Consider the following 132,578-nt stretch of genomic DNA (forward strand, 5'->3'; position numbering starts at 1 on the left):
GCCAACAAACACCACAAGGCGGTGTGGAGCAACAGGCTGTTTTAATGAGCACCTGGGTGAAGACGGGCTGAGGCCTAAAATGGCGTCAGCCCCAAGTGAGGACGGGGCAGAGGTTTTATAGTTTCCCATAAACAGGAAGTGTCCCAGTCTGACGTAACTGCTACGTGATACCGGGATGGCCTCTCTCTCCAACTCCAGGAGGTACGTGTCTTCGGGCCAGCTCACTTCCTGCTTCTGCTATCTTACTGAGGTACACTGCTGGCGCAAGTGGCCTTGCGCCTTGGGACTGGGCCTGAGGAGGGAGGATTTACTCATGCCCCAAAGCTTTCAGGCCCTGGGGAGAATCTTTCAATAAGATCATCAATGGCTGTAACAGCCTGGTAGGAATGGACTATATAATAATATAGCAGGTGCTCAATAAATATTTGTTGCATTTCAGTAAAAGCAGAATAAACTTTCCAAATAATAAAAGGCTGAGTGCGGTGACAGAAACCTGTAATCCCAGCGTTTTGGGAGGCCGAGGTGGGCGGATCGCTTGGGTCCAGGAGTTCGAGACCAACCTGGGCAACATGGCAAAATCCTGTCTCCATCAAAAAATGTAAAAATTCGCCAAGAGCAGTGGCACGCACCTGTAGTCCCAGCTACTTGCGGGTAGGCTGAGGTGGAAGGATCGCTTGAGCCTGGGAGGTCAAGCATGCAGTGAGTCAAGATCACACCACTGCACTCCAGCCTGGGCAACAGAGCAAGACACTGTCTCAAAATAATAATACATAATTTTACACCAAAAGTTTCAGGGAAAAATGAGTTGCTGGAGTTAGTTTATACTTTCATGCGTTACCACAAAGATCTCCAGTTATATAACTATCAATAGCCATTTCCACTCATCTTCCCCTCGAATCATAGCCTAACGGAATGTTTTGAAAGCTCCTTTAATATTTTTTACGTGTTTGAAGGGAGCACTTCAAAAGTGAAAGCATCAGAACATGAAATATTTTTATATTTATGCATAGCAAGCCTTCTTGAATGGAAATGACACACTCTGGATTGAATAATACTGTAGCCTCATTCATATGTAGTTATTTAAATTGGATTAATGTCTGTGTGAGTTTATTTGAACTAACAGAATGTGTCTGAAGATATTCAGGAATGAAGTTTATATTTAAAATAGCTTATGTTAAAGAAAATACCTGTGATTAATTCAGAGGGAAATAAATGCATGGTATAAAAGAAAACCCAAAACTTGAAAAATAATACTGTAGCCTGGGCAACACAGTAAAAACTGCACATTTGCGCAGCATAAGATCTTCTGGCTTATTGGCTGAGGTGTTAAATTTATTCCTTTTATGCAGATATCCTCTTACAGTCAGCAAAGTACTAAAGCTTTGCATTTATATGTACTTTGCTATGGGGGAAAGAACCTTATGATTAATAAGACACATATCAAATGCATACTCAATCATCCCCACCCCCATCCCTGGAGCTGTAACCCAAAACTGTTAAACTAAAAATCTTTTTAGTATATCTTTAAATACATGCATGTCAAGAACATTCAAAAGTTCTTACAGCAATTCTGATAGAACATTTTCTCTCCCAACAATTAACACCACTTAATTAAGATTAATCCATGGCCCAGTCTATTTAAATAAATGCCATATTTATTTTACTTATTTAGAATTTGCCATTCTCAGGAACAAAACTCTTTGTACACTGGAAATGAAAAGCATGTTGCAGTTTGCTCTTAATTTCCACGTGAATGTCACGCATAATTTTAAATAAATTATTTTGGGAAAAATGTATTTTATTTTTAGCATGCAATTTTATGCCCAGGTTAGACTAGGGATTTGGCTGATGTTCTGGAATCTCATTGTACTGTTAAGTAATGAGCATGCTCCATGACACACCCTGTCAGGGGTTGTGAGAAAGCTGCAGTGTTCAGTTTCCCACCCGTTTCCTTTTCCTACTGTCTCTCTCTGACTCATCCCTGCTTCTTACTTTCCGTTTTCCTTCTTTGCCCAAACATTACATTTCTAGGCAAAGATAAAAGAGGAAATAGTGATGTCCTGAAAGGGATTCAGAACAAAGTAGCATGGTGTTTGGTGAAAGCTTCACCTATGGGAAATAATTGAAAATCGTGCTGTGCTTGCAATGTCAGAATCAGTACTGTTTTTTTGTGTTGGTGAAAATATTCCATGTGCCTAAAGGGAGAGCATCAGAGAGTTTGCAAATTCTTCACAAGGATCCAGAAATAGCTTAGAGGTGGAGAGTCATGATTTTCCTGTTGGCTTAGTTGAATAGCCGTAATCTTTCATTTTCTACTACCACTAAGTTAGGGGGAATGACATTGAACTACCTCATTAGCAGCCTTGCCTGGATTAACTACTGATTGGAAAAGTGTGCTGAAAATAGCCTTTGTTTTTGTTGAAGCTCATCCTATACACTAACATTTGCTTACAGTAAGCATGGATTATTTTGTCTCTGCCAAGCTGTGTTCTGTATTAGATTTTTACTTCAATGTGTGGTTATTGCTAGAATTCCTACAAAAATGCCTTTGCAGATATTTTTGTATGTAGTTTAATAGATATTTGGTTTATGGAGGCTGCAACATTTGCATAAAGTACCTGAAAACTCAAGAACCATTGATAAGTGAGATCTCTCAAAATGAGCTGATATATTAAAGAGGACCTTAAAACAGAAAAAAGTAAATATATATAAAAAAAGTTCTAAAGAGAGAAAAAAAGCCCTTCCATTGATCCCCCGCCCCCCTGGATTGGTCCCATCCATGGGAAGTTATCTATATCTTATACATTTATGTACATATCTTCCATTTTTGAAAGATAGGGTTATAAAAGAATAAAATTTCAGAAATAAATAGTGTCTAGGTAGGTAACATAAAAAAAGAAAAATTATGAAAACTGAGGTAGTTTGGAAAGCCTAAACCATTTTTTGAGGGTATAGTCCATATTTAGCCAAAGCACAAATGTACATCTTCTAATTTTCAAAACAATGCAGAAGTTTAGTATAAAATTTCCTGCTTTTTAATGTTAGTTATAAAACATTTAAAAAGCAATAGTAATAGGAAAGAGTAGTCAATATTTGATCTTTGATAATGGAATAAATGAAGCAAAATGACTGTTGTAGCTGCTCAATACATGTTACTTGGTTTATGGTTTATGGAGGCTGCAACATTTGCATAAAGTACCTGAAAAGAACCATTGATAAGTGAGATCTCTCAAAATGAGCTGATATATTAAAGAGGACCTTAAAAAAGAGGACCTTTTGCACACTAGTTCCAAAATACTTGCTGACTGCAGGACAGCTGTTTTGGTTGCTAAGCCCTGAACTTCCCTTCACACTCAGGCGGACTCTGGGAGTATTCACTTTATTGTTTGCCTTGAAGTTTCCATTTCTCTAAGGAGCTCTGTGGGTCTATGATGGCCCTTCAGAGAACATGTAACACAAAACACCACATTCTTTGCCAACTATTCATGTCGTATCTTTCTACTTTTTGACCTTTTACTCTTTTAAGAAACTGGCCATGTGTAGAAGTGGAACATGCTTTGCTTGCTTTGCCCTACCATTGCCTGACATATTCATGTAAGTAGCTCCAGACACTCCAGGGAGTTTACCTATGGAACCTTCCAGGAGAAGAGGCTCCCCCTGTGCCATTCTGGCTTGAAGCTTCCTCATATAAGGTGCTGCATCATTTGCAATGAGTAGGAAAACACGTAACAAATCTCCAGAGTCATCTGATTTCAGCATCTAATACCTCCAATCACTGGGTGACAGAGTTTAGTCACAGAAAGCCATCAGCTTATGATAGTTGAGGTAATTCAATGTCTGTCTTACATTTAAAAGAATGAGGCAAAATAATTTTTTTATGGTAATATACATATCTGGAACAGCCAAAGGGACTGGCTTTAAGTAAATTTAAAATAGTAAGAGAAATCAGTAAATTATCATTTTAAAAGTAATGACAGTCCATAGAATTAATGTGCTTAATATACATGCATATTAAACATAAAATATAGAAAATGCATGATATGTATGATATGTACTACATATAGAAACTACATACAATGATCACAAGCATAATAAGTACATTTCATGTTCATTATAGGTTACAAATATTGCAGAAATGAAATTTTGGTCACAGTAGCAAACAAATATACAACATGTAGAAAAGAAATGTAAGACACATGCAGCACCTTTAAAGAGGAAGTCTTAAAAAATCTGGAATATAACAAGATTGAATAAAGAGAGATAATACATTGCTACTGGATAGGTAATACTGTATAAATACGCCAAATTTTCTTTAGTAAATCTAAAAATTTTATGGAATTCCAATAAAAATAACAAAGGGAACTTTTGGGGGAAACTAATACAATGGTTGTAAAGTTGATTCAAAAGAATAAACATAGCAGAAGTTCCAATAATTTTTTTTAAAAGGAAGTGAGACTTTTTTCTATATTAAAATATATTATAAAACTAGAGTGTTTACACACTTTGATAGTGATGCAAGGATACTCAAAAGAGCAAAGAAACTTCAGGAACAGAACTAAATATATAATGAAATATTATGTAATTATTGGCTAATTAGAATCAATGGATGAGCCAGGTGCAATGGACTTTGTTCTGTGGAAACAGTTATATACATGTCCAACAAAATATATTTTAGGATATTAATGTATAATAATGAAAATATGAAAATTGCTGAAATATTCACCAAGAGATCATGGGTTAGTCATATATCTCTATAATATATTTTTATGCAACTTTAAAAAAGTGGTGGATACTTAGCTACTGGTTCAGAGTAGCCGTGGATCTGGAGCTTAAATTCACAGTGTAAGCCTCCGCATGCTGCTCTGTCCAGAGCTGCAATCTAGTCCTGCCTCCTATTTATTTTTAATGGACAAAAATTGTATATATTTATGGTATACAAAGTGATGTTTTGATATATGTATACATTGTAGAATGGATAAATTGAGTTAATTAACATATTGGTAGTTCCACATACTAACCTTTATTGTAGTCATAACATTTAAAACCTCTCTTAAATTTCAAGTAGATAGGAGGAATAATTTCAAGAGATATGTTATACAACATGGTGACTACAGTTAATAACAATGTATTGTATTTTGAAAATCACTGAGAGAAGGTTTTAAGTGTTTTTTGCTGCAAAGCATAAGTGTATGAGGAAATGTGTATGAAGTATGTTAATTAGCTCAATTTAGTCATTCTGTATTTTAGGTTGAGGCAAAACACTGCAATTACTTCTGCACCAAACTAATGCATATTTTAGGCACGTTCAGGGTGGTGTGGCCACAGACTACATATATGTTTTAAAACATCATGTTGTATATGATAAACATATACAATTTTTAGTTGTCAAAGAAGAAAATATAGTAAAGTGCTCAGCAATTTTCAAGAATACCTTGTTATTAATAATTATATAATTGTATACAATTTTCAAGTACACAGTACATTGTGACATTGTTATAGTCATCAGGTTGTACAATAGATCTCTGGAACTTATTCCTCTTGTCTAACTGAAATTTTGTATCCTTTGACCAACATCTCCCCAGTCCCTTTCCTCCCACCCTTGCCCCATGGAAACCATTATTCTACACTTTGCTTCTGTGAGTTTGACTTTTTAAGATTCTCTATATAAATGAAATCATGCAGTTTTTGTCTTTTTTAATTTTACTTTTAATTGGTAAATAATTATATATATTTGTCAGGTACAAATATATATATAATACCTGTGTACATTATGGAATGATATAATCAGGCTAATAAACATATCTATCACATACTTATCATTTCTTTGTGGTCAGAACATTTAAAATGATATTTTAGTAACTTTGAAATATACAATACATCATTGTTAACTACAGTCACTATTGCTGTGCAAATGGATCACCTGAAATTACCCTTCCCAGCTGAAATTTTGTACCCCTTGACTAATATATCTCCCCTTTCCGTGTGTCCCTTCCCTCCAGTCTGGTAACCACTATTCTATTTCTGTGAGTTGGCATACTGACCTTTCTGGAGGGCTCACCTTAAATTTGAAATAATGACTTCAAGTGCATTATCAAAGAACTCCATTAATGAAGACAAAGCTCTATTGCATCCCTAAACTGATCCCACAAAGGGCCCTGTAAGTTAGTTGACCTGTGCATGATATCCTCTCAGATATTTCAAAAGTCCCCAAGAAGCCTTGGGGTTCGTGGGCACCAATTCCTACTCATCCTTCAGTTAAAGAAATTGTCTTTTTTTTTTTTTTTTTCTTTTAAATCACTTACCACTTAAAGAAGTTGTCTTTGTCCATTCAGGCTGCTATAACAGAATACCATGACTGGGTGGCTTAAACAACAAACGTTTATTTCTCGCAGCTGGAGACTGGAAAGTCCAAGAGCAAGGTACCAGGACATACGGTGTCTGGTGAAGGCCCACTTCCTGGTTCATAGACAACCATCTTCTCACTGTGCCCTCACATGGCAGAAAGAGAGCAAGAAAGCTCTCTGGGCTCCCTCTTACAGGGGAACTAATCCCATTTATAAGCACTCCACTCTCATGACCTCCCTAAGGTCCCACCTACTAATACCATCACATTGGGGACTACAGTTTCAACATATGAATTTTGGGGAGACACAAACCTTCAGTCTAACACACAAGTCTTGCTCCCATCTGCTCCCATCCCCACTAACAGTATAAGTACCTTTGCCTGTCCTATTGTACCCTATTCTTTTTTATTTTTTTTATACTTTAAGTTTTAGGGTACATGTGCACAATGTGCAGGTTTGTTACATATGTATCCATGTGCCATGTTGGTATGCTGCACCCATTAACTCGTCATTTAGCATTAGGTATATCTCCTAATGCTGTCCCTCCCCCCTCCCCCAACCCCACAACAGTCCCCGGAGTGTTATGTTCCCCTTCCTGTGTCCATGTGTTCTCATTGTTCAATTCCCACCTATGAGTGAGAACATGCAGTGTTTGGTTTTTTGTCCTTGTGATAGTTTACTGAGAATGATGGTTTCCAGTTTCATCCATGTCCCTACAAAGGACATGAACTCATCATTTTTTATGGCTGCATAGTATTCCATGGTGTATATGTGCCACATTTTCTTAATCCAGTCTATCGTTGTTGGACATTTGGGTTGGTTCCAAGTCTTTGCTATTGTGAATAGTGCCACAATAAACATACGTGTGCATGTGTCTTTATAGCAGCATGATTTATAGTCCTTTGGGTATATACCCAGTAATGGCATGGCTGGGTCAAATGGTATTTCTAGTTCTAGATCCCTGAGGAATCGCCACACTGACTTCCACAATGGTTGAACTAGTTTACAGTCCCACCAACAGTGTAAAAGTGTTCCTATTTCTCCACATCCTCTCCAGCACCTGTTGTTTCCTGACTTTTTAATGATGGCCATTCTAACTGGTGTGAGATGGTATCTCATTGTGGTTTTGATTTGCATTTCTCTGATGGCCAGTGATGATGAGCATTTCTTCATGTGTTTTTTGGCTGCATAAATGTCTTCTTTTGAGAAATGTCTGTTATGTCCTTCGTCCACTTTTTGATGGGGTTGTTTTTTTCTTGTAAATTTGTTTGAGTTCATTGTAGATTCTGGATATTAGGCCTTTGTCAGATGAGTAGATTGCAGATGAGTAGATGAGGCTTTGTCAGATGAGTAGATTAAGAATAGGGTACAAGGGAATTGTATCAAGGACTGTATGAACAGCATTTTAAAACCATCCCTTTCTATGGGATACGTCTTCTATTCTATGACTACAAGAAGCTCTCAGTGGCTGGGCGTGGTGGCTCACGCCTGTAACCCCAGCACTTTGGGAGGCCAAAGCGGGGCAGATTGCCTGAGGTCGAGAGTTTGAGACCAGCATGGCCAGCATGGTGAAACCCTTACTAAAAATACAAAAATTAGCTGGGCATGGTGCCAGGCACCTGTAATCCCAGCTACTCGGGAAATTGAGGCAGGAGAATCGCTTGAACCCAGGAAGCGGAGGTTGCAGTGAGCCAAGATCGTGCCATTGCACTCCAGCCTGGACAGCAGAGCGAGACTCCGTCTCAAAAAAAAAAAAAAAAAAAAAAAAAAAAAAAAAGTTCTAGGCTCAGTTAACCAGGCATAGAAAAGTACTAGGGTGAGGTGCTGCCAAAAGACAGGGGAATTGATAAACAACCATCTCTTCCCAAGCATCTTCCATAACAATGGCAGGCAGTCTCATATGCCTAAAAAAGAGACTGAGTTTCGCCCTTGTTGCTCAGGCTGGAGTGTGGAGTGCAATGGCACGATCTCAGCTCACTGCAACCTCCACCTCCCGGGTTTAAGCAATTCTCCTGCCTCCGCCTCCCGAGTAGCTGGGACAGGCGCATGGCACCATGCCCAGCTAATTTTTTTGTATTTTTAGTAGACACGGGGTTTCACTGTGTTAGCCAGGATGGTCTCGATCTCCTGACCTCGTGATCCGCCTGCCTCAGCCTCCCAAAGTGCTGGGATTACAGGCATGAGCCACCACCACACCTGGCCTATTATTATTATTAATTTTTTTTTTTTTTGAGAAGGATTCTTGCTCTGTTGCCCAGGCTGGAGTGCAGTGGCACAATCTCGGTTCACTGCAACCTCCGCCTCCCAGGTTCAAGCAATTCTCCTGCCTCAGCCTCCTGAGTAGCTGGGATTACAGGCACATGCCACAATGCCCAGCTGATTTTTTTGTATTTTTAGTAGAGATGGGGTTTCACCATGTTGGACCGGCTGGTCTTGAACTCCTGACCTCAAGTGATCCGCCTACCTCAGCCTCCCAAACTGCTGGGATTACAGGCGTGAGCCATTGCGCCTGGCATATTATTATTATTATTTTGAGATAAAGTCTCCTCCGTCACCAAGGTTGGAGTGCAGTGGCACAATCATAGTTCAACTGCAGCCTCAATCTCCCAGACTCAAGTGATCCTCTCACCCTCAGCCCCCCAAATAGCTGGGAAAATACGTATGCACCACCACACCCAGCTAATTTTTATTTTTATATTTTGGTAGAGACAGGGTTTTGCCATGTTGCTCTGGATGGTCTCAAACTCCTGGGCTCAAGCAGTCCTTCTGCCTTGGTCTCCCAGGCAAGTGCTGGGATTATAGGCATGAGCCATTGTGTCTGGCCTACATTTATTATTTAATTTTTTTGAAGACAAAGTCTCCTTTGTCACCAGGCTAGAGTACAGTGGTGTGATCATAGCTCATTGTAACCACAAAACCCTGGGCCCAAGGGGTCCTCCCGCTTGGCCTCCCAAAGTGTTGGGAGTACCCCAGCGTAAGCCTCTACACCTGGCTGTATTGAAGGTTGTTTGTTTGTTTTGCTTTTTAAATCATGATCTCCATGAAATATGCTTAAAGAAAGCTGTTTTTGGAAATAAACTGGAATAGGAATGAGACTAAATAACTGGCAGACCAATTAGTTACGCCAGCACAATAGTTCAGATGGGAGATAATGAAAATGGACCTTGGCTAGTACATGTGGAGGTAAAGAGGAGGGGCATTCAAATGAAGAGACAGAGCAGATAGTTGGAGACGAAGGTCAGAAGTGCCTATCTCATTAGGTCAAGGAGTTATTACTATCCTCTAAATAATGTGTTTCAAAAACTATCTCCACATTTTGATTTTGTAAAATTTGCACTTGTGTCTCCTAACCCCAGGCTGCCTGGCAGGATAATGACACTAGAGGCTGTGAGTGGTTTGCTAGAGTGGAATTAGGGTTTTTCTGTTTCTGTTTTCCGGTACATGTGTGATATTTGGGCCTTGGACAGCAGCAACACAAAGACCTTTTCCATAAGAAAAGAGTTTTGTTTTGTTTTGTATTGTAGAGATGTGGGTCTCATTATAGCCCAGGCTGGTCTCAAACTTCTGGGCTCAAGCAATCCTCCTGCCTCAGCCTCCCTAAGTGCTGGGATTATAGGTGTGAGCCACCACACTTGGCCGAAAAGTTTTCTTACGTTGAGTAACATGTTTGCGATAACAAGTGGTTCAGTGCAGACCAACCTGAAAGGGATGGGAAGAGGTGGATAAGGATAGCCTCTCAGGTGTCACAGTATCCCTGCTGAGATTACAGGTGTGAGCCACAGCACCCTGCCCCTTCCTGTGGGCTTCTGTGATCTTACTAAACAGTTGAGCTTCCCTCTTGCAGCCTCTTTCATCATCTTTTCACCCTCTCTCTAGGGTTAGGTAATTCCCACTCACTCAGCCCAACCCTGCACAAGGAGAAAATTCCTGGTAAAGTTCAGGCTGGGGAGTCAGCACCATCTCTTCCTGGCTTTTCCTAGGTAGCCAGTCCTCTTCCACTTCTGGCCTTTTATATTTTTTCTTTTAAGTATGATTTTCTTTGTACCAAAATCATACCAAAAAATAGAAGCGGAAAAGTTCCACTGAAGCTAAAATAGTTTTCAGTTTGAGGTACCTTAAGGTATATATTCTCACTTAAGCCATGGATTAGAACTTTTTGGCACTATGGGAAACTTTTTATAATAGGTGACCATGGAATTATTACTTTAAAGGAAGTTTAACCAGAGATCAAACATAGTCTTTCTAAAGGGCCTCCCTTTATTCTCTTGCTCCCTAAGGCATTCTCTGATGTGGCTGTGCTGAGAACCAGGACGGGGTTTTTTTTTGTTTGTTTTTTAAAGCTTTAAAGGAAGGTTAGCTTGTAAAAATAAAACCAGAAAGGCAAACTACTCAATGCTTTTTTTGTGATACAAGATCTTATAAAAATCTAAAATCCATATTTACTTCTAGGGACTTTAAAAATATTCGCACATTCATTATTTCATTCAACATTTGTTGGAGCTTCATTATGTTCTATGACCTGTGCCAAATGCTGAGGATAGAAAGAAAAATGAACAATATTCCTTTAAAAATGCTCTAGTGAATCCAGTGGAGATCTAGTGGAGAAGATACATAAGTGAACAAATAGTTATAATACATTGTGTTGACAGCGTAAGAAATGAGCTGTGGAAGTGCAGAGAAGGGACATTATTTCCGTGGAGTGGTTGGAAATGGCTAAACAGGAAAGGTAACATTTGACTTGTGTCTGGAAAGAAGAGTAGGAGTTTTCCAGGTGAATGAGTAAAGAAAGGTCATTTCAACAGAAATATTGTAGGAGCAAAGGCAGGGAGGTGTGATAGAGAATATCATGATTGGAGAATTACAGGATTTAATATTGGCTATTGTGTTGGAAAGGGTGGAAAGGCCAGCCAGGCTCAGTGGCTCACACCTGTAATCCCAGCACTTTGGGAGGCTGAGGTGGGAGGATTGTTTGAGGCCAGGAGTTCGAGGCCAGCCTGAGTAACAAAGTGAGACCCCATCTCTACAAAAATAAAAATAAAAATAATTAGCTGGGCACAATGGTATGTGCCTATAGTCCCAGCTACTTGGGAAGCTGAGGTGAGAGGATTGCTTGAGCCCAGGAGCTTGAGGTTGCAGTAAGCAAGATCACATCACTGCACTTCAGCTTGGGTGACAGAGCAAGACTCTGTCTCAAAAAAAATAAAAAAAGAAAAAAAAGGCTGGAAATAAGGCTAGATAGGTAGATGGGGATTAGATTTTTTTTTTTTTTTTTCAAGACAGAGTCTCGCTCTGTTGCCCAGGCTGGAGTGCAGTGGCCCGATCTCGGCTCAATGCTAGCTCCGCCTCCCGGGTTCACGCCATTCTCCTGCCTCAGCCTCCCGAGTAGCTGGGACTACAGGCGCCCGCCACAACGCCCGGCTAATTTTTTGTATTTTTAGTGGAGACGGGGTTTCACCGTGTTAGCCAGGATGGTCTCGATTTCCTGACCTTGTGATCTGCCCGCCTCGGCCTCCCAAAGTGCTGGGATTACAGGTGTGAGCCACCGCGCCCGGCCAAAAAAAAATTCTAGTTGTTTTGGGAATCCTTGTATCTTCGTACAAAGGACTAACTGTCTCCTTCTTCCTTCTTTTTCCCTTTCCCTTCACCTTACCTACCCCAGAGAGTGTATTAATGCAAAGATGGATTTGTATCTTTTTTTTTTTTTTTTGAGATGGAGTCTCGTTCTGTCGCCCAGGCTGGAGTGCAGTGGCGCCATCTCGGCTCACTGCAAGCTCTGCCTCCCGGGTTCAAGCGATTCTCCTGCCTCAGGCTCCTGAGTAGCTGGGATTACAGGCATGCACCACTACGCCCAGCTAATTTTTGTATTTTTAGTAGAGACGGAGTTTCACCATTTTGGTCAGGCTGGTCTCAAACTCCTGACCTTGTGATCCGCCTGCCTTGGCCTCCCAAAGTGCTGGGATTACAGGCATGAGCCACCGCACCCGGCCATGTATCTTATTAGATTGTATTTACCTGGACTAGACAAGGAAAAAAACTCTCTGGCTGCCAAACTGCCCTTTTGCAAACCTGTAGTCACAGTCCCATAAAACAGATGAAGCACAGGCACGGAAATGAAACAGCTCACCACTTACATAACATTATGTTAACTAGGTACCTTCTTCCTGTCTCTGTTCCTCATCTATGAAATGGGTATAATGATCCTCAGCCTCATAGGGTTATTGGAAAGACTGAATGAACCCATATACCCATAAAGAACCGACATGGCACATACTAGCATTTGATTGATTTTTTTTTTCTTATTTAAAATTTCACTTCTAAAACCCCAATAGCATTTATTAGGCAATAATCAATCACTGTACTGGAGGAGGTATGGCTGGTCCATTATATATCCAAGCATAATTAATTGTCATATCTGTGTTACCTCAGTACTTTGCACACAATTCTGGTATTTCACTTACCATACTAGATATTATTTGTTACTAGATACTAATTATTTTTTGCATTATTTTGATTGAGTTCCTCAAAGACTGAGATCCTGACTGATTAATTTATTCCAGCATCTAGCACAGGACGTGGAAATCTGACTTCTTTTTTTTTCTTTTTTAGTTTTTTTTTTTTATTATACTTTAGGTTTTAGGGTACATGTGCACAATGTGCAGGTTTGTTACATATGTATCCATGTGCCATGTTGATTTCCTGCACCCATTAACTCGTCATTTAGCATTAGGTATATCTCCTAATGCTGTCCCTCCCCCCTCCCCCAACCCCACAACAGTCCCCAGAGTGTGATGTTCCCCTTCCTGTGTCCATGAGTTCTCATTGTTCAATTCCCACCTATGAGTGAGAACATGCGGTGTTTGGTTTTTTGTCCTTGGGATAGTTTACTGAGAATGATGTTTTCCAGTTTCATCCATGTCCCTACAAAGGACATGAACTCATCATTTTTTATGGCTGCATAGTATTCCATGGTGTATATGTGCCACATTTTCTTAATCCAGTCTATCGTTGTTGGACATTTGGGTTGGTTCCAAGTCTTTGCTATTGTGAATAGTGCTGCAATAAACATACATGTGCATGTGTCTTTATAGCAGCATGATTTATAGTCGTTTGGGTATATACCCAGTAATGGGATGACTGGGTCAAATGGTGTTTCTAGTTGTAGATCCCTGAGGAATCGCCACACTGACTTCCACAATGGCATCATGCTACCTGATTTCAAACTATACTACAAGGCTACAGTAACCAAAACAGCATGGTACTGGTACCACAACAGAGACATAGATCAATGGAACGGAACAGAGCCCTCAGAAATGATGCCGCATATCTACAACTATCTGATCTTTGATAAACCTGACAAAAACAAGAAATGGGGAAAGGATTCCCTATTTAATAAATGGTGCTGGGAAAACTGGCTAGCCATATGTAGGAAGCTGAAACTAGATCCCTTCCTTACACCTTATACAAAAATTAATTCAAGATGGATTAAAGACTTAAATGTTAGACCTAAAACCATTACAATCCTACAAGAAAACCTAGGCAATACCATTCAGGACATAGGCGTGGGCAAGGACTTCATGTCTAAAACACCAAAAGCAATGGCAACAAAAGCCAAAATTGACAAATGGGATCTAATTAAACTAAAGAGCTTCTGCACAGCAAAAGAAACTACCATCAGAGTGAACAGGCAACCTACATATCTGACAAAGGGCTAATATCCAGAATCTACAATGAACTCAAACAAATTTACAAGAAAAAAACAACCCCATCAAAAAGTGGGCAAAGGACATGAACAGACACTTCTCAAAAGAAGACATTTATGCAGCCAAAAAACACATGAAGAAATGCTCATCATCACTGGCCATCAGAGAAATGCAAATCAAAACCACAGTGAGATACCATCTCACACCAGTTAGAATGGCCATCATTAAAAAAATCAGGAAACAACAGGTGCTGGAGAGGATGTGGAGAAATAGGAACACTTTTACACTGTTGGTGGGACTGTAAACTAGGAAATCTGACTTCTAATCTCAATTTAAGAGATGATTGGCCGGGCCTGGTGGCTCACGCTTGTAATCCCAGCACTTCAGGAGGCAGAGGCAGGCGGATCACCTGAGGTCGGGAGTTTAAGACCAGCCTGACAAACATGGAGAAACTTCATCTCTAGTAAAAATACAAAAATTAGGCGGCCGTGGTGGCGGGCACCTGTAATCCCAGCTACTTGGAGACAGGAGAATTGCTTGAACCCGAGAGGCGGAGGTGGCAGTGAGCTGAGATCGTGCCACTACATTCCAGCCTGCGCAACAGAGCGAGACTCCGTCTCAAACAAACAAACAAACAAAAAAGTCAGATCTGTGCTAGACGCTGAAAGGAATTAGACAGGATCTCAGTCTTTTAAGAACTTTCAAATACAGAGAAGAGGTGGTAACAAATCATTAGTGTATAATATTGTAAGCGAAAAATCAGAATTGTGTGCTACGTACTGGGGTAACACAGAGATGGTAATTAATTCCGCCTGGAGAAACAGCAGTGAAAGTGACAACCTGAGTGAGGGAAAGCAGGAGAATTTCTAGACGCTTCCGCAACTAAATTTCAGAAGCTTCCGTAACTAAAATGATGCGGAAGTTGAGTGAGTCTTGGTGGGATATTGTTGCTGCACCTAGTCAAGGCCGTTCCGTCAGTGTTTTCAGACGCCCTGGGAACGCGGCTGCAGGGGCGGGTCTTCGGTTTGCACAGCTAGAGGCCGCGCAGCAGCAAAGGATGAGCAGAACCTTGGAAAAGGTAACGTAGATTCCACGCACGCGGGGCGCGGGGAGATGGCGGAGGGTGCAGAGCGGGAAGGTGGCGGCGCGCGGACATCCGGGGATCAGACACTGGGGCGCCCAAGGTCCTTCCCAGCAGCACATGCGGCTGCCTGGCGTTGAAGGGGCTGAGGAGATTCCTTTCCACCTGGGGCGAACTCTGCCGAGCCAACCCGTGCCACGCCCACAGCACATGCCACTCTCTCCACCCAGTGCCTGGAAAAGGGAGAGCTCTGCGATGGGAATCACGACACCAGGATACGGTCCCGATTAACTGTGACCTTGGGCAGGTCATTTTATATTTGCATTCAGTTATCAACTTCCAGAATTTTTTCTAAGAATGCCGTTTTGACTTGCTGAACTGATGAGGATGTGAAGCTACCTGGTAATAAGGAAACAGTAGTAATAAACTACATTTTCGTTCTTTTCTTTTCTTTCTTTTCTTTTTTTTTTTTTTGACGGATTTCCCTCTGTTGCCCAGGCTGGAGTGCAGTGGTGCGATCTCGGCTCACGGCAACCTCCGCCTCCCGGGTTCAAGCGATTCTCCTGCCTCAGCCTCCTGAGTTTAGCTGGGATAATAGGCATGCACCACCATGCCTGGCTAATTTTTTTTTTTTTTTTTGGAGACGGAGTCTCGCTCCATCGTCCCAGGCTGGAGTGCAATAGTGTGACCTCAGCTCACTGCAACCTCCGCCTTCTGGGTTCAAGCAATTCTCCTGCCTCAGCCTCCCGAGTAGCTGGGACTACAGGCACCCACCACCACACCCGGCTAATTTTTTTATATTTTTTTAGTAGAGATGGGGTCTTGCCGTGTTGCCCAGGCTGGTTTTGAACTCCTGAGCTCAGCCAGTCCACCTGCCTCGGCCTTCTAAAGTGCTAGGATTACAGGCATGAGCCACCACACCTGGCCTCATGCCCGGCTAATTTTTGTATTTTTAGTAGAGACAGGGTTTCACCATGTTGGCTAGGCTGGTCTCGAACACCTGGTCTTAGGTGATCCACCTGCCTCTGCCTCCCAAAGTGCTGGGATTACAGGCGTGAGCCAACTGTGCCTGGACTTCATCTCTGAATTTTTTTTTTTTTAAAGTATAATAGCAGGATCCAAGCAAGTCTGAGCAGTCATAAAAGTTTTCTTGTAACTCTTTTTTAATAGTTAAAAAATATAATTCATGTATTATAAGATTCGCTCTTTTTTTTTTTTTGAGACCAAGTCTCACTCTGTCACCCAGGCTGGAGTACAGTGGCACGATCTCTGCTCACTGCAAGCCCCGCCTCCTGGGTTCATGCCATTCTCTTGCCTCAGCCTCCCCAGTAGCTGGGACTGCAGGCACCCGCCACCACGCCCAGCTAATTTTTTTTTTTTTTTTTTTAGTAGAGATGGGGTTTCACTGTGTTAGCCAGGATGGTCTCGATCTCCTGACCTCGTGATCCACCCGCCTCAGCCTCCCAAAGTGCTGAGATTACAGGCTTGAGCCACCGCACCTGGCCTATTCACTTTTAAAGTAGATAATTTAATGGTTTTTAGTATATTCACAAAGTTGTACGACTGTTACCACTATTTAATTCCTGAACATTTTTACCATCCCAAAAGGAAACTCCTTACCCATAAGTAGTCACTCCCCATCCTGCCATCTCCCAGCCCTTAGCACCCACTAATCATCTTTCCGTCCTATGATTTGTCTATTCGAGTCATTTCATATAAATGAAATCGTGTAATATTGATGGCAGCAGTGGGCCATCTGGATTGGCCGCTGCCATCACTCTGGCTGCAGCAGGGAGGCGTGGCCAGAGCCAGTCAGAGCCAGGGACAAGTGGGAACCCTGCCCCTTCCGAGTTGGGGCGGTGCCCAAGTCATGGCTATGGATTTAGGCCTCCTGCTCCACGCAGCAAGCAGGAGCCCCGCTCTTCCGAGTGCAATTACGGCCTCCCAAACCGTGACTGCGGACCCAGGCATCTGTGCACACTTTTGGGGCCCTGGAAGGCTGCCCCAGCCCTCGCAGGCTCAGAGGTGTCTGCTCCCGCTGCCTGGCTTCTCCCTGCTGTGGGCACCAGCTCTGATCTTGGAGCAAAGCTGGGGCCAAGCCTAGGTACTGTCGCAGCCTGGCCAGGTGTACACACATTCAGGGCAGTGCTGACATGCCAGCTTCTTGCCTCCTTGGCCCCCCTCTGGACTTTGGGCACCAACAAGCATAGGAGGGAAGCCAAAGGGGGGCTGAAGGCAGCTCAGCAGTGGCCTGCCCGTGCCCCTTGGCACCTACAGGGCACTATGAATGGCAGTGGAAGGCAGATAGCTTCCTGGGCAGAAGGGCGCAGGTTCCTAGTGAGGCCCCACCTTCAGGCCAGGGAGTGCCAGGGAGTCTGGGGCTGGGGCTGCCAGTCCCGTGGACAGGAGTGGGAACTTACGGTACCTTTTCCAGGCCTGCCCATGGCCACCCATGGACAAATCAACATGTACTTCCTCCCCTCTGAGGCTCATAAAAACTTTGGGTATGGGTGTAGTGGCTCATGCCTGTAATCCCAGCACTTTGGGAGGCTAAGGCAGGCAGATCACCTGAGGTCAGGAGTTTGAGACCAACCTGGCCAACATGGTGAGACCCCATCTCTACTAAAAATACAAAAAAATTAGCCGAGCGTGGTGGTGGGCGCCTGTAATCCCAGCTACTTAGGAGGTCGAGGCAGGAGAATCCCTTGAACCCAGGAGACAGAAGTTGCAGTGAGATCACGCCATTGCACTCCAGCCTGGGTGAAAAGAGTGAGACTGTCTCAAAAAAAAAAGCAAACAAACCAACCTTGGGCTCAGCCAGAGCTGAGCAGACATCGGAACAACCGGCTGCAGAGAGGAGCTATCCACTCTAGAGCCTTCTCTGCTGAGAGCTGGGAAGACATTCAGACGACCTGCCTGCAGAGAGGAGCTGCCCACTCCAAGGGCGTCCTCTGAGCTATTCTGCCACTCAATAAAGCTCTTCTTTGTCTTGCTCACCCTCCGCTTGTCTGCATACCCCATCTGTTCTGGTTGCAGGACAAGAACTTGGGGCCCGTTTAATGGCAGGGCTAAAAGAGCTGCAACAGAAACAGGGCTGAGATGTGCCCCTTTTTCACCAGGTTGTGGGTGAAGAGAAGGAAAGAAGAGCTGCAGCCCTTCAGGGAGCCCAGACCTGGGAGCTCCCTGAGCCAGGGCTGTGACTCCCTCCTTGGAGCCCTGTGGTTGCTGGCATCTCCAGGCTTCTGAGCGCTACGTGTTCCCCAGTGCCAGCTGTGAAAGCTGCTTGTGGTGCACCTGGTCCGGCCTCGCAGAGAGCCAGTGCCTGTGCCAGCACCTGGAGCTGCCCGCCCTGCTGCAGCAGCCAGCATGTCTGACTGTGCACATCGGCCAGACCCCGTGCTCACTCACATACCCCTCACCGGCCCATGCCTGACTTGCCCTTGGCAGGCATGGGACCCAGGCTAGTAGCGTGAGCGGAGGACAGCCTGCCAAGACAAGTGGGTGAAACAAGCCCAGTGGACCAGAGCAAAACTCGGGCAAAGATGCTACCAGCCACAGACTTTTCCGGCCAGAAAAATGACACCCCAAAAATCCCATAACAATATGTGAGGCTAGCTGACTTTCCAAGGATTGTACAGCTAGTAAAATGGAAGTGCTGATATTCAAACACAAATTCGTGTTTGGGTTTGGATATAAAACTTGTGCTCCTAACAGCCATAAGGACCCAATCCAAAGGCAGACTTTGATAGTCAACATAAATATGTTTAGAAGGTTATGGCTAAAGGAAAGACTGGAAACAAAAACAATTTTTTTTTTCTTTTTTGAGACAGAGTCTCGCTCTGTCGCCCTGGAGTGCAGTGGCACAATCTCGGTTCACTGCAACCTCCGCCTCCTGGGTTCAAGTGATTCTCCTGCCTCAGTTTCCCGAGTACCTGGGATTACAGGCGCCCACCACTGTGCCTGGCTAATTTTTGTATTTTTACAAAATACAGCCTTTTACAAAATACAGCCTGTTGGCCAGGCTGGTTTCGAACTCCTGACCTCAGGTGATCTGCCCGCCTCAGCCTCCCAAAGTGCTGGGATTACACACGTGAGCCACCTCGCCTGGCCAACAAAAACAATTTTTAAAAGAACTTGAGAAAACCTGGAGGCAATGATTATTGCCTTCAAATACTTGAAGGGTTTGACTTCTTGTATGAAAAACAAGAACTGAACTTAGTTTGTATGATGTCAGAGTGGGGAACTAGGCACAAACCATAGAAGTTACAGGGAGATGGGTTTGGGTTTTCTATGTGGGTGAACATTCAGATAGTTAGCAGTGTCTGAAAATGTTTCAGTTTTGACCAGGGAGGTATTTAAGTAGCAGATGGATCATTATAGACAGAGAGGCTAGTATTGGTTGTGTGCGTGGGAAAGGTAGTGGTGAGGCTGGATGTGGTGGCTCACACCTGTAGTCCCAGCACTTTGGGAGGCCGAGGTGGGCGGATCACGAGGTCAGGAGTTTGAGACCAGCCTGGCCAACATAGTGAAATCACGTCTCTACTAACAATACAAAAAATTATCCGGGCTTGGTGACGGGCACCTGTAATCCCAGCTACTCAGGAAGCTGAGGCAGGAGAATTGCTTGAACCTGAGAGGTGGAGGTTGTAGTGAGCTGAGATCGTGCCATTGCACTCCAGCCCTGGCAACAGTGCAAGACTCCGTCTCAAGAAAAAAGAAAAAGGAAGGTAGTGGTGGGCACTGAGAGTGGAAAGCCAGTGAGGAGAATTTGAAGCTTCTGATAAATGAACTTAGGCAGGGACTGGGCTTTTCCAGGATGCCTAAGATGAGAGTAAACTCCTTGCAAGCTTTGGAATGTAGAGCCTGGGCAACATGGCAAAACCCCATCTCTACAAAGAAAAAATTAGCCGAGTGTAGTGGCGCACATCTGTAGTCCCAGCTACTTGGGAGGGTGAGGCAGGAGGATGGCTTGAGTCTAGGAGGTTGAGGTTGCAGTGAGCCATGATGATGCCACTTTGCCCCAGCCTGGGTGACAGAGCAAGACCTTGTCTCAAAAACAAAAGAACTGGAATATAGATCACGGTGTTGTTCATCTCAGGGAAGAAAATAAGAGCTGTCATGTAATAGCCGACTTGCTTTGCAACAGGAGTATAGGATATAGTATATAGTAGTGGAGAGAGCTCTGATTGTGGGGTCAGCTAGATCATGACTTGTTAGTTGTGTGCATTAGCCATGTTAATTCGCTTTTCTGAGCTTTGATTTCCTCACTATAAAATGCGGTAGAAATATCTACTTCACAGGAGTGGAATCATAGACATTGGAGACTTGGAAGGGTGGGAAGGTAGGAGGGAGATGAGAGATGAGAAATTACTTAATGGGTACAATGTTCATCATTTGAGTAATGGTTACACTAAAAACCCAGATTTCACCAATAAGCAATGTATCCATTTAACAAAATGGCACTTGTACTCCCTAAATCTATATAAAAGAAAATACAAAGAACTATGCCTCACAGAATGGTTGTGAGGATTAAAGGATATGGTGTTTGGTATATAGCAGGTGCTCAGTAAATGGTAGGATTATTGAATGGCTATTATCATTAGTTATGAACTTCATTAGTATAAATTGGCATCAGTTTTTTGAGAGGTAGTATGGAAGAATAGAAAGGTTGGACTTTGGATTCAGGCAGACCTGGGTTTGAATTTCTCTTACCAAACCTCTAAGTTTGGGCAATTTACATAAACTTCTTTTTTTTCCTGTGTAAAATAGAGCCAGTTATCTCAATAATGCCCCGTCAGAGAGGGTTGCTGTAACGATTAATTGAAATAATATGGGCCAGGTCTGGTGGCTTACTCCTGTAATCCCAGCACTTTGGGAGGCCAAGGCAGGAAGATTGCTTGAGGCCAGGAGTTGGAGACATCATGGGCAATATAGTGAGATCTGGTCTCTTAAAAAAAAAAAATTAAAAAAACAAATAGTATGCGTAAAGTGCCTAGCAAATGGGAAGTACTCAATAAATGGTAGTAACAATGCTATTTTAAATAATATTTATTAATACACAAATATATTCTCTTACTTTCATGAAACAGCTCTCAGTTGCTTGCATCAAAGACCCCTGACCCACTGCTCTCACCACCCACCCCAGACTCTGATGTCTTAGGCTACTCACATGCTATAGATTTTGCCCTGTGACTTCAGTTTTTTGGCAGTTGTGCAGTCCTTGCTTGGTTCCTGGCTCATGGGAGTATTTTTGTTACCCACTGCAGCATCTGTGTCCTCATTCATTCATTCGCTGGTGTCACCATCCTCCTCTTCCACTTGCAGGGCCAGAGCTGCTCTTCATTTGCTGATGGGGAGGAGAGGGTAATTGTAGATACAGTCCCAAAATAGATTACTTGTGTCCAGATAAATAATGCCAAGCATTGCAGGGGACAGGAAGCACATTTCCCAGAGCTGACAGGGAGAGTTCATACCACAATTTGAATGTCTTCTAGAAAGTTGTCAACTCTTTTTTTTTTTTTTTGAGACGGTGTTTCACTCTTGTTGCCCAGGCTGGAGTGCAATGGCGTGATCTCGGCTCACAGCAACCTCCGCCTCCTGGGTTCAAGCCATTCTCCTGCCTCAGCCTTTGGAGTAGCTGGGATTACAGGCATGCGCCACCACGCCCGGCTAATTTTGTATTTTTAGTAGAGACGGGGTTTCTCCATGTTGGTCAGGCTGGTCTCGAACTCCAGACCTCAGGTGATCCGCCCGCCTCAGCCTCCCAAAGTGCTGGGATTACAGGTGTGAGCCACTGCGCCCGGCCGAAAGTTGTCAACTCTTAAGCCTGGCTTTTAGATAATTAAAACCTTAGTTATTGTAGAGACTCAGAAATCTGAACAATTAAAATGAGAAAGCAGTCTCATTTTGATCTTTTTTTCCCATCCAGTCCCTCTTCTATATGAAGTGACCCATTTAAAAATATATTCTGTTCACTTTCATTTCTATTCTGTTTGTCATGGTTAATAGATCGTGGCCCTGGAGGGACTTTAGAGTCATCTGATCTAACTTCAAGGTACATGGCTAGTAGTTGGGGGAGCTGGCCTGACCTCTCCTAGGGCCCCAGTTTCCTACTCTGTCTTTTATGCTGACCAATATTAGGTTAAGTATGTTGCACACATACTTTACAAAGTCTTTTAGTACCTGATTCAATTGTGCTTTTGGGATCATCTGCATATTTTGCCCTTCTGTCTATTCACATCCTTCCCAATCTTCATGGTCTTACATCCTCTGGGAGACTTTTCCTAAGTTTTATCTTTCCCCCTCCTAATTTCCTAAGCACTAACACCTTCATTTATGTGAGAAAAGGTGTAGAATAGTGGGGAAATTATGGATTTTGGTGTCAGAGAAACCCAAGACCCTATGCTAGCTTCGATAGTAGTTGTGTTACTTTGGGTAGGTTACTTAATCTGTTTCCTCAACTGTAAAGTGGGGATAATAATGCTTATCTTGTAAAGGTATTGTGATTTAGACACATGGTAGGTGCTCAACAAAGTAGATGTCGGTGCTTAATATAGGGTAGCAATGATTATCATTTATTCACTTCTTTCTAATCATTTATTCATCAGAACAAACCTTGATTGTCTACAATGTGCCTGAGAGGAAAGTGACATGACCCTTGCTCTGAGGATCTCTTGGTTTAGCATAGGGGTTCTTGGGTGATGATAAGAGTTTTGGTGAATCTCCTGAAGTAACAGACAAACTGTTTGTATATCCATGCTTATATGCATTTGTCTAGGAAGAGGGTTCATGACTAAGCAGATCCTCAGCAACGTCTATAACTCTGCAAAAGCTAAGGATTTCTCCTAGCCATCTCCCCCTGGATTTCCTGCCAGGTGTGCTTGTTGTTCATACCACCTATTTTGACTTCATACAATGCCTGCAGTATTGCTTAGCTGTTTAATACAAATGTATGTCTATGTCTCCAGCCATCCAAATGCCTGAAGGACAGAGATTGCGCATACATTTTTTGATAGCTTTATTGAAATATAGTTCACATAACCTACAATTCACCTATTTAAAGTGTGGAATCCAGTAGCTTTTATTATATTCCCAGAATTGTACAACCATTACTATAGTCAGTTTGAGAACATCATCCCCCAAAAAAACTCCATACCCCTTAGCAGTCATCCACAGCTCCCCAGACCTTCCAGCCCCAGGCAGCCACTAATTGACTTCCTTTCTCCATAGATTTGGCTATTCTGGATATTTCACAGAAATAGAATCACATAATATTTGGTCCTTTGTGACTGGTTTCTTTTATTTAGTATAATGTTTTCAAGATTCATCCCTGTAGTTACATTTTGTTTTTATATTCTCTTTAACATTCAGCATAGCAGTTGGCATATAAGCTTTTCTTTTCTTTCTTTTTTTTTTTTAACTTGAGACAGGGTCTTATTCTGTCACCCCAGGCCGGAGTGTAATGGCACAGTCACGGCTCATTGCAGCCTCAGCCCTCTGGGTCCAAGTGATCCTCCTACCTCAGCCTCCTGAGTAGCTAGGATCATAGGTGTGCACCACCACGCCTGGCTAATTTTTTGTTTTGTAGAGAAAGGGTCTTCCTATGTTGGCCAGGCTGGTCTCAAAATCCTAGGCTCAAGTGATCTTTCTACTTTGGCCTGCCAAAATGCTTGGATTGTAGGCGTTAGCCACTACACCTGGCTTATAATAGACTTTTTAAAAATTAGCTTTATTTTAGAATAGTTTTAGATTTACAGAAAACTTGCAAAGACAGTACACAGAGTTCCCGTATATCCCAAGTTCCCCTATTACTATTATCTTTACATTAGTGTGATTTATTTATTTATTTTTTGAGACAGAGTCTTGCTCTGTTGCCCAGACTGGAGTGCAGTGGTATGATCTCTGCTCACTGCAACCTCTGCCTCCCGGGTTCAAGCGATTCTCCTGCCTCAGCCTTCTCCCAAGTAGCTGGGATTACAGGCACGCACCACCACCCCTGGCTAATTTTTGTATTTTTAGGAGAGATGGGGTTTCACCATGTTGGCCAGGCTGGTCTTGAACTCCTGGCCTCAAGTGATCTGCCTGCCTCAGCCTCCTAAAGTATTGGGATTACAGGTGTGAGCCCCCGCACCCAGCCTAGTGTGATTTTTTTTTTTTTTATAATTAATGAGCCAATATTGGTATATTATATTAGCTAATGTCCATACTTTATTCAGATTTCCTTACTTTTTCTCTAGTGTCCTTTTTCTGTTGCAGATCCCATTCAGGATGTTATATTTTATTTAGTCGTCATCTTTTCTGTAGGCTCCTCTTGACTGATAGTTTCTCAGATTTTCCTTGTTTTTGCACACTAGAGTTTTCATACATCCATGTTGAAAGAATTAAAATTGTTATCCATAGTGGGCAGGAGTTTCTTTTTATGTTATGGGACCTTAAGAACAGACTTTTTTTTGTTTCTTTCCTGTAAAACAAACAAACAAACAAAAGAACAGACGTTTGTTTGGAAGACTGAGGCAAGGGAATTGCTTGAGTCCAGGAGATCGAGGCTGCGTTTGCTATCATTATATTTGTTTTTTTGTTCTTACCTCCATTGTGAAGTATCATTATCACTGTCATTTTTTATTTTTATTTTTTAATTTTTTTTGAGACAGAGTCTTGCTCTGTTGCCCAGGCTAGAGTGCAGTGGCGAGATCTCGGCTCACTGCAACCTCCGCCTCCTGGGTTCAAGGGATTCTCCTGCCTCAGCCTCCTGAGTAGCTGGGATTACAGATGCCCGCCACTATGCCTGGTTAATTTTTGTATTTTTAGTAGAGACGTGGTTTCACAATCTTGGCCATGCTGGTCCTGAACTCCTCACCTCGTGATCCACCTACCTTGGCCTTCCAAAGTGCTAGGATTATAGGCGTGAGCCACCGTGCCCAGCCTATCACTGTTATTGAGAGAGACAGTGTACTGTAATAGAGGCATAGGTTTTGTAGTAAGTCAGTCTTCTTTTTTTTTTGAGATGGAATCTCATTCTGTGGCCCAGGCTGGAGTGCAGTGGCGCAATCTCTGCTCACTGCAACCTCTGTCTCCTGGGTTCAAGTGATTCTTCTGCCTCATACTGCTGAGTAGCTGGAATTACAGGCATGTGCCACCACGCCCGGCTAATTTTTGTAATTTTAGTAGAGACAACACCATGTTGGTCAGGCTGGTCTTGAACTCCTGACCTTGTGGTCCGCCCGCCTCAGCCTCCCAAAGTGCTGGGATTACAGGCATGAGCCACCGCACCTGGCCATTAAGTCAGTCCTCTTAGCAGCTTATTAGGTATAATTTTTTGGAATATAATCTCTCTGGGCCTCAGTTGCTTTACTTGTGAAATTGTCTTGCAGTGTTTTCAGAATTAAAGAAGATTTAATAAAGCCCCTCTCATGATGCTGTGCATGGCAGATGCATAGTAATAATTGATTGATATTAGAAAAAAAATAGATTAAGTTGGAAATGGTAAACAGTGAGAAAGCAGTGTGGGGAGGGGACTTTGTTTTTTGAGCATTTACTGTAGTGGGTGGAATGAGAATGATGACCTTGGTTTGTTTGCATGCTTGGTGTTAATTGTAGGGTAGCTTCTTTGCTAGATAAGAGACTTTTTGTCCTTTTTTGGTTTGTGTACTGTGGGTTTCTTGCCTCTCTGAGAAGACATACTTGGAGGCCTATAAATGCTTAAGATTGTCCTAACATGGCTGTTTTGCTGTAGGTGCTGTGCCTGAGGAACAATACCATTTTTAAGCAAGGCTTTTCTTTCTTAAGGTAAGGATATTAACAACAATAATTAAATATAGGTAACATTTGCCTTTGGCTTCATAGTTCACACAGCATTTTTTCATCATATTTACTTGCATGTCTATAAGCACATCATGCATCTCGCCTGCCACCTTGCTCCTTCCCCATTCTCGGTTGATAGCATCTCCATTCATTTAGTTGCTGAGGCCAAAATACGTGCAGTTAATCTTTGATGCTGTTAATTCTTTTTTTTTTTTTTTTTTTTTCTTTTTGAGATGGAGTTTCACTCTGTCACCCAGGCTGGAGTGCAGTGGCGTGATCTTGGCTCACTGCAACCTCTACCTCCCAGGTTCAAATGATTCTCCCGCCTCAGCCTCCCAAGTAGCTGGGATTACATGCACCTGCCGTCATGCCCAGCTAATTTTTGTATTTTTGTAGAGATGGGGTTTCACCACATTGGCCAGGCTGGTCTTGAACCCCAGATCTCAGGTGATCTGCCTGCCTCGGCCTCCCAAACTGCTGGGATTACAGGTGTGGGTCCCCGTGTCCGGCCAGATGCTGTTAATTCTTCAGCAAAACTTGTTGGCTTTACTTTTGAAATATAAACAGAACCATTTTTTTTTTTTTAATGGAGACAGAGTCTACCTCTGTTGCCCAGGCTGGAGTGCAGTGGCATGATCACAGCTCACTGTAGCCTTGACCTCCCAGGCTCAAGTGATTCTTCCACCTCAGCCTCCCAAGTAGCTGGGACTACAGGCATGTACTAGCATGCCCCATTAGTTTTTGTATTTTTTGTAGAGACAGGGTTTTGCCATGTTGCCCAGGCTGGTCTTGAATTCCTGGGCTCAAGTGATCTGCCCAAAGTGCAGGGATTACAGGCATGAGCCACTATGCCAGACCTAGAACCATTTCTTTCTCCAGTTTTTGCCTCATGCTTTCTGTTTTGCTAAACCACTAGGGGCCAGCTCCTTATCTTCTCATTGCCTTTACTACCATCACTTGGCCTCCCAACTGGTCTCCCTAGTTTACCTTTGTCTTCTATTCTTCGCAGTAAAGCAGAGTGATTTTTTTTTTTTTTTTTTTAAAAAGAGACCTAACATTATGAACATAAGAATGATTCTTTTAAAGCCAAGTTAGCTCACATCACTCCTTTGCTCCAAATTCTCCAGTGGTATCCCATCTTACTCAAAATAAAACCTGCAATCTTTACCATGGCCTATAGGACCTTCCATAATCTGTATCCTCATTTTATACTACTTACTCAGCATTAGCTGCACTGTGGTTTCCTATTCCTTGATAATCTAAGCACCTTCCCACCCCAGAAACTGTGCATATTATTTCCTCAGATATCCATATGGCTTGTCCTGTACTTTATTCAGGTTTCTGTCCAAATGTCATCCCATCCAAGAGGCCTTCCCTGACTACTCTATGTAAAATATACACCCCTCCATCAATCTCTCTTCCCTTATACTTTGCTTTATTTTTCTTTATAGCAGATGTCACCATCTGACTCATTTTGTATATAAAAAAATGTTTAACTGTCTTTCCTTGCCCCTTAAAAATAAGCATCATGCGGATACGGACTTTTAGTTTTGTTTATTGCCCTATTCCTAGGCCTAGAATGGTATCTGACACATAGTAGGCATTTAATAAATATTTGTTAAATGAATGAATTGACCTTCATAGTGACCTGGTAAAATAGATGATATTATCTCAATTTTATATAAATAACTGGGGTCCAGAGAGTTTAATCTGTTGTTTTAATATGATGGAGCTAATTTGGGTTGGAATTAGGATTCAAATCCAAGGTTGTCTTTTTTTTTAAACTGTTCTGTGTATAGAATGCAGCCTCTCCATTGTTTTTCTTTTTTCTTTATTTTTTTGAGACAGAATCTCTTTCGCCCAGGCTGGAGTGCAGTGACACTATCTCAGTTCACTGCAACCTCTACCTCCCAGGTTCAAGCAATCCTCCTGCCTCAGCCTCCTGAGTAGCTGGGGTTACAGGCGCCCACCACCATGTCTGGCTAAGTTTTCTATTTTTAATAGAGATGCAGTTTCACCATGTTGACCTGGCTGGTTTCAAACTCCTGACCTCAAGTGATCCATGCTCCTCAGGCTCCCAAAGTGCTGGTATTACAGGCATAAGCCACCATGCCCAGGCTCCCCCTTGTTTTTCTCTAAGTCTGATGAAATACATTTGGTGGTTTATTTCTCTGTTCAGCAGCAAATATGCACCAAATGTCTTTTGTGTGACAGCCATAGGATATAAAATAATGTATCATATATCTTCCTGAACTACTCGGCACTCATGATCCTGGATGATTTCTTGAGTCCTTAACATTTATTGAGGGCTTTCTCCCTTTATTTCCCTTCCATCTTCTTATTTTTTTTCTTAATCCCAAATGTGATAGTATCCCCTTCCTCTTAATCTATTATCCCATCTTAATCAGTCAACTACTATTTGATAAGCACCTCCTATGGCACCATACTAGCTATTTTTCGTTATCTCTAATCTTCACAAAAAACACTACAAGACAAATATAAATATCATTTTACAAAAGAGGAAACTGACTCAGAGTTTAAGATACATTTTCAGTCCCATGAGATTGTAGTATTATTATCTTTTTTTTTTTTTTTTTTTTTTTTGAGATGATGTTTCGCTCTTGTCGCCCAGGCTGGAGTGCAGTGGCACGATCTTGGCTTACTGCAACCTCCGCCTCCCGAGTTCAGGTGATTCTCCTGCCTCAGCCTCCCGATTAGCTGGGATTACAGGTGCCCACCACCAAACCCGGGTAATTTTTTGTATTTTTAGTAGAGACAGGGTTTCGCCATATTGGGTAGGCTAGTCTCGAACCCTTGACCTCAGGTCATCTGCCCGCCTCGGCCTCCCAAAGTGCTGGGATTATAGGCATGAGCTGCTGCACCCGGCCACTTCATTTTTTAAAACTCACCTCAAAATAGTTTCACCTCCCTAGTAGAAGTGACCATACTATCCTTTGTGTGCTGTTTAATTTTGTACGTTTCTGTTCCGGATCAATACTATATTGTGGCTCACATTCGTTTACCAGCACCTGTCCCAACTAGACCATGGATAGAGACATCTTACTTATATTTGCATTCTCAGGATGTGGCACTTTGGCACACATCAGGTGCTTATTAAAGTTTGTGGAAGGAAGAAAGGAAAGAAGGAGTAAGGAAACAGCATTGATGCATCTTTAGTGATAGAATATAAATTTTGCAAACTATGCAAATAAAATATGGGTTTCTAATTGTATTGAACATACTTTCTCCCTCCTTTTAGGTTTAGAACTTCAGGAGAGAAGCCCATCTATTCTGTAGGTAAGCAGTTTTTACCTGATGTAGTTGGCCTGCTTTAAGTGACCCTTTAGCACTCTATAATAATTTTGCCTAGAAGGAAGCCTACCATATCTTTGAGAACAGTGGCCTGAACCAAACCCCACCCCTCCATGTGAGCATGGAATCGAATCATGGGTGAGAACATAAAGTAGTGGTTAAGAGCAAGAGCTCTACAGTAAGTTTGGATTCCAACTGTACTACATATTTATTTGATCTTTGGCTATTTCTCTGTAGGTTGGTTTCCTCACCTTAAAAAATGAGCAGGCTGTGAGGCCGGGTGCAGTGGCTCACACCTGTAATCCCAGCACTTTGGGAGGCCAAGGTGGGCAGATCACCTGAGGTCAGGAGTTCGAGACCAGCCTGGCCAACATGGTGAAACCCCATCTCTACTAAAAATACAAAAAATTAGCTGGGTGTGGTGGCAGGCGCCTGTAATCCCAGCTACTCGGGAGGCTGAAGCAGGAGAATCGCTTGAACTCGGGAGGTGGAGGTTGCAGTGAGCCAAGATTACGCCACTGTACTCCAGCCTGGGGGACAAGAGTGAGACTTCATCTCAAAAAAAAAAAAAAAAAAAAAAAGAGGCTGTGCAGCATGGTGAGACCCTGTCTCTACAAAAAATTTTTTAAAAAATTAACTGGGCGTGGTGGCACAGGCTTGTGATCCAACCTACTCCAGAGGCTAAGGCAGGAGGATCACTTGAGCCCAGGTTACAGTGAGCTATGAACGTGCCACTGCACTGCAGCCTGGGTGACAGAGCAAGATCCTGTCTCTTAAATTAAAAAAATTTTAAAAAAAGAGGATAATTATAATACAAACTGTAGTGTGCCATTTGAAGATTCAGTGAGACAAAAGATATAAAGTGCTTGGCGGGGTGTGGTGGCTCACGCCTGTAATCCCAGCACTTTGGGAGGCCGAGGAGGGCGGATCATGAGGTCAGATCAAGACCATCCTGGCTAACACAGTGAAACCCCATCTCTACTAAAAATACAAAAAATTAGCCAGGTGTGGTGGCACGCACTTGTAGTCCCAGCTACTCGGGAGGCTGAGGCAGGAGAATTGTTTGAACCCTGGAGACGGAGGTTGCAGCGAGCCGAGATCACACCACTATACTCCAGCCTGGGCGACAGAGCGAGACCCCGTTTCAAAAAAAAAAAAAAAAGATAAAATGCTCAAAAAGTAGCAGCTGTAATTATTATTATTAATACTGCTACTATTCCAGAACTGCCTTGTATGTCCATCATCAGGTTAGGGCTTTTCTCACACTGTTTAATCCAAAATGAATGTCCATTCAGTCTGATTAACTCAATGGATTTCCATCTCTGTTTCAACCCAATTACTTGCCATTTTTGCTTTGTCTATTATGTGAGAAATTTCAATGGAGTTGTTGGATTTTAATGACGTTTGTCATGTGTCTAACAAGTATCAGAGATAAAGGAATGGAAGTAAGGAAGGGAACTAACATTTTTTACTCAATGCCTACTGTGTGCAGGGAAGTGTGGAAGAGGCTTTACATATGTTAATTATTTTAGAAGATGGCAGCAATGTGTAGGGAGTCACCATTTCTACTGGGCCCAAAGCCTAACATCTCAAAATAATGGGCTTCTTTTTATTTATACATTCTCTTGACAAACATGTAGCTTACTAGACTGTGTGTTAGATGCTGGCGATACAAAATTAAGAGGATATAGTCCTTGCTATTTAGTAGTTTTAGCTTATTTTTTCCCCAGGAATAACACAATGAACATTTCTTTACCCACCATTTAGATTCACCTTTGTTAACATTTTGTCATGTTAGCTTTTTAAAAAATCAGACATCATGATACTTTACCCTTGAATACTTTAGCTTGGGTTTTTAGAAATAAGGATATTTTCGGGCGGGCATGGTGGCTCATGCCTGTAATCTCAGAACTTTGGGAGGCCGAGACGGGCGGATCACCTTAGGTCAGGAGTTCAAGACCAGCCTGACCAACATGGAGAAACTCCGTCTCTACTAAAAATACAAAATTAGCTGGGCGTGGTGGAGCATGCCTGTAATCCCAGCTACTCGGGAGGCTGAGGCAGGAGAATTGCTTTAACTCGGGAGGCGGAGGTTGCAGTGAGCTGAGATCACACCATTGCACTCCAGCCTGGGCAACAAGAGCGAAACTCTGACTCAAAAAAAAAAAAAAAGAAGAAAGAAGGATATTTTCTTTCTTTTTTTTTTTTTATTATAAGTTCTGGGTTACATGTGCAGAACGTGCAGTTTTGTTACATAGGTATACACGTGCCCTGGTGGTTTACTGCACGCATCAACCCATCACCTACATTAGGTATTTCTCCTAATGTTATCCCTCCACTAGCCCCCCACCCCCCGACAGGCCCTGGTATGTGATATTCCCCTCCCTGTGTCCATGTGTTCCCATTGTTCAACTCCCACTTATGAGTGAGAACATGCAGTGTTTGTTTTTCTGTGGTTTTTGTAATGGTGTGGAGTGCCTGCAAAGGATATATTAAGTAGCCCATTGGACACACTGATCTTGAGCTAAAAATTTAGGTCTGAGTTGAAACTATACATATGAAAGTCATTACTTTGTCAATTTTAATTGAAGCCATGGGAATGAGTGTGATCAGTTAAGGAGAAAAGGTGGAGAAGAGACCCAGGGATCATACCCTGAGGAATTTCAACCTTAAAAATCTGGGTAGAGGGAGAAAGGCTAATGAAGCTGAGAAAGAGAGACCAAAGTGGAGGAAACCTGGATAGTATAGTATCATGGCAGGCAAGAGGAGAGCGTTTCAAGAAGGAAAGAGTGGCCAACCATGTTACAGTTTCAACTGTGCTACCGAGAGATCAGGAAAAACATGAACATGATAGTATCCTTGGATTTTAGCAATCTAGAGGTCACTGGTGACCTTAGGGAGGGTAGTCTAGGTAGGTGGGGTGGATGGGTTGTGGAAATTAGCCATGAGGTGACAAGTGAATGAAAGTCCAAGAGTTAGAAAAAAAACGACTGTAGACAATGCTTTAAAAAAGTTTGAGACTGAATGGGTCAATAACATATTGGCAGGAACTGAAGAGAGATGTAGGGTGAAGGAAAGATTTTTTTAAAAATTGTTTATCTCTTAATTATACTTTTTATTTTGAGAGATATAAAAAATATAGAAGAGTAAAAGAGTAATATGTCAAATAAACCCAGAATTGGCAACTATTAACATTTTGTCAGACTTTCATTGTCTTTTTTGTATTAAAACAAAAAGATCTATGTTCAAGTCGTCATTATTCTCTAGCCTTGGTCTTATCCCTTACCCTTCTCAACCATAGGCAAAGTTTATTTTGAATTGGTATATATTCTGAGGAAAGTCTTTTAAAACAATTATTAGGTTGGTGCAAAAGTAAAAATAATGGCAAAAACTGCACTTACTTTTGCACCAACCTAATACTATTAAAATTATCACCGGTTAAAAATTTGAAATGGATGCATATGGGAAGAATAAGCTTAAACTGTACAAAAGGGTATATGATGAAAAGTGAAATTTTATTCCCCTTTCCCAGTCTTTTTTTTTTTGAGACGGGGTCTCGCTCTGTTGCCCAGATGAGTGCAATGGCGAGATCTCGGCTCACTGCAAGCTCTGCCACCTGGGTTCACGCCATTCTCCTGCCTCAGCCTCCCAAGTAGCTGGGACTACAGGCACCTGCCATCACGCCCCACTCATTTTTTGTATTTTTTAGTAGAGACGGGGTTTCACTGTGTTAGCCAGGATGGTCTAGATCTCCTGACCTTGTGATCCAACTGCCTTGGCCTCCCAAAGTGCTGGGATTACAGGTGTGAGCCACCACGCCCGGCCCTCTTTCCCAATCTTAACTCCCTCATGATATCCACTGATAGCAATTTCTTGTGTAACTTTTAGGAAGATTTTATGTATATATGAAGATTTATATTATGTGTGTGTATGACTGTATCTTAATGCTGAACATTTAGGTTGTTTTTAGTTTTTTGCTGTTTCAAAAAATGGTACACCAGCCATTTTGGTATGTCTTTGTAAACTTGTTCCTGTACATTTGTAAGATAAATTCCTGGAATTGAAATCGCTGAGTCAATGCATTATGAATTGGAGATTTTGATAAGTATTGCCAGACTACCCACCAGAGAAGTTGTATTAATTTACATTTCTATTTTCCGGCCCAAACTGGGTTTTATAAAACATTTATTGTTAGCTGGAAGCACTGGCATGGACTGGTAGTCCCAGCTACATGGAAAGCTAAAGTCCCAGAACAGTCCTTTGAGCCCAGGAGTTTGAGGCTGTACCGCACTTTGATTTTGCCTGTGAATAGATGCCATACTCTAGCCTGGGCGACAGAGCAGGATCCCATGTCTAAATATATATATATATTTATTTATATATTTTTTTGAGACTGAGTCACGTTCTGTCACCCAGGCTGGAGTACAGTGACATGATCTTGGCTCACTGCAACCTCCACCTCCTGGGTTCAAGAGATTCCCCTGCTTCAGCCTCCCAAGTAGATGGGACTACAGGCATGTGCCACCATGCCTGGCTAATTTTTGTATTTATTAGTAGAGACAGGGTTTCACCATGTTGGCCAGGCTGGTCTCTAATTCCTGACCTCAGGTGATCCACCCACCTCGGTCTCCCATAGTGCTAAGATTACAGGTGTGAGCCACTGCACCTGGCCTAAAAAAATAATTTTTTTTTGTTAGTGAAAATTATGTCTCATTTTAATTTTTGTGTCTTGAATTTGTCATCTTTTCATATGGTTACTTGCCATTTGTATTTGTTTCCTAATGAATTGCCTATTTATTTACTTATTTATTTTTGAGACAGAGTCTCACCCTGTCACCCAGGCCAGAGTGTAGTGGCATGATCTCGGCTCACTGCAACCTCTGCCTCATAGGTTCAAGTGGTTCTCCTGCCTCAGCCTCCTGAGTAGTTGGGACTACAGGAATGTGCTACCACGCCTGGCTAATTTTTTTGTATTTTTAGTAGAGACAGGGTTTCGCCATGTTGGCCAGGCTGGTCTCTAACTCCTAACCTCAGGTGATTCACCTACCTTGGCCTCCCAAAGTGCTGGGATTACAGGTGTGAGCCACCGTGCCTGGCCCATTTATGTTTTTTTGTCAATTTTTCTATTGGATTGTTTACTTTTTCATTTTTGATTTGTAAGAACTTTTAATATAGTTCTTATATATTAAGGAAATTAGCATTTCTGTGTTACATATGCTTGTACTTTTTCTAGTCATTTATCCCTTGACTTTATGTTTGTTTTTTCCATTAAACAGAAGTTTTAGATTTTTATATAGTTATGTTTATTAATCTTTGATTTCTAGATTTTGTTTCATGCTTAAAAAGATCTTTTCTACCATAAGATTATTTTTAAAAATCCATGGCCGGGCACGGTGGCTCATGCCTGTAATCCCAGCACTTTGGGAGACCGAGGTGGGCAGATCACAAGGTCAGGAGATCGAGACCATCCTGACTAACACGGTGAAACCCTGTCTTGAGACCATCCTGGCTAACACAGTGAAACCCCGTCTCTACTAAAAATACAAAAAATTAGCTGGGCGTGGTGGTGGGTGCCTGTAGTCCCGGCTACTCTGGAGGCTGAGGCAGGAGAATGGCGTGAACCTGGGAGGGGGAGCTTGCAGTGAACCGAGATCTCGCCACTGCACTCCAGCCTGGGCGACAGAGTGAGACTCCATCTCAAAAAAAAAAAAAAAAAAAAAAAAAATCCTTCATGTTACCTTCTGATAAATATTTTTTCTTTTCAATATGTGGTACAGACCAGGTATAGTGGCTTACGCCTATAACCTCAGCACTTTGGGAGGTTGAGGGGAAGATCACCTGAGCCCAGGAGTTCAAGACCAGCCTGGACAACATAGGGAGACTCCATCTCTACAAAAAAAAAATAATTAGCCTGGTGGGATAGCGAGTGCCTGTGGTCCCAGCTACTCAGAAGACGAAGACTGAGATGGGAGGATTGCATGAGTCAGATTGAAGTTGCAGTGAGCTATGATTGTGCCACTGTGCTCTAGCCTGGAAGACAGCACGAGATCATGTCTCAAAAAGAAAAAAAAAAGTGAGGCTGGGCGCGGTGGCTCACGCCTGTAATCCCAGCACTTTGGGAGGCTGAGGCCAGTGGATCACCTTAGGTCAGGAGTTCAAGACCAGCCTGGCCAATATGGTGAAACCCTGTCTCTACTAAAAATACAAAAATTAGCCAGGCATGGTGGTGCATGCCTGTAATCCCAGCTACTCAGGAGGCTGAGGCAGGAGAATTGCTTGAACCCGGGAGGCGGAGGTTGCAGTGAGCCGAGATTGTGCCATTGCACTCAAGCCTAGGCGACAAGAGCGAGACTGTCTCAAGAAAAAAAAAATGTGAGGCTGGGTGCCCTGGCTCATGCTTCTAATCTCAGCACTTTGGGAGGCCGAGGCGGGTGGATCACTTGAAGTCAGGAGTTCCAGACCAGCCTGGTCAACATGGTGAAACCCTGTCTCTACTAAAAATACAAAAATTAGCCGGGCATGGTGGTCACACACCCGTAATCCCAGCTACTCGGGCAGCTGAAGGAGAATCCCTTGAACCTGGGAGGCGGAGGTTGCGGTGAGCCGAGATGTCTTGCCACTGCATGTCAGCCAGGATGACAGAGCAAGACTTGGTCTCAAAAATAAATAAATAAATAAATAAATAAATAAATAAAATAAAAAAGTGTTCCATCTGGAATTATAAGTGGAGCATGGATACAGTTTCTCCCCCTTAATGAATGAATGAAGTCAGTTGTTTCAACATTTATTAAAATATCCATGTTTTTGGCTGGGCGTGGTGGCTCATGTTTATAATCCCAGCACTTTGGAAGTTCGACGTAGGTGGATCACCTGAGGTCAGGAGTTCACGACCAGCCTGACCAACATGGTGAAACCCCATCTCTGCTAAAAATAGAAGAATTAGCCGGGCGTGGTGGTGCTCCTGTAATTCCAGCTACTCAGAAGGCTGAGGCAGGAGAATTGCTTGAACCTGGGAGGCGGAGGTTGCAGTGAGCCGAGACTGCGCCATTGCACTCCAGCCTGGGCAACAAGAGCAAAACTCCATCTCAGAAAAAAAAAAAAAATCCGTGTTTTTCCTGGAGGTTTGAGAATGTAAACTTTATCATATTCTAAGTTCCTGTGTAGATCTGGGATTTTTAAATTTTTTATTTAGAGTCAGGATCTCTGCTGCCCAGACTTTGATGCCATCACAGCTCACCAGTCTTGAGCTCCTAGGTTCAAGGGATCCTTCCACCTTGGCCTCCCAAAGTGCTGAGATTACATGTGTGAGCCACAATACCCAGCCTAAGTCCAGGACTATTTTTTTTTTTTTTTTTTTTTTTACTTAAAATTTTTAAAAATAGAGACTAGGCCTCCTGCCTCGGCCTCCCAAAGTGCTGGGACCGCTCGCTCTGTCACCCAGGCTGGAGTGTAGTGGCACCATCACAGCTTACTGCAGCCTCAACCTCCCAAGCTCAAGCCATCCTCTCACCTCAGACTCCTCAGTAGCTGGGACTACAGGCCTGTGCCACCATGCTTGACTTTTTATTTTTTTATAGAGACAGGGTCTCCCTACGTTGCCCAGGCTGGTCTTGAAGTCCTGAGCTTAAGCAATCCTCCTGCCTTGGCCTCTCAAAGTTCTGGGTTCACAGGCACGAGCCACTGGGCCTGGCTTGCAACTACTTTTTAAACTTCATCTTGTTTCATTGATCTGTATATGTATTTGATGCCAGTATGAAACTGTTTTAAAGCTTTTTGGTTACTATAGTTTTTTAGTATATTTTAGTTTTTTATTTTTGAGATGGAGTTTTGCTCTTGTTGCCCAGGCTAGAGTGCAATGGCATGATCTTGGCCCACTGCAACCTCCACCTCCCGGTTCAAGCGATTCTCCTGCCTCAGCCTCCTGAGTAGCTGGGATTACAGGCATGCGCCACCATGCCCAGCTAATTTTGTATTTTTAGTAGAGACGGGGTTTCTCCATGTTGGCCAAGCTAGTCTCGAACTCCTGACCTTAGGTGATCTGCCCGCCTTGGCCTCCTAAATTGTTGGGATTACAAGCATAAGCCACCGTGCCCAGCCGGTGGTATATTTTAGTATCTGGTAGCTACCTAATTCGGAGGTCATTTTTTGTTTATTTATTTTTTGAGATGGAGTCTCACTCTGTCGCCCACGCTGGAGTGCAGTGGTGCCATCTCGGCTCACTGCAACCTTTGGCTCCCAGGTTCAAGTGATTCTCCTGCCTCAGCCTCCCAAGCAGCTGGGATTACAGGTGTGCACTACCATGCCTGGCTAATTGTTTTTGTATTTTTTAAAATAGAGATGGGGTTTCACCATGTTGGCCAGGCTGGTCTTTAACTCTTGACCTCAGGTGGTTCACCCGCTTGGGCCTCCCAAAGTGCTGGGATTACAGGCGTAAGCCACCACGCCCAGCCTGTTTATTTTGTTTTTGAAGTTGGCATCAAATAGGGCATGTTAAATTGCTATTGGAAAAGATCCAATAGGAATCATTTTGAAAAGATATGTGGGGATAGTAGCATAATTTTTTCAACATTTTTCTATTTGGAGAAATTTAAGTTGTTACCAAGATTTTGCAATGGAAACAACACTGTGATGAACATTCTTGGGCAATATTTGTGCCATTGTCTGATTACTTAGGGTACATTTCTGAAAGTAGAACTATTGGGTCAAAGGAAATACACATTTTTAAAGCTGTTGTTGTGTATTAACTAAATTGCTCTCCAGAAAGATTGCACCATTTTATACTTCTCTATTTGAGAATCCCTTTTTACATACTCAACATCAAGTATTATTTTTAATATTTGCTAATATTGTAGGTTAAAACCTGCTTTCCCTTGTGTTTGGAATTTTCATGTCTTTACTAGTTGGTTGAACATATTTTTGTACATTTACTTGCTATTTATTTATTCTTTCCTTTGCCCACGTTTCAACTGTGACTGGAGAATACTAGTCCCTAGAAGGTTCCAAGGCCCAGAATAACTCACTAATGTTGGCTCACCAAGATAATTTCCACTTGAAAGCACACAGTTTTGTTGGTATTTTTTATAGGTTCTTTCAGATATATATATTTTTGTTGTTGTTGTTTTTGTTTTTGAGAGAGAGGGTCTTGCTTGTGGCCCAGGCTTGAGTACAGTGGCATGATCATAGCTCCCTGCAGCCTCGAACTCCTGGGTTCAAGCAATCCTCCTGCCTCAGCCTCTTAAGTAGCTGGGATTACAGGTATGCGCTACCATGCCCAGCTAATTTTTTATTTTTTAAATTTTTTGTGAAGACAGGGTCTTGCTGCGTTGCCTAGGCTGGTCTTGATTTCCTGGCCTCAAGTAATCTTCCCATCTCAGCCATCCAAAGTGTTGGGATTACAGATGTCAGTCACTGCACCCAGCCTGAGATATCTTTAAAGTCAGAAATTTCAAAATTGAATTACAATGATGTTCAGAAAGGAAGAGTGGGGAAAGTGCCCCATTTCTGCCTTCACCCATTCACTCCGTGTGTGGGCTCTGGGGACCATTCCAGCTGCTCTATCCAAGGAGGGGCTTGATTGTGGTGACCATCTTTTTCTTATTGATTTAAAAATAGACAGATAGAAGTAAATATATAAAACTAGATCTAAAGAGACACGATGAAGGGAACTTAGAGTGCTCTCATTACAGCATGAATAAAAAGGTAGAAGCAGAGAAGCATGGTATATTCAGATCCAAGTAGTTCAGTGTAATTAGAACAACTGAAAGAAATTTGAAAAGAAATTTTGAAAAATGTGGGCAGCTGGCAGGGACAAATCATTGCAGATTGTTTTGGTAAAATATCTTAAGAACCATTTTTGTTTTGTTTTGTTTTGTTTTGAAATATACACTTACTGAGCACATACTGTTTGCCAGGTGGTGGCATTATTTCTGCCCTGGAGGGCCTTACAGTCTGTTGAGTGGAGAGAATAACCTGTAATTAGCTTCTTGGCTGGGGGCTACCCCAATTTTTTTCTTTCCCTACCTGCATAGCCCTGCTAAAAATGCTTATCCCATTTCTGAATGAGAAAGAATTAAAACAAAGTTGTTTATCCCCATCCTGGATTGATGGGTTTAGTTCTCAGTTTAATAAACAAGAACATTGAAGGACAGTTGTCTCTGGCATATGTAAAGGAAAGGGGAATGCTATGGGAAATGTCATTGCGTGGTTACATCTTATAATTGTGATAATTGAAAGATTTTTAAAGCCTCCATTTGAAACCCTGGGGTTTTGTGTCTTTCTTTAGTAGAGTGGCCTTTTCTCTCAGGAGGCTGCAATGTTAATGTGACAGCAGGAAACCCACTTATTGACACGACACAGGGGAAAAGAATTCAGTTGAACTTATTGGAAATCAGAGGCTTTCAAACTTGTAAATTTTATAATTAAAACAACTGGCTAATTAAGTGGTTTAACCACTGGTAATTTGACCAAAACCTTTCATTTAAGGGGAAGAATGGTTCATTTAACAGTGGTTTGAACCAGCTTCTTAATTAAGCAGCTGCTCTAATTACAGGAATTGCTCCAAACTGAATTTAAAAATGCCTCCTTGCCAAGGAATTCCAGTAGGTAAGAGGCTGAGGCAAACATTTGCAGTACTTTCACCTACGATGTGTTATCATTGCAAAGATTCTTTTTGGTTCTGCTTTTTGAAATTACAGATAGATGATTGAGTAGGTACTACTTAAAGATGGTGATTGACATATGAGTTTTCTTTTTTATTTATATAAAACGTTTTATATAATGGAGGCATGATAGAGCTATCACTATGAATTAAACTCTTGATGATCTTTGTATATTTAGGGCAGCAGAAGAGTTTCACAGAGATGGTAACGTTTGAGCTGGCTCTGGAGGCTGTGTAGAATTTCACTGTCCAAGAGGTGTAGTCCCAGCAGGGTGAACAGCCAAGGAAGGCACAGAGGCATGAAAACTGTAGCAAGAATAGCAAGTGTAGCTCTGTGGCTAGGGAGCAGGGTTTTAAAAATCTAGAGGAGTGGGAGAATGAGATGAAGTAGTTAGATCTAGTTTATAAAATCAAGATCCTTAAGTGCTTACCTAAGAATTTCAAACTTTGGGCAACAGAAAACCATCAAAATTTTACCTTGTCTCACTCATTGTTGTCTTTACAGTGCCTGGTATAATGCCTGACAAATAGTAAATACCTATATTTTAAAACAATCGTCCAGCCTGGGCAACATGGCGAAACCGCATATCTTTTTTTTTTTTTTTTTTTTTGAGACAGAGTCTCACTGTCTCCCAGGCTGGAGTGCAGTGGCGTGATCTCGGCTTACTGCAAGCTCCGCCCCCCTGGTTCAAGCCATTCTCCTGCCTCAGCCTCCTGAGTAGCTGGGACTACAAGCGCCCGCTACCATGCCCGGCTAATTTTTTTTTGTATTTTTAGTAGAGATGGGGTTTCACCGTGTTCTCCAGGATAGTCTCGATCTCCTGACCTCGTGTTCCGCCCGCCTTGGCCTCCCAAAGTACTGGGATTACAGGCGTGAGCCACCGCGCCCGGCCGAAACTGCATATCTACAAGAAATCCAAAAATTAACCTGGTGTGGTGGCACGCACCTGGGACAAATTAAACTGGCATGGTGGCATGCCCTGTAGTCCCAGCTACTCGGGAGATTGAGATGGGAGGATCACCTGAGCCTAGGGAGGTCAAGGTTGCAGTGACCAAGATCATGCCACTGCCCCCCAGCCTGGGCAACAGAGCGAGATCCTGTCTCAAAACAGGCAAACAATTGTGTGTGTGCAATAAATAAATGGTTGGATTAATGGAAGAGAATAACATGATTAGATTTTTATTTTACAAGGATTAATCTGTCAGCTCTCAAGGATGGAATAGAGGAGAGGGATGTTGGAGGGTGTAGGTGCCCATCAACAACTTAGCAGGGGCTACCAATCTAATCTCCCTACTTCCTTCACATAAGAATCAAAATGATCTTTTAAAAATATATATCAGACATATACTTTCCCTGCTTATGGCTGTTCAGGATGAAATCCAAACCTTTAACAAGGCCAAGCACGGCTGATTCCGACCACTACTCACTCTGGTATCTTTCTTTTTTGAGACAGTCTCACTCTGTTGCCCAGGCTGAAGTACAGTGGCTCAATCTCTGCTCACAGCAAACTCCGCCTCCTGGGTTCAAGTGATTCTCCTGCCTCAGCTTCCTGAGTAGCAGGGACTACAGGCATGTACCATCACACCCGGCTAATTTTTGTATTTTTAGTAGAGACAGGGTTTCACCATGTTGGCCAGGCTAGTCTCAAACTCATGACCTCAAGTGATCACCCGCCCCAGCCTCCCAAAATGCTGGGATTTCAGGTGTGAGCCACATGCCCAGCCCACTCTCATCTCTTAGGTGCATTCTGTCCCTCTCACTTTGCTTCAGTCACACTGACAGCTTTTCTGTTCCTCGAATGTCCCAAGCTGTGTGCTACATTAGGGGCCTTACACATGCTGTTTCCTCTACCTGGAACACCCATCCTCCATTTTTTTCATCCAGTACACTTCTATTTGCCTTTCCAATATCTTGTTTTATTTATTTATTTTTGAGTGGAATATATATATATATATGCAAGGAACAGATTTTAAAAGGTGCAAAGGAATATAAGTAACTCTCTTGCCTTTCTAGCTACTTCCCCCCCACTATTCCCCTTGGGGTTAACCACTATTATAATTCTCTTCTGAATTCTGGTTTCCGTTAAGATCTCATTTTTTCACAGAGGCCTTCCCTGATATTCTATTCTAAAAATAGGTCTATCTGTTGTATCACCACAGCCCTCCCTGTACTTTTTGTTTTCATCACTTATTAGAATTTGTAATTACTTTTTTTAGGAGAGAGGGTCTCGCTCTGTTGCCCACACTGGAGGACAGCAGCATAATAGTTCACTGCAGCCTTGCACTGGGCTCAAGCAATCCTCCCACCACAGCCTCCTGAGTAGCTAGGGCTATAGGCACATGCCACCATGCCCAGCTAATTTTTTTTTCCTTTTTGTAGAGACAGGGTCTCTTCTACGTTGCCCAGCTGGTCTTAAACTCCTGGCCTCAAGTGATCCTCCTGCCTCAGCCTCCCAAAGTGCAGAGATTACAGGCGTGAACTACCACACCTGGCTACAATTTGTAATCTTATATTTACTTTGTGACTATTAGTCTAATGATTCTCTCCTCCCACTAGACTATAATCTCCATAAGCAGAGTTTTGTTGGCCTTGTCCCTAACCCTTTGCACAGTGCCTGGGATATCATTAGTACTCAATAATTAAGCCCTTCCTAAGCCTTGCCTGTTTCTCTAAGCTCATCTCTTGCCACCTTGATCCTCTTGCTCTACTTTAAAATTCTCTCTGGCTCTTTCTCTGCCTATACCATGTTTTCTCCTAACTCCTACTTATCCTTCAAGTTTTACTTAAAAGCCACTCTAAGAATCCTTTCCTGGCACTCAAGTTCATCTTAAGTGCTCCTCCCATGTACAGTGCTTATCATAGACAGCCCTTTTCACCTTGCATTGATATTAGTGTCTGTCTTCCTAGGTGGCAAGTTCTGTATTGCAGGGACGTAGTCTTTGTTCATTGTTATACCCCCAGCTTCTAGGGCAATGCATGGTACCTATCAAGCCTGCCATGGATATTGGGTTGGTTGTACACTGCACAACTCTGGTGTGTGCCATTCATGTGATTGTGCGGTATAATTGTTGCTGCCTACCCTGGTATTAATAAATAGTTGTTGAATGGATGATCATACTTTGGAGAGTTCAGTGCTTTTTAGGAGGTCTTGAGTCATAATAAAATCTTCTTCGATGAGATTCATTTTCAAGATCCTGGCCTGAGGATCACTGTATACCCATCAAAGAGATCTGGATATCAGCTCCATGGGTGGGTCCTCAGGCTGGAGAGTCTAGAGCCCAAAGTCGCAAAAGGTCAAAGGTCTTAGATTCAGAGAGATAAAACTGGGGCAGCAGTCAGGAAGATACCTTGGTTATATTCTGTGCTCTTTGGGGAACCTCTGGCCAAAAATACCTCCCTATTCCTTACATGGTAAACTCTTACTCTGCTTTCAAGAATGTAGCTGTTTCCTCATCTGAACCTATTCCCCTGCACCCCCACCCCAAAGGCAAATTTAGTTTTTTCTTCCTCTGAGCACCTATGACCTTGCTCACGTGTCCATTAAAGTACTTAGTGCACCGTAAGATGATTATCTGCTTTCCCATCTTCCTTTCATAGTATACCTCGAGTATCTCAAGGGTAAGTAGCATATTTTGTCTTTGTAACTGTCTCAGTGTCTATACAGTTATTGGCATGTAATTGTAAATGTGGACTAATGCATATCGTGGAAGGGATCCATGATATTTCTGGGTTGTCTTGATGAAATAGTGGGGATTGTAAATGTGGGGAAGTTCTCTGAAGCCAGGACTGTCTCTGATAGGCCTCACACAGAGCAAACCTGCTTGGAAGCCCATTTTAGAAAAGAGAGGCCTAAGAAAACTTTCACTTGATGTCACTTAGATCAGGAATCCCCAAACCCCAGGCCATGGACCAGTAAGTGGTCTGTGACCTGTTAGGAACCAGGCCACACAGCAGGAAATGAGGGGCAGGTGAGCCAGGGAAGCTTCATCTGTATTTACAGCCCCTCCCAGCCACTCCCCATCACTCAAGTTATCACCTGAGCTCTGTCTCCTCTCAGATCAGCTGTGGCATTAGATTCTCATAGGAGCATGAACTCTTTTGTGAACTGCACATATGAGGGATCCAGGTTGAGCACTACTCCTTATGAGAATCTAATGCCTGATGATCTGTCACTGTCTCCCATCACCCCCAGATGGGACTGTCTAGTTGCAGGAAAACAAGCTCAGGGCTCCCACTGATTCTACATTATGGTGAGTTGTACAATTATTTCATTATATATTACAATGTAATAATAATATAAATAACATACACAATAAATGTAATACGCTTGAATCATCCCAAAACCACTTCCCCACTCCTCACATCTGTGGAAAAATTGTCTTCCATAAAATTGGTCCCTAGTGCCAAAAAGGTTGGGGACTGCTGACTTAGACTTCTTCACACCATCTTGTGTTTAGTACCCCACAGAGGGTGACCCTGAAGAAATGAGGGCAGGACCACAGCAGCTTGAAGATCCCTCTTCAAGGAAGGACTTGCTGCCCATATCTTGATGCCATATACACATACATATAGATACACATACATACACATGTTATCCTTTAACCCTCTTTATTATCCTCATTTATAAATAAAGAAGAAACAGTAGCTCAAAAAAATTTGGTGAAAGTAACCAGAAAGAAACAGGTAGGACTTCTATTTAAACTCAGGTCTATCTGACTGAACAGCCTGTGTCCATAACCACTAGGTTATAACACTTGATTTCTAGAATACAAAAATCTAGCTAGACCTGATCAGATTTCAGTTTCTTATCTCTACCCTATCTTTTCTTTTTTAATTTAGAGACAGGATCTCCTTATGTTGCCTATGCTGAAGTGCAGCAGCTATTTGCACTACAGCCTCAAACTCCTGGTCTCAAGCAATCCTCCTGCCTCAGCCTTCTGAGTAGCTGGGACTACAGACACATGCTACCACTATGGCTATCTGGGTCTACCACAATGTATATGTATATAAAGACCCCCCCCGCTTTTTTTTTTTTTGAGACGGAGTCTGGGTCTGACACCCAGGCTGGAGTGCAGTGGCATGATCTCGGCTCACTGCAGCCTCCGCCTCCCGGGTTCAAGAGATTCTCCGGCTTCAGCCTCCTGAGTAACTGGGATTACAGGCGTGCACCACCATGCCCAGCTAATTTTTGTATTTTTAGTAGAGATGGGGTTTCACCATGCTGGTCAGGCTGGTTTTGAACTCCTGACCTCGTGATCTGCCTGCCTCAGCCTCCCAAAGTGCTGGGATTACAGGCGTGAGACACCGCACCTGGCCAAGACCCTATTTTTTAATCCAGTAGTAGCATACCTACATACTGTTCTACACTTTTGGTTTTGGTTTTTGTTGTTGTTCACTTAACGATATTTGTTGGAGGCTGTTTTCAGATCAGCACAAATAAATTAAGTTAGATGTTTTGTAAAACTTTATGGCCAGGCGCGGTGGCTCACGCCTGCAATGCCAGTACTTTGGGTGGCCGAGGTGGGCGGATCATGAGGTCAGTTTGATACCAGCCTGACCAACATGGTGAAACCCCGACTCTACTGAAAATAGAAAAATTAGCTGGGCGTGGTGGCGTGTGCCTGTAATCCCAGTTACTCAAGAGGCTGAGGCAGGAGAATCACTTGAACCTGGGAGGTGGAAGTTGCAGTGAGCTGAGATCTGAGATTGCACCACTGCACTCCATCCTGGGTTACAGAATGAGACTCTATCTCAAAAAAAAAAAAGAAAACAAAAAACAACAAAACAAACAAAAAAACTTTATGGAACTCTATGCTCTTCCTCTTTGCTGGCTATTTTTGCTGCCTGTCTCTCTCTCTATATAGTCACAGTTAGAAAACTTCAAAAGGGAAGGGGAAAGGATTTTTTTTTTTCAAAAGAAAAAAAGAAAACCTCAAAAGGATTATTGCCTGTTGAGGAACAAGAAGAGATGAGAGCCCTCTGAGAATGTATTTTACCCCTTACTGCCAGTGGCTTTATCAGGAGAGAATTTCTCAAAGAAAGATGAGTAGTGGGGATCGCGCATATTCTAGGAGGCAAAAGGAGAGAATAAGGGGACAAACTGAGAATCAGTCCAGGATCAAGAAATATCTATGGCTCCTTAAACCAACAACAGATCAGCTACCACCAAATCTTCCCAGTCCTGCAGCGGAGAATTTTTCCCCCTCAAATCATCTGCTGTTCTCAGAGGAGCTTAGAAAGAGGTTTTAATATAGTTATTGTATGTTAAGGAAATTAGCATTTGTTACGTATGCTTTGTACTTGTCATCCATTCCTTAACTTTACTTATTTCGTGTTGAACAGAAATTTTAACTTTTTATATAGCTAAGTTTATTAATATTTGATTTCTAGATTTTGTTTCATGCTTAGAAAGATCTCCGAGATTATTTTTAAAAATCCTGTTACCTTGTTTTATATATATGTGTGTGTGTGTGTGTGTGTGTGTATTTTTTTTCTTTTTTAAATTTGTAGTCCAGGCTAGGCATGGTGGCTCACACCTGTAATCCTGGCACCCTGGGAGGCTGAGGTGGAAGGAGCTCCAGACCAGCTTGGGCAATACAGCAAGCCTCCAGCTCTACAAAAAATAAAAAATATTAGCTGGGTATGGTAGCACATGCCTGTAGTCCCAGCTACTTGGGGTCAGGGGGTGGGGCGTGGGCCAAGGCAGGAGACTGTCTTGTACCCAGGAGGTCGAGGCTGCAATGAGCTATGAGATGGCATTACATCCCAGCTTGGGTGACAAGAGCAAGACCCTGTCTCTTAAAAAACAACAATAATAGCAACAACAAAAAAATAGGTTTGTCTTATTTTCTCTCTTTTAGGTGGAATTCTACTAAGTACCAGTTGGCCCTACAAGACAAAGCCCACCGACGGCATTGGAAAGTACAAGCACTTAATTAAAGCAGAAGAGGTAAGGGGCAGGGGGAGTCTTTGGAAAAGGATAATGTGCAGCTTTTGCAAAAACCTGAAGATCAGATATGTATAGTTTTGATAATATTGGAGCTAGAAATGATAGAGTTGCCCCTCAGTCCTTGCCAGTTATTAATCTGGAATTTCCAGACTGGAGATGTTTCTACCAACTTCCAATCTTATCCCTAGGCCAGGTTATAACAGTAAAAAGCAAATGGTTTTAATTTTTTTTTTTTTTTTGAGACAGGGTCTTGCTCTGTCACCTAGGCTGCAGTGCAGTGCATGATCACGGCTCACTGCAGCCTTGATCTCCTGGGCTCAAGCGATCCTCCCACCTCAGCCTCCCAAGTAGCTGGTACTACAGGCTCTTGCCACCATGCCCACTTAATTAAAAATTTTTTTTTACAGAGACAGGGTCTTACTGTATTGCCCAGGCTGGTCTCAAGCTCCTGGCCTCAAGTGATCCTCCTGCTTCAGCCTCCGGAAGCATAGGGATTACAAGCGTGAGCCACCATGGCTGGCCTGATTTTATTATTTGTAATACTTAAAAAAAAAATCTTCCTAGTAGTGTACTTACTTCAGTATGGACCTCATAATGGAAATGATAATTCAGTTTAGTTGAGTGAATGAGTTGTGGCAAGTAGAGGTAGACTGATATTTTCAGCCATATAACTGATTCTTTTTTGTTTGCTAGTTTTTTTGAGATGGAGTCTTGCTCTGTTGCCCAGGCTGGAGTGCAGTGGCGTGATCTCAGCTCACTGCAAACTCTGCCTCCCGGTTTCAAGCTGTTCTAGTGCTTCAGCCTCCCAAGTGGCAGGGATTATAGGTGTGTGCTGCCACACCTGGCTAATTTTTGTGTTTTTAGTAGAGGTGGGGTTTTACCATGTTGACCAGGCCAGGTCTTGAACTCCTGACCTCAAGTGATCTGCCTGCCTTGACCTCCGAAAGTGCTGGCATAACTGATTCTTACTGTATTTTCTTTTCTTTTGTTTTTTTTTGAGATGGAGTTTCACTCTTATTGCCCAGGCTGGAGGGCAATGGCACAATCTCGGCTCACCGCAGCCTCCGCCTCCGCCTCCGCCTCTCCAGTAGCTGGGATTACAGGCATGCGCCACCACACCTGGCTAATTTTGTGTTTTTAGTAGAGACAGGGTTTCTCCATGTTGGTCAGGCTAGTCTCAAACTCCCGACCTCAGGTGATCTGCCTGCCTCAGCCTCCCAAAGTGCTGGGATTACAGGCATGAGCCACGGAGCCTGGCCTCTTATTGTATTTTCAAATCTAAAATAGGCCGGGTGTGGTGGCTCACACCTGTAATCCCGGCACTTTGGGAAGCTGAGGCAGGCAGATCTCTTGAGGTCAAGAGTTCAAGACCAGCCTGACCAACATGGCAGGAACCCTGTCTCTACTAAAAATACAAAAATTAGCTGGGTGTGGTGGCGTGTGCCCGTAATCCCAACTACTCGGAAGGCTGAGGCACGAGAATCGCTTGATCCCAGGAGGCGGAGGTTGCAGTGAGCTGAGATCACGCCACTGTACTCTAGTCTGGGCAACAGAGTGAGACTCTGTCTCAAAAATAAATAGATAAATAAATTATGTGCTTCTTGAATCCTTTATCACAGGTAAGTGGATATTAGTTCTAAGTATTATGAAATTATTTAGCCCATTTCTTTGGCTCTAGTTAGATTTATGTGTGTGTGCAGAGGATTTTCTTTTGGAGTGGATACAGCATGCAAGGTATAAGATCTGGCTTTCAATCTCAAGCCTGTCACTTCCTGCAAACAGCACAGTGGGGGAGATTTTGGGGAGACTTCAACATCTCTTGGTTCTTTAGCTTATTTTAATGCTCCCACACAACCACACATATTTCCTATTTACCTCTCGCTTCTTGGCAAGGTCCAATTCCACTGAATTTGGGCCTTAGAAACCACTAACCTTGCCGTGTTCTTCTGAGCTCATCCTTACAGTAAAGAATTTCAGGAGAAGAACATTACCACTTATCAGGCCTGTATTAGGCAGGCTCCCAGCAGGAAACAAATGCCCTACTAAAATTGTTCCTTTGTAGTGGGAAGTCTACTGAAGTAGGAACAAGGAAACTTGTGTTCTAGGCTTGGTTCTGCCGCTTTTCTGCCTTGTGACTTTGGGTCAGTCAACCTTCCCTGTCTAGGCATGGCGGGTCCTGAAATTATACGTAAAATGTTTGTTGTAGGTGAATTTTTCTGGGAAGAGAGTCCATAGTTTTTATCAGACTTTTCACAAAGGTTGAGAAATTCTGGATTAGAATATCTCTAAGACTAGAATTTCAACTTGTATGTCATGTAACTTCATGATGCTGTGCAATATTTATTGAATATCTATTATGTGCTAGGAACTCTTGATGCCTTGCCTATTCGAGTGAGTTGCAAAATAATTCTTTTTTTTTTTTTTTTAAATAGCATCTCTCTGCCGCATAGGCTGGAGTGCAGTGGTGCAATCTCGGCTCACTACAACCTCTGCCTCCTGGGCTCAAGAGATCCTCCCATCTCAGCCTCCTGAGCAGCTGGGACTACAGGCATGCACCACCACACCCAGCTAATTTTTGCATTTTGAGACGATATTTTGCCATGTTGCCCAGACTGGTCTCGAACTCCTGAGCTCAAGTGATACACCTGCCTCAGCCTCCCAAAGAGCAAGGAATACAGAGATGAGCCACCATGTCTGGCAAGCAAAATAATTTTACAAAATGGATGAACAAGACATGGTTCATTCTCATAGGGAGCTGTTAAACCAACAGAGATAAGACAGAGACAGTATACTTCCAGGCATAAAGTGACAAGTGCTAAAAGGAAGATACAAAGCGCTATTAAAAATTCAGAAGGAATGATTTACACCCTTTTGGAGTTGTGACACCTTAAATTACTGAAGTTGTTTTGAGACATCCCCCTTTTTTTTTTAAATACTAAGCATTCTTTTATTTGCTGACACCATTACAAAAACATTACATTTGCAACAAAAAAGTGTTTTCTTCAGTTGAAGTCAGAGGCAGTTACTTCCCAAAATATTAAGTAAAACAGTGTACATCAGTGAGACATCCCCCTTCTAAAAGTCCCACATAAAATAGTGAGAAATAAAATTAGTTTTGTTTGAGGGGGACTTTTTTTGGCTGTTTTACAAAAATGTCTTAGAATCTTCTCAGATAATGTTCTGCATATGTCACGCTCTGACCCACTCCATTAACGTGGTATAAAAGGAAGCTTAATACCATCTGTACCCCCTTCCTCTCCAGCCTCTTCTCCACTCTCCTGGATACCACGCTTCAACTGTATTGGGCCTCTTGTTTTTCCTCCAAGTCATTATACTTTTTCAAGGCTCACAAGCTGTTCTGTCTACTTGGAAGACCTCCCATTCTTCACCTGGCTAATTCGTCTTCAACCTTTAAATCTCAGTGAGAAAGCAGGGTGAGGAGGGACACAAACAAATTTATCCTTCTAAGAAACCTTCCTGGATTCCCTGCACTGAGTTACTTTACTTTTTTTTTCCTTTTTAAATTTGAGACATGGTCTCACTCTGCTGCCCAGGCTGGAATGCAGTAGTGTGACCATGGCCCACTGCCCCTTGAATGCCTAGGTTCAAGTGATAGTAGCTGGGACTACTTGGTGGCACATGCCACCAAGCCCGGATAATTTTTAGAAATTTTTGTAGAGATGGGGTCTCACTATAGTGCCCATGCTAGTCTTCTGGTCCTGGGTTCAAGTGATCCTCCCACCTTGGCCTCCCAAGTGCTGGGATTACTGGTGGGAACCACCATGCCCAGCCCTGAGTTGCTTTTCTTACCATGAGCTGCCAGAGTTCTTGTGCTTCCTCTGTCCTAGGAAAACTGCTCTATGTTTTAATCATCTGAGTATTTTTGTTGTTTTTGTTTTTGAGACAGGTTCTCGCTCTGTCACCCAGGCTGGTCTTGAACTCCAGGACTTAAGTGATCCACCTGCCTCAGCCTCCCAAAGTACTAGGATTACGGGAGTGAGCCACCGCACCTGGCCTTAACCGTCTGTTTTGATGACTATGTTCCCTTTTAGATTACGAGGTCCCTAAGGGTAGAAGTCTCATTTTTCTTCATATCCTTAGTGTTCAGCACAGGGCCTGGCATCAAGGAGAGGACAGTAAATATTGATTGAGCTGAACTGAAATGTGGTTACTGGAGCTGCCCTGTGGTTTTATAAATCAGATTTCTCAAATATAACCCACTATCTGCAAACACCTGGCTCCAGATGACCTTGGTTGCTTGAATGGATTGGATGCTCCCTTTGTTTAGGGCTGTAGGCTTTTCTCCGATGTTATTCAGTGTCCCAGGGTGGCTAGTACAGTAGTGCTGGATACTGGAGTAAGTTGCTCTAGCCTCCTGGCTTCCTGCACGGGACAGCACAGTGAAAGCTTTCATCCACCACCTTACAGAGGCTCTGTCCTGAGTTCCTGTCTCTTATCCCTCTGGGGAACTGGACTAGTTAAACTAGATGGAATCTTTTGTGCCCTCCTTTCTCTCCCTCCCTAAGCCTAGAAAAAAAATAAGTTGGCCAGATTCCCATTTTTTCCTCTCTGGGTCTCAGTCTGGCCCCTCTACTCTTGCGAGCCCAACATCCCTAAGACAAGAGTAAATTCTCATGCTCATGCATAAAGTATCCAACCCATTTCTGCTGGTATAATCCCTTCATTCCTCCTTCGAAAGGTCCCACACTCAGTCTTATGACTTATGCATCTTGGGAAGGAAAGGGGGGTATCTACTTCATCTCAGCTTTCCTTGTTAATACTGTTTTTATCTCTTTCTTTTTTTTTGAGACAGTCTCTCGCTCTGTTGCCCAGGCTGGAGTGCAATGGCGCGATCTCGGTTCACTGCAACCTCCGCTTCCTAGGTTCAAGCAATTCTCCTGCCTCAGCCTCCTGAGTAGCTGGGATTACAGGCACACGCCACCAGGCACGGCTAATTAGAGATGGGGTTTCACCATATTGGTCAGGCTGGTCTCAAACTCCTGACCTCGTGATCCCCCCGCCTCGGCCTCCCAAAGTGCTGGGATTACAGGCATGAGCCACCGTGCCCGGCCCTCATTTTTATCTTTTAAAAATTGTTATTATTTTTTTCCAGAAATGAGGTCTTGCTCTGGTGCCCAGGCTGGAGTGTAGTGGCACAATGATAACTAACTGCAGCCTTGAACTTCTGGGCTCAAGCGATCCTTCTGTCTCAGCCTCCCAAGTAGCTGGGACTATAGGCACATGCCACCACATCTGACTAGTTTTTTAAAATATTTTTTTCCTTCCTTCCGTCTCCTTCTTTCTTTTCTTCCCTCTGTGGCCCAGGCTGGACTCTGCTCGCCTCGCTGCAGACTCCCTGCCTCCGGCTCCTGTGATTCTCCTGCCCCGGCCTGTGGGCTGCCTGGGCTTGCCGGCGCGCGCCACCACCGCTGCCTGCTTTTTCTCCTTTGGCTGGCGGCGCAGTTTCGCCATGTTGGCCAGGCTGCTCTCCAGCTCCTGACCCCGAGTGCTCTGCCCGCCTCGGCCTCCCGAGGTGCTGGGACTGCAGACGGAGTCTCGCTCGCTCGGTGTTGCCCGGGCTGGAGTGCGGTGGCGTGGGCTTGGCTCGCTGCAGCCTCCGCCTCCCAGCCGCCTGCCTTGGCCTCCCAGGGTGCTGGAATTGCAGCCTCTGCCCGGCCGCCGCCCCGTCTGGGAGGTGGGGAGCGTCTCTGCCTGGCTGCCCGTCGTCTGGAATGTGAGGAGCCCCTCTGCCCAGCCGCCACCCCGTCTAGGAAGTGAGGAGCGTCTCTGCCCGGCCGCCCATCGTCTGGGAAGTGAGGAGTGCCTCTGCCCGGCCACCCCGTCTGGGATGTGAGGAGCGCCTCTGCCCAGCCACCCATCGTCTGGGAAGTGAGGAGCGCCTCTGCCTGGCCGCCCCGTCTGGGAAGTGAGGAGCGCCTGTGCCCGGCCGCCCCGTCTGGGAAGAAGTGAGGAGCGCCTGTGCCCGGCCGCCCTGTCTGGGAAGTGAGGAGCGCCTCTGCCCGGCTGCCTCATCTGGGAAGATGTGAGGAGTGCCTCTACCCGGCCACCCTGTCTGGAAAGTGAGGAGCGCCTCTGCCCGGCCGCCCCGTCTGGGAAGATGTGAGGAGCGCCTCTGCCCGGCCGCCCCGTCTGGGAAGATGTGAGGAACGCCTCTGCCCGGCCGCCCCCTCCGGGAAGTGAGGAGCCCCTCTGCCCAGCTGCCCCGTCTGGGATGTGGGGAGGACCTCTGCCCAGCTACCCCGTCTGAGAGGTCTACCACGGAGGCCAGAAGCAATGTGGGGGCTGGACGTGGTGGCTCACGCCTGTAGTCCCAGCACTCTGGGAGGCCGAGGTGGGTTGATCGCTTGGGGCTAGGAGTTCGAGACCAGTCTGGCCAACATGGCGAAACATGAAAAATACAACAGACAAACCAACCAACCAACCCAAACAGGTCACTTAGAAAATTGGAATTGTACCATGGAACTTCATAATAGATTCTCTGGGAGCAGACGAGAAGCATCATCTTAAAACCACACCTCTTGCCAGTACATTTTTCTTTACAACTAGTTTTTGATACAACTGCACTGAAGTGTTATTCTTGATGTTGAGCTTTCTTCTTTTAGAAAAATATTGCATGGCTACATTTTGTTAAAAAAAAAAGTATGATCTTACGCTACTTCATTGTGACTGGAAGACTGCTGGAGAATTCGGAAAGTATATAGTATTTCTGTGTTAGAGCAAGCTGGCTTTGTAGCACATTTTACAAATGTGTGGCATTGAATATTGCATAGTGATGGAGTGGGAGGCAGATTTCCAGAGTTAATCCAAAATAAAATTAATCTGTCATTGATTGCCGAAAAAAAAAATTAATTAATTAATTAAAAAAAGATGGCTGGGCGTGGTGGCTCACGCCTGTAATCCCAGCACTTTGGGAGGCCGAGGCGAGTGGATCACCTGAGGTCAGGTGTTCGAGACCAGCTTGGCCAACACGATGAAATCCCGCCTCTACTAAAAATGCAAAAATTAGCCAGGTGTAGTTGTAGGCGCCTGTAATCCCAGCTACTTGGGAGGCTGAGGCAGGAGAATTGCTTGAACCTGGGAGGCAGAGGTTGCAGTGAGCCAAGATAGCGCCAGTGCACTCCAGCCTGGGCGACAGAGCAAGACTCCACTTCAAAAAAAAAAAAATATATATATATATATATATTTTAGAGACAGAGGTCTTGCTCTGTTGCCCAGGTTGGTCTCAAAATCCTGGTGTCAAGTGATCCCCCCAACTCGGCCTCCCAAATCGCTGAGATTATAGGCATGAGCCACCACGCCCAGTTCCATTTTTTATCTTCACACCTTATCATCTCAAGCTGTGAGCTATTTTAGGGTAAGAACCATATGTCTTCTACATGTCGAGGCTTCCCACAGTCTCCAGCACGGTGTTAAGCATGGAACAAGCACAGAGTAAAGACTGAAGACTGAGATAAAGAAGGGATAAACAGAGGGTGTTGGAGACCAACAGCATCAAGAGGTGGGGACTTAGTGGGCAACCTGTGGGATACCAGGCAGGGTCTTGTAGGCCAACAGGATATAAGGGAAAGGGTTTTGAGAGGTAGGGACTGGTAGAAGGACACAGCCCAGTGTGGTGGCTCACGCCTGTAATCCCAGCACTTTGGGAGGCTGAGGCGGACGGATCACCTGAGGTCAGGAGTTTGAGACCAGCCTGGCTAACATAGTGAAACCCCATCTCTACTAAAAATGCAAAAATTAGCCGGCATGGTGGCAGGCGCCTGTAATGAGAATCGCTTGAACCTGGGAGGTGGAGGTTGCAGTGAGCCGAGATCATGCCACTGCACTTCAGCCTGGTTGACAGAGTGAGACTCCATCTCAAAAAAAAAAAGAAAAAAAAAGAAAAATAAAGACATAGAAAAACAGGACCTGGTGAAGGAAGAGGAAGACTAGGGTGGTCTTGGCTTACCATAGAGATGACATCCTGCTGCTTCATCACCTCCTTTTTTTGCTGCTGCAGGAAGCTGCTGTCCACAGCAAGGCTCCAGCAGTCAGCTGCAAAGTCCTTCTCATCCATCTCAAAGTCACTCATCAGCTCGTTGTAGATTACCTCTGCTGGACATCTGCAGAACAAGCAACTCAGAGGTCTTGAGTTCCCTTCCCTGGGTCCCTGGCCCTTCTCTAGATCCCTTCCCTCCTTGCCCTTCCAGGCTACTCCCACCAGCCGCTCATCCCCAGCCCGTCTTCATCTTCCTCAGGGCTCCCCTGGGCCCAGGCCTGCTCACCTTCGTCAATGAGGGATTCCACGGATACGGTTCGGTTCCGCATGTTGAGGGAGTCTGTGGACTGTGAGAGGATCCAGCGCAGCCCCGGGGGAGACTCATCATTGAAATGTCTGAAGAAAGGGGAGGCTGTCTGCATCACCCCCAGTTGGGAAAAAGATCCCTTCCCAGGTAGGGAACCAAAGCCAGGATCCAAGAGAAGTTCCCCCTAAGTTCTCCTTATTTGTCTGTCTACAGTTCTGAACTCAGGGATGGAAAGGGACCTCTCAGCACCCCCTTGGTCTCCACTGCCACACTCTCTGGCTGCCCCTTTCCCAAAACAGAGGCTCACCCAGCAATGTTGGTGGTGGAAACACTCTTGGCTAAAGACAAGGGGGAGCGGCCATGGCGGGAGCCTAGGAGGCACTGCGGAAGCTGTCGGAGGGGTAGATGGCCGAGCTTGGCCGCTCCCGGATGGTTGTTGTGGGGGAGAGATGCCCAGCAGGCAAACATCAGACTCTGGTGCTTCCCAGGATTGAGGCCTCCCAGGCTCCTCAGTGAGGAATGAGGCATCCTCTCACTCCACCTCAGCCCCTCTAGTCAAGAAAGATGATAATGAGAATGCCACCTTACATTTGTGTCATACTCTAATGTTCACAAAGAGCTTTTTCTTATCTCCTCCCTGACATAAGCCTATAAACAAACAGGAGCTCAGAAAGGCAAAAAGACTTGTCCAGGGTGACTTGGGTAATGGCTAGTCATGGCTCTGCTCTTTATACCTAAGGGCCATGCTCTTTCTGTTACACCAAAGCTGTCTGAATTGACACTTGACAGCTACTACCAACACTCCCAAAATGCAGTGTAAATAACTGATAAAAACGCAGGCTGTGGCCAGGCTCAGGCGACCACCCATCCCCAGCCCTCATCCCCATTCGGACTCTCCCCTCCTGCCTCTAAGTTCAAGAGTCTGAACCATCCCTTAGGCCCCCACTGTCTGCTTCCAATGGAGAAGAGGAAGGTGCTGTACCTGGGAACAACCTTAGTGGGGCAGCAGAGCCCATGGGTTGAGCAGCCTGGGGTCCAGGGTCTTAAGGGACCTCCTCCACTCCCCAACTACTCACTCTTACTTCGAAGAGAGACGGACTGCAAGGCAGTGTTGTTCTTCAGCAGGGCCGCTTTCTGTTGCTGTGAGACAGAGAGCAGGAGAGAGATACCAAGAATGGCTGTCACCCAAGGATCACCCCCAGAGGCATGGCGCAGGAGCTAGGTGGCCTGCCCCCTTAGGAGAAAGCTGGCACTATGGTTAAGGGGATCAGGGTGATTGAGCCCAGGGCTGCAGGGACATGTCTGCAGCAACAGGCCTGGCCTACTTGGGGCCTGAGGCCTGGGGTTGAGGGTCTGGGCTGCCCCTTGGTGAGGAGGTGGGTGGTGAGAAACACAGGGTAGGGAATGAATGGAAAAGGCACGAGGGTACCGCACACTCACTACCCTCTCCCCCAGCCCTCTGCCCTCCCTGCCGTCTCACCTTCTGCTTGACCTTGGTACAGCTGGCAAGGGTGTCTTTACAGCGGTTGTGGATAGTCACGTTACAGGCTGGGAGGGTGGGGTAGAGAGGGTGAAGGGAGGGCCGGGTGGTACAGGAGGGGACACACCCACATGCAGACACCCATCTCCTCCTGGCCACGCAGTCCTCGGGGACTCTCCCCCCCTTCCCCGACTTCTGGGTCATTACCACGCCCCAGTCCCTCTCCTCCCACCTCCCTCTTCCTTCAAGCAGGAAATGAAGTGAGGGGGGTATAGGTGCTGAATGAAATTAAACAATCAAGTGGGATGGGCAATCCTGACCCCCAGGTGGCCTGAAGGGTGGCCCAGAGGGGAGCAGCGGTCACTGGCTGCCAGAGATGAGCTCAAGAAGCACGAAGGTGGTTGCAAATGGCAGATGGAAGAGAGGACTCCCACAGAACAGAAGATGGCACAGAGGCAGCCGGGATGGGGGCTAGGGGCAGAGGGGAAAGTTACATTCCCTGAGATTTTATAATAGTAAATGTTCTACATTTACTTAATCCTAACCACCCGTAGAGGGAGGTTCAGTTATCCTCATTTCATGTATGAGGAACCTGTCCTGGAGTGGCTAAATCATCCATCAGAGGTCACATGGCTAGTGGGAGAGCTGGGGTTTACATTCTGGTGGGCCTGAATCCAAAGGCCGTGCTCCTTCCCTTGCACCACATGCCCTGGACTCTGGCTGGGCCTCAGCAGCTCCAAGGCTGATGGCTCTAGTGGTAAAGAAGGGACAGGCAACTCCCCAACAAGCCTGGCCTTCTCCCTTCCAGGCCCAGGGAGTCCTGTTCCCCCAACTCAGGCAAATCCACAGCTCCCACACTCCATCTGCTTCTCCACCATCCTCCACCCCACCTTGCCATGGGGTAGGAGAGAAGAAGAAAGGAGGATTCGCTGAGCCTAGGCACTGGGACCCCAGCTGTACCCTTCCCAGACATGCCCTCAGCTCCTGGCCCTCTCCAGCTTCCCCTCCCCCATCCAACAACACCGGAAACTCTGCTAACTCTTTCAGACAATACCCAGCACCACGCTCACTTCCACAAATACAAGGCAAACAGGGTGGAGCAGAGGGGGCAGACAGAAGTGGGGGTTGCAGCTGCCCCCACCCCCCTGGAGCTCCCTTCTCCTACCCCCAACACTCAGTGTCTCTGGATCGAACTCCACCTTCCACCTGCTCTCAAAATAGTGCTGCCCGCCTCCCCTTTTCCCTGGCAACAAGCCTCCGGATTGGGAATTTTGTCAGGTCTCTATAGGGATCTAGACTGGGGTTCCCTCCTCATCCTCACAAATCTAAATTGAACAGTGAGGAAAGTAGGGAGACTTCACTGGTTTTTTTTTTTTTTTTTTATGAGTGGCAGCAAGCTTTATTGTGAAGAGCAAAATGACAAAGCTTCCACAGCGTAGAAGGGGACCCGAGCGGGTTGCCCATCACTGGTTCTTTCTGGGGGTTCCTTCCCCAAGTTTCATAGGGATTTACAGGCTAGAGTTTTTGTCCGCTATTCAGTAGCAGGTCACAATACCTTCAATCCTGCTCTAATCAGAGGCATCTCTGCCATAACTTCAAGAGGAATTGAGGGAGAGGGGGCAGCAGGAGCCCTCTGTATACTGGGGAAGGAAAGAATTCCTGGCTTATACTTCCTAAAGACAGGGATACACTCAGATGTGGATGAAGAGCAGGAATTCTAACCCCTGCCCCTCAACACACACATCCCTGCTACATTCCCTCTTTCTCACTAGAAATTTGAGATAAAGGGTCCTAATCACATCTTCTGCTTGAAACAGCAGAGATTTCAGGCTCCACCCATAGTCAATAGAAAGAAAAGGGCAAGGGGACTGTGAAATCCTGAATGCCCAGCTCTGCCCAGGAAGACAGGCAGAGCCAGCTGCAAGGCTGGCAGCTTTCCACCCAGTTCCTCTATCACCCCCCACCCCACCCCCTCCACGCATACAACATTCCTGCTCCTTCTCCAATCAGTTCCCCTAACCCTTAGCAGCTGTTCGGGGAGCAAGGGGGGTGCCTGGTGGATGACAGCTGCAAGAGGAGCCAGCACAGCCTCCCCTCCCCCACATTCCCAGATAGTCCGGCTTATGCCATATTCCAACAGCCACCACCCCTCAGCGTGAGGACAGGGAGCAAGGGATCAAGCATCTGGCCCTGGCATTTGGACCCAGCTGGGGATCAGAGAATAGTGACCCTCATGGATCCAGGCAGAAAAAACAGATGAAAAGATCAGGGTCAGTGGGCACCGAGTCTGGGTGACTCTCAGGGTCCAAACAACTTACTTGGGCAGATGAGGGCTTCCTTGGCTGTGATGCTCTTGTTACAGGCATAGCACATGGTCATGCCTGAAACTGAGATGGTGGTGAAGAGGTGCCCATTGGTATAGCGGGCATCCTTGGCTTCTTTAATCTTCTCCTTTTCCTGGGTCTGTGGAAGGGATGAGAGGGACAGGAAGTGAGGCTGGAAAATGCCAGGGTGCCTGGAGTCCAGAGAGACAGGCTGGGGGCAGAGGCAAGGAAGAAATGCCAGCCTGAGGATGCTGGAAAGACACCAGTTCCTAAAGCAGAGCCTGCAACTGGGTGTCAGAGGCAGCTGTCCAGGAGTGACCAGGCCAGGCTCTGGGGCAGCCAGCCCGGATGGGTTCTGGGTCCCTGACCTACCTGGCCCCTGCAGCTGGGCTGCCTCCTGTTGCCACTCATCTCCCTGGCTCTAGGTCTCTGTGTCCTCACTCCACCTTCCCAGCCCTAGCTCTGCTCGCCCCTGAGCTGCTGTACTCTCTTCTCTGTGCTAGGGGGAAGATGCGCAGAGAGGAGGGGAGAGCAGGTGAAGCGGAGGGTGCCAGCTCACCAGCACTTTCCAATCTATGGGAGTTAGCTCCTCTTATAACCATGACAACCAGTGTTGGATTCCGCTGTCTCTGTGACAGTCACAGTGGAGGGGAGGAGATCCCCTTATTTGATTGGATGAAGGGGGCAGAATGCCTCCCCTGCCACCCCCAACCCAGGGGTCAGGATCCCAGACCTCTCTTTTCACTAACCCTCAGCCATGGCACACAGGGCCTGTCTGGGAGGCAGCATGTCCCCTACTAACCTTGAGGCAAAGGCAGCTGCCTTTGGGTCACTCTTCCACTCTGGGATCTTTAAGTAAGGAAGGTCAGCCAGCCATCTCGGTTGCTTCCAGCGGAAAATCTCTCCTGCAGTCTAACTTTTATCCCTCTCATACTACTCTCCAGAGTTAAAACCTAGGAGAGTTTCCTCTATTGCTCCTCACCCAACTGGTCTCTCCCATCCTAGGAAGTCCTTTCTGACATCTACCCTCCATCCTTCAGTGTTGATCTCCACAGAGATGGTGCACGCCTTCCTCGGAGCCTCTGAGCCGCATTTTCCATCTCTGCTGTCTCCCATTTCCCCCAGTGCCCCTGCCTCTGCAAGTCAAGTCATTCTCCCTGACCTCCAATCCGTCCCTCTTCAAGCCCCTGTGATTCCCAAAAAGGCTGAGAAGGTAAGAAGAGGGGGATATCACTCTTCCCACTATTCCAGGACCTTCCTTAGTTGTGACCTCCGATCTCTGGATTTTCCCTCTGCTCTTGGAGCAGGACTAGAAGCTGAGAAGACCACTCCCTCCAAGGTTTCCCAGCCTCTCAGAAATCAAAAATCAGGATCCAGATGGCTGAGGGTAGAAGCCCCAAGTCAGAGGACCTGGGCTGGGGACAGAGGATTACAGCTCAGCGGGAAGCACTCAGCCTGGACTCTAGGAGACCAGTACTGACTCAGCTGAGGCCACGAGGTAGCAGCTGAGAGGTGGAGGAGGGGAAGAGATGCACGGGCCTGGTGCTTGGGGCAGAAAACGGTAGAAAGAAAGGGAAAGTGTGGAGGGGCTGAGTCAACAGTGCAGGGACAGAGGGCATGGGGCTGCAGTGCCTAGGCCCAAGATCCTTCTCTTTCCTGCCTCTCTTCCCAAGCTCCAGGTTTGCCTGATGATGTCCAGAGCCCAGAGGTCTTGGGGTCAATCCCTTCTCCCCTCATGCATCCTCCCCATCCCCAATCATCCATTGTTCGCATCCTCCTCCTGTCTCCTACTCTCTCTATGTCCTCCCTTCTCCTCTCAGGGTCTCCCTCCTAGGCTCCTCCCGCTCTGCCTTCCCTTTCTCAGCCTTGCTTCTCCGCCACTGTTCTCCTCTCCCGCCCACAGCCTCTCCTCCCCTCCTCCTCATGCAGGCCAACTGCTCCTCTACCTAGGCTTATTCAGGAAGCTGAGCTGCCTCTAGCCTCGAACTCAAACCTCTAAACTGTTCTGGCCTCCTTTTTTCTATTCTGGTACCTACCTACCTGGACCACTAGAAAATGCTCCCTTTGGTCTAACCTCCACCTATCTTGCGCCAAATTATACCTTTTTAGAAGTTCGAATTCAGGCTGGGTGCGGTGGCTCACACCTGTAATCCCAGCACTTGGGGAGGCCAATGCAGGAAGATCATGAGATCAAGAGATCAAGATCATCCTGGCCAACATGGCGAAACCCCGTCTCTACTAAAAATACAAACATTAGCTGGGCGTGGTGGTGCGTGCCCGTAGTCCCAGCTACTCAGGAGGCTGAGGGAGGAGAATCGCTTGAACCTGGAAGGTGGAGTTTGTCGTGAGCCAAGATCGTGCCACTGCACTCCAGCCTGGGCAACACAGCAAGACTCTGTAAAAAAAAAAAAAAAAGAAAGAAAGAAATTATTCAAGCCAAACATCAAACTTAAACTTTTGCCATTTAATGTTTCACTCAGAAATTAAACTTTCATAACCCAGTGCAAGCTGCATAAAGAAAAAGATAATTTGGGCGGTGGCTCACGCCTATAATCCCAGCACTTTGGGAGGCCAAGGTGGGTGGATCACAAGGTCAGGAGATCAAGACCATCCTGGCTAACACAGTGAAACCCTGTCTCTACTAAAAATACAAAAAATTAGCCGGGCGTGGTGGTGGGCACCTGTAGTCCCAGCTACTCAGGAGGCTGAGGCAGGAGAATGGGGTGAACCTGGGAGGCAGAGCTTGCAGTGAGCCAAGATCGCACCACTGCACTCCAGCCTCGGCGACAAAGCCAGACTCCGTCCAAAAAAAAAAAAAAAGAGTGAGAAAAACAGACAAGAAAAGCTGTTTTAAAATTCAATTCAAAACCAGATAGAACTCTCTACTTCTCTGGCAGAGAATTCCCAAAGATCCATAACTTCACTTTGTATTGTGAGATAGATATATTTTTTTTAGACAGAGTCTTGCTCTGTTGCCAGGCTGGAGTACAGTGGCATGATCTCGGCTCACTGCAACCTCCGCCTCCCGGGTTCAACTGATTCTCCTGCCTCAGCCTCCCAAATAGCTAGGACTACAGGTGCATGCCACCACGCCCAGCTAATTTTTTTTATTTTTAGTAGAGACGGGGTTTCACCATGGCCAGGATGGTCTTCATCTCTTGACCCTGTGATTCGCCCGCCTCGGCCTCCCAAAGTGCTGGGATTATAGGCGTGCACCACTGTGCCTGGCCTGTATTATTATTTTTAGGTTAATTCATATGAAAGTGTCATGAGGTCAAAAGTAGTGGAATGCTGGCAATTTCTTTACCAATAAGCACATTCTCCAAGGGCAAAAACCATACCTAATTATTTTTCTATTTTGCCAGTGGCTTGGCACAGATTCAAAATACAAAATGAATGCAAAAAAAAATTTATCAATTAGAAAGGAACTGGGTAAATTAACATCTCTAATACTCCCCAAAATGTACTTTTTGGGAGGATAAGAACCATACCTAAAAGGCCGGGCGCGGTGGCTCACGCCTGTAATCCCAGCACTTTGGGAGGTCAAGGCAGGCGGATCACGAGGTCAGGAGATCGAGACCATCCTGGCTAACACGGTGAAACCCCGTCTCTACTAAAAATATAAAAAATTAGCCAGGCATGGTAGCAGGTGCCTGTAGTCCCAGCTACTCGGGAGGCTGAGGCAGGAGAATGGCATGAACCTGGGAGGCAGAGCTTGCAGTGAGCTGAGATCACGCCACTGCACTCAAGCCCGGGTGACAGGGCGAGACTCCGTCTCAAAAAAAAAAAAAAAAAAAAAAAAAAAGAACCATACCTAGTCATTCATATTTTATTGTGAATTAAGTAACTTGATTTCAAACCAATTTTTAGAGACCAGATCTGGCCTCTACATCTCGCTCTTATATGCCATATGAAAACCTGAGGAAAAGATCAGGCCAAACAGCAAAGAGGCCCACGAAATTACCTACTCCAAAATATCTTATTTAGAAGAGCCTAAAATAGCAGGCTGAAGAGAAGAGCTATAACTAGCTTCCCTAGATGCTAGGCAAAAGCAAACTTATGTTTGGGAAGAAGCCACTTTTTTTTTTCCTTTGAGACAGAGTCTCACTCTGTTGTTACCCAGGCTGGAGTGCAATAGTGCAATCACGGCTCACTGCAGCCTCTGCCTCCCAGGCTCAAACACTCCTCCCACCTCAGCCTAGCAAGTAGCTGGACCATAGACATGCGCCACCATGCCCAGCTAATTTTTTGTATTTTGGTGGAGACAGAGTTTCACCATGTTGCCCAGGCTGATCTCCAACCGCTGAGCTCCAGCGACCCACCTGCCTTGGCCTTCCAAAGTGTGGGGATTATGAGCATGAGCTACCACGCCCGGCCCGGAATATTCTTTACCCTAGGCTCCTGGGGTTCTAGGTGGCCAAGGGCATTGTCCAATATCAAAATAACTTTAAAATGAATTCAAAAACAAAGCATCAATGGAACCACTCCAGAAAGAGTTCTTGTCCAGACCTTCTTGCTGTACAACAGAAAATTGGCAGCTGGTGTGTATCTTTTCCCTTCAAGGCTTGGGGTGGGGGGTTAGCAGCTTTATAGATAAGGGCAGTCCTGATCATAAACTCAACTGCATTTGCACAAAAGAGTAGAATTAGCCTAGCCCTTCTTGCCTTAAATGCTGGTGCTTGCTTCTCTTCCTTACCAATAAATGTCCTTTGTGGCATTTTTCCCCCAGACAGGGTATATTTGTCTGCATTAAAGACCTGTTCAGGCCGGGCATGGTGGCTCACGCTTGTAATCTCAGCACTTAGGGAGACCGAGACGGGTGGATCACTTGAGGTCAGGAGTTCGAGACTAGCCTGACCAACATGGTGAAACCCTGTCTCCATTAAAAATACAAAAATCAGGCCAGGCGCAGTGGCTCACGCCTGTAATCCCAGCACTTTGGGAGGCCGAGGCAGGCAAATCACGAGGTCAGGAGATTGGGACCATCCTGGCTAACACGGTGAAACCCCGTCTCTACTAAAAATACAAAAAATTAGCCAGGCGTGGTGGCGGGCACCTGTAGTCCCAGCTACTCGGGAGGCTGAGGCAGGAGAATGGCGTGAACCCAGGAGGCAGAGCATGCCGTGAGTCGAGACTGCGCCACCGCACTCCAGACTGGGCAACAGAGCAAGACTCTGTCTCAAAAAATATATAAAAATAAATAAATCAGCTGGGCGTGGGGGCGTGCACCTTGTAATCCCAGCTACTCGGGAGGCTCAGGCACCAGAATCGCTTGAATCTGGGAGGCAGAGACTGCAGTGAGCCGAGAGTGCACCACTGCACTCCAGTCTGGGCGACACAGTGAGACTCTGTCTCAAAGCAAACAAACAAACAGACCTGTTCAGGCAGCTATCCTTTCTCCTCAATGATTTTCTTTTTTTTCCCCCGAAATGATGTCTTGCTCTGTCACCCAGGCTGGAGTGCAGTGACGCGATGTCGGCTCACTGCAACCTCCACCTCCTGGGTTCAAGCAATTCTCCTGTCTCAGCCTCCCGAGTATCTGAGATTACAGGCGCGTGCCACCACGCCTGGCTAATTTTTTTACTTTTAGTAGAGACAGGGTTTCACCATGTTCACCAGGCTAGTCTCAAACTCCTGACCTCGTGATCCACCTGCCTCGGCCTCCCAAAGTGCTGGGATTACAGGCGTGAGCGTCCATGTCCAGCCTCAATTATTTTCTTCATGGCATCTGGAAACTTGTCTTGGTTGGCAGAAACTGCTTCTGCTGTTACACTGATTTTTTTTGTTTTGTTTTAAGCCAAGTCTTTCAAAAATCATCAAGCCATCCCTTGCTGGAATTAATTCTCCAGCTTCAGATCCTTCACCTTCCTTTTAAGTTGTCATGTACTGATTTCACTTTTTCTCAAATCACATTACAGTCTATATTCTTATAGCAATTCTGCACCCATATAAAAGCTGTATTTTAGGCCAGGTGCGGTGGCTTATGGCTGTAATCCCAACACTTTGGGAGGCTGAGGCGGGCAGATCACCTGAGGTCAGGAGTTCGAGATCAGCCTGGCCAACATGGCAAAACCTCATTTCTACTAAAAATACAAGAATTAGCTGGGTGTGGTGATGCGCACCTGTAATCCCAGCTACTCAGGAGACTGAGGCAGGAGAATCGCTTGAACCCAGGAGTTGGAGGTTATAGTGAGCCGAGATCATGCCACTACACTCCAGCCTGGGCGACAGGGTGAGACACCATCTCAAAAAAAAAAATAATAATAATAATAAATAAATAAATAAATAAATAAAGAGAATGGACACATTGTGGCATAGTCATACAATGAAACATTACAATGGCAAAATATCCTAACATGTAAAACTATATGAACAAATTTCAGACACTACATACAGTGAAAGAGGCCAGATACAAAAGAATATATACTCTGTAGTTCTATTTATATGAAGTTCAAAACTGGTAGAATTAATGCTGATAGAAGTCACAAAAGTTGTAAGGGGTTTATAACTGAGAAAGGGAGCCAAGGAATCTTCTAAGTGCTGGTATTAATCGTTACAAGGGTGAATAAAAAAGTAAAATTTCCAAAAAGCCATATATTTAAGATTTGTCTACTTTATGCCCTTTACTGGATGTTATACTGTAAAATAAAATCTTTTTCTCAAAGAGTAAAACACTTTACTACATATGTATCATTCCCAATAAAAAGTGTATATATGTATGTGGCTATTGAGAACCCCTGATACCCTGTGACAAGAAGGGCACTTCACCTTGTGAAGTGAGAAAAACTCCAGTTTAATAGTGGAGAAAAATTTACCCAGTTTATCAAGTTTTTGTTTGTTTTTGAGACTGAGTCTTGCTCTGTCGCCCAGGCTGGAGTGCAGTGACACGATCTCAGCTCACTGCAACCTTCACCTCCTGGGGTCAAGTGATTCTCCTGCCTCAGCCTCCTGGGTAGCTGAGATTACACCATGCCCAGCTAGTTTTTGTATTTTTAGTAGAGACGGAGTTTCACCATGTTGGCCAGGCTGGTCCCGAACTCCTGACCTCAGGTGATACACCTGCCTCAGCCCCCCAGAGCTGGGATTACAGGCTTGAGCCACCGCACCTGGCCAGTTTATCCAGTTTAATAGTGAGAAAAAAAACTGACAAACCCAAATTGGAGATAAATCTACAGCAGCAGTCACCAATCTTTTTGGCACTAGGGACCAGTTTCATGGAAGACAATTTTTCTGTGGGTGTGGGGGAGGAGGAACGGTGGATGGTTTCAGGATGAAACTATTCTACCTCAGATCATCAGGCATTAGATTCTCATAAGGAGCATGCAGCCTAGATCCCTCACATGCACAGTTCACGATAGGATTCTCACTCCTATGAGAATCTAATGCCAGCACTGATCTGACAGGAGGTGGAGCTCAGGCCCACTGCTTACCCCCTGCCGTGAGGCCTGGTTCCTAATAGGAGAAATCTAAAATCTAGGAGAAAAAAAGCTAAAGGACAGTGTCTCTCAGTAAAAGTAGGTAGGAACAAGACAACTACAAGTTGAGTATCTCTTAACCAAAATGCTCAGAACCATAAATATTTCAGATTTTAGAAAATTTGCATTATACTTGAGCATCCTTAATCCAAAAGCCTGAAAGGAGAAATGCTCCAATGAGCATTTCCTTTGAAAGTCATGTCTAAATATAAAATTTTGATGCATGTATTTGTAAATCATCTCTTAAAAACTACATTTGCATTCACTATGCTGCCTCAATGCAACCTCCAGAAACAAAATAGAAATTCTGGCACAATTTCAACATTTACAATAACGTTCCTAAAATCACACCATCTGCACCATGCTAATTACACACACTTGCAATTCTGTGAAGGCCAGACACGACAATGATCTCAGTAGGATTCACATTCCATTTGACTGTATTAACAACCACTGGCAAACAACTTGGGTATAAATTCTTATTCAAATGATAGGGCTAAATCTTTGAAACGTTTGTAGCCCAGGGAAAATATAATAGAAAAATAATCCTACTCACTTATATTTCTTCCTTTTAATGAGAACATACTAAATGCCAGGGACTGAAAAATGCTGGGGATAATATAAAAACAATCAGAACATAGTACTTGCTAAGGTTAAGTCAGAGAGACAAAAAGTTACTGCAGTGTGATAAAAAGTACAACAGCATGTTGTGAATGGGGGCAGTCTTCTATTATAAGGCTAGAAGGTAAAGAAAAACTTTCCAGAGAAAAATGACTTTAAACGTGAGGTCTGAAGGATACTTTAGCTAGAAGAAAAAGAAGATATCTCAGGCCTTTAACAAGTACCATGAGTATTAGCTAACTTAGGAAGCTTTATTTATTTTTCCAATCTTATTTGGAAAGAAATAAATTTAAATATGTAACTCTACTTATATATGAGATTACCTAAATTCTTCAACAATAAATCAGACAAGTAAATCTGTAATGAGCCATATGCAGGACATAACCTTGAGGATTTTGCTGCTAATATCAAACCTATCCCAACCTCAAAAGTCTACTTGAGAGAATAAGTAATATTTGATGAGGCAGTTTCTGGAATCCCAACCTTGCCTTAAAAAAAAAAAAAAAAGGACAGAGACAAATCACATACCATACAATTCACCTACTTTTTTTTTTTTTTTTTTTGGAAAGAGAGTGCAGTGGCATGATCGTGGCTCACCATTGCCTCAACCTCCTGGGTTGAAATAATCCTCTGACCTTAGCCTCCAGAGTAGCAGACGATACAGGTGGAAAGTGCTGGGATTACAGATATGAGAAATTCACCCTTTTAAGGCCAGGTGCGGTGGCTCATGGCTGTAATCCCAGCACTTTGGGAGGCCAAGGCGGGCAGATGACTTGAGGTCAGGAGTTTGAGATCAGCCTGGCCAACATGGTGAAACCCCATCTCTACTAAAAATACAAAAATCAGCCGGGTGTGGTGGCAGAGACCCGTAATCTCAGCTACTTGGGAGGCTGAGGCAGGGAAATCACTTGAACCTGGGAGGCAGAGGTTGCAGTGAGCCGAGATTGTGCCACTGCACTCCAGCCTGGGCAACAGAGAAAGACTCCATCTCCAAAAAAAAAAGAGAAAAAGAAATTCACCAGTGAAAGTAATTCTAGATGAAGGTATCTCCTAATTGAAAACAAGTACAGTTGGCTGAGCGCGGTGGCTCACGCCTGTAATCCCAGCACTTTGGGAGGTCAAGGCAGGCGGATCACGAGGTCAGGAGATCGAGACCATCCTGGCTAACACGGTGAAACCCCGTCTCTACTAAAAATATAAAAAATTAGCCAGGCATGGTAGCAGGTGCCTGTAGTCCCAGCTACTCGGGAGGCTGAGGCAGGAGAATGGCATGAACCTGGGAGGCAGAGCTTGCAGTGAGCTGAGATCACGCCACTGCACTCAAGCCCGGGTGACAGGGCGAGACTCCGTCTCAAAAAAAAAAAAAAAAAAAAAAAAAAAGAACCATACCTAGTCATTCATATTTTATTGTGAATTAAGTAACTTGATTTCAAACCAATTTTTAGAGACCAGATCTGGCCTCTACATCTCGCTCTTATATGCCATATGAAAACCTGAGGAAAAGATCAGGCCAAACAGCAAAGAGGCCCACGAAATTACCTACTCCAAAATATCTTATTTAGAAGAGCCTAAAATAGCAGGCTGAAGAGAAGAGCTATAACTAGCTTCCCTAGATGCTAGGCAAAAGCAAACTTATGTTTGGGAAGAAGCCACTTTTTTTTTTCCTTTGAGACAGAGTCTCACTCTGTTGTTACCCAGGCTGGAGTGCAATAGTGCAATCACGGCTCACTGCAGCCTCTGCCTCCCAGGCTCAAACACTCCTCCCACCTCAGCCTAGCAAGTAGCTGGACCATAGACATGCGCCACCATGCCCAGCTAATTTTTTGTATTTTGGTGGAGACAGAGTTTCACCATGTTGCCCAGGCTGATCTCCAACCGCTGAGCTCCAGCGACCCACCTGCCTTGGCCTTCCAAAGTGTGGGGATTATGAGCATGAGCTACCACGCCCGGCCCGGAATATTCTTTACCCTAGGCTCCTGGGGTTCTAGGTGGCCAAGGGCATTGTCCAATATCAAAATAACTTTAAAATGAATTCAAAAACAAAGCATCAATGGAACCACTCCAGAAAGAGTTCTTGTCCAGACCTTCTTGCTGTACAACAGAAAATTGGCAGCTGGTGTGTATCTTTTCCCTTCAAGGCTTGGGGTGGGGGGTTAGCAGCTTTATAGATAAGGGCAGTCCTGATCATAAACTCAACTGCATTTGCACAAAAGAGTAGAATTAGCCTAGCCCTTCTTGCCTTAAATGCTGGTGCTTGCTTCTCTTCCTTACCAATAAATGTCCTTTGTGGCATTTTTCCCCCAGACAGGGTATATTTGTCTGCATTAAAGACCTGTTCAGGCCGGGCATGGTGGCTCACGCTTGTAATCTCAGCACTTAGGGAGACCGAGACGGGTGGATCACTTGAGGTCAGGAGTTCGAGACTAGCCTGACCAACATGGTGAAACCCTGTCTCCATTAAAAATACAAAAATCAGGCCAGGCGCAGTGGCTCACGCCTGTAATCCCAGCACTTTGGGAGGCCGAGGCAGGCAAATCACGAGGTCAGGAGATTGGGACCATCCTGGCTAACACGGTGAAACCCCGTCTCTACTAAAAATACAAAAAATTAGCCAGGCGTGGTGGCGGGCACCTGTAGTCCCAGCTACTCGGGAGGCTGAGGCAGGAGAATGGCGTGAACCCAGGAGGCAGAGCATGCCGTGAGTCGAGACTGCGCCACCGCACTCCAGACTGGGCAACAGAGCAAGACTCTGTCTCAAAAAATATATAAAAATAAATAAATCAGCTGGGCGTGGGGGCGTGCACCTTGTAATCCCAGCTACTCGGGAGGCTCAGGCACCAGAATCGCTTGAATCTGGGAGGCAGAGACTGCAGTGAGCCGAGAGTGCACCACTGCACTCCAGTCTGGGCGACACAGTGAGACTCTGTCTCAAAGCAAACAAACAAACAGACCTGTTCAGGCAGCTATCCTTTCTCCTCAATGATTTTCTTTTTTTTCCCCCGAAATGATGTCTTGCTCTGTCACCCAGGCTGGAGTGCAGTGACGCGATGTCGGCTCACTGCAACCTCCACCTCCTGGGTTCAAGCAATTCTCCTGTCTCAGCCTCCCGAGTATCTGAGATTACAGGCGCGTGCCACCACGCCTGGCTAATTTTTTTACTTTTAGTAGAGACAGGGTTTCACCATGTTCACCAGGCTAGTCTCAAACTCCTGACCTCGTGATCCACCTGCCTCGGCCTCCCAAAGTGCTGGGATTACAGGCGTGAGCGTCCATGTCCAGCCTCAATTATTTTCTTCATGGCATCTGGAAACTTGTCTTGGTTGGCAGAAACTGCTTCTGCTGTTACACTGATTTTTTTTGTTTTGTTTTAAGCCAAGTCTTTCAAAAATCATCAAGCCATCCCTTGCTGGAATTAATTCTCCAGCTTCAGATCCTTCACCTTCCTTTTAAGTTGTCATGTACTGATTTCACTTTTTCTCAAATCACATTACAGTCTATATTCTTATAGCAATTCTGCACCCATATAAAAGCTGTATTTTAGGCCAGGTGCGGTGGCTTATGGCTGTAATCCCAACACTTTGGGAGGCTGAGGCGGGCAGATCACCTGAGGTCAGGAGTTCGAGATCAGCCTGGCCAACATGGCAAAACCTCATTTCTACTAAAAATACAAGAATTAGCTGGGTGTGGTGATGCGCACCTGTAATCCCAGCTACTCAGGAGACTGAGGCAGGAGAATCGCTTGAACCCAGGAGTTGGAGGTTATAGTGAGCCGAGATCATGCCACTACACTCCAGCCTGGGCGACAGGGTGAGACACCATCTCAAAAAAAAAAATAATAATAATAATAAATAAATAAATAAATAAATAAAGAGAATGGACACATTGTGGCATAGTCATACAATGAAACATTACAATGGCAAAATATCCTAACATGTAAAACTATATGAACAAATTTCAGACACTACATACAGTGAAAGAGGCCAGATACAAAAGAATATATACTCTGTAGTTCTATTTATATGAAGTTCAAAACTGGTAGAATTAATGCTGATAGAAGTCACAAAAGTTGTAAGGGGTTTATAACTGAGAAAGGGAGCCAAGGAATCTTCTAAGTGCTGGTATTAATCGTTACAAGGGTGAATAAAAAAGTAAAATTTCCAAAAAGCCATATATTTAAGATTTGTCTACTTTATGCCCTTTACTGGATGTTATACTGTAAAATAAAATCTTTTTCTCAAAGAGTAAAACACTTTACTACATATGTATCATTCCCAATAAAAAGTGTATATATGTATGTGGCTATTGAGAACCCCTGATACCCTGTGACAAGAAGGGCACTTCACCTTGTGAAGTGAGAAAAACTCCAGTTTAATAGTGGAGAAAAATTTACCCAGTTTATCAAGTTTTTGTTTGTTTTTGAGACTGAGTCTTGCTCTGTCGCCCAGGCTGGAGTGCAGTGACACGATCTCAGCTCACTGCAACCTTCACCTCCTGGGGTCAAGTGATTCTCCTGCCTCAGCCTCCTGGGTAGCTGAGATTACACCATGCCCAGCTAGTTTTTGTATTTTTAGTAGAGACGGAGTTTCACCATGTTGGCCAGGCTGGTCCCGAACTCCTGACCTCAGGTGATACACCTGCCTCAGCCCCCCAGAGCTGGGATTACAGGCTTGAGCCACCGCACCTGGCCAGTTTATCCAGTTTAATAGTGAGAAAAAAAACTGACAAACCCAAATTGGAGATAAATCTACAGCAGCAGTCACCAATCTTTTTGGCACTAGGGACCAGTTTCATGGAAGACAATTTTTCTGTGGGTGTGGGGGAGGAGGAACGGTGGATGGTTTCAGGATGAAACTATTCTACCTCAGATCATCAGGCATTAGATTCTCATAAGGAGCATGCAGCCTAGATCCCTCACATGCACAGTTCACGATAGGATTCTCACTCCTATGAGAATCTAATGCCAGCACTGATCTGACAGGAGGTGGAGCTCAGGCCCACTGCTTACCCCCTGCCGTGAGGCCTGGTTCCTAATAGGAGAAATCTAAAATCTAGGAGAAAAAAAGCTAAAGGACAGTGTCTCTCAGTAAAAGTAGGTAGGAACAAGACAACTACAAGTTGAGTATCTCTTAACCAAAATGCTCAGAACCATAAATATTTCAGATTTTAGAAAATTTGCATTATACTTGAGCATCCTTAATCCAAAAGCCTGAAAGGAGAAATGCTCCAATGAGCATTTCCTTTGAAAGTCATGTCTAAATATAAAATTTTGATGCATGTATTTGTAAATCATCTCTTAAAAACTACATTTGCATTCACTATGCTGCCTCAATGCAACCTCCAGAAACAAAATAGAAATTCTGGCACAATTTCAACATTTACAATAACGTTCCTAAAATCACACCATCTGCACCATGCTAATTACACACACTTGCAATTCTGTGAAGGCCAGACACGACAATGATCTCAGTAGGATTCACATTCCATTTGACTGTATTAACAACCACTGGCAAACAACTTGGGTATAAATTCTTATTCAAATGATAGGGCTAAATCTTTGAAACGTTTGTAGCCCAGGGAAAATATAATAGAAAAATAATCCTACTCACTTATATTTCTTCCTTTTAATGAGAACATACTAAATGCCAGGGACTGAAAAATGCTGGGGATAATATAAAAACAATCAGAACATAGTACTTGCTAAGGTTAAGTCAGAGAGACAAAAAGTTACTGCAGTGTGATAAAAAGTACAACAGCATGTTGTGAATGGGGGCAGTCTTCTATTATAAGGCTAGAAGGTAAAGAAAAACTTTCCAGAGAAAAATGACTTTAAACGTGAGGTCTGAAGGATACTTTAGCTAGAAGAAAAAGAAGATATCTCAGGCCTTTAACAAGTACCATGAGTATTAGCTAACTTAGGAAGCTTTATTTATTTTTCCAATCTTATTTGGAAAGAAATAAATTTAAATATGTAACTCTACTTATATATGAGATTACCTAAATTCTTCAACAATAAATCAGACAAGTAAATCTGTAATGAGCCATATGCAGGACATAACCTTGAGGATTTTGCTGCTAATATCAAACCTATCCCAACCTCAAAAGTCTACTTGAGAGAATAAGTAATATTTGATGAGGCAGTTTCTGGAATCCCAACCTTGCCTTAAAAAAAAAAAAAAAAGGACAGAGACAAATCACATACCATACAATTCACCTACTTTTTTTTTTTTTTTTTTTGGAAAGAGAGTGCAGTGGCATGATCGTGGCTCACCATTGCCTCAACCTCCTGGGTTGAAATAATCCTCTGACCTTAGCCTCCAGAGTAGCAGACGATACAGGTGGAAAGTGCTGGGATTACAGATATGAGAAATTCACCCTTTTAAGGCCAGGTGCGGTGGCTCATGGCTGTAATCCCAGCACTTTGGGAGGCCAAGGCGGGCAGATGACTTGAGGTCAGGAGTTTGAGATCAGCCTGGCCAACATGGTGAAACCCCATCTCTACTAAAAATACAAAAATCAGCCGGGTGTGGTGGCAGAGACCCGTAATCTCAGCTACTTGGGAGGCTGAGGCAGGGAAATCACTTGAACCTGGGAGGCAGAGGTTGCAGTGAGCCGAGATTGTGCCACTGCACTCCAGCCTGGGCAACAGAGAAAGACTCCATCTCCAAAAAAAAAAGAGAAAAAGAAATTCACCAGTGAAAGTAATTCTAGATGAAGGTATCTCCTAATTGAAAACAAGTACAGTTGGCTGAGCGCGGTGGCTCACGCCTGTAATCCCAGCACTTTGGGAGGCCAAGGTGGGTAGATCACCTGAGGTTAGGAGTTTGAGAACAGCCTGGCCAGCATGGTGAAATTGTCTGTACTAAAAATGCAAAAATTAGCCAGGCATTGTGGCTCATGCCTGTAATCCCAGCTACTCGGGAGGCTGAGGCAGGAGAATCACTTAATCCTGGGAGGCAAAGGTTACAGTGAGCCAAGATTGTGCCACTGCACTCTAGCCTGTGCAACACAGTGAGACTTCGTCTCGAGAAAGAAAAAAAAAAGCTAGCCAGGTGTGGTGGTACATACTGTTGTCCCAGACACTTGAGAGGCTAAGGTGGGAGGATTGCTTGAGCCCAGGAGGTCAAAGCTACAATGAACCATGATCATGCCACTGCAGTCCAGCCTGGGTGACACAGTGAGACACTGTCTCAAAAAAGAAAGAAAGAAAGAAAGAAAACAAGTGCTGGGACACAAAGCAAGTCTCAACAAATTTCAAATGTTTGAAATCATATACAATGTATTCTCTGCCCTCAGTGAAACAAGAAATTTGTAACTAAAAGATATCCAGAAAATGTTGAAATGTTTGGAAATAATGTAATGTACTTCTAACCCAGAGGTTCAAGAAGAACTCACAATGGAAATTTAGGCTTGGTGTGTTGGCTCGTGTATGTAATCCCACCACTTGAGGAGGCTGAGGAGGATCGAGTGAACACAGGAGTTCGAGATCAGCCTGGGCAAATAAACGAGACCCTATCTCTACAAAAAATTTAAAATTTACTAGAGTGTGGTGGCATGCACCTGTAGTCCCCTACCTGGCAGGCCGAAGCAGAAGGATTGCTTGAACCTAGGAGTTTGAGGCTGCAGTGAGCTATGATTACGCCACTGCACTCCAGCCTGGGTGATAGAGCAAGACCCTGTTTCTAAAAATCATCATCATTTGAGCTAAATGATAATGAAATCATTGTAACACATGGCAAGCACTACCCATAAGAGCCAAAGTGCAGAAACAAGCCAAATGTCCATCAACTAATAAATAAAACGTGGTATATAGATACAATGGGATGAAGTATTGATAATATGCTTCAAAATGAATGAACCTTGAAAACACTACACTAACTGAAAGAGGTCAGTCACTAAAGACCACATATTATTGCCGGGCATGGTGGCTCACGCCTGTAATCCCAGCACTTTGGGAGGCCAAGGCAGGTGGATCATGAGGTCAGGAGTTCAAGACCAGCCTGGCCAACATGGTGAAACCCCGTCTCTACTAAAAAAAAAAAAAAAATTAGCCGGGCATGGTGGCGGGCGCCTGTAATCCCAGCTACTCAGGAGGCTGAGGCAGAGAATTGCTTGAACCCAGGAGGCGGAGGTTGCAGTGAGCCGAGATCACACCATGCACTCCAGCCTGGGTGACAGAGGGAGACTCCATCTCAAAAAAAAAAAAAAAAAAATGGCCACATATTATTATTATATACTAAAAACCACTAAACTGTATACTTGATACAAGTAAATTATATGATATGTAAACTTTAGCTCAATAAAGTTGTTATAAAAATTTATGCAGGTGATGGTTGTAGTAAATGTGAATGTTATTTTTTATTTATTTTTTTACTTATTTATTTATTTATTTTTAATAGAGACAAGGTCTCACTAAGTTGCCCAAGCTGGTTTTGAACTCCTGAGCTCAAGCAATCCTCCCATCACGGCCTCCCAAAGTACTAGGATTACAGTCGTGAGTCACCACGCCTAGCCGGTACTACAATGTGAATGTTCTTAATGCCACTGAACTACACACTTAAAAATGGCTAAAATGGTCAGGGACAGTGGCTCTTGCCTGTAATCCCAGATACTCGGGAAGCTGAAACTGGAGGATGCTTGAGGCAAGGAGTCCAAGGCTAGCCGGGCAACACAGCAAAACTCCATCTCTAAAAACATTTAAAAAGAAATTTAGCCAAGCATGGTGGAGTAGACCTGTAGCCCCAGCTATTTGGGAGGTTGAGGCAGGAAGATTCGAGCCCAGGAGTTTGCCGCTACTATAAACTGTGATAGTGCCACTGCACTCCAGCCCTGGCAACAGGGTAAGATCCTGTCTCAAAGTAAAAAATAAAATAAATATCCAATATTGAGGCCAGGTGTGGTGGCACTTTGGTAGGCCGAGGCAGGCAGATCACTTGAGCTCAGGAGTTTGAGGCCAGCCTGGGCAACATGGCAAAACTCTATCTCTACTAAAAATACAAAAATTAGCTGGTGTAGTGGTACACACCTGTAGTCCCAGTTACTTGAGAGGCTGAGCCCAGATGATTGCTTGAGCCTGGGAGTCAGAGGCTGCAGTGAGCCAAGACTGTGCCACTGCACTCCAGCTTGGGCAAGAGTGAGACTCTTGTCTCAAAAAACAAAATAAAACAAAACTAAACTAAACTAATATTGGGGCTGGGCACGGTGGCTCATGCCTGTAATCCCAGCACTTTGGGAGGCTGAGGTGGGCAGATCACTTGAGGTCAGGAGTTCAAGATCAGCCTGGCCAACATGGTGAAATCCTGTCTCTACTAAAAATACAAAAATTAGCCAGGTGTGGTGGCGCATGCCTGTAATTCTAGTACTCAGGAGGCTGAGGCACGAGAATCACTTGAACTTGGGAAGTGGAGGCTGCAGGGAGCCAAGATCACAGCACTGCACTCTGGCCTGGGAGACAGAGTGAGACTCTGCAAAAAAAAAAAAATAATAATTACAAAAACATATATAAAAATACTGGAATACCAAAGATAACTAAAAAGTAACCTAAAAAAAGGTTGATTAAAAATTTTTTTTTTTTTTTTTTTTTTTTGAGACGGAGTCTTGCTCTGTCACCCAGGCTGGAGTGCAGTGGCACAATCTCGGCTCACTGCAAACTCCGCCTCCCGGGTTCATGCCATTCTCCTGCCTCAGCCTCTCCGAGTAGCTGGGACTACAGGCGCCCGCCACCACGCCCGGCTAATTTTTTGTATTTTTAGTAGAGACGGGGTTTCACCGTGGTCTCGATCTCCTGACCTCGTGATCCGCCCGCTTCGGCCTCCCAAAGTGCTGGGATTACAAGCGTGAGCCACCGCGCCCGGCCAAAAAAAAAAAAAAAAAAATTTTTTTAAGAGATGGGGTCTCACTATATTGCCCAGGTTGGTCTCGAACTCCTGGGCTCAAGTGATCTTCCTGCCTCAGCCTCCCAAATGCTGGGGTGAGTCATGAGCCACCAATGCACTCAGCCTGATTTTTTATTTTTTATTTTTTTGAATCAGGGTCTTGTTCTGTCTCAGGCTGGAGTGCAGTGACACCAATCATGGCTGACTGCAGTGTCAAGTCCCTGGGCTCAAGAAATCCTGCCAACTCTAAGGTTGATTATTAAAAGTTAGATAAACTAATTATTGGGGCCTCAAGAAAACCAAGAGATATTAATTTAGAAAATAAGTTTTATAAGTGGTAAAGTAAGTCCTCACATAATATACTCTTGAAGGATACCTAGGATTAACAGAATCTAAGACTGGTATTTGCATAAAAAAGAGAAGTCTCAGGCCTGGCGCGGTGGCTCATGCCTGTAATCCCAGCACTTTGGGAGGCCCAAGCGGGCAGATTACAAAGTCAGGAGACGGAGACCACGACCCTGGCTAACACGGTGAAACCTCATCTCTACTAAAAATACAAAAAATTAGCCAGGCTTGGTGGCACACGCCTGTAGTCCCAGCTACTCAGGAGGCTGAGGCAGGAGAATCGCTTGAACCTGGAAGGCAGAGGTTGCAGTGAGCCGAGATCGCGCCACTGCAGTCGAGCCTGGGCAACAGAGCGAGACTCTATCTCAAAAAAAAGAGAGGCCTCAATTAGTCTACAACCTATAACTATGATAAATTCTGACCTGCTTCATAATTCTTGGTCAATAACATTGGCCAGATAGTATTGAACTAGACCAATTAGATATTTATATTTTTTACTTTTTCCCACAAAAAAACACTATAAAAATTAATCCGCTATGATAATGGTAGCTTAAATCATATGCTATGATTGTAGTAACAAAGCTAAGCAAAAGACACTATCTAGTCATTGTTCCATCCTGGTAATACAGTTGAGAAAAGTACCTAGGGATCACAACAGAAAAGCTCAGCTGCAAGCAAACCTCACTGCAATATCATATCCAAGGGCGTCTCACCTAGGTGATGCAATTCTAGAGGAAAACAAAATCAAATAAACCGAGCTAATGCTACTTCAGTGTAACTTACCTAGTCAATAAAACTGAAGTTTAAAAATCTAGTAGCCTTTCTCTAAAATACCTAAATTGAATCAATTTTTTTTGTTTCTCCTAAAGTTAATTTTTTAAAAAAAACTAGCTGGCCAGGAGCGGCGGCTCACGCTGGTAATCCCAGCACTTTGGGAGGCCAAGGCAGGCGGATCACCTGAGGTCAGGAGTTTGAGACTAACCTGGCCAACATGGTGAAACCCCGTCTCTACTAAAAATACAAAATTCGCCAGGTGTGATGACACACGCCTGTAATCCAGCTACTCGGGGGGCTGAGGCAGGACAATCGCTTAAACCTGGGAGGCGGAGGTTGCAGTGAGCCGAGATCATGCCACTGCACTCCAGCCTGGGCGACAGAGTGAGACTCTGTCTTTAAAAAAAAAAAAAAAAACAAAAAAAAAACAAAACACTACATCACACCTGTACAGTCGTATTTAAAAATGGAGAGAATGAATGTGGTTGTATAGAAAATTTGTTAAAATAAGTAATTTCACATCTATGGCTCAAAAGTTGTTTTTAATAAAAGTGGTTTCTCCACAATAATATTTATTAGATCTACAGTATGAGTTTCCAGCATGATGAAATAGAGACATCCAAAGTAAAAACAAAAAATATTTACCTGACAAAACAAAATATACTCCTTCTCCCCTCACCCACCCAATGGAGTGTTGCTCTGTCACCCAGGTGGAATGCAGTGGCGCAATCTTGGCTCACTGCAAGCTCCACCTCCCGGGTTCACGCCATTCTCCTGCCTCAGCCTCCGGAGTAGCTGGGACTACAGGCACCTGCTACCACGCCGGGCTAATTTTTTGTATTTTTAGTAGAGACAGGGTTTCACCGTGTTAGCCAGGATGTTCTCAATCTCCTGACCTCGTGATCCACCCGCCTCAGCCTCCCAAAGTGCTCTGGGATTAAAGGCGTGAGCTACTGCACCCGACCCTCCTTTTTTTTTTTTTTCTGGAGTGCAGTGGTGCCATCTTGGCCCACTGCAACCTCCGACTCCCGGGTTCAAGCGATTCTCCAGTGTCAGCCTCCCAAGTAGCTGGGATTACAGGTGCACGCCACCACGCCTGGCTAATTTTTTGTATTTTTAGTAGAGACGGGGTTTCACCATGTTGGCCAGGCTGGTCTTGAACTCCTGACCTAAGGTGATCCACCCACCTCGGCCTCCCCAAAGTGCTGAGATTACAGGCGTGAGCCACTGTGCCCGGCCCAAAATATACTCTTACCATATGATCCAGCGACCATGCTCCTTGGTATTTACCCAAAAGAGCTGAAAACATGTCCACACAAAAATCTGCACAAGAAAAAAAAGGATGTACATGGATGTTTACAGCTGCTTTTTATTAGTAACTGACAAAACTTGAGAGCAATCAAAATGTCCTTCAGTAGGTGAATGGATAAACAAACTGTGGTATATCCACACAATTGAATATTATTCAGCACCAAAAAGAAATAAGCTATCAAATCATAGAAAAACATGCCAGAACCTAATGTGAACTATTAAATGAAAATATCCTATCTCAAAAGGAATGCATACATGATCCAACTACATAATATTCTGGAAAAGACAAAACTGAAGAGACAGTAAAACATCAGTGTTTGCTAGAGGTTGGGAGTAGGGAGAAGTAGACAGAGTAGAGGATGTTTAGAGAAGTGAAAATATTCCATATAATACTACAATGGTAGATACATATCATTATGTATTTGTCCAAACCCAAAGAATATACAACACCAAGAATAAATTCTAATGCAAGCAATGAACTTTGGGTAATTAATGATGTGTCAGTGTCAGTTCATTGACTGACTAACGTACCATTCTAGCAGGGGATGTTGATTACGGGGGAGATTAATACATGTGTGGAGGCAGGAGATATACAGGAAATATCAGTAAGTTCCTCTCAATTTTGCTGTGAACCTAAAACTGATCTAAAAAATTAAATCTTAAAAAATTTCATTTCATTTTAATTTTTTATTTCTTTTAGACAAGAAGGGAATGTGATTTTAAAAGAAAAACAAAATTAAAAAAGAAAAAAATAAAATAGGCTGGGCATGGTGGCTCATGCCTGTAATTCCAGCACGTTGGGAGGCCGAGGCAGGTGGATTACTTGAGGTCAGAGGTTCAAGACCAGCCTGGTCAATATGGTGAAACCCTGTCTCTACTAAAAATATAAAAATTAGCTCGGTGTGGTGGTGGGCACCTGTAATCCCAGCTATTTGGGAGGCTGAGGCAGAATTGCTTGAACCCAGGAGGCAGAGGTTGCAGTGAGCCAAGATTGTGCCACTGCACTCCAGCCTGGGCGACAGAGCGAGACTCTGTCTCAAAAATAAATAAATAAATAAGTAAATAAATAAATAAATAAATAATAAAACAAAATAGAAACAGGGTCTGGCTATGGCTGCCCAGCCTTGTCTCAAACTCCTGGATTCAAGTGATCCTCTCGCCTAAGCTTCCCAAAGTGCTGGGATTACAGGCGTGAGCCATCACACGTAGACAAAAAAACTTGTTTAACTACATAAAAGCTGCAGACAAGAAAGATACATAATGGCAAAGACAGACTACTGATTACTCTTACCAAAGAAAAATGGGCCGGGCACGGTGGCTCACCCCTGTAATCCCAGCACTTTGGGAGGCCAAGGTGGGCAGATCACTCAGGAGTTTGAGACCAGCCTGGGCAGCATAGTGAAACCCCATCTCTACTAAAAATACAAAAAAAAAAAAAAAAAAAAAAAAAAATTAGCCAGGTGTTGTGGTGGGCACCTGTAATCCCAGCTACTTCAGAGGCTGAGGCAGGAGAACTACTTGAACCTGGGAGGCGGAGGTTGCAATGACCCAAGATTGCACCACCACACTCCAGCCTGAGCGACAGAGCAAAACTCTGTCTCAAAAAAGAAAAAAGAAAGAAAGAAAGCACTGTGCAGTGTCCAACCTCCATACTAGCAGAGGTATCCTTCTTCAATTTATAAAACATTGCAGGGGTCCCCAGTATCCGTAAGATAAAGTTAAACTTTTAGCAGGTCATCAAGGACCTTTATGTCAAACTTGCGTTTGAAGCCAGGTGTGGTGGTGTGTGCCTGTAGTCCCAGCTACTCAAGAATATCAGGTGGGAGGATCACTTGAGCCCGGGAGACTAAGGCTTCAGTGAGCCATAATCACTGCAGCCTGGGCAACATGGCGAGATCCTGTCTCAGAAAAAAACAACCAACTAAAAAAAAACACTTAATTCTGAGCCTAGCCTCCAGTCTCATCTCACACCTTTGACAAACATAAACCTCATCTGCCAATTACAGAAGACTATTCATTATTCTCCAAGCATACCATGTACTTTAGACGCTCTGAGCCCTTGCTCATGTAACACAATTTTGTGAAACTTTTCTTTCCTGGTTACATTATTAGCTCATAAAATTGATATCAGACACGGTTCTGCCTGAAGGAAAAAAAACTAAATTATCTTTCTAAATTACTTTCAGCCTAAGATTGCATCTCTCTAAGAATTTTAGATCAGCCAGGTGCCGTGGCTCATGCCTGCAATCCCAGCACTTTGAGAGGCTGAGGCAGGGTGATCACTTGAGCCCAAAAGTTCAACATGGACAACATGGCAAGACCCTATCTCTACAAAAAATTTTAAACTGGATGGGCGCAGTGGCTCACGCCTGTAATCTCAGCACTTTGGGAAGCTGAGGCGGGTGGATCACGAGGTCAAGAGATGGAGACCATCCTGGCTAACACAGTGAAATCCTGTCTCTACTAAAAATACAAAAAATTAGCTGGGCATGGAGGTGGGCGCCTGTAGTCCCAGCTACTCGGGAGGCTGAGGCAGGACAATGGCATGAACTTGGGAGGTGGAGGTTGCAGTGAGCCGAGATCGCACCAATGCACTCCAGCCTGGGCGACAGAGGGAGACTCCATCTCAAAAAACAAACAAACAAACAAACAAAAACTTAAATTAGCCACATGTAGTAGCACATGCTTGTGGTCCCAGCTACTCAGGAGGCTGAGGGAGGAGGATCACTTGAGCCCAGGAGGCCAAGGCTGCAGTATACTGTGATGATACCACTGCACTCCAGCCTGGGCAACAGAGTGAGACCCTGTCTCAAAAAAAAAAAAAAAAAAAAAAAAAAGAATTTTATATGGCAGCAGGACTTTTATTCCTACAACAAAGTCAACATACTTTTATAATTGTATCATAAGGACAAAAAGAGAAATCAAAATAGTTTGCACTCTAAAAGCATATTCCAGTGGAAAGTTCAAAATAAGTACTGGGGCTGGGCACGGTGGCTCACGCCTGTAATCCCAACACTTTGGGAGGCCGAGGTGGGCAGGTCATGAGGCCAAGAGATCGAGACCATCCTGGCCAACATGGTGAAACCCCATCTCTACTATAAATACAAAAAATTAGCTGGGCATGGAGGTGGGCGCCTGTAGTCCCAGCTACTCGGGAGGCTGAGGCAGGAGAATCGCTTGAACCCGGGAGGTGGAGGTTGCAGTGAGCCGAGATCGCGCCACTGCACTCCAGCCTGGCGACAGAACGGGAATCCATCTCAAAAGAAGAAAAAAAAAGAGTAAAGAGTACTGGCATAAGACTGACTACTAGCACAAGACTCACTTTATCAGCATTATTTCACTCAAACACTTAAGTGTACAAATTTTAAATAAAGCATGATCCATCCTTTATTATGGGAAAAAATAAGAAAAACTGGTAATACAATAAACACATTAACACTATCTCAAAGTATCTTGTTAATGCATTTATTTACTAGTTTACCTCTCTCAACTACACACGATAAAATAAGAAACAAGAACTGTATTTTTCTTGTTCACAGCTGTATACTCAGAGTCAGTTTCTGCCTGGCACTGAATGAATTAATTAACCAATGGAGAGAAACTTCACCAAGTAGACTTCATTCAGTACTTTAGGCAGTTAATGAGGTCCAGAGTTTGGCCTAAAACAACTTTGCATTCTTAGAAAAATGAAAGTGGATACAACTCACAGAGACATAAAATTAGCCTTAAGAAATAGAGATGCAGGCCGGGCGCAGTGACTAACGCCTATAATCCCAGTACTTTGGGAGGCTGAAGCAGGTGGATCACTTGAGGTCAGGAGTTCGAGACCAGCCTGACCAACACGGTGAAACCTTGTCGCTATTAAAAATACAAAAATGAGATGGGTGGATCATCTGAGGTCAGGAGTTTGAGACCAGGCTGGCTAACATGGTGAAACCCTGTCTCTACTGAAAATATAAAAACTTAGTCAGGCATGGTGGCGTGTGCCTGTAATCCCAGCTACCCAGGAGGCTGAGGCAGGAAAACTGCTCGAACCCGGGAGGCGGAAGTTGCAGTGAGCCAACATCACTCCACTGGACTCCAGTCTGGGTGACAGAGAGAAACTCCAACTCAAAAAAAATTAAAAAATTAGCAGGGCATGGTGGCACATGCCTGTAGTCCCAGCTACTCAGGAGGCCGAGGCACAAGAATCGCTTAAACCCTGGAGGCAGAGATTGCAGTGAGCCGAGACTGCGCCACTACACTCCAGCCTGGGCGAGAGTGAGACTCCGTCTCAAAAAAAAAAAGAAAGAAAGAAATAGAGATACAAAACAACGAAGATCAGTCAAGTGCAGAGGTCGCACCAGTAGTCCCAGCTAACTACTCAGGAGGCTGAGGTGAGAGGATCACTTGAGCCCAGGGAGTTCAAGAGCGTGGCCAACAGAGGCCCCATCAATTTAAAAGAAAAAAAAAAAAAAAAGCTGTTGTAAGCTAAAGAGAGAAAAGAAAAAAAAAAGAGTCAAATTTTCTAATTTATAGTAAGAAATAACTTTTGTAAGAATGAGAATATTCATCAATTTTTCTCATTCAAGCTGTATATTTATGATTTATATGCTTCTATGTATACTATATATCAATCAAACATTTTCTCTATACATACACATAAAAAATAGCCAGGCATGGTGGCACATGCCTGTAGTCCCAACTACTAGGGAAACTGAGGCAGAAGAAACACTTGAGCCCAGGGGTTCAAAGTCAGTGTGCTATGATTGTGCCACTACACTCCAGCCTAGGTGACAGAGCGAGACTCTGTCTCTTAAAAAAACCCAGCACTTTGGGAGGCCAAGGCAGGAGGATCAATTGAGCACAGGAGTTCAAAACCAGCCTGGCAACACAGCAAGACCTCATCTCTGCTAAAAATAAAAAAATTTAGCTGGGGATGGTGGTACACACCTGTATTCCCAGCTACGGTGAGAGGATTGCCTAAGCCCAGGAGACTGAGGCTGCAGTGAGCAGTGACCACACTACCATCACACTCCAACCAGGGAGACATAGCAAAATTCTGCCTCGAAATAAAAAAAAAAAAATTTGAGTTGTAGAACCAGACTACTGGGTTGAAATCCCAGCTTGCCTACTTACTAACCACGCAGCCATGAGACAAGTTAGTCAATCTCTCTGTGCCTCAATTTCCTCATGGTAAAATCAGCGTAACAGTAGTACATGTAGTAGGACTGTTTTTTGTTGTTGTTGTTTTTGAGACGGAGTCTCGCTCTGTCACTCAGGCTGGAGTGTGGTGGTGCAATTTCGGCGCACTGCAACCTCCGCCTCCCGGGTTCAAGCGTTTCAGCCTCCCAAAGTGCTGGGATTACAGGCATGAGCCACCGCAACCAGCCATAGGACTGTTTTAACATTCTATTTGGAAATTTTTTTGGCTTATAGAAAAGTTATAAAAATAGTACAGAGAATTTCAGTACACCTTTTACCTGGCTTCCTGTAAGATAAAATCTTTCTTTTTTTTTTTTTCTGAGACGGAGTCTTGCTCTGTCGCCCAGGCTGGAGTGCAGTGGTGTGATCTCGGCTCACTGCAATCTCCACCTCCCGGGTTCAAGCAATTCTCCTGCCTCAGCCTCCCGAGTAGCTGGGATTACAGGCACCCACCAGCATGCCCAGTTACTTTTTGCATTTTTAGCAGAGACCATGTTGGCCAGGCTGGTCTCGAATTCCTGACCTTGTGATCAGCCCGCCTCGGCCTCCCAAAGTGCTGGGAATTACAGCTGTGCGACACCATGCCCAGCCAGCCTCTAAGATAAAATCTTACATAACCACAGCACAATTATCAAAACTAAGAAATTAACAGTGATATAATGTTATTAACTAAACTATGCAACTTATTTAGAATTTCACCCGTTTTTCTACTAATGCCCTTTTTTTGTTCCAAGATGTCATCCAGGATCCCACATTGCATTTAGTTGTCATGTCTCCTTGGTCTCCTCTGATTTGTGAGATTTTTGCCATTTTCCCTTGTTTTCATGACATGGACACTTTCAAATAATACTGGTCAGTTGTTTCATGTAATGTTCCTCAATTTGGATTTGTCTGATGTTTTCTCATGATTAGACAGAGGCCATGCATTCTTGGCAAAACTACCACAGAACTGATGTGCCTTTCTCAGTGCATTATAACAGAGGATACATAATGGCTCATTATCTTACTCCTAACGACGTTAACCTTAATCACTTGGTTATTGGTGGTGTCTACAGTGTTTCTTCACCCTAAAGTTAATGTTTTTCCCTTTGTAAATAATAATCATTGGGGAAGATACTTTGAGACGATGCAAACATTGTGTTCTCAAACTTTTGCCCACCAATTTTAAAATTCATCAAAGGGATCTTACCTGCAGCAGTTTTTACTGTGGTATTCTAATGGTGATTTTTAAATTTACCTCATTCTGTTTGTATTTGTTAATTGGAATTCTTTTAAAGGAAGAGCTGTCACTTCTTTATATTATGAACTCATGGATATTTTAATTCTCTAATATAGAGATCCTGAAATATTAAGCTCAAAAACATGTAAAGGAATGAACAGCATCCCAAAAATAAAGGCCTCTATGAGCAATTATATACATAAATGTCAAGAATATTTCAATAAGGAGGTCTTCCTCTTTGAGCAGCCATAGCAAAACAGTTACAATATGATGTGTGGAGTTTGCTTTAAAATAACCCACTTTTCCCAGGAATTCAAGGTTACAGTGAGCTATGGCTGCACCACTGGAATCCAGCCTAGGTGACAGAGTGAGACCTTGTCTCTAAAAAATAAATAGATACATAACCCACTTTGGTACAGAGGTTGGGAATGCTATATAGATGAAAAAAGATTAAGATACGAGTTAATAATTATTAAAGCTGTGTAACAGCTAACAGGGGCTCCTGATGCTAGTCTCTTTTTTATACGTTTAAATTTTTCCATAATGAAGAGTCAAAAAATATTTTAAGGACCCCAAAACACAGTATTTAGTTAAATCACAAGTCCACTTTTCAAATATGCCATTTACACCTGTTGTCTATTTCTGAATCCTCCTTCATCCCCCCAAAATTCTACCAAAACTAACTTTAAAGAATTATGGATTAGGCTGGGTGCGGTGGCTCACACCTGTAATTCCAACACTTTGGAAGGCCGAGGTGGGCAGATCAATTGAGGTCAGGAGTTCGAGACCAGCCTGGCCAATATGATGACACCCCGTCTCTACTAAAAATAAAAAAATTAACCAGGCGTGGCAGCACACGCCTGTAATCCTAACTACTTGGGAGACTGAGGCACGAGAATCTCTTGAACCCAGAAGGCAAAGCTTGCAGTGAGCCGAGATCACGACACTGCACTCCAGCCTGGACAACAGACAAAGACTCTATCTTAAAAAAAGAAAAAAAAAGAAATGTGGTATATATCTACCATGGAATACTACTCAGCCATAAAAAGGAACGAAGTAATGGCATTCGCAGCGAGTTGGAGACCATTATTCTAAGTGAAGTAACTCAGGAATGGAAAACCAAACATCGTGTGTTCTCATTTATATAAGCGGGAGCTAAGCTATGAGAACACAAAGGCAAAACAACGACATAATGGACTTTGGGGACTCACGGGGAAGTGGGAGAGGGATAAAAGACTATATACACACTGGGTAGAGTGTACACTGCTCGGGTGATGGGTGCACCAAAATCTCATAAATCACCACTAAAGAACTCTTCCATGCAACCAAACACCTACCACCTGTTCCCTGAAAACTACTGAAAAATAAAAGGCAGAGACATGTACTGTACAGTATACAACTTAATGACAATTTAAGAAACCAAACTAGGCTGGGCTCAGTGGCTCACTGACTGTAATCTCAGCCTTTTGGGAGGCTGAGGCCAGAGGATCGCTCGAGGCCAGAGCATTGCTCAAGGCCAGGAGTTTGAGACCACCCTGGTCAACAAAGCAAGATCTCTATGAAAAAACTTAAAAATTAGCCAGGTGTGGTGGTATGTGCCTATAGTCCTAGCTACTCGGGAGGCTAGGCCAGGAAGACTGCTTAAGCCCAGGAGTTTGAGGGTGCAGTGAGCTATGATCACACCACTACACTCCAGCCTGGGTAACAGAGCAAGACCCTGACTGTAAGAAAAAAACAAACTGGCAGGGTATGGTGTCATATGCCTGTAGTCCCAGCTACTCGGGAGGCTGAGGCAGGAGAATCACTTGAGCTCAGGAGTTCAAGGCCAGCCTGGGCAACATAGCGAGATCTTATCTCTAATTACAACATTTTTAACACAAATTTTAAAAAACAATTTTTTTAAAAATCTGCCTTATAATAACAGGTAAAGATGAGTGTTAGAAGTAAGTGAGAGATACGAAGGTAGAAGTCAGACCATGAAAGGCTTTAACTGAGACAAGAGAGTTTGGATTTCATCTCAAAAGTAGTTTGTTGGGATATTTTGGCAAGGTTTAGTCAATCTCACAATGGACAGGATAACAAGGAGGTTTATTTAGTACTTATTAATTTTAAAAATCATAAAATAGTTGTCCTTTTGTGACTGCCTTATTTCACTTAGCATAATGTCCTCAAAGTTCATCCACGTTGTAGCATGTGACAGTCACACTCCGTTGCCCAGGCTGGAGTGCAGTGGCATGATGTCAGCTCACTGCAACCTCCACCTCCCAGGTTCAAGGTTCAAGCAATTCTAGTGCCTCAGTCTCCAGGGTAGCTGGGATTATAGGCATGTGCCACCGTGCCCAGCAAATTTTTGTATTTTTAGTACAGGCAGGGTTGCTCCATGTTGGCCAAGCTGGTCTTGAACTCCTGGCCTCAAGTGATCCTCATGCCTTGGCCTCCCAAACTGTTGGGATTACAGGCATGAGCCCCCACACCAGGCCAAGACTTCCTTCCTTTTTAAGGCTAATATTCCATTGTATGCATGTGTCACATATTGTTTATTCATTCATCTGTGGATGGATACTTGTTTACCTCTACCTTTTGGCTACTATGAATAATGCTACTATGAGTATGGGGTAAATAAGTTGGTTTTAATTTTATAAAATGTACTTTTTTCTGAGGCAGGGTCTTGCTCTGTCTCCCAGGCTAGAGTGAGGTGACACAATCAAGACTCACAGTAGCCTCAACCTCCTATGCTCAAGCCAGCCTCCCAAGTAGCTGGGACTACAGGCATGTGCCACCACACCTCGTTAATTTTTTAAATTTTTTGTAAAGATAGGGTCTCACTATGTTGCCCAGGCTGGTCGTGAACTCCTGGCCTCAAGCAATCCTCCCGCCTTAGTGTCCCAAAGTGCTGGGATTACAGGTGTGAGTCACCATGCCCCCCGGCCAAAATGTACTTTTAAAAAAGAAGAGAGTCAGGCTCAGTGGCCTGAGTCTACAGTCCCAGCTACTCAGGAGGCTGAGGCAGTAGGATCACTTGAGCCCAGGAGTTCAGGGCTGTAGTATGCTATAATCATGCCTGTGAATGGATTGCTCTCCAGCCTGGGCAACACAGACAGACCCTGTCTCAAAAAACAAACCAATCAACCAACCCTAAGCAAGTATTAAGTGTTTGTTCTCAGAAAATCTGAATCATCCAAGTTAGAAGGTAGAAAGCAAATGGAAAAGTAGTAACTGACCTAACAGACTCAATAATGATCAACTTTAAACCGACAATGGGGAAAGCTGAGAAAGCTGATTTGGATCACAGAACCCCCATTGACTTAGGAATTGTCTGGGCCAAGTACATCTAGAAATAAAGGTGAAGATGGAGCTAAAAACAGAAGGAAGGGATGAAAGCCTGTTTAACAAGTAGATTAACACTCTCTTCTATTCCCTCTTCTGTTCAACACAGCTGAAAATTAGAAGATAATGCTGCTGAGAAAGAAAAACAGGGTTTCTGTACTAGGGATTACAAGGTACAGCTGAGGGAGAGTACAAACAATATTAAAAGCAAGAAGACTAAATGCATTTACTGTATGTTACGACTTCAAACCCTCTCTCCATTCACCTCTAAGAACACTGACAACCAAGATTCTCTCTAGCAGTGCACTGAGTAATTCTTCTTCAGGGAATCTGACCAGCAAAAAGACTTAAAGACCTAACATTAGAGACTCCCAAAAAGGAACTCAGGAAGATCATTCTGCAGTAAAGACCCACAAACCCACACAAGAGCTTTAAAAAAAAAAAAAAAAAAACACAACTGTCAGTGCTCAACTCTTAAATAGAAGCAAATAGCCAAGAAACACTAGTTTTTTGAGGACCACATCAAACAGGAAATAGAGAAACTAAAACAAGCAGAGATGAAAAACAATTTACAAAAACTAAATATGCAGGAAGAAAAAAGTCATGTATCTTATTAATATCTTCAAAATGACAAGAAAAGGTAAAAATGGGGAATTGAAAAGATGCTACAGAAGGCTGGGTGTGGTGACTCCCATCTGTAATCCTAGCACTTTGGGACGCCAAGGGGGCAGATCACTGAAGGTCAGGAGTTTGAGACCAGTCTGACAAACAAAGTGAAATCACGTCTCTACTAAAAATATAAAAATTAGCCAGGCATGGTGGCGGATGCCTGTAATCTCAGCTACTCAGGAGACTGAGGTATGAGAATCGTTTGAACCAGGGAGGCAGAGGTTGCAGTAAGCAAAGATTGCACCATTGCACTCCAGCTGGGGTGACAGGGCGAGATTCTGTCTCAAAAAAACAAAAAACAGATGCTACAGAAAAGGAACATTCAGAAGATGAACAAAAACACTCTTTGAAATTAAAATGGTAAGAACTGGCACGGTGGCTCATGCCTGTAATCTTAGCACTCTGGGAGGCTGAGGTTGGGCAGATTGCATGAGCTCAGGAATTCGAGACGAGCCTGGGCAACATGGCGAAACGCCATCTCTACCAAAAATACAAAAAATAGCCGGGCTTGGTAGTGCATGCTTGTGGTTCCAGCTACTCAAGAGGCTGAGGTGGGAGGAACACTTGAGCCTGGAAGGCACAGGTTGCAGTGAGCTGAGACTGCACCACTGCACTCAAGCCTGGGTGACAGTAAGACTCCAGCTCAAAAAAAAAAAAAAAAAAAAAATTAAAATGATAGCAGAAAAAAAAAATAATAAAATGGAAGAAAGTTGAGAAAAATCTTATGAGAATTAAAACAGAAGCGTAAGGAAATGGAAGAGACCAGATGAAATAAAATCAGGAAGTCTAATAAAAAGTCCAAGCCAGGTGAGGTGGTGCATGCCTGTAATTCCAGAGTCAGGAGCTTGAGGCGGGAGAATCACTTGAGGCCAGGAGTTAGAAAGCAGCCTGGCAACACAGCAAGACCTCGTTTGCTAAAAAAAAAATTTTTTTAATCAGCCAAGCTCAATGGCGAATGCCTCTAATCCCAACAGCTCCAGAGGCTGAGGCGGGAGGATCACTTGAGCCCAGGAGCTCGTGGCTGCAGTGAGCTATAATGGCACCCCTGTACTGCAGCCTGGGTGAGAGAGCAAATTCAAGACTGACCTGGCCAACATGGCCACTCACTGCAACCTCCGCCTCCTGGGTTCAAGTGACTCTCCTGCCTCAGCCTCCTGAGTAGATGGGATTACAGATGCATACCATCATGCCCAGCTAATTTTTTGTATTTTAGTAGAGACAGGGTTTCACCATGTTGGCCAGGCTAGTCTCCAACTCCAGACCTTGCCAGGCGCGGTGGCTCATGCCTGTAATCCCAGCACTTTGGGAGGCCGAGTCAGGCGGATCACGAGGTCAGGAGATCGAGACCATCCTGGCTAACACAGTGAAACCCCGTCTCTACTAAAAGTACAAAAAATTAGCCGGGCATGGTGGCGGGCACCTGTAGTCCCAGCTACTCCGGAGGCTGAGGCAGGAGAATGGCGTGAACCCGGGAGGCGGAGCTTGCAGTGAGCCAAGATCACACCACTGCACTCCAGCCTGGGCGACTGAGCGAGACTTCGTCTCAAAAAAAAAAACAAAACAAACAAACAAACAAACAAAAACCCCAGACCTCAAGTGATCTGCCCACCTAGGCCTCCCAAAGTGCTGGGATTACAGGCGTGAGCCACCACGCCCAGCCTTAGCTCTACTTTTAAAAGCAGCTGCACTCATCATGCTATATTGTATTAGGTATTGTGTATTTCTTCTCTGATAAAATGTAACTTCCTTAAAAGTCAACACTACCAAACCACCTGACACTGTAGCAATTTTCAATAAACATTTGTTAAATTAAAACACTTTCTGAGCACTTCTCATGTGCCCAGCACTCTTCTAAATGTTTTGCATTATTTGACTAGTTTAAATGTCACAATAACTCTATGATAGGTCTATTATCTTTATGTTATAGATAAGGAAAAATGGGGCATAAAGACATGTTGAGTAATCTGCCAAAGGTCAGTAGCCACTGCTAAAACATGAAACCTAGACTCTTAACTCTCCATCTCTACCAGTCCTCTAGTGCTCTAAATCATTAACTGTATGTACCATTTAGTTTTATGGCTTCAGAACAAGATATGAAAAACTGGCAAAATTATAACAGGAGATACAATTGACTTGATATTACCTAACCCAGCAGTTTACAAAGAGTGGTCCACTGACCCCTTGGGATCTCCCAAGACCCTTGGGGAGGTCCATAAACTCCTGGATGTCAAAGCCATTTTCAAAAGATTAAGATGTTATTTGAATTTTTCACTCTTACTCCTTGAAATGTATTGTGGAGTTTCCCAGTGCCCATATGATGTGTAATATTACAGGATTGAATGCATAAGCAGCTATGCAAATCCGATTGTCCTCTATTAAGTCAGACATTAAAGAGATTTACAAATATGTAAAACAATGTCACTCTCACTAAATATCTGTTTGGAAAATAGTTCTTTTTCATTTCAGAAATGATGTTAACATGAAGGCTGGGCACGGTGGCTCATGCCTGTAATCCCAGCACTTTGGGAGACCAAGGCAAGCAGGTCACTTGAGGCCAGGAGTTTGAGACCAGCCTGGCCAATATAGCAAAACCCTATCTCTACTAAAAAGTCAAAAAATTAGCCAGGCATGGTGGCGTGTGCCTGTGGTCCCAGCTACTCAGGAGGCTGAGGCATGAGAATCACAAACCTGGGAGGCACTCACTCCATCCTGGGCGACAGAGGGATGCAGTCAAAAAAAAAAGGGTATTAACATGCGATGGGTTTATTATTATTATTATTATCATTATTATTTTTTTGAGACAGTTTTGCTCTTGTTGCCCAGGCTGGAGTGCAATGGCGTGATCTTGGCTCACTGCGACCTCCACCTCCCGGGTTCAAGCGATTCTCCTGCCTCAGCCTCCTGAGCAGCTGGGACTACTACTGGGACCGTCCACCACCATGCCAGGCTAATTTCTTTGTATTTTTAGTAGAGACAGGGTTTCGCCATATTGGCCAGGTTGGTCTCAAACTTCTGCCCTCAAGTGATCCGCCCGCCTTGGCCTCTCAAAATGCTGGGATTACAAGCATGAGCCACCACGCTCGGCCCTATTATTTTTTAACATATTAAATATTTTGAAATTTTCTTTTTCAGTACAGTAAATGTTGATATATTTATTCACTTATTTTGAGACGGAGCCTCACTCTGTTGCCCAGGCTGGAGCACAGTGGCACGATCTTGGCTCACTGCAACCTCCACCTCCCGAGTTCAAGCAATTCTCCTGCCTCAGCCTCTCGAAGAGCTGGGACTACAGGCACGCACCACCATGCCCGGCTAATTTTGTATTTTCAGTAGAAACGGGGTTTCACCATGTTGCCCAGGCTGGTCTCGAACCCCTGACCTCAGGTGATCCACCCACTTCGGCCTCCCAAAGTGCTGGGATTACAGGCGTAAGCCACCGCGCCTGGCCTAAATGTTGATATAAACTACATAAACAAAAGCCAGGCACAGTGGCATGTGCCTACAGTCCCAGCTACTAGGGAGGCTGAGGCAGGAGAAGAGCTTGAGACAAGGCTGCAGTTGGCCATGATAGCCCCTGTGAACAGTCACTGCATCCAAGAAGCAGGAAGGAAAGGGGAAGAGGAAAGGAGGAAGGAAGGGAGAAAGGGAAAGGAAGGGGAAGGTGGAAAGGGGGAAGGAAGGGAGAAGGGGGAAGTGGAAAGGGGGAAGGAAGGGAGAAGGGGGAAGTGGAAAGGGGGAAGGAAGGGAGAAGGGGGAAGGAAGAGAAAGAAGAGGAGGAGAAGGAGGAAGAACAACAAGAGGAGGAGGAGAAGGAAGAGGTGGAGGAGAAAGAAGAGGAGGAGGAAGAAGAGGAGGAGGAGGAAGAAGAATAACAATAACAACTACATTAACAGAGCTCTTCAGGATCCTCAAAAATTTGTAAGAGCAGAAAGAGGTCTTGGGGAAAAAAAGTTTAAAAACCACTGATCTAGCCAATATAAAATGTTCAGTACTGGCCAGGTGTGGTGGCTCACACCGGTAATCCCAGCACTCTGGGAGGCTGAGGCCAGAGGATCTCGCCAGCTCAAAAGTTTGAGACCAGCCTGGGCAACATGGTAAAACCCCATCTCTATAAAAAAATATAAAAATTAGCCAGGCGTGGTGGTGCATGCCTGTTGTCCCAGCTACTTGGGAGACTGAGGTGGGAGGATCACTTGAGTCTGGGAGGTGGAGGGTGCAGTGAGCTGAGATCACACTACTGCACTCCAGCCTGATCAGGTGACAGAGGTAGACCCTGTCTCAAAAGAAAAACAACTGGTCAGTACTGCTAGTCTCTGACAATAAGACATTTTTTCCTCATCTAACATATTGCAATTTGATCAGCATTGATGGAAAAAAAGAAAAGGCAATATAAAGTGAAAAAAACAGTAGTAGGCTGAGTATGTGCTTCTCTCTGCCATTACATCTCCTAATTTATAATTGGTAACATGTATATACAGTAAAATCTTCTACTGTAAACCACTGAGTGACATTACTAAAACTGCCTCTGCATCTCAAGACAATAGCCAGAGGTAGTAACAAAACAGACTCCTCAAGGAAACGTCCAATTGTGTATTTCAACATTCCTTTATTTATGTATTTATTTAGAGACGAAGGAGACAAAGTCTCGCTCCTGAGGCCCAGGCTGGAGTGCAGTGGGGCGATCTCAGTTCACTGCAACCTCCACCTCCTGGGTTGAGCAATTCTCCTGCCTCAGCCTCCTGAGTAGCTGGGATTACAGGCACACGCCACCACGCCCAGCTAGTTTTTGTATTTTTAGTAGAGATGGGATTTCGCCATGTTGGCCAGGCTGGTCTCGAACTCTTGACCTCAGGTGATTTGCCTGCCTCAGCCTCCTAAAGTGCTGGGATTACAGGCGTCAGCCACCACGCCCGGCCAAACATTCCTTTATTAAACCGTAAGAATTTATCCAAGGTTAAGATTGATGTCATTAACTCAATCTGCTTCATGTACTGACACAATTCATTTTCATTATAGAGCACAGTATCTTAAATATACATATATATATATATTTTTTTCTTGAGACGGAGTCTCACTCTGTCGCCCAGGCTGGAGTGCAATGGCATGATCTCGGCTCACTGCACCCTCTGCCTCTCAGGTTCAAGCGATTCTCCTGCCTCAGCCTCCTAAGTAGGTGGGATTACAGGCCCCCACCTGCCATCATACCTGGATAATTTTTGTATTTTTGTAGAGACCGGGCCATGGGGCAGGGGGGCTGGGGACTCCACCATGTTAGCCAGGCTGGTCTTGAACTGCTGACCTCAGATGATCCAGCTATCTCAGCCTCCCAAAGTGCTGGGATTACAGGCATGAACCACTGTGCCCAGCCTAGTATTTTAAAATTTTTGATAAGCCAAATAAAACCTAATTTCAAATCAGTTCCATGAGCACATGAGCACATCGTTGGTATAATTTGAATACTTTTCATGTGTTATATTAATAGCAAATAATTTAACCACAACTTTAACAAAGGAAGACTAATTTTGCTCAACTCAAAAAAAAAAGTACAAAATTCAGGTCAGTCCTACTTTTTGAATGAAATAGTTGGGCCTCTAAACGACTGGTTTCTCTACCCCCTTAAGTATCTGATATATTCCTGTATACAATCAAACGATGTAAGTTTTAAGTGTTATTGTTAAACTATCAATTGCATAAGGAAAAAATGTGAACTTCACCATGTCAAAGAGTGTAATATAGGCTACTGGCTTCCGTTACTATTAGATTCAGCCATCGTTCATTCACCCAACATGTCTGAGCAGCTACTATGAGCCTGGCTTTATGCTAGGCAATGGGGATACACTGAACGAAAAAGAATAGTTTTTATCTTCATGGGAGTTGCATTCTTCTGTGCGAAATAAAAACAAACACACAAAAAAATAAGATAATTGTAAATGTGGTAAATGCTATTAAGAAAAAACAAGGCTTTGCCATAGATTACAGTCTTTGAAAGCTGTATTGTGGAATTCTAACAGACCTAAAAATAAATAATTCATGAAGAGTTACATCAAAACGACATGGAGTCTACAGACCTCTACTAACGCATAAGAAAACTATAGACACTGACCATGAAAACAGAGATCAATCTTTCATTGTCAAAGCTAATGAATGGCATTACTTGACAATACAGTAACCTCAAAAGATAATTAACTTCACATCCTGAATTGAATGCTGAAACAGAAAAAGGACATTAGGTTAAAACTAAAAATCTAAATAAACTATGGACTTAAGTTAATAATAACGTCAATATTAGTTCATTAATTGTAACAAATGTGTCATACTAATGCAAGATGTTGGTAACGGGAAACTAGATGTGTGGGTATATGGGAACTCTGCACTATCTTTTCAATTTTTCTGTAAGTCTAAAACTGTTCTAAAAAATGAAGTCTATTAAAAAAAAATCTAACCAGGCTTCAGTAATGGAGGGGGGAGGGTAGTAGAGGCTTAAACAAGGTACGAAATTAGAAGCCATGAAACTCTCCATTATGCATTAGAACATATACAAATACTCAAGAAATTCAAAGGAAACCTGAAGATACTTAGGAAGTTAAGCACTCCATTCATGCTAAAATCTTTTCAGACAGGGAGATGAATAGGTTTTTTCATGCAAACTAAACAGCTGTGCATCACAACATAAGGAAGGCAATAATATCCTTAGAATGCACAATAAGCACTTTGGATCCTTTTTATCAATAATAACCAATAAATTATATTTTCTGTTTGGAAACTATCCGGATATTGACATATAAAAGCTGGACTAGAATCAACTCCATAGGTTCTACCAAGTTACTCACGTAAAGACACAAGTTTATACTTACTTCAGGAAAATATATAAGCAAAAAGGAGGGAGATTATATTTTTCTCCCCAAAAGGGAGGAGGGGAAGATAATCTACATATGAAAGGAGAAAAATGATTTCCCAGTTCTAACTGGAGGCAATTTTGCAAGAGTATTAACCTCTGTGATGGCATACAAATTAGTATAAATAGTTCAAAGTAGTAATAAAAGCTATGAATTTATATCACTTACATGCCTTCCAGTCAAAACAAATAACTAATGTTTTCTATAACCTCACCTAAAACACCGAGTAGGTACTCAATGTTTGATGACTCAGAACTAATCTCTCAATGTCTGAATTTTAAAGATGGTCATGCAAAGTATGAGAAAAACAAAGGAGGGTAATCATCTCTGAATTGTCGAGTGTCAAGTTTGTATAATACAGCATAAAACTGGAATTACTACAATCGTAGAAACAACCATCACAAAATTAGGATCTAGTATCTAATACAAAAGTACAGTGACAGCAGAACCTGACCAGGTAAATGACATAACAATTTCACTCATCAGATAGTACGGAATATTAAGCATAAAAGAATTATTTAGCCCAAATGGTATTTAAATCTAATTTAGGTAACTAGATGATGAGTCTATTCCTACTCTACTCCATTTTCCAAAGGAAATCCGACAAAACAAAGATGTTGGTTATTCCAAGCCTTCTCTCACATGAATCTTCAATATATCATTGGAAAATACTCAAGAAGATATGAATAATTAACATTTCCCCAATAATTCCCTTTTGTACCACCATGAGACTCAGACGCTGCTTCATGTTGAAAAGAGAAAAAGGGGAGGTGAGACGAGAAAAATTCCAAGTAAAATGATCATGACATAGCATCTGGCAGAGACTGAAAAATCATCAATATTGCCAAAAGAATTGTCAGTGATGAAAGTCAAGAGAACAAAATGAGGTCTTCCGACAAGCCACAGCCCCATCTAACCTAAGGGGCAAAAATCTCCACTGCCGACGCTACCCCTTTCACCCCCAACCACCCCATGCTCAAGTCGTCTCCAATTCAGATGTTTCCTCTATGGCCCAGACTAGTTTCCCACCCACGTGAAAACCATTTAATAATTTTTTCTACGACCACCCCTTCCCACCTTCCACGACATCAGCACTTCTCAGGGCCAAGCCTCTGGGGAAAACAACGCCCAGATTCCACCCTCCTTGGCCAGGGTTGAAGAGGGCCCGCTCTCGGGAGTGGGGCTTCCCTGAGTGGGCCTCACAGAGCTGAGGAACTGGGAAAAGAGCTAGGAATAAGGGTGGGGCTCAAGAAAGGGGGCCGGGGTAGGGGCAATGACCGAGACCGGAGGAAGAAAGGGATGGACAAGACGCTGGGCGGGGTGAAGGCTGGGGAGGGAGGGCAGATCGACCGGAGATGGCTGGACTGCGGGGAACGGAGCCGGCGAGTCGAGGATTGAAGAACCCGGGGAACAGAGTAAAAACTCGGCTGACAGATCCAGGCGGAGAACCAGTGGCACCGGGGGGCACATCGGGAAGGGCTGCGGTGGCAACGAGCGCGGACGCGAGGCGGGCAGGGAGCCTCCGCGGACGGAAGGGCCGCACCGGGGGCGGTGCAGGGACGCTGCGGCCAGCTGCCAGGAGTAGGGGAGCCAGGCACTCACCGCTTTGCTCCCCCAGGAACACCAGCCTGAATTTCCTCAGCGGATTACCGAAGTCTCCGCCCGCGGACATGGTGGAACTAGAGGAACTGCCGCCGCCTCAGCCCAGAGACCTCCCGGAACGATGCTGCTCCAGCCGGCTGAGGAAAACGGCGAGCGGAAGGGCGGGCACCGAGCTCTCTCGGCCCCTGCAAGGCCCAGTGGAGGAGCCCGGCTGGAGGGCAGCAGGACTCTCCACAGACTGGCAGCCGCCGACGCCTCCCAGCAGAGTAGCCTAACACCGAGCGAGGCCCGCGGCTGGGAAGGGAAGGAGGGCGGTGTCGGCAGGAGCCAGGAGTGTCCTCTGGATTCCCAAAGCTAGGGCCGTTCCCTCCTTCCGCACTCGGCTCCCAGACCTGGGGGAGAGAAGCTGAGGGTGGCGGAGTCGGAACTGCAGGCGTATCCGGGACCTCTCACGCGCAGCGCCTCAGCTTCCACGGCTGCCGCCGCCGCAGCCCAACCTACTGAGTGCGCGAGCCTCTGGCGTGTCGCGGGGCGAGCCCGGGCGCGAGCCTGCGGCTCCGCCGGCCGCTGGCGTGCGTGCGTGCGTGCGTGCGCGCCACCGCCATCGCCATCGCCTTCCTGGTTTGGACAGCTCTACCGGCTCCTCCCGCACGGCGCAGACGGGGCAGGTTAGGTTTCCACTGGCGTCAAAAGAAGCCAGGAGGAGGCGGGGCAAGCCAGGGATAAGTTAGTGGGAGGCTGGAGCCCTACGTCACTTACATAATGAGCCAATCGGAAGGGGCTGAGGGCGAGCGCACACGCGAGTGAAGTGGCGCGGTGAGAGCGCGCGCAGCCCTCGAGCAGTGGAAAGCGGAGCACTGTGGCGGCCATACGAAGTGTGGCGCTTCTCAGCCTGAGGGGAGGGGAGGGGAAGGAAAGAAAGGGGAGGGGGAGAAGGGTGGGGCGGAGGCGGGGCCGGGACAAAGGTGGAATATGATCCCCCAAAAAGTGTGGGTGGGGTCCTATAGCCTTAAAATTTGTAATAGGAGCCTCTTTCCTGAGCCTTCAGCCGTGCCTCACGGTCTTCAGATCCGTTCTTCACCAATGCACACACCCTACCTTCTCCATCCTCTCATCATAATTCCTCACAGCCATCTTACTAAATAACATTCTCTTCCATTGCTCCCAGGAATTTTATAACTGTCAGAATCATGGCCTCCCAATTTTGCAGATGAGGAAACTGAAGCCTAGAGGGAGTAAATGACTTGCAAAATCCATAAGGCGGGCTGGGCGCGGTGGCCCACGGCTGTAATCCCAGCACTTTGGGAGGCGGAGGCGAGTGGATCACGAGGTCAAGAGATCCAGACCATCCTGGCCAACATGGTGAAACCCTGTCTCTACTAAAAATGCAAAAATTAGCTGGGCGTGGTGGCGCGCGCCTGTAGTCCCAGCTACTCGGGAGGCTGAGGCAGGAGAATCGCTTGAACCCGGGAGGCCGAGGTTGCAGTGAGCCGAGATCACACCACTGCACTCCAGCCTGGCAACAGAGCGAGACTCCATCACAACAACAACAACAACAACAACAACAACAAAAGCCAGGTGTGGTGGCTCATCCCTGTAATCCCAGCAACAAAAGCCGGGTGTGGTGGCTCATCCCTGTAATCCCAGCACTTTCGAAGGCTGAGTTGGGTGGATCACCTGACGTCAGGAGTTCCAGACCAGCCTTGGCCAACATGATGAAACCCCATCTCTACTAAAAATACAAAAAATTAACGTGGTGTGGTGGCGGGTGCCTGTAATCCCAGCTACTTGGGAGGCTGAGGCAGGAGAATCGCTTGAACCCGGGAGGCGGAGGTTGCAGTGAGCCAAGGTCACACCATTGCACTCCAGTCTGGGCAACAAGAGCGAGACTCTGTCTCAAAAAAAAAAAAAAAAAACCCATGAAGCGGCTGGGCGTGGTGGCTCACGTCTGTAATCCCAGCACTTTGGGAGGCCGAGGCGGTAGAATGGCTTGAGCCCAGGAGTTCGAGACCAGGCTGGGCAACAAAGCAAGACACTATCTCTACAAAAAATAAAATGATTAGCCGAATGTCGTGGTGTGCTCCTGTAGTTCCAACTACTCAGGAGCCTGAAGCAGAAGGATTGCTTGAGTCCAGGAGTTGGAGGCTGTAGTATGGCACCACTGCACTGAAATCTGGGCGACAGAACAAGTCCTTGTCTTAAAAAAAAAAAAAAAAAAACTTTTCTAAGTGAATAATAAAAAATATGTCCTTACATTTGTGTATAGTATCTTATATCATTCACAAAAACATTTATGTACATTTTCTCATTATTGGGGAGTTATTTGCTTAGCTATAGAAATGACAGGATCGAAAAAGTGCCTTCTCAGGCCCAGGGATGAATTGCTGACCTAGAATAAATTACAGGGAAAAACCAAAGTTCTTAAAATATCATCTATTCTGGCCTATCAAGACAACAGCTATATCCTCAAACCATCTCTGTCAAAATTTACTCCCTTCTGGTTCCTCTCCCAGCCATGTGCGGGTAGAACATGCATCTAAAATAAAATGGTAAAAACCTGGCTTGTAGCATGGACATTTGATTTTACAAGTAGTTTGTCAGGTCTAATAGGGTCCTCTCCACATTAATCCAGAATCCTGGCATATACAAAGAGCAGCTTAAACCAAGAAACTTTTTTAAAAGATTATGCAAACAAAAGTGAGTAGCTATGTTCTTTCTGATGAGTACCAAGTTTTCATTATGCTTCCTGAAATAGACTTTAAAGTAACATATGAGGACTGGAACTATAATTACTTTGTACTTCCTACAGAACTTTATGAATCAGTCCTCCCTGCTGCTTTGGTCTCTGTAGTCACCTAGACAGGTGGTACTATTCCCTGTCATTTTGAAGGCCTTATGGTCTAGTCCACCTCTTACCTAAAATGTTTTAATGTTTTGAGCTTTCATTTGGCATTGACACATACACAGCCTCATTATCCTCTGAAGCTGCCTTCGTATTTACCAAGTACTCTGTGTAAGTTTTGTCTTCGGAGACTTTATGGCCTAAACATTGCATATTAAGTGCTGTAGGCTATAGCAAATGGAAAAATTACTCAGGAGAAAGAGGAATTAGAGAGGCCCTTTTCAAGAGTATTTTCACCAACATTTTCACCTTCACGATTTCCTACACTCACTTCTCTTTACCGCAAACACTCTTCCCCTCCCTTCCCCACTCTTGCTATTTAATTGTATGGGACACACATTGACTTTTTAGTACCAAAGTTGCCACAAAATGTTATTTTCTAGAGGCTAAGCGATAGTGGTGTAAAAGTTTTCTTTTTGTGTGTGCTTGCTGTAGGAGGTAATTTCTTATACTTGAACAATGTGACAGGCATCAAATCATGTGAAGCGTCCCAAACCTTAACCTCCTTCTGTTTTCTGAACAGCCCTTGCTGTGAGCTTTAGCAAGATGAAGACCTCTATGTGGTTAAAAGGGTGGATTCTTTTTCTTTCCTTGGTTTTTACTACTTCTGGGCTATTGTCAGGTAGGTGAGAAACTTGGCTTTATGGTGGTTTGATTGCGTAACTGCCAAGGGTTGGGGTTTCTAGTCTGGTATTATTGACCGGATCATTTGTTGCTAATATCCAAGGCCAGAGGGTCTCAGTCTGACCAGGTAACTGGTTAATGACTTTGGAAAACAGTGTTTTTTTCAAGTTCATCACTCTATTTGGTTTATGCCTTCCTGAATTCTTTTGAACTATCTTCTTAGCCCATCTCCTTTCCTTGGTTTTCCATTTTAATGCTCTGATCAAACTTTTACTTTAAATCTTCCTTCCTTTGACACCAAACGTCTGACTGTTCCTCTAGGGCTGTCACAATATTTTGTGATCTGGTGAAGTGTGAGTGATCTCTCTCAGGTAAAGAAACTCTAGCTAAAGAGAGAACTCAGGTGCCATCAGCATGTTTTCAACCCTTTCTTTGAACCTGGAGAATTATTTTTTTGGGAGGCTGCCATGGACTAATTGGAGGATTTATTAATTAATTGCTTTTTTCACTCTCACACTCATTCAGAAAATACTTGAGTACTCGTGACATGTCAGGTACCATGCTCAGTGCTTGGAATTCAAAAGGGTGTGGCTCCTGTCTTAGGGGAGTTTGCAGTCTACTAGGGGAGACAGACATTAATTGAATCGTCCATATGTAAACTGCTAAGGATCAGAGTACAGGGAAATGTGGACACTTCAACAGGAGGCTTGACTCACTCTGGAAGGACCATTCTCCTTGGGAAATGATGAGTTAAGATCTTCAGCAAAAGTGGGAGTTGAGTTGGTTGACGTGCAGGGGAGTGGATGGGAGGCAAGTGCCAGGCAGTGGGAACAGAAGGTACAGGAGCCCTGAGTTGGGGATGTATGTGAGGTGGTGCAAGATAAAAAGTATGGTGGGCTCATGGAGAGAAAGGGGAGCTGCCATGAGATGAGACTTGCTTTGTAGGCAGTGCAGAGATGGCTGGAGGTGGCAGTGGCACAAAGACAGACCATTCTCCTTTAGCTTACTTTTTCTTTTTTTGAGATAGAGTCTTGCTCTGTCACGCCCAGGCTGGAGTGCAGTGATGCCATCTTGGCTCACTGCAACCTCTGCCTTTTGGGTTCAAGCGATTCTTCTGCCTCAGCCTCCTGAGTGGGATTACAGGTGCCTGCCACCATGCCTGGCTAATTTTTTTGTACTTTTAGTAGAGAAGGGGTTTCACCATGTTGGCCAGGCTGGTCTCGAACTCCTGCCTCAGGTGATCCATCTGCCTCAGCCTCCCAAAGTGCTAGGGTTACAAGCGTGAGCCACCTTGACAGGCATCTTTAGCTTTTGACAATGGTACACCTTGTCAATAACCACATGTTTGCCTAGTGCCTGGCCCACTGATTGTGATTTTGTGATCCTATTGCTAGTGTTTCTCAAAGTGTGGTCAGTGGAGCATCTAATTTGAGTGGTGGCAGAGAATACTTACAGGCCATAAAAAGGAGAGAAAAAAAAACCAATTCAGGTTGTAGAACCAGGAGAAATAATAAGATAAACTCTAAAAGAATTGCCTAATCGGCATCTCCACTGAGAAGTAGCAGGCATCTTAAGAAGCTGAGAACTGAGGCCAGGCGCGGTGGCTCACGCCTGTAATCCCAGCATTTTGGGAGGCCGAGGCGGGCAGATCACTCAAGGTCAAGAGATCGAGACAATCCTGGTCAACGTGGTGAAACCCTGTCTCTACTAAAAACACAAAAATTAACCAGGTGTGGTGGCACACGCCTGTAGTCCCAGTACTCAGGAGGCTGAGGCAGGAGAATCACTTGAACCCAGGAGGTGGAGGTTGCAGTGAACTGACATCACGCCACTGCACTTCAGCCTGGCATCAGAGCGAGACTCTGTCTCAAAAAAAAAAGTTCAGAACTGAATTTGTAATTTTGTCCCCAGCCCCAGCCTGCTCCCCTCCTGGCTCCTCTCCTGTATCTCAGTACATGGCAGCTGTGTTCATCTCTACACCATATTCAGTCTGTCAGAAAGTTCTGTGGCTTCTACCACTACTAACTTGCGACAGGCTGCTGTATTTCTCAGATAATTGCAGCTGCCGCCTAACTGGTATTTTTTCCTTGGTCCTTGAGAATCTATTAAATATTCTCAAAACAGCAGCCAGAGCCATTCTGTTAATACCCAGTGCATTTATTTTCCAAAACTGCTGTAACAAAGCACCACAAACTGGGGGACTTAAAACGACACAGGGTACTTAAAAAAACTGGGGGGCTTATTCTTTCACAGTTCTGAAGGCTTGAAGTCCAAAATAAAGGTGTCAGCAGGGCCATGATTCCCCTGAGAATCTTAGAAGAGTCCTTTCTTGCTTCTTCCTAATTTCCGACGGTTCCTCCAATCCTTGGCTTCCTTACCCTGCAGCCATATCACTGCAATCTCTGCCACTTACCACATGGTGCTTTCCTTTGTGTGTCTGTGTCTTCACAAGGCTGTGCTCCTTCTTCTTATAAGGGCATCAGTTACATTGGATTAAGGGCCCACCCTACTCCTGTATGACCTCATCTTAACTAATCACATAGGCAATGACCGTATCTCCAAACCAGGTCATATTCTAAAGTACTAGGGGTTAGGACTTCAATATATCTTTTTGGGAGACACAATTCAATCTATAACACCAAGTTAGATCATGGCATCCTCTGCAGAAGACCCCTCATTCTATATCTATCCAGCTCACAGTAAAAGTCATATAGTCTTTATTACGGCCCACAAAGCCCTAGCACTCTGTATTGTCTTCCAGGGAAGAGGGCTAGAAAGTGCCATCCCTTATCTACCTTGCTGCTCCATCCTCCTAACTCAACTTTAATTACCTGATGTCCTTGCCATTCATTGAATGCATGCTTCTGCCTTAGAACCTTTGCATCTGATGTTCCTTCTGCCTGGAATTCTCCTTGGCCCTCTGTATTAGTCTATTTTCATGCTGCTGATAAATACATACCTGAGACTGGGCAATCTACAAAAGAAAGGTTTAATAGACTTACAGTTCCACGTGTGTGGGGAGGCCTCACAATCATGTCAGAATGTGAAAGGCACATCTCACATGGCAGCAGACAAGAGAGTTTGTGTGGGAAACTCCCATTTCTAAAACCATCAGATCTCGTGAGTCTTATTTACTATAATGAGAACAGCATGAGAAAGACCCTCCCCCGTGATTCACTTACCTCCCACCAGTTTCCTCCCATGACACTTGGAAATTTTGGGTTACAATTCGAGATGAGATTTGGGTGGGGACACAGCCAAACGATATCATTCCACCCCTGGGCCCTCCCAAATCTCATGTCCTCACATTTCAAAACCAATCATGCCTTCCCTACAGTCCCCCAAATTCTTATCTCATTTCAGTATTAACTCAAAAGTCCACAGTCCAAAGTCTCATTTGAGACAAGGCAAGCCCCTTCTGCCTATGATCCTGTAAAATCTAAAGCAAGTTAGTTGTTTCCCAGATACAATGGGGATACAGGCATTGGGTAAATACAGTCATTCCAAATGGGAGAAATTGGCCAAGACAAAGGAGCTATAGGCCCCATGCAAATCCCAAATCCAGCAGGGCAGTCAAATCTTAAAGCTCCAAAATGATCTCCTTTGACTCTATGTCTCAAATCCAGGTCACACTGATGCAAGAGGTGGGCTCCCACAGTGTTGGGCAGCTCTGCCTCTGTGGCTTTGCAGGGTACAGCCTCCCTCTTGGCTGCTTTCATGGGCTGGCGTTGAGTGTCTGTGGCTTTTCCAGGTACACAGTGCAAGCTGTTGGTGGATCTAACATTCTGGGGTCTGGAGAATGGTGGCCTTCTTCTCACAGCTCCACTAGGTGGTGCCCCAGTAGGGACTCTGTGTGGGGGCTCTGACCCCACATTTCCCTTCTGCACTGCCCCAGCAGAGGTTCTCTATGAAGGCCCTGCCCCTGCAGCAAACTTTTGCCTGAGTAACTAGATGTTTCCACACATCTTCTGAAATGTAGGTGGAAGTTTCCAAATCCCAGTTCTTGGCTTCTGTGCACTCACAGGCTCAACACCACATGGAAGCTGCCAAGGCTTGGGGCTTGCATCCTCTGAAGCCATGCCCAAACTCTGCATTCAGCCATGGCTGGAGTGGCTGGGATGCAGGGCACCAAGTCCCTACACTGCACACAGCATGGGGACCCTGGGCCCCCAGCCCACAAATCCACTTTTTCCTCCTAGGCCACTGGGCCTGTGATGGCAGGGGCTGCCGTGAAGTCCTCTGATGTGCCCTGGAGACATTTTCCCCATTGTCTTAGGGATTAACATTTGGCTTCTCATTAATTATGCATATTTCTGCAGCCAGCTTGAATTTCTCCTCAGAAAATGGGATTTTCTTTTCTATCACATTGTAAGGCTGCAAATTTTCCGAACTTTTATGCTGTGCTTCTGTTATAAAACTGAATGCCTTTAACAGTATGCAAGTCATCTCCTGAATGCTTTGCTGCTTAGAAATTTCTTCTGCCAGATACCCTAAATCATCTCTTTCAAGTTCAAAATTCCACAAAGCTCTAGAGCAGGGGCAAAATGCTGCCAGTCTCTTTGCTAAAATGTTAAGAGTCACCTTTGCTCCAGTTCTCAACAAGTTCCTCATCTCCATCTGAGATCACCTCAGCCTGGAATTCCTTGTCCATATCATTATCAGTATTTTGGTCAAAGGCATTCAGCAAATTTCTAGAGAGTTCCAAATATTCCCACATTTTCCTGTCTTGTTCTGAGCCCTCCAAGCTATTCCAACCTCTGCCTGTTGCCCAGTTCCAAAGTTGCTTCCACATCTTCAGGTATCTTTTCAGCAGTGCCCCACTCTACTGGTACCAATTAACTGTATTAGCCCATTTTCATGCTGCTGATAAAGACATACTCCAAGACTGGGCAATGTACAAAAGAAAGAGGTTTATTAGACTTATAGTTCCACATGGCTGGGGAGGCCTCACAATCATTGTGGAAGGTGAAAGGCAGGTCTCACATGGTGGCCGGCAAGAGAAGAGAGCTTGTGTAGGGAAACTCCCATTTTTAAAACCATCAAATCTTGTGAGACTTATTCACTATCACGAGAACAGCACAAGAGAGACTTGCCCCCATGATTCACTTACATCTCACCAGTTTCCTCTCACAACATGTGGGAATTGTGGGAGTTACAGTTCAAGATGAGATTTGTGTGGGGACACAGCCAAATGATCAGTTCCCTTGACAATTAAAGAACTCTGCTTAAATTTCAGCTTCTTAGTGAGACCTTCCCTGACTAAAAAAATTACTTAAAATCCTATCCTCTGTACCACATTAAACTTTTCACCTACCTTATTTTTTCATAGTATTTATCACCATCTAATGTGATATATAATTTCCTTATTTTTTATTGTCTGTATTCTTTCATTATAATGTCACCTACATGAGATTTCCAGTGCATAGACCAGAACTGGTACATGACATATTTCATCCATTCTAACATGGACAATTTTTTACACAGTAAAAAAAAAAAATCAGAATTCTAGAAAGTTTATAGTCAGCTATATATAATGATTGGTCAGTGGACAGGAATGCTGTAGCTGTCATCATTTGCCCATGGAGAACTTGGTCTGAAACTTTCTGTTGGCCCCTTTTGGTAAGGTCAGAGAGTGCTGGCATGAAAATTTGAGAAATAAGTACCACCAATTGGCATACAACCTGGAGAGAAGAATGAAGCATTCTTTTAAGAGATATTGCATCACCAATGGTGGTGATGGCTCAAAGAGAGATATATTTGTGGGGAAACAGGAACATTGATGACTGTGATCCAAGAAGTGATTTAGAAGAGTGAGATTCACTGTACAAATATTTTAGGGTTACTTTAACCAATTAATTTTGTTTATACTTGCTTTTGTATACAGCACAAAAGTGATATGATTAAAAATGTCCATAAGAACTCTTTCAATTTTTATAAAATGATTCAAAGCCTAAGTAGTAAATTGTGCCTGATTCATTGGTAGTTTCTTTAATCTTAAAGATATAAAGCTTCCTTAATCTTCGTATGAAAAATAGTGGTATAGTTAAAGCTTAGATTCAATGAAAAATGGGAGGAGATGCTCAAATATTTGTTAGATGAGTGAAATTCACCCCAGACTTTTTTTTTTATTAATTTTTTTTGCATACAAAAAACAATAAACATTTTCTAAAAATACATACAAACAAAAAGATGCGTATCAAACATATTAGGAAGGTTGCACATGGGAAGTCGGGGAATAGAAATGGGGGTGGGAGTTAAATGAGAGAGGGACTTTATATGGATCAGTGATAATAACTCAATCCTCTATTTGACAAAGAAGAGGGAGAAGGAAGAGGAAGAAAAAGAAAGTGGGATAAAGGATCAGAAAGGGAGGAAAATAGAAAAAATTAGAGTATGACTTCAGGGTAGACCTGTTTTGTTGTCATTGAGTTGGTTGGTTGGTTTGTCTGTTGTATTCTTCATGTTTCGCCAAGTTGGCCAGACTGGTCTCGAACTCCTAGCCCGAAGTGATCAACCCGCCTCGCCCCCCAGAGTGCCGGGACCACAGGCGTGAGCCACCACGTCCAGCCCCCACATTGCTTCTGGCCTCCGTGGTAGACCTCCCAGACGGAGCGGCCAGGCAGAGGAGCTCCTCACTTCTACCCAGACACGGGGCGGCCGGGCAGAGGGGCTCCTCACTTCCCAGACGGGGCGGCCAGGCAGAGGCGCTCCTCACCTCCCAGACGATGGGTGGCCGGGCAGAGGCGCTCCTCACTTCCCAGACGATGGGTGGCCGGGCAGAGGCGCTCCTCACTTCTTCCCGGACGGGGCGCCCGGGCAGAGGCGCTCCTCACTTCTTCCCGGACGGGGTGGCCGGGCAGAGGCGCTGCTCACTTCCCAGACGGGGCGGCCGGGCAGAGGCACTCCTCACTTCCCAGACGGGGCGGCCGGGCAGAGGCGCTCCTCACTTCCCAGACGGGGCGGCCGGGCAGAGGCGCTCCTCACTTCCCAGACGGTGGGTGGCCGGGCAGAGGTGCTCCTCACTTCCCAGACGGTGGGTGGCCGGGCAGAGGCGCTCCTCACTTCTCAGACGGTGGGTGGCCGGGCAGAGGCGCTCCTCACTTCCCAGACGGTGGGTGGCCGGGCAGAGGCGCTCCTCACTTCCCAGACGATGGGTGGCCGGGCAGAGGCGCTCCTCACTTCTTCCCGGACGGGGCGGCCGGGCAGAGGCGCTCCTCACTTCTTCCCGGACGGGGTGGCCGGGCAGAGGCGCTGCTCACTTCCCAGACGGAGCGGCCGGGCAGAGGCACTCCTCACTTCCCAGACGGGGCGGCCGGGCAGAGGTGCTCCTCACTTCCCAGACGGTGGGTGGCCGGGCAGAGGCGCACCTCACTTCCCAGACGATGGGTGGCCGGGCAGAGGCGCTCCTCACTTCTTCCCGGATGGGGCGGCCGGGCAGAGGCGCTCCTCACTTCTTCCCGGACAGGGCGCCCGGGCAGAGGCGCTCCTCATTTCTTCCCGGCAGAGGCGCTCCTCACTTCCCAGACGGGGCGGCCGGGCAGAGGCGCTCCTCACTTCCTCCCGGACGGGGCGGCCGGGCAGAGGCGCTCCTCACCTCCCAGACGATGGGAGGCCGGGCAGAGGCGCTCCTCACTTCCCAGACGGGGCAGCCGGGCAGAGGCACTCCTCACTTCCCAGACAGGGTGGCCGGGCAGAGGCGCTCCTCACTTCCCAGACGATGGGTGGCCGGGCAGAGGCACTCCTCACTTCTTCCCGGACGGGGCGGCCGGGCAGAGGCGCTCCTCACTTCTTCCCGGACGGGGGCGGCCGGGCAGAGGCGCTCCTCACTTCTTCCCGGACGGGGCGGCCGGGCAGAGGCGCTCCTCACTTCCTCCCGGACGGGGCGGCCGGGCAGAGGCGCTCCTCACTTCTTCCCGGACGGGGCGGCCGGGCAGAGGCGCTCCTCACTTCCTCCCAGACGGGGCGGCCGGGCAGAGGCGCTCCTCACTTCTTCCCGGACGGGGCGGCCGGGCAGAGGCGCTCCTCACTTCCTCCCAGACGGGGCGGCCGGGCAGAGGCGCTCCTCACCTCCCAGACGATGGGAGGCCGGGCAGAGGCGCTCCTCACTTCCCAGACGATGGGTGGCCGGGCAGAGGCGCTCCTCACTTCCCAGACGGGGTGGCCGGGCAGAGGCGCTCCTCACTTCCCAGACGGGGTGGCCGGGCAGAGGCGCTCCTCACTTCCCAGACGGTGGGTGGCCGGGCAGAGGCGCTCCTCACTTCCCAGACGGTGGGTGGCCGGGCAGAGGCGCTCCTCACTTCCCAGACGGTGGGTGGCCGGGCAGAGGCGCTCCTCACTTCCCAGACGGTGGGTGGCCGGGCAGAGGCGCTCCTCACTTCTCAGACGGTGGGTGGCCGGGCAGAGGCGCTCCTCACTTCCCAGACGGTGGGTGGCCGGGCAGAGGCGCTCCTCACTTCCCAGACGGGGCGGCCAGGCAGAGGTGCTCCTCACCTCCCAGACGGGGCGGCCGGGACCCGGCAGTTTGAGTCATTATAGTAATAATAAACTGCTTGATCTTAGCCAAAAGGCTAAGAAGCCATTTATAGTAATAATATAATCAATAAGTAGTATCATCCTCATGGACATTCCCTGCATTCCATCTGCTCTTTTTTCCTCACGTCCAAATCAAGATAATGCCAAATTGAACTTTCAGAAATCATCAAGGGGGGTAGAATTCCCATGTGACTTGCTCCCTGCTCATGAAGGTGTTGGCCGTTTTCTCAAGAAGAACTAGCAGAGACTTCCTCTTTCTGCCAATCTGATGGTTTGAAACAATAGGATATCCGGGAGCTTTGAAGCCTCCCTTCCCCAGAATCTCTTCTCCTGCCCAGACTTTTTTTTTCCTTCCAAAGGGCTCTGTGGCTTCCTTCCTCTAAACCCATTAAACAGTGCCATCTGCAGGGAAGGCAGCTCATGACATCATGTTTAAATATTAGAACATTAACAAGGTAAAAAAATTGGCAATGCCACCATTCAACTCTCTGTGAGAGTCTCTTAAAACTAGAAGTTTATTCTGGCCCATCCGTGAGTCAGATCTAAGATGAGCAGTTATTATCCCTAGGCAAGACTGAGTCGGCACATCAGATAGATAAAGGAAAGAGAGAGAAAGAGTTAAAATGTTTGTCCAGCCTGTATTTTTCTGGCTAACAGCCACTAGGAAAAGCTGGATTGAGAAAGACCTACATTAACTTTCTTGTGTTCTAGTAACTACACTTTTGGGCAAAGCCTAAGAGTGTCCTGTTTAAACCAACTGTTTCTATCTAGTAAGAAATTATAATGATATGGTATGATGGCAAAGCTATTTTTGAGGCCTGGACTCTCCATTAACCACAGCAGTTTAGCAGAGAACAAGGTCTCTGCCACAATCCATTATCCTAAATTAGCACGTGAGTGTTGGGGATGGGGGATGGCATGACAGCTCCATATGAGTATTAGGGGTTAATAAATGGAAAAGGCTGCTGCTGCTAAATCCAGCCCTGTAATTACGTTTTGGTCTCTGGGTCAGTTCCAGGTCACTAGCATCTCAACTAGCCTAAAACCCATATAATGCTTATTTGTAATTTTAATTTTTAGTTCCATATTAATGGCATTTTATATGCCCCCCAGTCATAATGGAACAAGAGTGAATTAGGGCATCAGAAATGCTGATTTTACTACTGATAGAATCTCAGGCCTACGTGCTGTCTGAATGCTCATGCAGTTGTTGTAGATACTGTACTTTACCTTTTAGATGGTGAGGGTGTTGAAAAGGTATTTTTTTTCATTTCCATATAGATGCTCTTATGACCATAAAATCAGTTTTATAATTAAAGTGATGCCTAGATTCCTGCAGTGCATCTCTTTTCAAGAGCTTTGTTTAGTAATCTCTACATGCAATAAAGGAATTGCGTCTCTCTCTTTTGTGTCTGTCATGGACTTTCTTCCTTCCCCTGGTGCCCTCTGCTGCATTCTTCCTTCTTTGACTGCCAGTCCTGGTTTCTGACAATGTAACCTTGGCTGGAACTTAGGTGACGATTTTGCTTTCCTTGTTTGGTTGAGTAAACTTGTAACCCCAGGAACATGTGGAAAAAAATAGGTATAAAGTGTGCATGTTGTGTTTATAGGGATGTGGTGAAACATTTTCCAGTCATTATGCCGCTTTATGGGTGCTGTGACTTAAGATGCTTAAGGGGATTTGAGCTACTAAATATCTAAGTTTCAGTTTGTATTTATGAGTGTGATTTAAGTCATTGGGAGAGTTTATTCTAATTGGTAAGTCTGCTTTGTTAGAAATTTGAAACATTTGAGAGAATCAGATATATTAAATATGTAACTATACTTAAAATATCTAAGGATATTGACATTAAATCACATCAAATGAGTAGGGAAGATATCATTTGTAAACTTGGATTAATTGTACATTAATCAAAGAAAAAGTCAAAAAACGTAATGATTTTAATACTTGAAAAAGTAGGATTTATAGGTTAAGATACTTTAAAAAGTTTTACACATGTTTAATCAAAATAATACTTATTAGAACAAAATAAAATTAAATTTTTCATGCACAGAAATGCCTTTAAGATAGTAAAATGTCAGTAACAAATATCACGTACTTAAAATTTAGTTCCATAGAAATATGTGATCTGGGAAACTGCAGTTTCTTAACCAGCCTGTGCTATCTTGGAGAAAATGTTTGTCTAAAAGGTAATAGCTTCATGAAGGAATAAAGGATTAATACATCCTGAGTACGGAAACAGGACATTCATAGCTAGGAACACCTTCTCCAAAAATGATGGGTATCTTACGATGCCTTTGGGAAAAGGCGTCTACTGAGGTGGTCATATGATTATTCTTTTTTATTCTATTTATAGTCACTAGAAATTGTCATAATTTTCACTCGATATTGAGGCCTAGATTGTTATTTTTTAAGTCAGCATTTTGAACATGAATTTTTTTCTACTGTTCTCCCTATTTCCTTCTGATACATCAGCCTTCATTCTTATTACTCTACTATTTGTAATGTGTCTGTATTAGTCTGTTCTCACACTGCTATAAATAAATATCTGAAACTGGGTTACTTATACAGAAAAGAGGTTCTGCAGGCAGTATAGGAAACATGACTGGGAGGCCTCTGGAAACTTACAATCATGACAGAAGGTGAAGGGGAAGCAAGCATGTCTTACATGGTGGGAGCAGGAGAAAGAAAGAATGAAGTGGGAGGTGCTACACATCTTTAAACAACCAGATCTTGTGAGAACTCACTCACTATCATGAGAGCAGCAAGGGGGAAATACATTAGCATGATTGAATCACCTCCCCACCAGGCCCCTCCTCCAGCACTGGGGATAACAATTTGACATGAGTTTGGGAGGGGCCACAAATCGAAGCCATATCAGTGTCTTTTTAAAAAAAGCTCGGGAATCTTTATATATTTCTTGCTTGCAGCAGGAAAATTGTCTTTGTACTGGCACTTTAGTTGCACCTTGTATAGGCATTGCATTTCTCCATCAGGTGGGCAGCTTCTGGATGGTATGGTTTATGATATGACCTGTGGAACTCTTGATCATGTGTCCTGCCCTGCAGTTCTTGTTATAAATGAGTCCATTGGTCTAGCATGATGTTATCTGGGATCCATGCTGGTGGTGAATTAAATACTCTAAACCCTTGAATAGTAGTGTTGACTAAGGCCCTGCAGGCAAACCTATACCTGGTAGGCATATGATGTGGTCAAATTGTCACCAAGTTGCTGATTGGTCTCTTCCAGTGATATGTGATCTCAGGGACTTAGGGTTATTGTCAGGTTGGACATTTGGTAGCAGCAGTAGCTCGATTACTTTTAAGTCAGAGCCCATGCTATTAAGCCAGATATAGCCTCCATCCTTGCCACCACAGCTATTCTGTTCATGTTCTCTTGTGCTAACAGTGCCATGGCTAATGACAGAAACTGGCCAATGTCAACTGGCCAAGTCATTTTGTCCACCTATTTGTATAGAAATTCTTCCATGGTGGATGCTCCCTGGTGGATATTAACAAGGGTTATGCTTTCATCTTCATGGTGGGAGATGCAAGACACAATTATTTGTCCTTTACAGGAAATGTCCCAGCATGTTCCAGACCACTGGACACAAAAATTTCAATCTGTTTGCACCTCTGAAACTTTATAGGGTTTATCTCCTCTCTTTGGAACTCAGGTGTCTTACCAATTCTTCCAATGTACCAGCTACTTCTTGCTTATCCAGCTCAGTTAGTACAATATTGTCAGTATAGTGTGCCACTGTGATATTCCTTGATATGTTCACATGGCCCAGGAATCTTTGGAATATATTATGGGAGGGGGTAGGAGTGTTAATATATCTTTGAGATAACACTATACATGTATAGTGTTGTCTGTTCCAAGTAAATGCAAACAGTTTCTGATTGACCAGATCCAGGCAGCAGCTGCATACTATGTCATTGAGTTTGGGGTATCATCTCTAGCAGAAATACCACCCTTGGCACAGAGCTGCAGTATGTAGTGAAGGTGGTATTATTTCCAATCTTCAGATGTACAAGGTCACTTTTAAGAAGAACTGCAGTTTTCAGGTTGGAACTTGTGAGTGTTAGAGCTATGGCTCCAGAAAGGTTTAATTCTTGCCTTAGCATTGGGAACTGAGCAAATGGGTAACCAAAGTATCACTCCATTAGAATCAGGGACAGTAACTAAACTGATAAAAGTTTTTTGTGAGCATGCAAATTTCTATTTCATACCAACATCTCAACCTAAAAGTTTCCACCAGGCAGATTTGTTTGGAGAGGCAGTGGAAGAGGAGGGAGAGTGGGTAGAGAGAGTGAGCTTTTACTTGGGCTCTAAAAGGAAAAAGATTGCTCAGGTTTCTTAACACAAGGAGACAGGTGTTAGAGAGACAGGTAGAGTTTGGTTGCCTATGACTCCAAGCCTTCCCAAATATACCCCAAGGGGTTCTCCCTTGCAAATGTGACAGGTATGTGCCAGTTCTAAGTTGGAAACTTTGGCCTGGCCTATAGAGTCTTTGCTCTTTCATATGATGTGTGTCCCCTTTAGTGACTTTGAAATGGGGAACTCTTACGTTTTTTTATTATGGACACTTTCAACCTTATAATAGCCTACATTTATGTATTGAATCCCCATATACTTATCACCAAGCTTCAAAGTTAAAGTATATCAATATTTTACCAGCCTCATTTTATTCTTTCCCCTTTGCAATTTTATCTCTTATGCCTACTTCTCTCTGTAGCTGCCACAATATTTTCTTTCCTCCTGTTATAGCTACACTACTCTGAATGTTGCCAATGCTCTTTCCAATTCCTTTCTTCCCCTTCTCTCTTAAACTCATTTCAATTGGACTTTCACTCCCACCCTGCACCCAAACTGCTTTTTATTAAAATCACCAATTGCTCTCCACATTGCTTCACCAATTACCCTCCACATTTGCTAAGTCCAGGAATTGCTTTGCAGTCCTCATCTTGCTTTATCTATCAGTAGCACTTGTCTATTTTCACTACTAGTATTCTATCTTGACTTCCAGGCTGCCACACTTTCTTAATTTCCTCCAGTATAACCTCACTGACTTCTTCTTAGTGTTTGCTGGTTCTTCTTCATCTCCCTGACCCCTAATATTAGAAGGCCCCAGAGCTCAGCCTTTGACACTTAATCCAACTTTTACTAAATTATAGACAGTAATGATAGACATCTAACGAGATAAAATAAACTTTATTCATAAACATTGTCTTATATAAAGTTAAAAATGAAGAGAGTGCCTACTAAAAAGGGATTGTGAAAAGGTACCTGGCTATTGGGAGCAAGCCCCCCAAATCTGGCCATAAGCTGGCCCCAAAACTGGCCATAAATAAAATATCTGCAGCACTGTAACATGTCCATAGTGACCCTAACCCACAAGCTGGAAGGTTGTGGGTTTATGGGAATGAGGACAAGGAACACCTGGCCTGCCCAGAGTGGAAAACTGCTTAAAGGCATTTTTAAGCCACAAACAAAAGCATGAGCAATCTGTGTCTTAAGGGCGTGTTCCTACTGCAATTAATTCAGCCCATCCCTTCATTTCCCATACGTGATACCTTTAGTTAATTTAAAGCTATAGAATCAATGCTAATGACTGGCTTGCTGTTAATAAATATGTGGGTAAATCTCTGTTCAGGGCTCTCAGCTATGAAGGCTGTGAGACCCCTGATTTCCCACTTCACACATCTATATTTCTGTGTGTGTGTCTTTAATTCCTCTAGCGCCGCTGGGTTAGGGTCTCCCTGACCAAGCTGGTCTCAGCAAGTGATGCCTAACATGGGGCTCGAATCCAGGTCAAAGGGTCACCTGAGTGACGGTTGGAATGGAAGACACTCAAGTACTCCTAAAGCAATCCCCATGGTGAGTAAGAAGGGGAGCTCGGGAGCATCAGGGTAAAAATGGGACAGGTTTGGGGTCTGGTTTGTTCCACCTTGGAACTTTTTCACAGTGATGAGGAGAAAGAACAAGAGTATAGTGAAGCAACAGAAGAGGTTACAGAGCATGTTTATTTGCCAGCTAAAGCTAAAGTAGCAAAGGAAGGAGAGGTTCATCCCTACCCTTCTGCACCCCCTCATTATTATTTTGAAGAAAATGACCCCCGAGATCTTTCTTTTCTGGAGGACACTGGGTGAAAAGTAATTGCCCCGGTGACTGTTTGAGCAGCGCCTCAAGCAATGGCTCTTAGTTCTATTCAGGCAGGAATTCAGCAAGCTAGACAAGAGAGTGACTTATAGGCTTGGCAGTTCCCTGTTAGAATACATCCCCCCAGATCAAGAGGGAAATATTACAGCTACATTTGAGCCTTTTCCTTTTAAATTACTCAAAGAATTAAAAGAAGCTAAAATGAGTAGGGACCAGGTTCTCCTTTTGTAATGGGACTGTTAAAGAATGTTACTGTTTCCAGTCGGATGATTCCTACTGACTGGGATGCTCTTACTCAAGCTTGTCTAACTCCTGCTCAGTTCTTACAATTTAAAACTTGGTGGTCAGATGAAGCTTGAATTCAGGCTGCTTGTAATGCCCAGGCCCAACCTCAAATTAATATAACTGCAGACCAACTTTTGGGGGTTGGTGGCTGGGCTGGTTTAGATGCACAACTCGTCATGCAGGATGATGCCATAGAACAGATATAGATAGAACATAGCCATAGAACAGAGTGTGCATTAGAGCTTGGGAAAAAATCACTTCAGGTGGGGAACAATACCCTTCCTTTAGTGCTATAAAACAGGGACCTGGGGAACCATATGTTGATTTTATAGCTTGGTTACAGGAGTCTCTTGAAAAGATGATTGGAGATTTGGCTGCTCAGGATATAGTGTTGCAGTTATTAGCTTTTGACAATGCTAATCCCGATCGTCAGGCTGCTCTGTGACATACTAGAGGGAAAGCACATTTAGTTGATTATATCAAGGCCTGTGATGGTATCGGAGATAATCTGCATAAAGCTACTTTGTTGGCACAGGCAATGGCAGGACTGAGAGTGGATAAAGGAAATACTCCATTTCCTGGAGTTTGTTTTAACTGTGGGAATCATGGTCATACTAAAAAAGAATGTAGAAAAAATCAGCAAGTCAGGCTGCCAGATAGGTGAAAAAAGAAAACTTTTGAGCCTGAAATATGTCCAAAATGTAAAAAAGGAAAACATTGGGCTAGTCAGTATCACTCTAAGTTTGATAAAGAAGGGAACCCAATTTCGGGAAACACCATGAGGGGCCCGTCCTGGGCCCCATTCTAAACCGGGGCATTTCCAGCTCAGGCCATTCCCTCAACCCATGCAATATCTGTCACCTGCCACAGACGGTAGTGCCACAATAGATTTATGCTGCACAAAAGCTGTAAGCCTTCTGCCTGGGGAACCCCAGCAAAAGGTCCCAACAGGGGACTGTGGACCCTTGCCAGCGGGGACAATAGGATTACTTTTAGGAAGGTCTAGTTTAAGTTTAAAAGGCATACAAATACATACAGGAGTCATTGATTCAGATTACAATGGGGAAATTCAAATTGTTGTATCTACTTCTGTTCCCTGGAAAGCAGAGCCAGGAGAGCGCATAGCACAGCTCCTGATTGTGCTGTATGTGGGAATGGAAAAAAGTGAAATTAAAAAGCTAGGAAGATTTGGAAGCACAAATAAACATGGCAAAGCAGCTTATTGGGTAAATCAATTACTGATAAATGTCCTACCAGTGAAATAACTATTCAAGAAAAGAAATTTAAAGGTTTGGTAGATACAGGAGTGGACATTTCAATCATTTCTCTACAGCACTGGCCGTCCATGTGGCCAATTCAGCCCACTCAAGTTAACATAGTTGGAGTTGGTAAAGCTGCTGAAGTATATCAAAGTAGTTATATTTTGCATTGTGAGGGGACCAATGGACAACCTGGGACTATTCAACCAATTATAACTTCTGTACCTATAAATTTATGGGGAAGAGATTTATTACAACAATGGGGAGCACAAGTTCTAATTCCAGAACAATTATATATCCCTTAAAGTCAAAATACAATGCATGAAATGAGGTATGTCCCTGGTACGGGACTAGAAAAAATTTTGCAAGGTTTAAAAGAACCGCTTCAGGTGGAAATACAAAGTTCCTGCCAAAGATTAGGAAATAATTTTTGATGGTGGCCATTGTTAAGCCTCCAGAACCTATACCTTTAAAATGGTTAACAGATAAGCCAATTTGGATAGAATAATGGCTACTAAGTAAAGAGAAACTGGAGGCTTTAGAGAAATTAGTTGCTGAACAATTAGAAAATGGGCACATAGCTCCAACATTTTCCCCTTGGAATTCTCCAGTTTTCGTAATTAAGAAAAAAATCAGGTAAATGGAAAATGTTAACTAACTTAAGAGCCATCAATTCAGTTATACAACCTATGGGAGCATCACAGCCAGGATTGCCTTCTCCTGCTATGATTCCAAAAAGTTGGCCTTTAATAGTCATAGATTTAAAAGGCTGTTTCTTTACTATCCCCTTGGCTGAGCAAGACTGTGAACGGTTTGCATTTACAATTCCTGCAGTAAACAACCTGCAGCCTGCTAAGTGTTATCATTGGAAAGTGTTGCCACAGGGCATGTCAAACAGCCCAACAATTTGCCAGACATATGTGGGGCAAGCAATTGAACCTACTCGTAAAAAATTTTCACAGAGTTACATTATTCACTATATGGATGATATACTTTGTGCTGCCCCCACTCGAGAAATATTATGCCAATGTTATGATTCTTGCAAAATTTGATTTCACATGCTGATTTAATTATAGCTCCTGACAAAATTGAGACTACTACTCCTTACTCCTACTTGGGGACCTTAGTAAGTGACACTACCATTGTGCCACAGAAAGTAACCATATGTAGGGATCAACTAAAAACATTAAATGACTTTCAGAAATTACTAGGGAATATTAATTGGATACGACCTGCTCTAGGCATTCCTACCTATGCCATCAGTAATCTGTTTTCTATCCTTAGAGGAAATCCTAGTCTCACTAGCCCTCAGCAATTAACAAAGGAGGCGGAGGCAGAGTTAAACAACTGATTGAGAAGCAAGTCCATAAAGCTCAGATAAATAGAATAGATCCAGAGAAGACTCTAGATTTGCTCATTTTTTCAACTCAGCATTCACCTACTGGTGTTACTGTCCAAGAACAGGACTTAGTATACTGAGTGGCTTTTTCTTCCACATACTAATTCACGGACTCTAACTCCTTATTTAGATCAAATCGCTACTGTGATAGGGATTGGGAGAACTTGGATTGTTAAATTACATGGATATGATCCTAGAAAAATTATTGTCCCTCTCATGAAAGCACAAATACAGCAAACTCTTATAAATAGTCTTACTTGGCAAAAAGTAGCTGACTTTTCGGGTATTCTTGATAAACATTGTCCTAAAACGAAATCGTTTCAGTTTTTGAAATTAACTAATTGGATTCTCCCTAAAATAACTAAATTTAAACGAATTGAAGGTGCTGAGAATGTTTTTACAGATAGGTCCAGTAATGGTAAAGCTTCTTATTCTGGCTCAAAAAATAAAGTTTTTCAGATGTCCTATACTTCAGCTCAAAAAGCAGAGCTTGCAGCTGTAATTGAGGTATTGACTGCTTTTGATATGCCTATTAATGTGATTTCTGATTCTTCATATGTGGTTCATTCCACACAGTTAATTGAAAATGCTCAGTTACGATTTCATACAGATAAACAACTAATGACGAAAACAAAAGAGGAGGAAGAATAGGGATTACAGGACAGCCCATACGCAATTGAATCAGCATTATTTGGTGAAAAGATCCAATAACAAAAAGTTGGGAAATAGGTAAAATAATAACTTAGGGTACAGGTTATGCTTGTATTTCTCCAGGCCAAAATCAACAGCCGATTTTGATGCCATCAAGACACCTAAAACCTTATCATGAGCCAGATGCCAAAGAAGAGATTCCAGGAGGTTCCCAAGGACCTCCTGGTTGCAGCCATGTTGAGACTGATGCTGAGGAGGACCCCAGCTGTCACGAGCAACACCCGTCGAACACAGCCACCCACCTGGGCACAGATCAAGAAGCTGTACAGATGACAGAAAAAAACCTGAGGAAAGCAGGACAACCAGTCACAATGAATAATTTAATGGTAGCTATGATAGTTGTTATCACCACTGCCGTTAAGCATTCCTTCATTAAGGGCTGGCAATAATGCCTGGATGCAATCACTCTATGACACAGTTACACACGCTTTCTGATCTCAGCATTTACCATAATAAATCTGCTCCTATAATTGAGGCATACCACCCTCAAAAACCTACTTGTAAACAGGATTGGACCCAGTAAAAAAAAATGAATGTACTCGTTTAGGAAGATTGCTTTGCAGAACAGGCAGAGGTGCTGCACAATGATTCCTATGGAATCGTTATTAATTCGTTCCCTAAGGGGATGTTTAGCTTGAATTGCACCTCTCAGTCTGCATGCCATGGTCACACTATGTTCAGATGATCTGAACAAAATGGTCAGATGATAGCTATAATAAAAAGTACAGCAAAAATTTCTATTATCTGGAACCATGGCAATATAGTGGCATCTCAACCTCAAATGATATGGCCCGCTCTAGGAGCTAAACATAAGGATTTGTGGAAACTATTAAATGCTCTTAATAAGATCAAAATTTGGGAAAGAATAAAAAAGCACCTAGAAGGACACTCTATAAATTTGTTTTTGGGTATAACAAAATTTAAAAAAAAGCCAAATATTTAAAGCATCCCAGGCACACCTGACCTTAATGCCAGGAACTGGAGTGCTTAAAGGAGCTGCAGAAAAATTAGCAGCTAGTAACCCATTAAAATGGATAAAAACACTTAAAAGCTCTGTGATTACAATGATAATGGTGCTTTTAATCTATGTTGTTTGTCTTTATATAGTCGGCAGATGCGGATTCTGGCTCCTGCGAGAAGTAGCTCACTGTGACAAAGTGCCCTTGCCTTTATCTCTTTGCAAATCAAAGAAGGGAGACATGTTGGGAGTAAGCCCCCCAAAATCTGGCCATAAACTGGCCCCAAAACTGGCCATAAATAAAATCTCTGCAGCACTGTAACATGTCCATAATGGCCCTAATGCCCAAGCTGGAAGGTTGTGGGTTTACAGGAATGAGGGCAAGGAACACCTGGCCCACCCAGGGCAGAAAACCACTTAAAGGCATTCTTCAACCACAAACAAAAGCATGAGCAATCTGTGTCTTAAGAGTGTGTCCCTGCTGCAGTTAATTAGGCCCATCCCTTCATTTCCTATAAGGGAACTTTTAGTTAATTTAATATCTATAGAAACAATGCTAATGACTGGTTTGCTGTTAATAATTATGTGAGTAAATCTCTGTTCAGGGCTCTCAGCTCTAAAGGCTGTGAGACCCCTGATTTCCCACTTCACACCCCTATATTTCTGTGTTTGTGTCTTTAATTCCTCTAGCACCACTGGGTTAGGGTCTCCCCAACTGAGCTGGTCTTGGCACCTGGCCATCTAATTTAAAAGTAAATTATTTTCTCAAGTGGAAGACAGCCTATGGAATAATTAGTCCCAGCTTCCTGAAAATGACGAAGTAGCTCATCTGATGCATAATCCTTAAGCAGTGATGGAAATTGGTGTCAAGATACGATTTGGTCAGAGTTGTATCTTAAAAAAATATGCAATGATGTTTTGGAGGGGAAGAGAGGCAATTGGTTAAGGGAGGCCAGTTAAGAATGTGTGGTTGAGATACCAGCAATGGCAAGAGAGTGTCATGTGGAAGAGCAGATAGTCCAAGGATGACTTGGTAGGAAATTTTAGTAGCTGACAAGTAGGAAAAAGTAGGAGGAGAAGAGGAAATACCAGTTCTGAGAAACCTCAGAGAAAATAAGAGAAACTTGAGTGGAACACTCTCTTTCACTCAATGGTATTAGCTGGACCCCAAAGGGAAAAAAAGCATGGGACTAAGAAGAATTATTGAGTTCCAAACCTTTAGGATGGAGCCATCAGATTCTAGCAACTACAAGCCCCATGACTCATGGTCACTGAGAAACTACCCCTTCAAGGCACCATAAGTCAAGGTCCACTTTTATACCCTGCCCAGAACACATCCAAGTCAAGGAAACAAGTAGAAATAGCAGTCCTCCTAATACCGCTAGAGTCTTCATTATGCTGGATCATGGGCTAAGACCTCTTGAGGCAACAGCAGTTGGAAGGTGCTAGAAAGCCTGAAGTGTTTTTAGAGCCAGTGCCACACTCAGATGTATTCAATTAATCTAATTCAGAGACAAGAGAGAAAATCTTTCACATAGTGTCAACTCCACCCCCTTACCTTTTCTTGATCACTTTGGTATAGGAATCCATAGTGTTATAATAAGGGGACACAACAAAGCATTATGTAGTGCCCATAGAACTGTTATTTAAGCACTTTTGAAATGCTTAAATAGATGTCATTTGCTGGCCAATTTTTAATACTATATAAGCTTATTTAGAGATGCAACAAAACTTTGACCTGATGATGTACTTGTACTTCACTACCCACTGCTAGAGCCATTTTTCACAGTCTCTGAATTATATTGTATCTATCTCTATAATGATAATATATATTAATCTTACATAAACACCTCCCCTGTAAGATTAAGAACTTACTTCAAGGCTGGGCATGGTGGCTTACGCCTGTAATCCCAGCACTTTGGGAGGCTGAGGTGGGTGGATCATGAGGTCAGGAGATCGAGACCTCCTGTCTAACATGGTGAAATCCCATCTCTACTAAAAATACAAAAAATTAGCCAAGCATGGTGGCGGGCACCTGTAGTCTCAGCTACTCGGGAGGCTGAGGCAGGAGAATGGCGTGAACCTGGAAGGCGGAGCTGGCAGTGAGCAGAGATTGCACCACTGCACTCCAGCCTGGGCAACAGAGAGAGACTCCTTCTCAAAAAAAAAAAAAAAAAAAAAAGAACTTACTTAGAATGCTAGTAGGAGCTGCACCAGTAGCTGTAGAATTTACCTAGTATTTGCAAAAGTCATCCTTGAAGAGTCCCATTCACTTAAGTGATTTCTGAATGTCCTCCTCGAGTCTAACCCTTAGATTTCTTTTTCTTTTCTAAAAAGGATTTACATATCCCAGAGACATTGTGGTGTGCAAGACACTGATGGATGCTTCTAGGTGAACAATGTGTATCTCCTGAAGAGTCTGTTTAATCTGAAGATTCTCAAAATTCCTATTCTATGAAAAGCTTAAGTTTCCTTTAAGTTGATTCCTGTGAAAATATTTATTAATTCCTCCAGTAGTGTTCCTTTTTCTACACTGAGATTTGTACAGGCTCAAGAATATGCTGTCACTGTGTTTTGGGACCTTTGAGGTGTCAGTTTTATTTCCAGAAATTTCGGTGGCCGGTGGTGCCTTTGCCTGGGTTCTTGTCCTATGTTGAGGAAGAATGAGGTGTGCAGACAAGTGAAGGGTGAGGAAGACCACAGGGAAATTTATTTTGTGTTAGAACAGCTCAGTGGAGACCGACAGTAGGTAGCTCCCCTCTGTAGGCAGGCAGGTCATTTGTGGAGCGTTCCGCTTTCAGCAAGGAGGGTAGCTTCTCTCTGCAGCTGGTCCTCTGGATGGCTACTGCTCTCAGCAGAAAGGAGGTCCTGCCTGGAGAGGGTAGCTCCTCTTCACAGGCAGGTTGTTTGGTTGTCTCTGCAGGTCTCTGAAGCTCTCAGCAGAGAGGGTAGCGCCTCTCTGCAGCTGGTCATCCTGTGTCTGTTCAACTCTGGCTGAACCCAGGGCTTTTATGGGCCTCAGAGGGGAGGAAGTGCATGCCAGTTGGCCCATGTGTGGCCATGGGTGGGACTGGAAAAGGCATCAGCTCCCTCTTGGGTCTGTGGGACTGGCAGCCTGGCCCCCAACCTTCAGGCCCTCCCTGGCCTGAAGGAGGGACCTTACTGGAAACCCACCCCCTTCCACTTGGAACTCCATCTGCCTCCTGCTGTTCATGGTGCCTGGGCTTGGCCTGACTTTGCTCTGAGATTGGAGCAGGTGCCAACAGCAGGGATAAGCCAGATGGTAGGGGCAGGCACTTTCGAGCCTGTGAGAGCAGAGTGGGGGAACTTTCTCAGACCCCAAGAGTGCAGGCATGCCTGAGGCTGTAGCCACAGTTTGGGCAGTTGCAGTCCCACCCAGGAGGGCAGGGCTCCTGCCTGCTGAGTGGAGCATGCAGCCCTGGTTATGCCTCCCTGCTGCAGCCGAGATGATGGCAGGCGAACTGGAGTGGCTGCCACCATCAATTGTATCACAATATAGTCAAAGAATGGATATGGCAAAATTTCCCAGACAGTCTATTAAGAGAGTTGCTTAATGACTCATTTGGACAATTTAAAATGTTATTTAAAAGGTAAATTAAAAGGATGCTGTTGTAGAAAGGAAAGGAAGATGCCTATGAATAATTAGAATAAAACTATATTTTAAGCATGCTGCTTCCAGCTATAACCCTATACACTATGTTGTTTATCTTTTTTCATTTCAGAAATAGTTAAAAAGCATCAGATAAGTAGATCTGCAAATGTCCTTAATTTTAGAAAATGATTTAAAAGCTATATCAGGTGAAGCAAATCCAGTACCTAAGTTTTAAGTATATTTCAGTCAGAAGTTGGGGGCAGGGGAAGTACTATTGAAGACAGGTGGCTTTAAGAAAATTCATGAAATAATATAAAATGCAAACAAGACAAAAATGTTAAAGATAAAAAATTAAAGTCTCATCTAATACATTCCTTGGTGATAGCCATTGTGATAAATTTTTCTAAAGGTTTTCATAGTGTATGTATGCATATATATAAAATTAATATAAATTTATATATAAGCTATATAGACTAATTTATATATTAATTATATTATATCTTCTATGTTAACATTTAATATATTAATATTCACTATATTATATATAATAAATTATATGTAATATATAATATATATAAAATTAACAACATAGCTCTTGCTAAGAAATATGTATACATACCGTAGAAAACTTTGTATATATCTGTGTATGTGTACTGTATATATATGTATACTATAGGTATGTGTGATAGGCATATATGTTATATATGTTATATATATACTGTAGGTATATAGATTTACTTTGCTATTTTTAATTGCTGAATATCAGTGCATTGTATTCATATACCACAATTGATTTAACTCATATCAAATTATGGATTGTTGAGTTGATTCTATTTTGCTAATATTGCAAAGAGTACAGTAATTTATATCTTTTAAGGTAAAGTGTTGCAATCTCATATCAGTATTTCTATGGGACAAAATAATACATTAGGAATTGTGATAAAGAATAAACATACTAAAAACAGTATTTATTGCTAAATTGTCCCTGGAAATTTATCAATTTACTTCATCATAGGAAGTAAATGATATTATTTCTCTTCTAAGAAAACTGTCATGACTGAATGTTAACAAACCTCTTAAACATTTTTCCTCAGAAGGGTGCAAATGATACCTATTTATTTAAATTTGATATTTTTTTGCCTATTGTTTTTGCTCAGCAAGTTTTTCTGTAGCACAGATCCGTTTCATAAAGGCAGACCCATCCCTGAGTTGTTTTTTCCTTATGGGTTTGATTTTCATGTCATTGAAAATGTTCTTCTCCAGTTAATTTATTAAAATAGTCATTGGTTGTTTTTAGGTCTTTTTTGTTACATTAAAAATCATTTAGAGGTAACTGTAAATTCATACACAGTTGTAAGAAACAACACAGAGAGATCCTATGTACTTTTCACCCAATTTTCCCCAATGGTAACATCTCGCAAAACTAAAACACAATATCACAACCAAGATATTGACACTGATACAGTCAAGACACAGAACATTTCCATCACCACAGTAATCCGTAATATGACCTTTTAAGAGCTACATCTACTTCCCTCCTGTCCCCATCCCCTCTTAAACCCTGGTAACCACTAATTTACTGTTTCCACGTTTTCATTTCAAGGATGTTATATAAATGGAATTGTATAGCATATTACCTTTTGGGATTCGCTGTTTTCACTCAGCATAATTCCATGGAGATTCATGCAGAATGTTCCAATAAAGCAATAATTTGTTCTTTTTCTTGCTAAATAGTATCCCATGGTATAGATTACTATAGTTTGTTTAGCCATTCATTAAAAAAAAGGGCATCTAGATTGTTTCCAGTATTTTGCGACTATGAATACAACTGCTAGGAACATTGGTGTACAGGTTTTTGTGTGAAAATAAATTTTCATTTATTTGAGACGTGCCCCTGACATATCATTTGCATAATAGATATCTTTGAATAATTGAATTAATAAATTGTGAGAAGAGAATAGAAAACAAAGTGTACCACGTGTAGTTATTTTCATTAATTTTCTAAAATACCTGTTTGTGAGAATTTACTGTTCCATTAAAGAGGTCATTAATAGGTCACATTTCTCTATAAAAACACGAATCTTATCACCACAGTTTGTATTCTCTGTGCTGAAGATCCCAAAGGCACTGCAGTGAATGCACAGGGGTACCAGGGGATATTTTTAAAATTTCGGGGAGACAGTGAGTGATACTTGATAACTGTCAGACATGATGCAAATTACCAGCTCAAGGTAGTCCACAGTTCCACTTTGGTGGCACTACATTATTTTCCATTAGTCCACAACTTTGTGTAGCTTGGGATCTAGTGGTTGCTGTGATGAAAAGCCAAAGCAGTCACTGTGGGAAAAATCCATGTGGAGCAAGAAATGAAGATGGTGATGCCCAGTCTGATTTCAAGAGCTGAGATGCTGTGCAGTGTCAAACAGTCATACACATATTATTAGTGATTGTGGTTATTTAAAGAATAAAATAAAAATATTTTCTTCCAATGTATGTGTTTCAGTGTTTTCAAATGGCTACTAAGTTGTCAGCACAAAAATACTTAAGTTATTTTGATGTAACAACATAATAAATGAAGCTGTTATGTATTTCTTTTGATGAAAGGATGCCACAAAAAACAAACAAACAACAAAAGTTACTGTATCATTAAGAGAACTATGTGAATGTTTGGAGCCCTTTGCTATAACTAGTCACATATCCTAAAAATTTTCTAAGGGAAATACTTCTTTTTGTAAAAAAAGAAAATTTGGCAAGATAGAAGTGTAATTCTCTAAACCTAAGGCAAGAAAAGAGAATGCAGATGTGTATAGGAGAATTACCCAGTATCTTCAGCCTCTGAAAGAGAAGGCTGGTTGAGCCCCGGTCCAGAGATTTATTGAGAGTGAGACTGAAGTATCCTGTTTCTCTTAGTCAGGGAGACACTTCTGTAGGCCAGACCATTGAACACCTTAGCTAGTGAGAGGATTCTTTCTTATTTTTTTCTGTCTGAATACATGTGTAAATGGGGACATAACTGCCATATTTTAGTGTTGCTAGCCATTTAGCTGAGAGTTAATTTGAATCAGTTAGGTGTCTGGGGATCCCCCTGGATAGACACAAACAAATGACACAATTAGTAGTGAATTACCAGCCCTGTACTGGTCATACTCCAGTCGAAGTAAAATGCTCAATGTGTATTTAGCCTGCTTGTATTAATTATTGTATTAAATAGGTGTAAGCGAGTCTGTTGTAATTATGGCTCAAGTTCCAGAAGCAATAAGTAAAATGTGACCAAATAGAATCTGAAGCAAAAATTAAACTTTGATGGCAAAAATACCACAAGCAAAATCAAAAGACAAATGACTGCCTAGGAGGAAAATATTTGCACTTATATCACAGATAAAAGGATAATCTCCCTATAAAGAGCTCTAAAACATAGAAAAAAGTAGGCAATGGAAAAGCTGTAGAAATGTTCTTAAGATTATAAGATTTTTAACTTCATTTATTCTTGCCAAAAAGGTTTGAGTCTAATTATGAGGAAATAATCAGATTCTGAATGAGAGTCTTTACTCAAGATAGCTAGCCGAGACTCTTCTGAAAAGACATTTCCATACAAAACAAAAGTCATGAGGTACAACTCAATAAGATGAAAAATAACTCAATAAAAAGGAATACAATGTTTGAATAAATACTTCCTTAAAAGGATATACACATGGCAGGCCATGCACAGTGGCTCATGCCTGTAATCCTAACACTTTGGGAGGCTGAGGCAGGCGGATCACCTGAGGTCAGGAGTTTGAGACCAGCTTGGCCAACATGGCAAAACCCCGTCCCTACTAAAAATACAAAAATTAGCCAGGTGTGGTGGCAGGCACCTGTAATCCCAGCTACTTGGGAGACTGAGGCAGGAGAATCGCTTTAACCTAGGAGGCAGAGGTTGCAGTTAGCTGAGATTATACCACTACACTTCAGCCTGGGCGACAGAGGGAGTCTCTGTCTCAAAAAAAAAAATAAATAAAAATAAAAAGAGAATCATATGAAAAGTTGTACAATATCATTAATTATTAGGAAAATCTAAACCACAAAGGGAGACCACTATGCACCTCCTAGAATGGCAAAACTTAAAATGGCCCACAACACCAAGTGCTGGTGATGATATAAACAACTGGAAATTGCCATGTTTCTGGTGAGATTCCAAAATAATGCAGTCACTTTAGAAAACAGATTAGCAACTACTAAAATTAAGTATATATAACCCAGCAATTCCACTCCTGAATATTTACATAAGAGAAATAAACACATATGTCTATACAAGGATCTATATATATACAAATATTTATAGCAGCTTTATTCTTAAGGGCCAAAAACTGGAAACAGTCTAAATGACCATAAACTTACAAGAGATTATACAACTTGTGGTACAGCCACACAATGAAATACTCTATGATAATGAAGAATAACCTATAGTTACCCCTAACAACTTGGATGAATCTCAAAAGCATTATGAAACCAAAAGAAGCCAGATACAGAAGTCTACATATTATATGATCTAACCTCAATGACATTTTGGAAAAGAAAAATTATAGACACAGAAAACATGCAGTTGCTTGGGGCTGAGGATTAGAGAACAGGTGACTACAAAGAGACATGTAGGTACATTTTGGGGTGAAGGAAATGTTCTATATCTTGATTGTTGCAGAGGTTAGGTGACTATATACATTTATCAAGATTCATGGAACTGTGTACTTAAAAAGAGTGAATTTTATTGTTTGTAAATGATGCCTCACTTTAAAAAAAGTAAAAAGAATAAAAATTTACACTGGAAAAGGAAGTCGGGTGTTAGACTTTAGTATGTTATTGAAAATTGAAGTGATATAATAACTGAAAACAATGCATGAATCTTTATTGTAGTCAGAATATAACAAATAACAGTAAATAGCTATTAAAAGACTGGTGGGGGAGGAAATGGGGACAAGTAGGTCAAAGGCTACAAACTTGCCATTATGTAAGATGAATAAGTCTAGAGATCCAATGTACAGAGTGAGGAGTATAATTAATAACATTGTATATGTACTAAAAATTTTCTAAGAGATAAGATTTTAGGTGCCCTCCCGACAGACGAGGTAACTATGGAAGGGGATGGTTATGTCAATTTGCTTGTAGTAATCATTTTGCTATGTATATTTATATCAAAACATCAGGTTATATACCTTAAATATGTACAATAAAAAGAGGACATATTGAGAACAATGGGAAAACCTTAAATTTGGTTTTTATATTAGATAATCACCACCCCCCAATAAATCTGGAGGTTTCTAGCATTTCAAAGTTGGAAAAGAGGGGTAGGTCCTATCTTGACTTTCAGCTATTTCCTATGCTACCTCTTTTTTAACAATTTTGCTCCAAAAATTGAAATATTTTTTCATTAAAATATATATTATTAACGGATTTAGTGTTTGTAAGTATTTAAAATGTAGTTTAAAACATTAAAAAATTTTATTTTAAAAAGAAGACTTTTTTTCAGGACATGAAAGCAATCATAGATTTATTATAAAACAAATTAAAAAAAGATGAAAGCCTGAAGACAGAGGTTTGTCAGGTTCACAACTACGCCAAATGTCACGTTGAGGTCTGAAAGGAGTGGGTGGATGAGCAGAACACTCAGCGGGGCTGTAGGCAGGTGAAAGATGATTTTATTTAGCAGCAGCTCTCATCAAGAGCTTTCTCACACTGTCTGCCCTGTCTCGGCTGCTTGGTCCAGAGGCTTCCACACAAAGGCGCACGACTGGCTCTCCCTTGCCTTCAGGGTCAGCTTAACTCTTTGTCTGGGCACGAGCAAGCTGAGCTGTGTCCTGGCTCCCCTCTGTCCATCTGCAAAGATGGACAGCTTTGGTTCTCTCTCTTTCTCTGGGTGCCAGCACGAGCAAATGTACAGTGTTAGCAGGGCAATTATACCTTTTACAGACAACAGTGGCTTAGAGCCAAGTGGTGGTCTTCCCATGTTATGGCTACATGGCTGTGATAACAACGGATTTATACACCTGTGCCCTAAACTCGCTGAATCACGAAGGGTGTTAATATCCTACCTTGGCTTATCCTTGACTAAAGCACAGTCATGTTCCTTACAAGGCTCATGGGTAGAAATAAAAAGGATAATAGAACTTTGGGCAACCGCCTCTTCAATGCTTCCATCCTCACCTTGAAAGTATTGCTCTTCCAGTGATTTAACCAGGTAATTTTAAGATTCAAACCACCTATTCTTTACTAGTTTATTGACAATTTGATAACAATAGTAGTTTTGCAGATTGTCAGATACAGGAGGCTAAGACTGGGTGGCTGAAAGTTGGAGACATTGCCTTGTGCATCCTTAGGTACCTGTGGACAAGGTTTTGACATTCATTTGGACTGAACCTTAGCACTGTCCACCTAGATAGCAATATATCTGAAATGATGTCTTAATGTACTTTTAATCTCAATACACGTTAAATTTAAAAAGCATAATTATTAAAATTAAAATATATTTGTGTCTTTAACACAAGTGAAATGTAAACATTTCAAAAACTTAAAAAGAGGCCAGGCACAGCGGCTCACACCAGTAATCCCAGCACTTTGGGAGGCTGAGGCAGGCAGATCACTTGAGGTCAGGAGTTCGAGACCAGCCTGGCCAACTTGGTGAAACCGCGTCTCTACTAAAAATACAAAAATTAGCTGGCCATAGTGGCGGGCGCCTGTAATCCTAGCTGCTTGGGAGTCTAAGCAGGAGAATCGCTAGAACCCAGGAGGCAGAGAGTGCGGGGAGCTGAGATCATGCCATTGCCCTCTAGCCTGGGTGACAAGAGCTAAACTCCATCTCACAAAAACAAAAACAAAACAAAAACAAACAAAAATTTTTAAAAGGAACAAATGCTAACTAATTAATTCTATTTTTTTCTTCTTTCTCCTGCCATCTTTTATTGGGCAGCCATTTTGTGAAACTTGGGACACACAAAAATACAGGGGAATGGTCTCAACCTTTGAAGAGCTCATCATTTAATGGCATTTTAGAACTTTTAGAACAGACTAAATTTAATGATAAAATTCAGATAATATCAAGGATAGTTAAATGCATTTATATAGTCTTTTCTATTTGTCTTTGGTAAGCTTCTACTTTCCATGTTCTATTAACATAGGACACAGTTGTTAACTCTAATAACTGGTTATTAGCGAAAAAAATCAGAATATATTTGAACCAAACATTCATTTAGGCTTGTTTTGGTAATGAGATTTTGAATTTCTCATTTTTAAGTTGGCATCTTCTGTTTTGAAAAAAGGAATCTAAACGTGAGTAACTATTTACACGCATTGCTACTCACAACGTAGTCTCCAGAGCAACATCCCTGCAATCTTAAAATACAGAATCTTAGCCTTCACTCCAGACATTCCGAATTAGAATCTGCACTATAAAGAGAGCCTCAGGTGATGTGTATGCTCCTTAAAGTTTGAGAAGCAAACATCGCTGCTAATGGGCATCAACACAGCATGCACTCTGAAGGCAAAACCCTGTAGACCAGGGATTCTCAAAGTGTGGTCCCTGGGTGGTCAGTATAAGCATCGCCTGGGAATTTGTGAGAAACCTCAATTCTCAGGTCCCAGCCCAGTCTTAGTGAATCAGAAAACTAAATGACACTCAGCTGTGCTTCAATAAGCTCTCCTGGTGATTCTGATATCTATTAAGTTTGAGTACCACTGTTTAGTTGGTGAAAACAGGTGAAAGTAGATGAAATCTTTCAATTCCCATGTTCTCAGGGCTTTGCCTGCTGAGATGCACAGAACAATTAAATTATCCAGTTATTTCTTTCATGTTCAGTTGTGGAGACAGATGTTATAGGATGATAGGAAATTTTAATAAAGTAAACCTTAGTGCATAA

The 132,578-nt window shown here is 43.8% G+C and overlaps 1 protein-coding gene and 2 long non-coding RNA genes across 6 annotated transcripts; 2 read left to right on the forward strand and 1 right to left on the reverse strand.

Annotated features, from left to right (window-relative positions):
* Positions 1 to 21,293: 21,293 nt before the first annotated feature.
* LOC129479660 (rho guanine nucleotide exchange factor 2-like) lies at positions 21,294 to 98,690 on the reverse strand. 4 transcript variants are annotated; one of them, XM_063630403.1, is made up of 11 exons: positions 98,639 to 98,690; positions 98,247 to 98,540; positions 61,204 to 61,346; positions 58,946 to 59,090; positions 56,628 to 56,695; positions 56,224 to 56,287; positions 55,455 to 55,698; positions 55,127 to 55,236; positions 54,811 to 54,964; positions 24,351 to 24,585; positions 21,294 to 21,471 (listed from the first exon to the last, which is right to left on the reverse strand). In XM_063630403.1, exons 2-9 carry the CDS (start codon positions 98,314 to 98,316, stop codon positions 54,948 to 54,950), a joined length of 861 nt encoding a protein of 286 aa, XP_063486473.1. In that variant the 5' UTR covers positions 98,317 to 98,540; positions 98,639 to 98,690; the 3' UTR covers positions 21,294 to 21,471; positions 24,351 to 24,585; positions 54,811 to 54,947. The 4 variants fall into 4 exon arrangements, with proteins under 4 accessions (XP_063486473.1, XP_063486567.1, XP_063486553.1 ...); XM_063630497.1 differs by lacking the exons at positions 61,204 to 61,346; positions 98,639 to 98,690 and having other exon boundaries at positions 98,247 to 98,501; XM_063630483.1 differs by lacking the exons at positions 98,247 to 98,540; positions 98,639 to 98,690 and having other exon boundaries at positions 59,754 to 61,346.
* LOC134735547 (uncharacterized) lies at positions 25,779 to 46,838 on the forward strand. Its single transcript, XR_010118754.1, has 3 exons — positions 25,779 to 25,910; positions 29,185 to 29,222; positions 46,756 to 46,838. It is a non-coding gene; the product is annotated as an uncharacterized lncRNA (long non-coding RNA).
* Positions 98,691 to 98,767: 77 nt separating the features above from the next.
* On the forward strand, positions 98,768 to 100,501 carry LOC134735560 (uncharacterized). Its single transcript, XR_010118772.1, has 2 exons — positions 98,768 to 98,914; positions 99,415 to 100,501. It is a non-coding gene; the product is annotated as an uncharacterized lncRNA (long non-coding RNA).
* Positions 100,502 to 132,578: the final 32,077 nt, after the last annotated feature.

Source organism: Symphalangus syndactylus, chromosome 1 (assembly GCF_028878055.3).
Source record: "Symphalangus syndactylus isolate Jambi chromosome 1, NHGRI_mSymSyn1-v2.1_pri, whole genome shotgun sequence".
Taxonomy (NCBI): Eukaryota; Metazoa; Chordata; class Mammalia; order Primates; family Hylobatidae; genus Symphalangus; species Symphalangus syndactylus.

Excerpts from the sequence above, each read along its gene's own strand:
- LOC129479660 (XM_063630403.1), bottom strand. The coding sequence starts at position 98,316 with ATGTCCGCGGGCGGAGACTTCGGTAATCCGCTGAGGAAATTCAGGCTG. Across the intron at positions 61,347-98,246 it reads GTTCCTGGGGGAGCAAAGCG|AGTCTTGCTGTGTTGCCCAG; the intron begins GTGAGTGCCTGG and ends TTTTTTTTACAG. Across the intron at positions 59,091-61,203 it reads CACCACCACGCCCAGCTAAT|ACCCAGGAAAAGGAGAAGAT; the intron begins GTTTGTATTTTT and ends TCCCTTCCACAG.